Source organism: Thermobia domestica, chromosome 1, assembly GCF_964235325.1.
Source record: "Thermobia domestica chromosome 1, izTheDome1.hap1.1, whole genome shotgun sequence".
NCBI classification, from domain to species: domain Eukaryota; kingdom Metazoa; phylum Arthropoda; class Insecta; order Zygentoma; family Lepismatidae; genus Thermobia; species Thermobia domestica.
Genome location: NC_137454.1, coordinates 120,592,158 through 120,713,565, shown reverse-complemented (window position 1 = coordinate 120,713,565; position 121,408 = coordinate 120,592,158). Strand labels below are relative to the sequence as shown.

General features: G+C 35.1%; 1 protein-coding gene across 1 annotated transcript; it reads right to left on the bottom strand.

The window, feature by feature from the left end:
* Positions 1–4,314: 4,314 nt before the first annotated feature.
* Positions 4,315–80,564, bottom strand: LOC145688466 (uncharacterized). The gene is made up of 3 exons (XM_081762735.1): positions 80,250–80,564; positions 27,576–27,842; positions 4,315–10,567 (listed from the first exon to the last, which is right to left on the bottom strand). Exons 2-3 carry the CDS (start codon positions 27,840–27,842, stop codon positions 10,148–10,150), a joined length of 687 nt encoding a protein of 228 aa, XP_081618861.1. The 5' UTR covers positions 80,250–80,564; the 3' UTR covers positions 4,315–10,147.
* Positions 80,565–121,408: the final 40,844 nt, after the last annotated feature.

Below are 121,408 nucleotides of genomic sequence, written 5' to 3'. Positions count from 1 at the left end.
CAAATCTTTTTTCCTCTTTTCAGAAGAGCTAAAGAATAATGAAGAATCCTCAAATGAGGAGGCAGCACATGGTTTTTTATGTGTCTCCAGAAGAAAAATAGCCAAAATTGATATCCTTTGGGCAATCATAAAAATGCATGTAAGTTACGGAACCACCTCTCATTCATTAAAAAGAGTCCAGGTGTGTAAGCAAGTGTAGAAAGGATATGAAAGGTGTGTAAGCAAGTGTAGAAAGCATATGTACAAATGATCCTGCTATATATCATTAAAAGTTGCTTGAATCTCTGGACAGTCTTTCATTAGCAGTAAGAAAATGCTTTCCTGAAAGAATATACTTCGATATGGTTCATATGAATTAACTGACAAACTGCATAATTTGTATATATAGTCAGCTGATAGTTCGTAGCTGATTCACTAATTTCGTACAATTAAATCTTGCAGTGTCTTTCTTGTTCATTTGCCACCCATCTCTTTTACCGTAAAACGCAGACGTTGTTCTAAGCATTTGATTTCACTTGGGATACTATTCGTAAAATGGTGGGTCGCTATTAGGAACGTGTCCGTCACTGTTAGGAGAAATAAAATAATAATAATAATAATAGATACAATCTGCTAGTTAACGGTGTATATTTTTCATACATAGCACATAAATAAATAATCTATTCCAACATAATAAAAGTGTCAACTGTATCAAATTGGTAACATAACAAAAGTATTAACTGTGTCAAGTTTGGTAACGTAACAAAAGTATCAACTGTATCAAATTGATAACGTAACAGATGTGTCAATTATATCAAATTGATAACGTAACAGAAGTATTAATTGTAACAAATTGATAACGAATGACATATATTAATACCATATAAATTCGTTTCTCGAAACGTACGTGTAGTATTAAGCACTTAATGGTAATGACTTTTTTTTGTGTGTACTTATACGAAAACAAGCAGTGAACCACTTATACACAACTCCCTTTCAATATTTGACCAAATAAAATACAAATAGCTCTGCTCAGTGAATAAAGATAAAACCACAATCGTAAATTATATTAAAACTCCTTAACTGCCACATATATTAAATATTAAGAGCCTAATTATGTTTAGATACTACTATTTATTTATCGAGAAATCCGAGTATCAAATTACACAGACTATTTTCACGGTAGTTATGGTTATTATTAATTTGTAGAACCTCCAGTGTGTTTTTATATATGCTTAGAACTTTATACTATATTAAATATATTTTATAGCTGTTTCCATATCAATTTACAAACCCCGTCTCCTTTAGCCTAGCCGGCATAACCATGGGACGTAAAACTCAAATGCTTTCTTTCTTTTTTTTTTTTTACAGACCATGAGAATTTACATTCAAGCATGTCATTTTTTCAACTCGTTATGATCTATCGATTGACTTATCTTTAGAGACAATATTATAATAAACGAAGATTAATGTTTTAAGATGTAACCATAATTTAGGACTATATCTCATTAACCATATTGTGTACTATCCTCTGTCAGTGTTACAACGAAAAGCATGATTAATGTGAACAGTTTCATCTTAATAGGTGGCGCGGTAATCGTACTGTTTAGGCTTTTTTGTAAATAATTCGTTTCTCTCGACTTCCTCGAAAACTATGGATTTAACTCATCATACATGTACAGTCCGCAGCAAAAAAACCTGCAACATGAGCATGTAAGTTTATTGTGAAACGACGTAGTCTTTTGCTCCAAAATAAGTGTGCAGGGGAGCACGACGAGGTTTCTCCTGGCGTGATTCGTGCCACTTAGACGTTATGGTGATTCTCTGGGCTGTTAGGTATAGTTTCACAATAAACTTACATGCTCATGTTGCAGGTTTTTTGCTGCGGACTGTACAAACATGAGACACATACCAATCAATAGATCTCATTAAGCTCAGTAAAATTATCTGGGTAAGTATGAAAACTCATGCGTAGTTTTCGAGAATATCAGGAAAAAATTTGTAAAGCTAAAAATTGGTATTATACGAGAACCGCACTACCTAAGGTGAAACTTATACTGAAATGTACTATTAGCAAGGGCTTCATTATGTCACTAACAAGATGGTAGTATATAATACGCTTAATGAGAGCCCAAGTTTTTCATTTACTCTTAAACAAGGTTAGCTGGTTTAAACCAAGGTGGTTTTAATAAAAAAAGTAAATAAATAAAATAAAAAAATAAAATCTTGATGAACACACATTTGTGGGTTATCACCTTTCACTTCCGTATATTCGTATTATATTGAGACCTAAATTCCCCAACTATTACTCAAAGAGATTATACTACAAAAGCAACTTTGGTTTTTGTAAGTTTATGAATGTTCCTTTTGTGATTTGTTTATAGTTTGTTATTATTGTTATGCAATTGCAATCAAAGAAAATTCTAAATATTGTTTCGTTATAATAGTGTTTACTATTAATAAAATACATCGAAATGCCGTCTTTTTTTGGAAATGGGGGGTCATACAAGCCCCACGAGAGGCATTTATTGAAATCAGAAGTATCTATTTATGTATAAATGGGTCAGAGCAAAAGTGGACTCAAATAATTCGTATCTTTATTCACTTTTCTCATGATATGCAAATTAAGTCGCTGTATTTCTTTAACTTGGACTAATGAAAGTCGTAGTGGACTAACTTGTACTAAATTAGTTCTTCTGTACTCCGTAGTATTTTGAAATTGTCCATATGTAATTCTGTATAATGGTTTCACTTTGCAACTGTTTATCTTTTTGTCCTTCTGAAATGACTCTTGACAATTATAGTAACAAGTATATAAAGGTCAGTACAACGTATTTTTATCAGAAGTCCTTCGTGAGTGAGTCGGCAGACATATCGCATTTGTGGCCAATTAATCCTGGTTTCGAGTTCAAATGGAGGACAATTTCTTTCGGATGTAAGCCGAGAAGCGATTTGAATTCCGCTTTAAGCTTATGTGACCCCTTTCAGCATAACCCGGTTGTTGCATAATAACACCACGGCGAAACAAACTTTTTTTTCTGTTCATATGTGATATAAATAGAGCAAATTATTTAAACAAAAAAAAAAAAAAAAGTTTAAACAAAAAAACGTGTTTTTTGTTGTTTTTTTTTTAAATAAAAACCATGGTTTTTCCCAACCCTGCTCTTAAACTTGATTTTCTGTTTAACTAGAATAATGTCCAAGATTGATACGTATAGGAGTCGACGGATGATGCTGAACAAAATGCCATGTTTAAAAGTCAATTCTCACGCATAGTTTTCGTGAAAACTTATTTTTATAGACCCAAAAAGTATGTCGTTCGTTGCTAATATTAATTGGGAGTTCTTATTCTGCTACAAAATATTTGTGTGTGTGTGACTATGTTAAAAAAAAAAAAAAGACTGCTAACATAGATTGTTTCTACTATTGCATGTTTTCTAATGGCACACTCCTAACAATGATACAGATTCTCCGAACAGTTATGCACATAATACTTGGAATTTTTCCATTGTTGTTGGTTGTGAATTGAAGAGGTTAGAGGATGAAGGCGATATGTAACAAATTGTGCATTTTGAGAAAATTGAGGTCAAAGTTTTATGCTTACATTTATTAGTGGTTCACTATACATATTACAAATTTCTTTCGCTTCATCCAGACAAGTAATCACTTATATGAGGTGTTGTGCAGCAAGAAAAACATTATACATTCACAAACCGCCAGAACTCAGTTTCGAGGAATGTAATATGTATGACCCACTCATCCTCTCAAATCCTTGATGTCGGAGGCTGTATATGGAAGTTTGATAAATAAGTAGACAACTAAGCAGTTTTTGCACAATATTTTTTTTTTTTATTTAAATTTACATATATATATAAATGTGTTGTATCAATTATATGAATACATTTAGTGATTCATACAGCACGTTAATAAAAGAAAGCACCGTTTATACCAAATTTTAAATATTTTAGAGAATATATTCCAGAACATTGACGAATACTACACAAATTTTTATAATCCGTCCTCGTTAATATTTTTATATATGAATATATATATATTTATACCTGGTCCACTTTATCACTGACGGATGATTCCAGTGTAGTCTTCTAGAAGAAATGGAGGCACCTCATCTACTGTGTCCCGCAAATGGAATTCGATTTTACAAGGAAAGTTCCTTATGTGCAGTCTTTCAAGATACTTAACTCAGTGGCGGAGCTATAGACCCAGACCCACAATTGAAGGAAAGGAGTTTGTAGAGAAGCCTCGCGCGAAGGAAAGTGGGGGCATAATATTGAAATTTGTGGGAGCACAATTCTAGCTCGACCACCACTGTATTAACGTACGCCACTATACCAGAAACACGAAGCTAACACTATTAAGAAAGTTAATGATAGCCCATAGGTTTGAACACGTCAGCATATTACATACAAGTATAAATTCAATTCAGTGTGTATATTATTATACTCATAATACTGAACCGTATTATCACAGAATTAGCACGCAATGTAACATGGAAATAAATACAATTATTTACGTATAAATTACACATATGTACTACAATTACATACACTGAACGTGTTTTTTTTCTTTAAAAAATCTTTTAACAGACAGTATGTTATATCAAATATTATTGTCGTATTTGTGTGGCGTTATTCTTGGTTTTTATATATATACAAAATTTACATTTGATTGTTTTAGTCTTAATACAAATGAATATCCTAATTATGATTTTAAAAACTAATTTATCACAAAAATTGAATATTGAATTTAGTACATTTAATATTCAATTAAAAAAAAAATTAAACCGTATGTGCCAGTATATATTAGGAAGCTTACACAAGCTGTTTTATTTATACTGGTTCAGAATTAAATGTGATGCCTGCACATGAAAAATAATAATAATAATAATCTAAATTTTATTTGTTTAAAAATTACTCAGTTGGTTTTTTAATAGGTATGTCAACACCAAAGATGTTCATCCCCGTCACGAATATGTAGATTGAGTTCTTGGCAGTGTAAAATACCATAATAAAACACTGAAAACTCATCCAAATAATCGAGCTAGGACATTGTTCCGTATTAGTTTACACCATCGCAAATTTTGCGCTTTGGAATTGTCTGTCTCCGCATATCTTTTTACATTTATTACCAAAAGTTTTTAACCCATATTTTGCGTTGTGGCCTTCAGAATTTGTGGAATAAAGATTACATTTTTCAGAACGGTTATTTAATAAATGCAAAATTCGCACATATTCAACAATTTATGACTGAACAAGTTATTGGCGATTTAGGGCAGACATTTAGTATTTAGTGTATGTCCCATGTTGATCATTTTATACCACAGTTATAACAGAAACTGTTACAGAATTTCAAGTTACTAGAATGGCCAACTAAGTGGCTTATTGACTTTGTCGTGAAATATTACTCATTTCTCCTAATATGTTCTACGTTCTTTTCAGTAACTTTTGCTACAGTGATAGAAATTGGTATAAAAGCACTAGGTTTTCCGTCTATCAAAAATAACTGTGTGAATAGTAGGTAGTGTTCATAGTGTATTATCCAAGTAGTAGATACGAGTAATAGAGAAAAACTAAACATCATAATTTTCTTCTATTTTCGGTCACAAAAGTAGTAAAATTATATCAAACAGAATGCTTGTAATATTTTGGTGGAAACTGGTATAAATGCACGTGTTGTGCTTACACGAGAAACTAAACAAAGCTTTATTGGAACTTCCACTGTTCTTATTTATTTCAAAGTCTCTTAGGCATTGTTGCGACGTGGGTTTGTAGCTATCGCCTTGAAACTGATCATTCTTTCTGTATCGCTCTTTATAGCTCCGTTATAGTCTAAAATTGTTAGAGCCGTTGCTATAAATCGCCCTGCAACAGAGGTTTTCTTTAAGGTTTAAGTTTGGATTACATGCTGGCCCAATTAGAACCTCAATGTCTTTCTCACGAAATCACCCTGGTTCGCGCAAACACATGAAACGCATTATGATATGGAAGAATTATGTTATTACCACAATTTTTTTTGTACATTTTAATCAGTTCTGTTTCTAGCATCTTCGTATACATACAGAACTCATTCTAGTGCTGTCCATGAAATGTTTGACTTTTGTGGAAAATGTTATTCATATCATAATAGTACATATACCGATGTTTCTGCTCATTCTTCCTTGCTTCTCTGTCATGAAGTCGTGCCAATAATACTGAAATCCACGTAGTCCATCCAAATAGAACTACTTCGATTCCTAAATATTTATTTCCTTCTGAAGTTCACGACATATGTTTTTTTCGTTCGCAAATTCTAATCTAGTCTTTTTATGCGGGGGACTTTGAGGCGGTTTGCGAAGTTAGTTGTTGAAAACAAAACTTTTGTCTAGTGATAAAATTTCCCTGACATGTCGAGAAGTTACAGCTACATGTTGGGAAGAAAACATCCCTATTTTCTGCATTGCGTAATAGTAATCGATTACCCTACTCGAGACCTTTTCTTATCTTCCATATATTCTGCTCTTTCATACTTGTTCCTATCCTAAATAATTAATTGCAACATAAACGATTTAATTTTCTTACAACTTGACGGCCATTTCTTTGTAAACGTTGATTCTTGTTTTTTCTTCACTTGATAACCTTGTCCCAGGAGGCATCGTCACAAAATACGATACGCATACGCGAAGTTCATGCACATATCTTTTCAGTGACCTGTAGTGTTCTGCGTATGTACCACTGTTAAGCGTAACTGGCGAATACAGTCTTACAGTGCTGCTCATTGTCTGCTTTTACACCAATTTTCACCTTAATTTTTCTTTGAAGATTCTTTACAAAGAACACGAAACGATCATTTTCATATGATGTTTCAGTACCTTACATCTTGTAAAATGTACTATACAGGCAGTGTTGAGAATTTTTTGTAATAAATGCACATGCCTTTATACCTGTTTTTAACACTAATATTACGTAGTGGGTGCAATCAAGATTTGACAGAATGTTCAAATTCTCAGATGGTCAAGTCATAGTAAGTTACTGCACCCTTTCTCTCATTATTGCAGAAGACAACACTTAGATACCTGACAACTTGGTAGAAATGATACAAGTGTCAGAGACATATTTTATTGTAGACACTGTCTAGAATGTGTTCTTGTGCATGACCAGAAGTTCGATTAGTATATTTTACTAAAGAGGTAAATCAAACCTGATACTTAGATGAATCTGAAGTAAAATTAGGGTGACCAGACTTACAAGGTCTAAAAACGGGACACTTGGCAAACTGGCATAATATATATGTCCTCCTAGCAGTGCCGTGGAAAATGAGCGCCCGGGGTGAGTGTATACGACGGCGCTCCCCTACATATGAGTAAGGTCGATAGACCAGCCGCGAAGCGCCACCATAGTTGGCGCGAAGCTTAAGAAAATTTTCAAAAATAAACCCAGCTTTTCCTTGATTTTGAGCACTTTTTATTACTTCCGTTCTTCCATTTTATATATGTGCTTATGCATTTTCCTAACATGAGTAACATAATAGGATCACTTTCTAAAGCAGGAAGATTTAAGTACATACTAGTTTGTACTGATATGTTGACAAAACTAGTTAAATTAATACCTTTATGTGAGACCACAAGTAAGTCCCGTGCTAATGTATTTATCAAAAAATTACATACCATACACATATTACCTTCTTTTGTTTTTTCCTCCCGAATTTTGCGCCCCCTGCTCCACGGCACGGCACTGCTTCCTAGGTATAGTAATTGTTATGTCGTTATTTATACCGGTGAGGAAAAAGTCTGTAGCTTTTCAAAATAATCCGTTTTTATTTATGTAAACTTACTCCGATTTTAATTTTTATATTATTTTTTAACAACAGGATCCAGGATTAGAGGCATTGTCTCTTAAATTCATATTTTTTGATGACTGAATTTCTTGTAGAAGGGAAATTTTGTTGAGAACATAATTCCATACAAGAAATTACAATATTCTATGCAAGTATAAGCCAAAAACTGGACTTTTTATATATATATAAAGAAAACGGAACACAGGACGACTTTCTGAAAAAAAGGGGATAATTCCCTTAAAAACGGGACGTCTGGTCTCCCTAAAGTTAAATGAGGTCTAGATAAATATTATATATAGTATGCATATTAGGAAAGCATTCTTGTAGTGCTACATAGAAACACACAGATACAGAGTGAATATTATATATACATACAGATCAACATGTTCTTTTGTGTTCAAGTCTGTTACTGTAAATAATGAAAAGTTGGTTTATATAGTGTTTTCAAATTGAGCATAGTTATTGAACATTTCATTTTTGGAAATAAAATTTCTGTCATGAATTTAATGTCTGTTCAAAACAATTTATTGAAAGACCACACTTGAGTCATGCGGTAAATAAACAATGAAATTATTTTAGGGTTATAAGCAGGATCGCGGGGACTCTGTTAATTTGGGGATACAAAGAAGATTTCAAGAGTGTACCTCTTCATCAAATTTTTAAGGACTACAATGCATATCAGAAACCACTACGTTCTAGCGCTTTTTGATATATGTGTGTATCCTCGTATCACATTGGCGTTTAGCAGGATTCACTTTAGTTACAATTTTCCAATAACGTAATAACCTGACATTTCCGTGTGTTGTGTAATGGGAAAGAAATAAAAGTATTGCATATTACACTTAAGAGAACAAAGGTAATGCAGATTTTTCGGAGTTGATATATAATGATACGCATGCGCAATTACACTTAAAGTGAAGACTATATTTAAAAAAAAAAAAAAAAATTCGTTTATTACTTTTCATTATAATTTTGTGCCGATAACAAAACATCTGACCTTAAAAGTGAATAAGGAGTTGTAGAAAGAATTGTGCGTCTGTTATATTATCAAAAATACAGTTTTATCTAAAGATATCGTACTGTACCTAGGTATATAATGAATAAAGAGAAATAATCAATTATTTTTGATAAAAAGAAAAAATATTGTTGAAAATATCCAAGAATTTTGTGTGAACATGATAAATCAACTAACTTAACTTAGAATTTTCTTCATATTTCATGAATAAACTTGACAAATACATTTGAATAATATAACAACATAAAATAAATACCTTAAATTGTCAAAAATAACATCTGCTTCTATACATTAGGATGCTGTTAATTTGGTTATTGTGCGGCTGGGCTTCAAAATTTGTTTTCCTATAACTTACGTTAATTTTTTTAATTCTATCTTATCGAATAGGTGCTATGGTCTTGGTGATTTTTTCTGGGAAATATGCTTCATAGTGTATACAGAAACGCTCTACCTGGGTAGAGTTATTTTCAAGACAAGAGCTCACGGAAAATTGGGGACCACAATCCTCAAATATACCTCTGGAAGCACGTAGTTTAATTTAGTCGCACGTCTATGATCATGTGAACTTGCGTGAATAACATTGACTATTATTCGAGGTATGGCGTTAAAAGCTACCAATATTCTTAATGATGCTCTTTCTAGCTTTGGATCTACGTATGTATAGATGTAACTTAAATAATACTTATAATACAATCTGCTCAAATCAAATATTAATCTGTGTTAAAGTTTTGGCAATGATATATTGCAGAAACTAACACAGATAAGTGCTTTGAGTAGATTTTATTATCATTTAAGCCATACGAATATTTGTACAAAGGAAATTCAACTTTTGAAGCCGAGCGTATTGTGCGCCAAGGCCCCGTTCTTCTTTTGATTGAAAACAAATCGTAACAACCTGAAGTGAAAACAGATTGAACACTGTTTTGAACGCTAAGTTGTGAGTATGAACACCTTGTTGTGAACACACTTGACACAGATTGGACATATTGCGATGCATTTTCCTCAAAACATTTAGTTAAAAGGTAATCTTCACTGACGTAAAGAAAGCAGCTGGTTACTATTTAGTCGTTTTGCACTACCTGTTATGTTACTGTGATAATAATTCAACCTAAGAGCACTGTCTTGTATTCCCATTTTTAAAATTCACTAGTACAGTACCCACTAAATGAAATATCTCACGCACATTATTCACTTAACTTAGTGAATCACCCAATTATTATTCAGGTAATGCAGTATTTAAATATATTTCTACACAAATGATTCTGCAAGTACCGTCAACGAATAATTCATTCTACCACTACGCCCAAGAGGATACATGTCATGTCATCTGTGAATATCCGCAGGAGGTCTATATTCAGAGGAAATAGAAGAAAACCGGTATGTGTCCACATAGCTTCCGGTGTAACTCCATGGATCTATCTTCTCATAGTATGAACCCGATGTATAATTTGGAGGTGGACTTTCTAGGGCCACAACTGATTCGTAACTTGGGGGTAGATCGTCTGTCAAAGAGTTAGTGAGGGATAAGTCTGGCGGACGGTAGATGTCCAATGTTTGAAGAGGCCTTCGTGTTGTATTTTGGTACTGTAGATAAGGGTTGTTAGGTGTAAAAATTGGAGGAGGTTGTTGATGTTGAGTTCTATTATTTCCGTACGGATGCGGCAGGCCTGGTGCTCCTGGGTTACGTTGGAAGTAGTTAAGTCTTGCTAGCGTCGCCTGATTGCACACTGAACCAATGGGAACCTGCAAATATATATTGAAACGATTATAGTATGGTTAATTTTTTAAAGTAATGAATATTTACTGATAATTTCATTAAGATCGTTAAAACTTACATTCTATTAGGTACTATTTAATATCTCGTTAAGAGAATTAGCCTGTTATCAACGTCGCCAAAATTTTAACTGGAAAGCTAATAAATAAAAACTGGAAGTCAAATAAATAAATAAATAAATAAAAACATCAGGAAGACTAGACGCAGGTTGGAAGATAGTACTAAGAAGCAGAAACACGAATACAAAGTAGAAACTGGATTCAGTTAGCTAAGCACAGAAGTCAGTGGGGAACTTCTGTGAAGGTGGCATTGAATCTTCGGATTCTATAAGCCATAGAGTGAGAGTAACTATAAGGTAGTTCACTATATATATGATGTACTGATCTGAGCAGGGTTCCCACCGTCCTTGAAAATTCAGCGAATTTGAAGTGTGGATTTTTATATCTCAGAACCCATTTCTCTTTTCTGCCTTATCTATCTATTTGGTAGAGGATATTTTATAAATATATTACTTTGTTTTGCAAGTCACTATATATTAGGGTGTATCGAGAAAAAAAAAAAAAACTTTTTTTCTAAATCTTAAGGTGGGTAGTGCGGTAAAGTGGCCATTTGTTACCAAAAGGACGTCTGATTTTTTTCAGATTTTGGGAGGTCGTTTAGGTGGTGCTATTGATGGGCAGTGGGAATATTCCCGGTGGGAAGGAAAATAAAAAATGGGAATATTCCCGGGTTTTTTCCCTGGCATATAAATTCCCGGGAAGGAATTTATTTCCATTTCTTTAATTTATTTTCCACATTATAAGAACCATGTGTCTAATTACTGTATTTTCATTTATTATTATTTACTTATAGGTTTTAAATAATTTGGAGATTAAAAAGATAAAATTCTTTGACAATACTTTATATAACTAATAATATGATATTTTAAGTTCAATTTCCATTTGCACTAGAAAGTAGCATAGTACTAATTTACAAATGATGAGAAGGAGCCAGTTTGTAAAGTAATGTAGCAATTAAGTAGAAATAGAGATGAAGTACTATCAATGCACCCCGAACCACCGTTAGTAATAGACGTCGGTCTGTCTCCTGTCTGACTCGAATTTCTGAAGAGGTCCTCGGACTTCTCTTACATGTGATTTAACGCATGAAATTTCGAGAAACAGGTAGGAGAAAAGGTCATGTGTGGCAATGTTACGTGCTAAATTATAAAACTTGCTAAATTATAAAACAGTATCTTGCAAATATTGTGAACATAAATATGTATGCGTAAATGTGTCTTCTAAGACATGGTGAAACATGTGAGACATAAGACATGGTGAGACATATATAAAAAAACAAACGAAGATATTAACAAATAGGTATGTTCTTATATTCTTGAACATTATCTAGGACTTGACTTTATTATCTTTAATTGTATCGAGTATTTATCTTTTTCGAGTTACATTTTAGTGCCTATTTTTTAAATTTTAAGTGCCTATTTGCCTGCCTATTTTCCAGGTTTTTAATGCCTAAACATCCGGTCTCTACTTATTATACATTTTAAAATAACCCAGAGCTCACTACGAGGAGGTGGATGGACTGTGAGGTTCACCCACCCATTCACTCGCAAGTTATTTGGCAAACATGATTTTAACAGGGGGTATTCCAAAAAATTTTTCTAGCTTTCTCCTTGGACTTTATAGTCACTTTTTGTTCGAAATGTCGGAAAATGTCCTCTAGATTCCAATTTTCCTTTGATGTAGCCGTCACGTGCACTGGCAACGGGGGAAGCAGCCTCTGTAATGATTTTCACAAGTCGTTCCACTCCTTAGGTGTGGCAATGAAAGTCTTGAATTTCCACTCTAGTAGGTGATACATCTACTTCTTTGTAATATTATTGGTCAATGAAGATTCGTGAAGGGAGCATGAAGTCCAATCATACAGATCATAGTCTGCATTAAAATCGATGGTTGGTAAAACAGAAGTGCGAAGTCTTTTACCTTTTTTTTTTCAATCTTCTTGCTTTCTTAATTCCTTGCCGACCAAGCTTTCTTATGTTTGAGGTGTGGGAGAAATCGGAACAAGTGGATCATATTCAAGAATTGTCATGCTCCGTCAGTTACCGATGATTCCTCCTTGATCATAAACCACGACAATGCGTACTTCTTCTTATGCATCTAATAAGTGAATATGTACATCAGCGTTAAAAAAAAAAAAAAATAAAAACTGTTCTGAATGGGGTAGAGGGCAATTTCTACAATATTTTAATTTTAGTTTTGTATTCATAAAAAGAATTCCCTTATGATTTATATGAATTTGGTGAATTCATTGTTTCGGAGTATTATTTAGGGGCGATTGTGTGAAAGTTCACTTAATTCCAGTGAAATCAAACTTGCATCAACAACTATCTTGAAAACCATTCGTATATACTTTCAAATATTTTCAATATACCTTATTCTTTCCGTGCAAAGAATAGACTCCCGAAATATCCTACGTAGGCTTTAATTATCTCTTATCCCTCTCGTCTAGGGTTGCCATACGTCCCGGTTTTCAATGAAAGAATTAACTGTCCCGAAAAACGCTGTCGGGACGCCTGTTTGTCCCGGTGTTCATTCTTCAGATTAAAAAAATCAACCTGAAAAAACTCATCTAAAAGCGGAAGATTTATAGATTTGTGTAGCTAATTAATTTTACTAAACAAACAACAAGGAGCTTGAAAACCACATCCGTTCTTTCGTCCTATGGCTTGTTTAGCTTTCAGAGGAGAGAGAAAGAGAGAGAGAGAAAAGGATTTGAAAAATATTCAAGAGGGGTCATATGTTATGGCAATAATTTCTTGAATATCACTTTCAATGGAAAAGAACGTTTTTTCCAGATGACAGGCTTTAACTACTAGTTATTTTACACTTCAATCTGTAGCGCAGAACTGCTTCATTGTTGAAATTTTAACCCTAGGAACACCAAGGGTGGCCCCTGAAGCTCACGCCTCTTGGTTTTTAATGTAATTCAAATCACCTTGGTGTTCCTAGGGTTTTAAACAATGATGGCACTGCTCTCAGTTGCTGCATGTTAACCGCATTAAAACTCTCTCTTTTGATCTGTCTGCCGTGTTCTGACGAACAATTTTAAAAACAAGCGTTTTACCAATCCAGGGGGTGTAGAGTGAAGTCAAATTTTCAGATTATAATTCCGTAACAGCTTAGTCTAGCATAAGAAGTGGCAGTTTAAACACAGAAAGGCAGTGGTGCTATTCTGCAAGGAATTCATATTCAAATTTGTGTCTTACGTATTAAATTGAAACAATTCAAAGTTCTTTGCTTTTACAACAATGCAAACGAGCGGGAAAAGTAGAGGTGTTTTCACAAATTTGTTTGGTTTCTTTCTTTCACGTTTGAAGAGGTTATGTGTGTGTGTGTGTGTGTGTTTATGTCTGGGGATAACAAACGATTTGCGAACTCGAAATATTTTAACAACCGGTTCTAGCGAACCGACTGAATAGCACCACTGCATAAAGGTATATCTCTTGTTTAATTTTGATACTGGATTTTTCTTGTGCTGTACTTTTGGATAACCTACTTAAGTCTTTAAAAAGATTTGCTTTTTGTTTATAGTTCTGAATTTACCGTAAATGTATTTTTTCCTGCTAAATTTGTATTTCTTTCAGGATAGTGTTTCTAACTCAGGTGATGACGCGACAAAGAAAAAAGTAACTCTTCAATCATAAATGGGAGAGTGTGTCGTAATTCGCGCAATACGTAGAACCTGTTAAAGAGGACAAATTGGAGTTCGGAAGAAGGGACGCCAGACAGATCTTCTTATGTTACCTTTTAACATTCTTTATACATCCCTTGTAGTACCTCGTTTGTGTTAAGTATGTGTGTAGAATGAACTGGAAAATTAGCCTGAGATTAGCGTCCCGGTTTTTCGTTTACTAAATCTGGCAACCCTACCCCCTCAAAAAAAAAAAAAAAAAAACTATTGGAAATTATAGTTAAAAATTCATCTCTATAAAACAGTATAAATAAATTAAATGAATTGGCACAATTGAACATTTCTCGGAAATTTTTATGTTTCGAACCTTCTTAAAAATATTGTCCAAGGACATAATTGTAACACCGTGCAATATTAATTTACATATAGTTTTATCATCACAAAATTAAAGGCCAAAACGTTATAAACAAAATAAATAATATTGCATTGCCATTTTATACATAGTATAATGGTCGTTGGTAGTGTTACAAACAAAACAATATATATATATATATATATATATATATATATATATATATCACGTTATGCGTAATAAACTTTGCAACAAGTACACGCGGCAATAGAGATTTCTAAGTATAGCAGTGTTATTATTACTTGGAAAGTTTGCTTTTGACAATATGCACTGAACACCAATCGAGATTTCATTGCGTGATACGTTAGACTAATAACTATAAAACCAAGGGAGTAATATTTTCCAGATGAAGGCGCGAACATTAAAATTTACCTTCATATGCCTCAATAATGAAAGTGCATAGAGATAGACAATTATCTAATATTAAAATGGCGAAAGTGTCGTTTAATGTGTACTCTCTACATATTCTAAAGCAACATAGGCGTGTGTATGTGTATAAAAATATTTTCATGCGTATCTAATTATTATGTATATTATAATAAAAAGAAAGAGAGAAAATACATCTTTCAGAATGTTACGCTATCTTCATACTTGAGAAAATTAGAGTGTGATAGAGACCTACAGATACTTCTGAATGCTATTAAATTACATACATTATCTCATGTAACGCATCTTGTACTGTACGACTGATTATAACCGTTAGAAAAAAGAATTGCTGTTATTTCAATTAAGCAAATGCCACGTAATTACTGGCGACTTTCAGAATCGAGAGACGTTACCAGAAATTTCTCTTGGGGTATCTCCGATAGAAGCAATTCTAAGCTAAATAATTATCACTTGGTTGCAAATATAATTATTGATTCGTTTCAAAACAACAGCCCTATGTGTATGCAACCCAAAGGTTCATCGCTGCAGAAACAAAACCTTTCTTATTAGATCGTATCTGTCCCAAGTAAATTCAGCCTGGATTGTTATTCTTCCACCTTCTTGGCTACCCAAAGGTCTCTTTCTAATAGGAGTTGATGTATCGCATGCATTGCTCATGTGCCGTGTCTCTTCGTTCTTACACGTTTCAACTTTATTATCTGTAGTACCTTAAGGTATCCTGAAATTCAGTGTTGTAAACCCTTATATATTCACCCGTTTGTTCATGTCTTCTCGCGCCAGATATTTTTTCTAATTCCAAAATCTGTCTGTACTTTCCACACAGCATACAACTCAATTTTATCACAGGCCAATGGTCCCAGCATGACTACCACTCCAGCGTGTTATTTAAATACAAAGGGACTCGTGTTGTGGTTAACACAGGCCCGTACTTTACCGGTCTAACACTGCTGGTGTTGAGTGATATGAAAAAAACAAGCGGCGGTGTTAAAGAACTAGGAGAATGAACGAACAAAAGCAGAAATAGGAACAACTACGTTCTTCTTTCAATATATACCCTGTGTTGTTAGTTACACCCCAGCTCGCATGCTGAATGCAAGCCATTGATGTACCAACACTCATAACTGTATTATTCGTCAGCGATCAGCAAAATCCACTGAAGCTGTATACAGGATGGAAGGGAACAAGACCGCAAAACTTCGGGAGGTGATTCTAGAGCTAAAAACAACGAAAAAAAATCAAATAAACATAGGTCCAACGCAGCGCCGTTTTTAAGCAGCAACCTTGCGACATTTCGCCGGCCTCCTCCTAAATGCAATATCTGCCTAACAAATAGAGATATTGACGTCGGGTTAAAAGGATGTAAAGAAAGTCATACCCCATCAAAATTATGATGCAAACAGAAAGGAGCAGAGCGAACTGCACAAGGGACTCCCCAAAGGGAGAAGGGGATTCCCAAAATGAGATGCAGTAGGGAACGTGAAAATAAATATGTACAAGCGTAAAATGACCTGGTTATCTTTAGCGTACGTACTGAATGATTGATTGGAACATACAACATGCAAATGGGGATTTTTCCACTGCAGCGTCGCACAGTGGTCGGAAACTTGAAAAAAACGGACAAAATAGTTTATTCTGAAACAATGAAAGTTAACGGACGTCTCTCTATCGTTCTATACGTAATTATCTTTTCTAAATCGATTTCAACCCCTGCTGCAATACGCGCAGTTTTATATACAGGATGGTCCAAAAGTGTGGGAACCCCTCGCACAAATGTCAAATACTGCAAAATATAACCAAAGAAACAACGTAGGACAGTAATAAAGGAGAGGAGAAATTGGGGAGAACACAGAATAATGAAAGCCGCCATCTTGAAAGTCACCATCAAGAATCATACATACAGTTTATAAATTGAAAATATAACATGTTGACGCCTTATGTAAATTGGACATCGCTAGCCAGTACAAAGTTATGACAGGTGTTAATATGCATCCAAGAAACGATTACAACTTCAATGTGCTCTCCCTCTAATTGTATGTGCCGTTAATAAAAAGACGGTGTAAAACAAATGTGTGTTTGGCCTTAAGATACAAATTAAAATTCGCTGTTTTGTACTCACACCATCTTCGAAGAAATATTAATACTTACTGGAATGTAATTTAGTTCAAGATTACGTTGTTTCGGTAAGATTAAAAGACTCTGTATAGAATCTTCTTATATACTACTGCACTGACGTCAGTAGTATATAATGTGTGTAATATACAGCATCCGCATCTCCATATGACTGATAGTTTATCACTGCAATATGTATTATTCTTTCACTACAATTTTGATTCAGGAACGAAGGGCAATCCAAATTACGTATAAGACAATATGCCTTTTCCCTTTGTAAGGCTCAAATAGCGGATCTCAATTGCGACCACAACAACATTACTCATTACGCATTTCCAGTTAGATGGGGCTGAGTCCTTCGGCTGTAGCTACTTCCAATGCTCAATCTTTGTACTACTCATGATCAACTCAATGAACCTTATTTTGCAGATAAGCAAGGATAAGGTTAGACTGCAGAGCTACTAACATCAGCGTATATGTAACTTTTCGGTAACACTAACAAATCTATCATATAAATGATAGGACAATGGGTACAAATAAAACTCCACTAAACACACAGTATTTGAGTTCAATGTAGTGTCCAACAAGTTTCATCGACCTCAGAAATAGGGATGCGGACGAGTCGAGGCATATCTCGACTCGAATTCGAGTCGAGTCACACTTTGTAAAATTCGAGACGAGTTGAGACAAACGTTTTTCTCGACTTGAATTTTAGAGTTGAGACTGCTCGTAAAAATCTTGACTCGACTCGAATGGGTCGAAAATCTTTCTATAATTTTAAATATTATTTTGAAGAAAGTATTCACTAAGAAACAGTCTTGAAACCATTCCAGCATTTATTACTTTAGCAGGTTCTGAACGCATAAACTTAATAGTTAATCTTTCGAGATCAAGATTTAATTTTCAGCTCAATTCAGTTAATTAAAACTAATAATTAATGTTGTGATATTTGATTGTACCTCAAATATAATAATAATAATATAATTGATTATCTAGTTTATATAAAACTATTATCCGTAGCCTATATCTAGTTTGTATAAAACTATTGCGATAAAGTGAACTTCATAAATTCTCTGAATGAGATGGGAGGATGCGAATCCGTCGTGTTCCGATGGAACAGCTCCTTGACACCTGTACTGTGGGACGAAGACAAGCTGGCGGCGGCTTAATTATGCTCTGGGGAACATTCACGTAAGCATCCATGTGTCTAGTGGAGCACCATGACGGCTGAGGCGTATCGCACACTGCTTGCATACTACGTACACCCCTTCATGACGACCATGTTTCCATGTAGTAGCGTTTTTCGACAAGATAATGCATCATGTCACAAGACCAGAAGTTTAATGAAGTGGTTCGAGGAACACAGGGACGAGATCCAAGTGATGTGCTGGGCCCCCAACTCGCCGGATCTGAACCCAATCGAACACATCTGAGATGTGGTTGAACGTGACGTCAGAGCGCATCACCCCTCTCCCCAGAATTTACGGAAATTAGGTGACCTGTGTGTGTACATGTGCTACCAACTGTCTCCAGCGACCTACCAAGGATCATTGCGTCCATGCCAAGACGCGTCGCCGTTGTTATCCGTGCAAAAAGGTGAACATACTGACAATTAGGTAGGTAGTCATAATGTTCTGACTGATATGTGCGTATAATTTCACTCGTATACATTGTCTCGACTCGAATTTCGAGACGTCTCGTCTCGAATTCGAGTTGAGTCGAGATAGAAACTGTCGAATCGAGCTACGAGTCGAGACAGAGACATATTTTTGAGTCGAGACAAATTCTCTCGAGACGAGTCGAGACAGGCTTAAATCTCAACCCACTTGACTCGTGCGCATCCCTACTCAGAAACGATATAAATAGTTAAAACATATCATATTGTTTGGTTCATATTTTACTGAGTTTTCGGCTCTTTTATTTGTACATGTTTACATGCATTTTATGAACAGCGAAAATATTCCTATGTCCTGAAACTCCGGGTTTGGAAGCAGGAGAGATACTTACAATCAAATATCAATAACGATTTCATAGGCGGCGAAGTTGACAAAGTCGATTTTTGACCGCTTTTTTCCAGTTTCCGACCACTGTGCATCGGAGAGCACTGTAATACGACAGAATACACCACGAACGATGTGGTTTGTTGGATCGATAGTACCACTCGCAACTATTGTTTCGACAGCGTCCAAAACAGAAAAATGGCAGAATCGGAAGAGGGCGTTTGTTGATTATTGCGCTACCAATAAGACAAAATGACGAGAAGGAAAGTGAAAATGTACAGATCATGACAAAAAGACTTCATGATCTTCAGACTTCGGAGATACGACTACAATCTCCCTAACAAATGTAGGCATTGCTCCCCGACGCTGCAGTGGGGAATCCCCATTTGCACGCTCTAATCGATTATTCAGTACCTACGCTAAACAACCAGGTCATTTTACTTTTGTACATATTATTCACTTTCACGTCCCCCACTGCATCTCATGTGGTGAATCCCCTTTTCCCTTTGGGGAGTCCCCTTGTACAGCGCTCTGCTCCTTTTTGTTTGCATCATAATTTTGGTGGGGTATGACTTTCTTTACATCCTTTTAACCCGACGTCAATATCTCTATTTGTTCGGCAGATATTGCACTTAGAAGAAGGACGCCGGCGAAACGTCACGACTGCTGCTTGGAAACGGCGCCGCGTTGGACCTATGTTTATTTGAACTTTTTTCGTTATTCTTAGCTGTAGAATCACCTCCCGAGCTTTCCGTTCTTGTTTCCTTCCACTCTGTATAAATCAGAAGTGGTTAAAATTAGTCATTTTCAGTTTCAACGTTTATAACCACATAACAAAGACAGCAATAAATAGGGAAAAGTATTTTTTGCTTTATTTTTTCAACGATTCACCGTCTTAAGACAACATACCCACAACACTACCAAAACCGGAAGTGGTTCAATTTACTATTATTTACTGTTTCAATACTGACTTCCGTAGAGGAAAAATGGTAAAATATATCAAGAAGCGGCTTTTTGCAAATAATTCAGTGTCCCATGAATAGGTTCTGTCTCCTCCTTTAGCCCACTATTGACACTGCCGGTGTTGAATATTCAAACCGGAAGTATTTGATACAAACAACTTTTGGTTTTAATGTTTATCACCACAGAACAGAAACAGTAAGGGATAGCAAATAATAGCTTTGTGATATGGATTCAGCATTTGAGGAAAGGGTTCTATCTTTGATCTTATTACTCTCTTGCAACCCGTACTCATATCTGCAGTACTACAAGTTTGAGTGTTGAATTCGCATAGTTTGAAAGTCTTGATTTCACACTGTAAAAAGATACTAATTTTTTTATTATTATTATTATTATTATTATTATTATTATTATTATTATTATTATTATTATTATTATTATTATTATTATTATTATTATTATTATTATTATTATTTAAATGTAATAACTTGATAAAATCATTGAAGAACAGTATGTTAAAATGTACACATTTATCTTTCAATCCCTATTTAGATGTTTTCCTCTGTAAATCACAATAAGTTAATATGCTTTCGATATCAACTAGGGTTCGATTCCCGGCGGGAGCTCATGTGGTTCGGATTTCACGTTAATCAGTAGGTCCACGTCTCATATAGCCTCGCTGCTGAACGGGACGTTAAACTCAACTCGATATCAACTAGAAAATAAAATCCTCACATTTTGCGAGCACACTAGTTGAAATAAGAACTCCTGTAATTTAGTGAGAGTGATATTTACTCGGAGTCAGGACCGGATTAACTCATCTGGAGGCCCGGAGCTAGAAAAAAATTGGCCCCTGCTGACTTCGCCTAAAACATTTCTGTGAAAGTTCAGGAGGAAAATTAAGGGAATGTGTTTCATATTTTTGGTCATATTTTATTTTATGATGATGATTGTATCTTGCATGGTTCCTTTTAGACAGCCCGTTGAGAGTTTGACCAGATAGTCCACCTGAAGGCCCGGGGATACAGCCCCCTAAGCCCCTCCCTTAATCCAGCCCTGCTCGAAGTACTCCTGTTTTGTGTTAGTATTTCTCTTTCCACCAATTCTTGAATTATAGTTCGTTTCCATGTGCTATCATTTCGTTTACTCTGAAATTTATTTATTTATTTATTTTTAAGCTATACGTGTGATTCGGTCTGCCCTTTAGGCAGTTACAGGAGATTGCATGCTTTACCGGTCTTACGAGTTCGTCATTTTACAATATTTATATTGAAGAAAAATTAAAAATGAATGTTTGAATTTTATAACAACCTAGTAATCACAAAATACCGGTACCTGACACAAAATAATCAATATTTTTGAGTTACTGTTTATCATCACGCAATAAATATCGTCGCCAATTTTTTACCTCCGTAATCGTAATAATTGTAAAAACTCGCCGAATTTAAGTTAATAATATTTGCTTGATGGAAGAAAATCTAATTTATCAACAGCAAATCACAAAGTAACAGCTGAGCACAATTACAGAATGTATGAAATTTTGTTTTCTGTCTACGGTATGCTAAAAGCTGGGAAAGGTTAAAATAACAAAGCTCATTCCTTACATTTGGTAGTTACGAGCGATTGCAGTCTGGCAGAATTAGTAGAGGAGCAGAGGGGCACTTCTAGAGTCTACTTACGTTAAAAGCCTCGTAGTTTAAACACAGGCATCTGTCGCATGCATTTTATTCTCTCTCTCTCTCATGTACTAAGTTGTAAGGGAGACTGAAAAATCGATACGATACTCGAATCCTTTCTTTTATGGTTTTCCCCCTGTTGAGTCACCGAGAAGAGGAGAGACACGCACCCACTCAAATAGACATACTCTGTCTCCCTTGCTTTGTTTTCCCTGATTTCTTCCTTTAGTTCTCGTTCCACTCGCACATCATTTATCTCGAACGCTAACAGCGATAACAGCGAGAAGAATACCACTTTCACCTGATCTTTCTCCAAGATAGCTATTCTATAATTGAATGTTGTGACAAGTTAGTGCAAACGCAAAGGTACTTGGAAATCACGTCTCAAAAGCAAAATGTTATCTCTAAAACAAGAAATTCAGTTAAAGAAAGAAAGAAAGAATGAGAGAGAGTAAGAGAAAAGAAATTTAAAAGATTTTATTATTCGTGAATTGCTCCACACCAGAGTTGAAGATAACGAGTAACTATGCATTCAAACTCGAAACCATGATTCAAGAGTACGTATTTTATTGCTTCTTCAAAGTAGCGTTGTTTTTAGTTAACCATCTTTTCTAAGAGGCAAAATTTTTAAGTTTCTATTTGCACTCAAATTAATAAAATTCCCTAATACTGAGTGTTTTATTTCTTTAATGATTGGGTTTTGAATTGTGTCAGTTTGTAAACTGAAAAGGTACATTATATCCTACTTCAAAATGCCAACGACCTAATTTTAATATACGGTAGGGTTAAGATGTTTATTAGCGAATTTCGAAAGATTTTCCTTTTTTTCTTTTAGAAAAGAAAGAATATTCCTTTAAGTTCGAAAGCCCTGATCTTAAAATAATAATAATAATAATAATAATAATAATAATAATAATAATAATAATAATAATAATAATAATAATAAACGTTTATTTACTGCTAAAACCGCAAGAAATCAACATATAGCACACGTTTTCATTTATTTTAATGAGATTCATGATACTCTTTGAGAAATACTGCTCAAACTGAATGTATAAATACCTGAAATAGTAGCATAGATCTAATTAAGTTAATTAAAATGTTTTCATTGACTTCTTAAAAGACGTGGGTGTGACGCATCCAAATGATCACCCTGTCCTCAGGTACTGTACCTTCGACTGAGGTGAAGCAAATGTGAACTGCCCCTTATAATAAATTTAACACATAACAGTATCACAAATGTAATTTCGGTTCGGAGCCGATGCTGTGTTCCTGATAATCCAGCTCTCTTGGAAGCGAGATAGTGTGGTGAGGAATGTCCTGTATTTAACAGTTATGGCGTCATAAACTGTACCTCTGATTTCTGATGTTTAAAAAACACATGGAACTCTATTTGCGAATTTAATAGCATTTTGTGAATATCAGAAACCTTAGGTTGCGAAGTTCGGATATTCTGTATTAGCATTACATTATTCACTAAAATCAGAAAAAGCTATGAAGTGTAGTAAAAACTTATAAATTTCAATCAAACAAAACATCCAATTCTTTTGCTATTTGTGTCAAAATTTAATATACCAAAGACTGTGATGACTTAGTGGTAAAACGCCCACTTCTAGTGCATGCGGTCTCTGATTCGATCCCAGGTTCCGAAAAGCGGACTTCTTTGTGAATAAAAATCGTGTGCGTGTGTTTTCTCCCGAGTTCTCCCATTTTCTTCATCCACCACTCTCATTACCACCATCTCCCGTAGCTTTGGAGCATAATCATGGGACGTTAAACTAAAAAATGCTCTAAGTAATGATAATATGTGTAGAAACCTGTACTTTCCTAAGCAAACCAAAGAACAGTTTCAATATTTATATTCAAGTATCGTTAGTAAGTTTAATGTAAAGCCAATGAACTCTAAATACAAAGCGTAATTATTATATCAATATATTTTGTAATTGAAACTTCTTTACAATTAATAAAGCAATAGCTAATCGTGCTGTTGCAATAATAATATTACGTGTTCATATGCAGCTTAACTGTTAGTGATCATGTGTGCATGACAAAGTGCTATTCCTGATTAACAGCTGTCCTTCATATACTGTATTATTAATTACCAAACATAATCAATGTATGCTAGCTATAAGAAATCATTATAATTAATTTGATATTTGCATTAGATAAGGCTTCAGAAGGTGTAAGGCTGCTCAAATTATTTCAATTAATGCTTTTAATTGTTTAAAATTCCTTGGCATGCCCACATTTTTCTGTATGTTGATATTTTAAAACACCTTTCATTTTACACCTATTTTTGTTTTACCACAATAGTTATCGGAATATAAAACATAAACCTTGTAATATCTCAGAGCAATGTTTACAATCTGGAAATTTATTGCGTGGCACAAGTATAATATATGTATTGCTTCACATAAGGTATACTCTGTGAAGTAAGTTTTTGTCCAAGCTGGATGTAAAGAAAGTGGTGCCAACTTGCTTCACTTAGCTAGAAGCAACATTTTCCAGTCTTTACTGTCTTATTTTAACGTAATAGATAGCAACTATTTTCACAAAACTGTTCAATTTCCACTTCATTGTTCCTAAATAAACACTTTTCATACATGTTCGGCTCAAACAAGCTGATTCATTTATAACTGCGCTGACCATTCCTAGGATTTTGATTTGACATGTTTAATTCCATTAATGTACTTATTCCTTGAGTGAGAGAGAGAGTATAGAACACAATCCAAATTTTATAATTCTGCAATTAGAGGGGTAAATAACTATACTAATAAACTTTTTTTTCTGACGTCTTTCTTCTGAGTGTAAGTCAAATGTTTCGTGGTGTAGACCTATATATTTCATTATTTTTTTCATTAATAAATATTATTTTCATTTGAGAATTTCTCAAGTTAATTGATCCAGGCTTTTAGCGGGAGCCAATCCCCATCAGTGTACTAGAAATCAAAGTAATAAGACGTAAAATTACATACATAAATAAATTAAAAACCATAGTGGCTTAGTGATAGAGTGCCTACCACCTCTAGTGCATGGGGCCCCTCTTTAAATCCCATTTCCCACCAAATGGGCTTTGTGGTGGACAAACTCTGTATGTATGGGTTTTATCGGGCTTTTCCCGTTTTCTCCCGTTTCTCGTTTTCTATTTTGAACAAATTCATTACTGCTTCTTTATGGTGAAGTGCATAACGTTTTTGGCTTTGAAACAGGTGCTCCAGGTTCTATTCTCGGTAGATATTTGTGTTGGGTAATTAGAATCCTACGTTAAACTGTAATTCTAGGCTGTTATGGCTACTCGCAGAATGGTACAAGGGAGACCAATTGCAACGTGCACAAATAATTGTTGTTTTATAAGAAATATTATGTACATGCGTGTATCAAAAGGTTTGTGTACTCGCGACTGCACTTGTGTATCAGTGTTTTGCCCTCTTAGAAAAAATAATTTTGTGGACGCCCTTGGGCTCAGTGCCAAAAAAGAAACGTTAAATTTCAATCAACAAAATTTTGTGGGCGTTTCTGGGTTATTTCAAAGAAGAAACGTTAAATTTCAACCAATAAAGTTGTGTGGGCGTCCCTGGGCTCAGTGTCAAAAAAGAAACATCAAATTTCAATCATCAAAATTTTGTAGGTGTCGAGCTCAGTGCCAAAAGAGAAACGTTAAATTGTTATTTTATAATTTTGTATGTATGTGCTTTAATTTATTGGATACACCCAATATATTAAACTTTATTCTTTCTTTAAATAAAATAAATATCAATCAACAAAATTTTGTAGGCGTCCCTGAGCTCAGTGCCAAAAAAGAGACGTTAAATTTCAATCAACAAAATTTTGTGGACGTTTCTGGGCTCAGTGCCAAAAAAGGAAATGTTAAATTTTAACCAGCAAAATTTTGTGGGCATTTCTGGGCTCAGTGCTAAAAAGAAACGTTAAACTTCAATCAACAAATAAACTTTAGAGGAAAATCTTTTTCAAAAACACTTTTATATGATGATTCTTAATGATTTAACATGAACGTTTAAAGTCTGCGTGATTAAAACAGAATAACAACGTCTAGCGTAACAATAAAAATAAATAAATATATTAATTTTGGAATGTGATTATCCTTGTTTGTTTGCAAGTTTATCTCAAGAATTTTGTTCGAACCAGAAGCGTATAACAAATGGTTTATCAAATAAGTGTCCTCATTTCAGAGCTAATTATAGAATAGGACAGATTATTTTATTATGCTTTAGTTTACATCAGTCAGTCAGGCATTCAAATCCTCCTTGCAAAGTTAAAGTGAGTTTATAAGACCTGGAAATGCCTTTTAATTCTGATCAGTAATTTCTAAGAATATTAGCATAAATTGTTTGTGTAATGGTTTGGCAACAGTGCTTATTATATACCTATAAAACTCAAACAAAGGTCATTCATTTAACTGTTCAGCGTTATGTAATCTGATTATGTTTCTGATAATAATTTATTACATGCGAAACGCAAATTCGCTGAAGCATATCAAATACCGTATATTCAACCTAATCTTAATATTAGAAAAAAAAATAGTAATCAAATAATTTGTTTCGATTGACTTTCTTTCCGTTATGAAGTGGCTTCTATAGGTAATTATTTCTTGGAAGATACAGACAAACAATATTTGACACAATTTCTAACTAAAAATGCTCATTTTTGGTATTAAGAATTTGTGTTTATTAAATTAATTATCTATTTCTTTACTCCTTCCCGGATGCAATAATTCTATATTTCCTTAATTTCTCAATTAGCAGGCGAAAATTCTCGGGGTCATAATAATAGTGTTGAGGCATATAATACGAAATGGCATGAAACAAAATCTTCCAGGTCTCGAAATAGTAATTTCTGAGCTGTAAGAGATGGATAATAAATGCAAGCAGTGGCGGTTCTTAAGAGGAGTCACATAGGCATAATTTACTATTTTATTGGTACAAGTTAAGGGAAAGAAATTTACCGAATGTTCTAATTCTCCTATAAAAGAATTAGGTAAGTTTTCTTCTTTCACCTTGTAACAGTAACAATAAAATAATGAGTTTTGCCTGTGTGAATCTTCTCAGGAGTTACCAGTGAATGCAAATGAATTATCATGAACAACTTGTAGAATGAGAAAATATATAGGATACAAAATTCAAAGATTTGATGTTTTCGGCACAAATTCAGATAGCTTAGGACCGAACCAGAGACCCTTCGCACCAGAAGTGAGCACTTTTACCACTGAGTGACCCAGCTTCTCCTTCCCAGGCAATACAACTATGCCTACGATTCTATATCATATATGCTTTATACTTAGAAACTGATATGCACATCTTGTTACTGTATTACTATTACAAATAGAATATTCAAGTAACATATTCTTTGAATATCCGTTATTTCAATAATTTTCGTGACAAATGTTCGAATAACGCAAGGAAAGTTTATTGAGTGTACTGTATTTATATTCTTTATGAAGTAAACATGTGAATTTGTAAAATAATGTTCGGATTGGCATACAAACATTACTGTATGTTGACTTTACATTTGCTTATTGTTTTTTGTATGTATAAATTTGGACCTATAGGCTCTCAGCGCCTTAAATATGGACAAATCTCGGTATTCATGGAGGCCGTTTATTCTTCCACTTCGCCCATTGTCTAATCATGCTTATTTTTTTTAACCGAAATAATAATAATTCACTGAATAGCTATATGAGTTTATTTCGTTAAAAAATATTATCATCATTTTTCCCACTTCTTACCTGTACAGGTTGTCCAATAGGCGCTTGATATGTGAAACTTCTTGATTTCCTGTTGAAACACGCGCTCACTCTGTATGTGCAGTAGAAGAAGGCAAGTAAAAAGGCAAACATGAGCCCTATCACAAGGCAAATCATCTTCCAATATTGGGCATCGTACCATGATGTTCTCAACAATAACATGGCCAGCACCACTAAGCATCCAACCGACGCCATAATCACCAGATAGTCAAGAGTATTGAGAGAGCATTGGCTCTCCCGTGTAGGCATCTGCAAATAGAAAACATTAATTTTAACAAGACTCAACAAAGTGTAATGTGGAGTTTACAATACACATATAAGATAACAAAAATAAATATTATTTAGCAGAATTCCATTTGCATAAAACTAATTGCACTCTTTTGCGACACTGGCTCAATTAGGATTATAATATGACTGACAAAAAAAAAAAAAAAAAAAAAAAAAAGATATTTTTAGAGTTCACAAAAATGCTTATATTATCCGATAAATCTGTTAATGGCATAGCAGGAAATACCAGCGTTATTTGAGATACTTTAAGGGGCAAGATTCTTTACCTATTCACCAAGCAAATTTCACGTTTTATTAGTACGGTATATTGCAATTGCCATAGTATTGATTATATATATATAAATTACAAGAAAACAGAATATGTATTTTTCCCTTCATAATAGAAGGGTTCTCTTTTCATCTCACATACAGTGAAACCTGTCTATATTGGCCACCATCGGTTCCATTGGAAAGTGGCCAACTTATAGAAAATAAGTGTGATTGGTGCAGATTTAGAGTAGGATTACTTGATTGTAAGATTTTAATAAGCAATGGCACGACAGCTACTTTTAAGTGACGAATATAGAGTAATCATAACAATATAAAGTACTAGAAAAAATTACAGTATGTTTAATGAGCCACAAGTATTTCCCTCGAAGCAAAAGATGTTTTGAGAAAATCTTAAGGGAATTCGTATCTCAAAACTTCCGCTACCTTTTGACAACCCTTCAAGTGCCAATAGTCGACAATTGAGATGTTAGTTTTAACCCTGAGAATTTTCCAGAAAGCTCCCCACTGATGAAATGAGCTAATGATTTTACCAAACCAGACAGAGTAAACAAATACATACAACCATTTCCTGAGTGCTTTTTCTTATTCACAAGTTCCTTCACCATCCCTGTATAAGGGTAGTGTTCTGGCTGTTGACCTCCAAGAATAAATCGTGGGAATTCATGGTCTTTGTCTCAAATCACAAATACAGAACATCTGCCTCTCATATGGGCATACGAAAGAGTTAAGAAAAATAACAAAACGGTATTTTGCGTTGCCAAGATATGCAGCTTAATTTATCATTATCATCATAAGGTAAACACTGCTTCAATGCGGCCAACTTCCAAGATAAACAGGTGGCCAACTTACAGAGTAATAGGTAGAGCACGGATTTCCATGCACAAACAAACCCCAAAATATACACGAAAAATATCAAACAGATACACTAAATTTGCATTTAGAAATTTAACATATGCACTGAAATATACACTAAGAAAATAAAATGTTAGTTTCTTACAAAAATATCTTATCTTAATGATCTCTGTTGCAATGAACTATTAACGTTTTCCTTAGGCTTTCTTCTGTCAACCTTCTGTGTTTATCCGCAAGAAACATTTTGTAAGTAGAAAAGTTTCTTTTTAGATCAGCAGAAGTCCCTGGTCATGTGAAAAACGCCAAATGTCTTTCTGTGTTACGTTCTCTTTCAATTCCACGTTTTCACCACTAAGTAAATGTTCAGAACTGAGCGTTCTTCTCAATAAAAACTAACGCCAGTAAGTAAATGAATAGGCAGCAACATAAAAACTAATACTTTTTCTTCCCAGCAGGGGTGAATGTGGGTGTGTGTAAAAACGTGACACCAAGAAAGCAACGGTAGCTACGTGTATTGTGTTAATATCGCATTAATCTACATATAATAATGTTCATCTAGCAACTTTGTTTGTATTATTTGAATTCATATAATCTTGTGTGTTATGAAATACAAATATATTGAACAGTCTCAAAGCAACGTCGAAGAATTATTAAGAAACCAGCGCCTACACAAGGATTACATCGACCAGTAAATTTGCAGTGGCATAGATTGTTTTGTACCCGGGATTTTTGTCTAATACTTTGCAAAGTTTATCTGACGCTATTTTCGTAAGGCCGCGAGTTGTTTCACTGGACAAAGTCTGTGATAATTCGCCGAACAAGGAGAGTGAATGCCGCAAAGCATTCTTTCGGGATTCCAACTGTCTGATAATTTCAGGTATTTTCGAGAAGTGGTTGTGTATGGACTTAATTTCGTTCTCAATGTCACTTGTAGAGAAACATTTTCGAGACACATAAATAGCGGCTGCATCATCGGCACATAGTGAGTCTATAACTGTCTTCACTTGATTTAAGTTATCTGCATAATACGGCACAGCTTCTAGCCACGAGGTCCACTGGTTGAGAAAGTACTGGAATTTTTTTTTCGGAAATTCGCGAAAGATACGTGCGCGCGATGGATCATTCACAAATACTTTCATTACGTTTGATACAAGCGCGTTTACTGCTAATCTGCTACGGAATGAAGACCGTGTGCAAGACAAGTCAGGTGGACTAATTTAGGATAGGATACAATATTGTCTTGTATTATTCTATACAACATTCTATTCTACATCTGCGTTTACAAAGTGAGTCAGTTTACTTTAAATAAGTTTATAACCTACTTTCTTGTGATACACTTTCAAATATGCTAGTATGCAGAAATAAAATTCGGAAATATGCAATATCCTGCAAAGTTTACGAAATATGCATGCACATCGAAATTCACTCAAAGTATGCACTTATATGCACCAACACATGCGTCTAAAACGAATCCTTGCAAGTCCGTCGGAAAGAACAAAACATTTTCCATATGTTCCTGCATGTTACTATGAACATGCATTTTTCATATAAATCCGGGCTGTAGTAATAAGTAATGAATGTCTTATGGAAAAATGCAGGTTCAAGACGAACCAGGCCAAGATGAACAAGTGGACAACTTAGAGAGGTGGCCAAGTTGACAGGTTTTACTGTACTTGTAGAGTCGTAGTTAGAATAAATTTCTCCTCGAAAACTTAACTTTTCCTTTTAGATGTATTTTTGAAATTTGAGATTGTTTTAGTTTAACGTACCTCGATTATCCCTTTTAGGCTTAGATAATTAATGAAAGTGTGTGATTGTGAAATTAAATTTATGGTGCTCTCCCATCAAGGTTCGAACCCGGGACCACATACATCAAAGGCGCACGCGCTAACCACTAGCCCATCGGGGAGAGTTTTGTTTTCGGTTCTCAATAATTCATAACAATCTACTATAAACTGGACTCCAGATTACTGGAGCCTGGCCGTAAATCTGAGACAAAGAGAGCATGTGAGTTTCGACATACAATTATAGTATATGGAAATTAAGTCCCTCAATGGGCTATCGGAATGCAAGACCTGAGCTTACTTTACGGAAATTAGATAATTAGCGAAAAAACGGGATTTTAATAGTCCTTCCTTTTCTGTTCTGTAACTTCAAGAGCCCCTTCGTGGTTAAGCGGGTAGCGTACGCGCCTATGGCGTGGGAGACCCGAGTTCGATTCCCGGTAGGAGCTCATGTGGTTCGGATTCCACGTTAATCAGTAGGTCCACATCTCATATAGCCTCGCTGCTGAACGGGACGTTAAACTCAAACTCAACCTCTGCTCTGTAACTTCAAGCTCTGGGATGCGGAGTTAACAAATGACACATCTATATAGTTATTTCATAGCATTGCAAAATAAAGAAATATTTTCCCCTGATTTTCACTGAAATGGCAAATCAAAAGGTAGTATTCAGTTCACAATAAAAAAATAACTTGAAACAAACTCTTTTGAGAAACTAAGTTATTGTGCTTTCGTCATAATTTCATTTCCCCTCCTGTGCTACGTAAAGTCAAGTCAATTAATGAAAAGTTTTGATTTGATTTGCTGGTAGTTGGTTCTGATTTGAATGTGTCCATGTGGAACTTTCTGTTAAGTACTGTAATATCGTCAGGAAGCGGAGAGTTATAATTGTGCAATCCACAAAGTGAATTTTCATTTATATATATATATATATAAACATGAGTTAATTCCAAACAAATATTCATTTACTAACTGATATTGTCTAATTCAACTCAGATCCAGTTCATTTTCTCATTTTTAAATGAAAAACAAACAAAAGGGTTTTGCAAAAAGAGTATTTTTGGTCCAGTGCTATTAAACAACCAGACGTGTCACTTATGAACGACGCCTTATTAAAGTCTGAACCACCTATAAAAATACAGGGACAGAAAAAATAACATTTGTTGGCCGGAATATTATCTTGTTATCGGAGTATAATGACCACAAAACTTAATGAAAAGCGAGTCGGAAGTCCGTGATAAATTAATTGCGAAATTTGACTCACATGGAGTAACAGGGAACGCAAACTAATCGAAATAGTGTGTAACTTTCTGTTATAAAATTTTGACTCGCTTGTGTACAATAATAATAATAATAATAATAATAATAATAATAATAATAATAATAATAATAATAATAATAATAATAATAAATAATAATAATAAATAATAATAATAATAATAATAATAATAATAATAATAATAATAATAATTATTATTATTATTATTATTATTATTATTATTGTTATTATTATTATTATTATTATTATTATTATTATTATTATTATTATTATTATTATTATTATTATAGTTCCTCTTTATGGATAAATCGGTTCCGCTCCTGATCTCGGGTTCGGTCTCCAATGGGAGATGCTTACTTAGGATGTAAGCCCGAGTGTAATGGCCCAACTTTAAACAATGCGTCTCCTCCGTTTCATATACAAGTATGTTAAAAAAAAGTTAAACGCCAATCAATGAAGTAATAATAATTAGAAATGGATCAAATGCTCTTTTGTGTGAGTGCGTGTGTGTGTGGGGGGGGGGGTATGTGTGTGAAAACCATATTTAAAAGTAGGAGTGATTAATATGATTCATTGATGCATTTATTTTCGAGATCACTGAATCTTTAAAATGTAAATCATTCATTTCAGCTGTGAAGAACTTCCTTTTATCTTTACTGATGGAAAATTTAAAGATTTTTATGTCCTGCAAAATCGAACTTTGCAAGATACAGTTACAGTAGATATTCAATATTATGCTTCATTTTGGCATAACTTAATTATAAGACAAACGCAGCAACTACCGTATGTCTGGAATATTTGGTTGGAAAAAAAAATGGAAGTATGTTTACAACTAAACGTATGTTCTGCTTTGAAACATTATAAAATTGTATCACTTGAGAAACCTATTGTGTGATTAGTAAACAATGACGTGAGATCTTCATTGTTTACAGAATTATTATAATTTTCTTTTTAACTGATTTCTTCAAGTTGATTTTCTTTTCCGTTTGATTTTTATCAAATGGCACTCACACACTCTTTCCTTATTCAATCATTCATTCACGTGTTTACTACACAATGATGAGACTTTCAAATGTTTTATTTATAATGTTTTGTTTCTATATCATATATATTCTCTTCCGTCTCTTAAAATTACAACACACAGTCAAACGAGTTTCTCCTGTCTCTTCTTGTTCTAAGTGTTCTCTTTATGCGAAATCATACGTTGTGTGTGTGTGTGTATTTAACGTAATTATATTTTCGTAATAATTGCTAACAGGTACAGAATGATAATATAATAGAACCACTGAACAAGAAACGTGAAATTAACGCAAACACAAGCATAAACATACGTTATTACTCATTAGCCAAAGCATTTACCTCGCTGCGTTATGCTTGCTGCTAGAATTCCCGTTACAGGTGACCACACACATATATTAAATATGTATTTTTTTAAAAAAAACATATCCTAACTGAAACATACAAGAGTTTAATGGTTTAATTTTCTCCATTCATCTTCAGTAGTAATTATAATAATCTATGTTCATTGACTTTCTAATTAGACAAAGAAACTATACTGTTATTAATAATAATAACTACCAAAAGTTTCGACATAGTTAATGTTGAAACTATTAGTTTACGCATACTGACTTCTACATACGGTGTTGCTTGCAGAATTACTGCACAAAAAAATTGATGTTATTGAATTAAGCATAGCAAATTACGATATCAGGTAAATCACTTAAAGCTGCAACCTGACTTATTTCAAAACTAAATTAATATTTTGTGGAAAGTTGTGATACCTACCCCATTAATTTTGTTAAACTCAACATATCTCCTCCTTACTCCCAGTATTTAATAAAATCCTCTAATATTTTGGAACGTGATTGAATAATACAATTATGAATCACATATTATCAACGAACTTTAAAAGTTCGTTACTGAATTCTCTATGTTTATGTGAGTATGTGTGTATCTGTTATTTACGAACTTTTCAATTTTGAGCCCTCCATTCAATAGAGCAGCGTTTCCCAACCTTTTTCAACTTGCGGCACACTTCAGGGTAACTTGAATTCTCGCGGCACACATTATTATTATTATTATTATTATTATTATTATTATTATTATTATTATTATTATTATTATTATTATTTGAAAATATAAAATACTGTATTTTTTTCTGATTACTGACATCACAGAGAAGAAAGCTCGATCACTGGTTTTTTCCCCGTGGTAAATCATTATGCTTATTTTTCATTTTCATTTAAAAATAGCAAACAATTGCAATCAGATATAGGATTAAAGTTGTTAAAAATAAACTTTCTTTTTCGAAAACTGTATCCAACCATCCATTAAGAAGAAGAATCACTAAATAACGAAAGAACAAACAAATCTCTTGTACTTTTAAAACACAAATATAGGTAATTCGTATGCATGTTTACTTTGCCGGAAGGATTGAATAATATTTTAAAATTTCAAGTTACGAAATAGTCTGCAACAATAAAGAAGTAATAATGGTCATAACAATGATAACAAATGCTTTTTTTCAAAATTAGAAATGTACAGAAAAATGTTCTACAGAAAATTAAAAATGTTCTACAGAAAAATAACACAGTATGAAACTTTAAATTTCAGATTCATAGTTGTAATGTGAAATACAAATATACCTTTTTCTCTAGATCTTGCAATTTGATTGCTATAGAATTAATAATTTAGTTTCGATTTCCTCACGGCACACCAGCGACCCGTTCGCGGCACACCACTGTGCCGCGGCACACCGGTTGGGAAACGCTGCAATAGAGCATCAAAAACTATGTGCAAAAAGTGATGGAATTTTTCGCGTCACTCTTACCGTTCCCTAGATATTGGCCAAAAAGTGCCGATTTCGGGAGGTTTAAAGAGCCATATCTCGGGAACCGTAAGTGACAGAGATATTATATTGCTGTTGATTAATACCTAAGAGGTTGGTGAACATTTTGGAACCAAATAGTAACCGGAGGCCACTAGATTTACGGGTGCTTAATTTGAAAAGTATTTTAAAAGAAAGCTGTGTCGTCAAAGTGAAATTCTTGGAATGTTTCTCAAGGGTAGAACGGGTCCTGGGACCGGACAATACCCGTATGATTTTAAGAGAAATAAATCACACTAATTATATAGTTATATCTGCATTTTCAGTATATACAGGGTGGCCCAAAAGTAGGCATACAGTCCAGTAATGATCGGTGATGACATTTTATATAATTTACTTATTGTTATCCATACAGGTATTGATTTAGTTTCTTCCTTATCCACTCTTAATTTATTTTCACTTAAAACTTAAGCTCGGAACAAACCAAGGCAAATAAACTTATTATCTTAATAAATTAAAATCTCATACTTGATTGTTGCTGGTCTGTATACTTACTTTTGGGCCACCCTGTATATGGTGACAAAAATTGACAGCTCAATATAGCTAATTCAATAGATCCTCTAATACGCAGGTTACAAATATGTAAGTGTATTATCTATTGAATTTAATCAAATAAATATAATGTACAATTTCATATAAAATTCATGAAGTTTATTTCATTTTAAGTTTGTTCTAGCAATGCTCCAGGAGCATTCTCAAATGATTCTTATTGTGGTTTGTAAGATAAGTCAATAGCAGTGTTTCTTTCAGGCATACTGCGGGGGATTCATCCGTTCAGAACAAATAAAACTTAAATTGTCATTACGTGTCACTTTTGTGTCCTTTAACAAATAGTATCCCAGTACACCTTCTCACATTTTTATTCTTCCTCCTCCCTTGCATATGGATAAAACCTGGTCATCAATGTACTATAGAAGTGGATGGGGGCCTATTTCTCTCTCTTTTCGATGAGACGCATTTATGCGCATGCTTAGTTAATTAGATTTGTATTTCCTCAAGATATGTTTTTTATATTATAATTATTATGGAACGTCAGTAAACTTCCTCCTCCCTCTGCCCATTTCATTTACGAACATGTTAATAATATTCCAAAGTAATGTAGCATGCGATAATAGACTACTGAAAGCTCACAAATTATATATATATAATTAAAGTAAGCCTTTCTAAGATTCATATCACAGGTTAATTTAAAATTTACCAAAAAATGTAAGTGGAATAATATGAATAAATAATGCCATAGAGGAAACACTTAAAGAAATTGATATGCTAAATAGCATTATAAAAATTCCGAAAATCAATGATTAGCATTGTGATCGACTACACGATGTAGGAAAAAATAGAAAGACTTAAGAGATCACGTTGATGATAGCGGAACTAAACAAGAAAATAACAGAATATTATTCTTTTATAAAATTTATAATACGATATTTTTTTTTAAAAAAAATGTGCAAAGTATACATTACCTGTATTATACAATGATTGACACTAACGTTTAAACTTTCTTTTTTTAGTTAGTAATATTATATTTACATAAAATTAGAATCTTAATTAGGAAATATTAAATAAACCAATTCCCTACTAAAATATTTTCCTACATTTTTCTTTCAGTTAAGAAACAATTCTTATTATAAAGCAAAAACATATTAAGTCTGTAAGTAACTGTCACATGGAAACTTCAAAACAGGAAATTCTTATTACGAACGCAAGACGCCTCAGTATACGATATGTCACGCTAATTCCACGCTAATTCCTAATGCTTCATAATCATGCTAATAGATGTCGCTAGCCACGCTGCCTCCTATATGACGCCAAGAGATGGCGTTAGCGTCCAGGCAATGTGCAAACGAGCCGAAGCCTTGGGGGAAATAACTAGTATTATTACGAGTTCTTCAAGAAATGTACATAATTGCACCTAGAATTTTAAGTTAAGGGATTTCCGCTATACTGTATCATATTTTCACTAAAAAAATTGCGTAATTTATTCAACTTAAATATACTAAAGCCTGTGACAAACATCTTGGCATTTTAGCTAAACGAATAAAACGCAAGCTCTGATGCGATGTTGCCGAATGCTAAGGGGTGTGGTTATGGCTAAGCAGACGAACTACAGCGTGATCAGGTGGCAAAGGATAGACGTGGATGTGTACAAAATAAACATGGCAATACCGCTGGGCTCCTATTTGCTAGCAGCGTTTAAAGGGAACTTGGAGCGCTGCCTTCAAATGCCAAGATGTTTGTCACGCCGTTTAATACGTATATATTATATCAAAGTTTTGATATAATAAAATTCCAATTATCCGAACTACAGTCTTCCGGATCGCTAAACCCCGGATCAATATAAATAATTTCAAGAAAACTTATTGGAATGCGAATACTGTATGTATGTGTTTATGAAAGTATAATTTCATTGTATCTAAGTGAAATTTTCCGTATTTTAAAAATTGTTTGCAGTAACAGTTAGTTATTTTATCTTCAGCATACATTAGGCCTACCTTTTTATTAAACAAAGGTGATTTTTAGAGAATGCTTTTTTTAAAAATTGCACAATCAGTGGCTTTTCTCAAGGGAAGTTGGGAGGCACGGTGATTCAGTGGTAAAGCGGCTACCTCTGGTGCGTGGGGTCCCTGGTTCTATTCCTGAACAACCAATTCTTCTTGGCTTTTTCTCGGGATAATCCTGTTTCCCGCCAAATTCTTATTCTACCAATTCTTTTATCATAATTTACTTGCCTTAATCATCCGTCTCCCTTAGCCTAAAGAGCATAATCGTGGGACGTTAAACTGAAGGATTTAACGTCTCATAACTTTACAGAAATGTAGTTTAAATTTACAATCGCTTCAAGCTAAGAGAAGAAAATTTACCTAAAGTAGTATTTTTTATATATATATATATAAGAGTTAGTACTTTAAAGTAATAAAAGTTTAATTTTTACTGATGTGAGTTCCTTCAAAAGCCCCCGCTGTTCAAATAATACCCCACTTTTTTTTTCATGATTTCCCCAACTATCTGGATTGAGTTCAGAGATCATTAACTCGGGTAATTGGAGCTTTCTGTGTCATTTTCAAACTACACTCATTTTTATCTTAAGATATTCTATATTGTCATCCTTTTAAATAATTACGAAAAAAAAAAAAACATTTGATTCATTTGAATCCCTACAGTATATCCCATTATTCAATGAACATATGCGAAACGTTCTTCGCAACTCAATGTTAAAACATTTACCAACATTTTAAACAATAGATAAACAAAAGTATGCAGTGGAATTCAGAAAAAAAGTAAGTAAAAGGCGAGACAGCTTTAGTCTTCGCAATTCTTTAGTACTGACAGGATAAGGAAGAAAATCAACCATTGAATGACGTCATATCTTTCGAAAACTGCGTAGTATTCTTAGGAAAAAGTAGAAATGAGTGTCTTCTGTGTGTTTGACGAGGAAAAATTCTACGAAATTATTCCTGGATTTTGTTTGTATGTGAAGAAGACATTTTTGATAGAGAGGAATGTAAACTTGAAAGTAGAAGGGTTGAGTTTACCAATTCTTTACTGTTTAAAATAACTTAATCAGTGGGCTGCAGAATGTCTGTTTATTAGTGCTTAGCTACACGTTAACTCTTTGAGTGAGCAGTCATTACAAACTAGCCAATGTGTGACGTAGGAGTGGGCTTTTTTTTTACGATCAGAGCTAGAACAGAGAGATCTGGTTGAGGAAAAAGGGGGAACGAAACGAAATAGATGGAATAGAATTTTACAAATATTATTAGCGTTTCACGAGAAAAAAATGTCGAAAGATCATCAATTGATAGATATCATTCGGCTGAACAAAGTGCTGCAGGTGATTGTAAATCCTCATGCGCAAATTGCAAGAAACAATGTCTTTTCTGCCACTTATTACAATGGAACTGATAATGAAGTATACAATATAATCAAGCTTTTCATTATAACCGCTATTAAGCATGCAGCACAGTTAATGAGATATAACGCAAAAATTATATGATACGCTTTTAAAGTTGTAATTTTTGTTTTAAATATAATATTTGCCCAAAGATGATACATTGTTATATAAATCGATAGATCACATAGTACAGTGGGTCCCCATCTTATAAAGCGTCGGTGTTGAATGGACGTTAAACTGTAATCAACGAACCTGTCAAAAGTCAGCAATATCCTGAAAATAATCCGTCCACAAATGTTTTTTTTAATAAATATAAATAAAATAACAATTTATGCAAACTATCTAATTACAGACATACATATTCAATACTCTATCAGATAACGACACACTTGAATGGGCTTTTTTTTTTGTATAAATTTTGTTGCATCTGTAAGAATTTACTAAAATGATTTCCAAAATTAGAGAGATAAAACACAGTGTTTTAAAATAGAATAATGGCATCATTGGACAGTCTTGTTGAAATGAACTCAGTATATATATATATATATATATATATATATATATATATATATATATATATATATATATATGAAAAGCCTTTTTAAAAAGCACTAAAAGGTATAAAATAATAAAAGCGCTAAAAACAAATAATAATAATAATAATGATAATAATAATAATAATAATAATAATAATAATAATAATAATAATAATAATAATAATAATAATAATAATAAAGAGCTTAAAAGCAGAAAATAATGCATTACTATTATATGCAAAGAAAAATAAAGTCGAACAAATTAATGTAATATAAAATTATTTTTAAGTTACTTTTACTAGGATAAATATGATTGACTCGGCACGAATTGAAAACATATTAATACATAATAGTACTGAATTATTTCTTGCTTTTAAGCGCTTTATTATTATTATTTCCTGCTTTTTTTTAGCGCCTTTTATTGTTTTCTGCCTTTTGGTGTTTAATGAACTATAAACATCAATCACTGAATAGTGTTAAACCATTTGAAGAAAACTGGGTTTAAAATGTTCGTAACCCATTGGATATATGCAACCCACCTTACTTTGTTGATTATCTGGTTGCAGTATATTTTAGGATAAGTTTTTCTCAGGCGTTGCAGAAGTTACTTGATTTTTAATATATACCGTGGCCAAAAAGTCCGGTAACACTTTTTTTTAATTTGTTACACAAAAACTACAAGTAATATAGCTGTTGTGTATATGTCATATGAAAGAGTATCTCAATTTTTTTTTATATTTTTTTTCAGGCAATGCTCATAGTTCCCACATTCACCGCAGTTGGCGTTGGCGTCAGCGTGTTTTAAATATGGCGACTTCTGGTGCAGAGCGTGCTTTCTGTGTATTGGAGTTCGATAAAACAAGAGTGCTACAGATGTGCAACGGAAGTTTAGAACAAGGTACAAGAAAGAAGCACCAAGCAGGAAGTCTATGCCTGGCCTAATAAATTCGTGCATTCCTGAACGATGAGTTACCTCAACGTTGGATAGGGCGAGCAGGGAAAAATGATTAGTGTTTCGACACGTAACCTCCAAGATCCCGGATCTATAACTTCCTGTGACTTCTTATGGGGATACATAAAAGATAGTATGTGCCACCTTTACCAAAAAAAGGAGAAGAACTTAAGCGCAGGATTGAAGAAGTTGCTCCCACTGTCTCTCAGGATATTCTCTAACGAGTATGGCAATAATTTGATTACCGTCTAGACATAGGTCGTGTTACACATGATTCCCATATCGAGGCATTATGAACTTATACTAAAAAAAAAAAAAAAAAAAAAAAAATTCTGAGATACTCTTTCACATGACATATACACAACAGCTATATCACTTGTAGTTTTTGTGTAATAAATTAAGAAAAGTGTTACCGGACTTTTGGAACACGGTGTATAATTAATTAATTATCAATTTTTAAAAATGTTTTATGAGCAAGAACCTTCCTTGCGAATAGCTTATTGAACAAATGAAAACTATTCAAGTAAAGCCAATGGATTTCGATATAACTGAGAATATACCTACACACACACACATGCAGGTGAAAATGAGAGCCTTTTTGCGAAGTCGGTTAAAAAATTCATAACGATTATAAAACAATTATTATTTCTTTCTCGAAGACCATTAGCCCAGTAAACAAAGACCCAAAAAGGGCCTCGAGCGGAAATAATTCTAAAAATGCCAAAATTTTTAGGATTTTCTCCTTGTGTCAAATACAATGAAACTTCAAACGTTTCAAAATATTCTATATGAGCTTCATCCTCAAAATTCCTCGTGGTTAAAAATGGCCTCCATCCCATGCACGTCTGGTTTTCTATTTTATCCTGTATCTGGCAAACCAATGAGGATATTGAATTTAGAAGGTACCATTTTACTCTGCAGGAACTGTACTTTAGTTTGGTATAGTATACATTTAAATAAAAAAAGACACCCAAAACATTATTCGTGATCAAAGTTGATAATTTCGGCATTTTAGAAAGGATTTTCTAAAGAGGCTTCATTTTGTTTTGAAGTTTGTTATGGAATCAAAATTTAAAACTTGCGTTATTCGCAAATACACAAAAATATATTAACCTCCTGACGCCCAGAGGAAATCGAGTATATGAAGCAGGAGGAATCTTAACTCTGTCTAATTGCACGACATAAGGCGCTTCTGCTATTGTTTGTCCGCCGAAGCAAAATTTGAAGTGTAGAAATTATCCCTACAAAAGGTTTCAACTTAGCGAAGCTCGAGATATCCGCAGAAACGAACGGACAAATGTCGGTATGTTTTGTAGAGCCGGCTCTGCGCGGGGTGTCAGGAGGTTAAAATATATAATTTTCATCTATATTTTTCTCGATTTTATGACATTTTTATTTAATTATCAACTTTCTTTGAAAACAGTAACTTTTCATAGTAATTGGTTAATTTTCTCAGTTCCATAATTTTATCCTAAATTTTACATTAATGTTTACAACGCAAGACAACTCTTACTACAAAATTTTAATTTTAACCTTTACCTTGTGTATCTGACACTTGTTTTTAAATTTTAATCAGTTAATTGTTTATTCATTTTTCCAACTATCCAACTATAATAGTCGAACTCATGCTATAAAATGACTTTTTCGTACAACAGTTCTTGCACAAGGGAATTACTGATCCATTGATTCTCGATTGGATTACCTTCCTGATTGCTGAGTCAGTAGCATTGTGCAGGAATCAAATCCGAATGTTTACACACCAGGCAGATCACACGCACGAGGCATACTGCACGGGAGTAACAACAGTAATGTCGTAAATTTAATCTCTTCTATCATTATTTTTATTTATTTATTTATTTATTTTGTAATTAAAAAGCAAGGTGGTATCACAGAGATAAGACAACCGATCATGACAGCTAAATCAACAAAAACTCACGAACAATTACTGCGATGTGCTGGAGCATTGCCATGTAACAGCTTGCAGCGGAGGTCACTTCGACACTCCGGTTTTACATGCGGTTCTTTCCAGATGATGTTTCAGAACTTCTACATAAAAGGTTCCAGTGACAGCCACTGAATCGAAATCCTCGATGAACAATTTCTATGCCGTCATAAAAAAAAAAAAAAAAAAACGATCAGAAGTTTTGTTTCTTTTATTTTGGTTGACGACATTTTTAGCTATGGATTAGTACTTTGCCGCTTGGTTTCCTTATCGTACTGCAAAACCAGTTTCGTCCCCTGTACTGTTCTTGACGAAATATGACTCCTTTTCAACAGCGCCACAAGTTCTTCCGATGACGCACTCTTACCAGTTTCTACTCCTCCGTTAAAGAATCAGGGAGATATGGTGGCTTAGTGGTAGAGCGCTCACTTCCGGTTCGAGGGGTCCCTGGTTCGATCCCCCTGCCGTGAAAATTTGCTGTGGACAACATGGTGTCCATGTGTTTTCTTGGTGTTTCCCCGTTTCCTCCCATATTCTCATTCCACAATTATTTCATAATTATTCACGTCAATTAAAAATAAAGGGCATGACCTGAGACATAGAAGTAGAAATTTTATTTCTGTTAGGGAATGGAGCACGAAACTTGCACATAACTTTTGTTTCTTTGAATCATCCGTTATTATGTGGTAAACACCACAGACTCCTTCTATCATTGGATCTCTTATACCACGAAAAAAAGGCAAAAAATAAGGCAACGAGAAATGTACTGTCCTCATAATTTTTTTTAAGCTTAAATGTTTTGATTCGAGTTTTTTCTAAGAGCGCATAGAAATTGATATTTAATCTTTCTTGCACTGTTGAAACAGTGAGGAAGAAATAGCACAACACCAGTCTATATATACTCAGCCGCGTCACATGCCACAATACCGAGCTAAGAATTAATGTGTGTACTCCTAAGTCACACGCAAGATTCACCATTATGAAAAACTTACATGCCAAAACTATCTTCGCAGCAATATATATATATATATATTCCTAATTGCGGCACTACATACAGGGTGTTTCAAAATAACACCGACATTTGAGAGGTGATTCCTGACGCCAAGACAAGACAAAAAAAGTATAGACCAATCTGGGTGCACAAATGCTTTTTTGAGTTATAGGCTGCCGAAAATATGAAAAAAGAAACTTTAAAAGTCCATAGTTCCAAAACTACGGGACCTACCGCAGTCGGGTCAAGACTTCACTTAGGAACTAGTATATGCCCTATACAAATGTCCATATTTCCGAATCCTGTTGTACTTACGCTACAATTTTTATAGAGGTAGTTGAAGGGTACTTCAAATTATATGCCTGTAGCCAAACTCCGTCTATAAAATTTATTGGTTGAATACCTTATCATTCTGAAACATGGATTTTTGGATAGGGTACATATTAGCTCCTAAGTGAAGTCTTGACCCGACTACGGTAGATCTCAGTTTTGGAGCTATGGATCTTTAAAGTTCATTTTTTCATGTTTTCGGCAGCCTTTAACTCCGAAAGGAAGCATTTGTGCACCCAGGTTGGTCTATACTCTTTTGTCTTATCCTGGTATCAAGAATCGCCTCCCAAACGTTGACGGTGTTGTTTGAAAACACCCTATATATATATACAGTGAAACCTGTCTCTAGCGGAATCGAGCGGGACTTGCAAAAATTTCCGTTAAAGTCAGGTTTCCGCTTAGTGGAGGTAGACCTTTTCTTTCTTTCTTTCTTTCTTTTTTAAATGCATGCTTATAAAGGGGCATACTGAGAAAATATATTGCTGTACGTACATTGTTCGATTACAGTACTTCTTTCTTCTACGAATAAATACACAAAAAATTAAAATGAATACAAAATTTGCTATGCACACGTTTTCTTTATTTTTCTAATAGCCAAGCAGGGTTTTCTGTGTACATTGCTGCTTGGCTGCTTGACTTTCCGCATACACTTTAACCTGAGAAATTATACTAAGTGAATCAGAATCATTTTTCCGTAAGGTAAATTTTTGCAGTTCCTTTAAACTTCTGAGAGCATCTTGATATGTATTTATTCTACACTCTTCTTCGAACTCGGTATCGTATTCCTCTTCTTCCTCTATCTAGTTTTCTTCTTTCCGACATTCCGTATGATTTTTGATTAAGTTGCGGGGATTAAGGACAATTTGTGGGGGTGAATATGAGTAGTGGTTGGGGAAGGTCAACACTGTCCAGAAATATTTAACAAAAGAACGAACATTTTATCGCAGACAGTGTAATGTATGTGTTACAAAATGTCTAAACATCTTCTAAACCAGTGCTGTCCAAATGGCGGCCCGCGGGCCGCATGCGGCCCGCCAAACCATTTTAGCTGCCCACAAAGCTCTCACAATTTACGATTGTTATTACTGATACTATTTTCATTTATATTTGTTCATTCTTTTAATGTTTCCAATCTTCTTTCGAAATAAGGCATCCATTTAGTGATTCTGTATAACAAAACGGCGCGGGAATCCACGGTAACACCTTTCCCTAAATCTTGAGTGTCAATGTTTGATAGTACTTATTTGTATGAAAGTGAATTTTCCACCATGAAAGTTGTGAAGAATCGCTTCAGAAGCTGGCTTGGAGATTCTTCTCTTTTACATCTCCTGCAGCTCACAACAACAGAAATGAATGTAGATATCTCAGCCCTTGTAAACGCTGTTAGTAACCCTCATTTGTCACATTAAATAGGCATATAATATTTCAAATATATATTTTTTATATTTTTCTTTTCTAGCATAATAATAATAATAATAATAATAATAATAATAATAATAATAATAATAATAATAATAATAATAATAATAATAATAATAATAATATTATTATTATTATTATTATTAGCTGCGGCCCTCCACTTTACTAGTTAAGACTGTTATAGCCCTCAGGCTCATTATAATTGGACACCACTGTTCTAAACGCTGCAGTCCGGAACTCAGAATTTTCCGTTAAATGTTTATTTTTCTTTCCGTTGTCCGCGTAACACAGTTTCCGCTTAATGAAGGGACTTTTTACACGTTTTGTTCTCGAAAATTCATGGGACCGTGAAATTTTTCCGTTTAAGACAGTTTTCCGCTTAATAAAGGGTCCGTTGAAGACAGGTTTTACTGTATATATATATATTGTATGTGTGTGTGTGTTAGTTCTTGCGTGCAGATGATTGCAATTACGTAATTAGTTGATTTTCATAATTTTCAACATAAGTTAGTTGTCCTGCTTAACAATTTGGCATCGTGTTATCGTAGAATGGAAAAGACTCCAACCGTGTGCTTATAATTGCTCCCTCAATTGACCATTGGTGTTAGGAAGTACTTTATCCAATCTTTCCGATTTCAGAGGGGGGAATCTAAAGCTCTAGGGGAGAAGACTCTACTCATCATCTACATGTTATACTTATATATTCTGTGCAGGGAAGATTCTAGATGTTTGGGGTGGATCCCTCCCACCCCTTTGCATATTTGGGTAAACACTGCATTAACACATTTTCAGTGAAAACGAAGAATTAACAGTGCCAAAGTTACGTTATAAATGAGCTTTACTTCATGTGTATATGATTGTCACATTATTTTTATTTTAATAAAAACTGACACAAATGATTACAAAGAAATGTTGTTCTCTGTAGTGTGACGCTTACTGAGAACACGTAAGAATCTTGCGCAGCTCTTTTCCGACGTTGACATGATTGCAAATAGTCACCGGATAATTGTAGTTTTCTTTTTTTCACGAAAGACATTTAGCAGATAATATTACTGAAAAGAAAACTACTCGCTTCAAAAAGAACTATTATCTCAGATTTACGTCTTACGTATGTGTGTGTAAAAATTAGAAACAAGTACGATTATGCATTAGTTTCAGTACACTATTCTTGATTAGCTTTCAAATAAGTACACCAGTGATGGCTTTTACGGGAAGTCAGTAGCGGCTACTTAATATTTCAGAATCCTATGAAAATTGTCACTCCTACTTGATAAAATTAAACATAAGTTGCAAGATTGACACGTATGCTGTTAGCTTAAGTGAAGAAGGTGGTTTACTTCAGATTATAGGATGGATACACAAAGCTGACTTAATATTTCAGAATCCTGTGAAAATCGTCACTCCTACTTGATAAAATTAAACATAAGTTGCAAGATTGACACGTATGCTGTTAGCTTAAGTGAAGAAGGTGGTTTACTTCAGATTATAGGATGGATACACAAAGCTGACTTAATATTTCAGAATCCTGTGAAAATTGTCACTCCTACTTGATAAAATTAAACATAAGTTGCAAGATTGACACGTATGCTGTTAGCTTAAGTGAAGAAGGTGGTTTACTTCAGATTATAGGATGGATACACAAAGCTGACTTAATATTTCAGAATCCTGTGAAAATCGTCACTCCTACTTGATAAAATTAAACATAAGTTGCAAGGTTGACACGTATGCTGTTAGCTTAAGTGAAGAAGGTGGTTTACTTCAGATTATAGGATGGATACACAAAGCTGACTGGCCCTGTTCTATTTGTAGAAAAGCCGATTAGACGAATTATGTAATGTAATTAGAGATTGGCCGCATAGAAAGACATACAATATTAAATATGACCTTTGGTGCATCTTTGTAAAGTTATTATTCCTCTCCTACACATAAGAATGTTGTTGGAGCCGTGGTCACAACAGGTGAGGGTTTTGGGATCATTGTTAAGCCTCAGACTGTGAAACTTAAGGAGACGGCTGACGTAACTTTTTACGGTTACTTGTACTCTGCTGAGGCAGTTTCCTGGAAATTATTGCAATGTATGGTGTGCGGCTTACTATAGAAGAAATCATATACTATAACTTCTTGTATATAAAACTCCCTGAAATCATATAACTTATTACAGGTTGTATGTGCAGAGATAGGATATAATTAAAGATCAGCTTCCTACAATTTCACTTTTTTTTTTCTTTGCTGGTAACTGGGTCTTTAGGAACAGTCAACGACGAACTGGGAGAATATTTCCATCGAGTTAATTATATCAACAACGAAGAAAACGTAGCATGGACTTAAGATCTTTCAGCGATAAGGAATTGTTGTTACTTGTTGTTATAACTTGTTGACTGATTTTGATTATTGTTGCAACTACAATATATCTTTCCCCACTGCCTTGTCTTCATCATGTTGGAGTTAAAAGTGCACATTTGTTATTATTAAGTCTATTTATTACTAGTATAATTACATCTATTATTCTCCCAAGTACACACTGAAATTTGTAGGACCCCGACCACATTTTAAATTTATATTGCCAATTAATTTTACCAGATTGATGCACAAGTAAGATATTAATGTGAATTAAGTTGCCAGTCTCAATTTCCGAAAACATTATTCATAAATTTGTATTATCTTTACTCTACTAATATGTATATTATTTATATGATCTACTTGTTTGAGATTCTCAACTACAGTATGTGAGATATGAAAATCATTTAAATTTTATTTTTAAGGTCTTTTCGGACTGATGTTGAATCTAAGAGGACAACAAAGGCATACATTAAGGGCTGCTTCTGATCCATGGACCTCAATTCGAGAAACGCTTCTCTTATTCATAGCATTTTCTATGTCCCACATGTGAATATGGCCATTTTCATTACAGTTAATTCAAAAACAAGAAAGGAAATTACGTGAATCTTACTTGAAATCATGCCCGCTCGCACCAGCGACATTTACCTTCCTGGATTTTCGAAAGGCGTTCAGTTCTTGAAAATACATGCCAAAACACACTTTAATTTCCTCTCATATTTGTATTAAATACTACAGTACTATACAGCTTATGTAGTATAGTTCTTAAGGATATGTGCGTAAATAACTCATGTTTTATATGATGTATTATGGTCACGCGTGCATCAAAGTACGTTTATGTGTATATTCGCAACTGTGCTTGTGTGTCAATTTCTTGCCTCCCCGCAGTCATCGGTGTTTTATTCCCTTGGAAATATTCTGTAGGCGTCCTTGCTTTCAATAACTCATAACGAAATCATAATGCTTTATCTTCGTTAATTAAGGCAATTCATAAAGTGCTCTAGAAGAATGAACAATAGTAAACAAATAAGGAAATATAGATCAGAAACTAAATTTATCCTTTTTTAAAAAAATAAGTATGTTTGTACAGAAAATGTACAACACACAAACTTTAAAAAAAAAAAAAAAAACACTACAACTGTTAACACAGTTGTCATAGACAAGAAAAAAACTTCATGCACAGTTTACTTGCAAATGTCATATTTTGTTTGTCACTAATTTCACGCTGTGTGGATGCGTCACACGTCACGTAGAAAACACTACCAGCGAAACCAAAAAATGTTTATGTTACAAAAAGGTGCATGACGAAACATCAGTAATTTGTATGAAACTGACACTCGTTGCTTCTTTGTTCTTTAGACGGTGATTTACCCAAGTCTTTGTCCAACGTCAGATTTATAATTCTTTTTTTACTCACGTTTTAGAATAGGTCTATTCGATTCTTAAAAGTAAAAGGAAATTCATAATAAATATTTCAGTTATAAAAAGATGTAATTATTTTTTGTTTTTCACTTAATAGTCAATTATCTTGTTTAAAATATTAAGGATGCAAACTACATATAGGAAAAAAGTAGCAATTATTATAAGAACTATTCATACGAGTGTCTAATTTAACAGAAATATTCTTATTCGAAGTCTGCAGTTGCTCCATCTTAAATATATATATATAAAACACGTTCACTCAATATACATGCATGCGTATTATTATTGACATTTATGTGTTACCCTGTTTAATATTGTTTTTACCGTCAGTCTGTGAATCTTAAAATTATTTCACTGACCCAGTTAGATTTGATGTTGATAATGTATATACAAACCGTAATAATTGTATATCATACTGCTTTGTCTCTCTTTTCTTTATTTAAACTGCTAAATTTTGATAATTAATGGTAAACACTTAAAAGCAGTTTGATTTTTTCTTTACCAATTCGTAAGTATTTTCCCTTCATCCACATAAAAGGTTGTTTTACCCATCTGACCGACTTAATTAATATTTCAACTTTATTCTTTCCAATTTATAGTACTTGTCTATGTACCTCAATTTAATTTGAACTACGTCTAAAAAATTATTTTTAAGATTTCCTCTATTCTTGTCTTGAAGTACATTCAATTTAATTATGATATATAAATTACATTTTATTTTACTTACTTGTAGACCTATAGCTCTACTTGAAGATTTTACTTTAAACAATCTGTTTATTTATGTTTCTTATATCCAAAGAATACGAAAACAGGGTTGTTAGAAACAGACCAAATGATCTGGTCCAATTCACAATTTGGTTTTTATGGGAGGCTAATAGGTTAACTTTTGGCCCCTTACAAAATTACGGGTACTACGTCAGTATGCGTGGTAATCAAAACTTTATTGTTGGCAACAGTGGCGTATTTAAGGGGGATTCCGGGCTTAAGCCCCCCATATCTTAGTTACTGATGTAAAGTAAATTAAATATCTTGCAGAATTTTCATATTTGCAGAAATAATGTTAGCAAAGCCCTACCGAAACAAAATCATAAATATGCCACTGGTTGGCAGCCAAACTATGATCAAACAACCTGACACAATTCCAAGTAATTTTGGTTTCATCGGGGAAAGGGGGCTAACAGATGTGAGGACCCAATAGTGAGGATCTTCTGTTCTAGGTATTTGTACACATTGCACGTAGTCGAAACCAATAATATTATTTTTTGAGAGTTTTTGTTTTGTAACAAAAAGTAACTTTATGGCAATACACTTAACTACGATATATACTTATGAAAACATTTTTTTTTAATTGTAAGCCTGAACGATTTAATAGAACTTAGAAGAAAAAAGTCTGGAAGCTTTCGAAAGGAGGGTGTGGAGAATATAGAGAATTAGCTGGGTTAAGTGGAAAACGAATGAGAAGGTCTTAGAAATTGTGGAGAAAGAAAGAATAATGTTAGATATTATTAAGAAAAAGAAGAGAAACTGGTTGGGATATTGGCTAAGAAAGAACTGTATCATGAAGAACGTGCTAGAGGGTATGGGGGCACGAAAGAGAGGGAGAGGACGAAGGAGATTACAATTAACGGACGATATCAAAACAGAGGAATCGTACGTGAAGACGAAGAGGTTAGCAGAAGACCATGGAGCATGGAAGCTTTTCAGTTGCAGCAAGTAACCTGCCAATAATAGCAGAATACCTATGATGATGATGATGATGAGTATACTACTTGACTTTCGGTAGCCTTCTCCCTGGGTCTGGTGGCGCTCCTGCGTGGTAAGAAGTTCCAATGGGAGAGGATTGAACTCATTACGGTAGTTCGGGTTCCATCTCAAACTATAGGTTCACGTGTCATACAGCCTCGGTGCTGAAAAAGGAACAAATCTGTTGCAGAGAATATTCAGCTTGTGTAAGCAATTTCGAATTTCGCGAAAAATTAATACAAGGACAAATGTGAAAAATAAGAAGCAAGTTCATTATTAAGTGTTGTGATGTCAACCGTTGTAAAAATACCGATAGTTACCGGTATGAATATCGATATTTACCACCTTCTATTTCTGTATGTTGGAACTGATTACGATTTCTAACTTAGGGTACGGTGGCCCTTATTACTGGTGCGTATGGACCTAGTTTTATCTCAGCTCGCGCCAAGTGGGCTTTGTGGTGGACAAACACCAGGCGTGTGTGGGTGTGTTTTCTCGGGCATTCTGTCTTTTCCTTGTACTTTCTTCATTACACTATTCTATTCATGATCATTATCAGTCATTAACGTTCACTTTAGCCGCGGAACATTAACGTGGGACATTAAACTAACAAGGGAATTCCAACATGCGCTAATGCTAAATACTGATTTCCAGTAAATATCAATATGATTACTCACGATTTCTGTTAATAGCTAGACTTTCAACATTTACGGTGACTAACATCGGAGCATTGAGTCCACTTGTGAACAAAGGAAAAAAAAACTGCACATGAACTACAATATTAATTAGTTCATCCATTAGCAGTTAACATAGGTTGTACCTAATTAATCACTTAGCAAAAACAGCAATAGTATCAAAACGCTGGTTAATGACTTCTAATTGAAAGCCAACTTTAGGAAAATTACAAAATAAGAACTGTCAGAAACGGATTGTTTAGCCTATTTTACGGGCAAAGGCACCATCTATTATAAATGCAGGTTTATTGTTTCCTTACAGAAATGCCTACTATTTTAAACAAGTTTATCCTATTAGCTTTCTTTTAATCCTACCATGGTTGCACAGGTAAAGAATGTGGGTGCCGACATATAATGACTAGTGTACTGTTTATATGCAGATTCCTTCGTCTCCTATGTCTGAAATCTCTTGTTCCATTTGTACCTTCCTTTCTACTTGCAAAAGCAAGAATTATTTCATGATCAAAGGGAAATGAGGCGAGAAGACAACAGTATTAGGATGTCCAAGGCTGATATTTTAAGCAAACTGAATATGTGTTGATGTGTGCTCACTGTGTGTAATGCTTCCTTTATAGGTAAGGTTAGCATATTTCTGCTATTCCTAACCAGGACACGCTGATGAGAGATTTATTTTTACTCCTTCCATCCATAAGTACCAACCAAACCAGCGCAAAATCACTTTTATCTCATTTCTACTGTTGAATATATCAGTATTGATTATTAGGCAAGTAATATATATCTTAAACCAAAGAATTATAAATGAACTCTATGTTGTGACCTAATGCGCTCCATAAATATTTAAGCGTGCTATAAATCAAGATTACATATGTAGCTCTTAATGTGAAAGTATGTAATACCAAAAATAATATTTTAGAATACTGCAATGAAGATAGGGCTCATAAAAAGGAGTAAAAAAAAAAAAATATTCTCATGGCTAGAAACCAAGACAAAATTTAATCCTGCAAGACACCACCATAAGAGCGTTCATCAAACTGGGACTGTTCCGATCAAAACGGAATGTATGGCAATATGGTTATGGGATATATATCCAGGATATGATCAAGGGAGGGGCTAAATTTGCCGTTTTATCCAGTGTAAAGCAGAATTGAAGCCCATTTTATCCAGTGTAAACCTGAGCGTAAAAGGGGGCTATAGCCCCTTAGCCCCCTCTTGGATCCGCCCTTATTTATATATATATATATATATATTATATATATATTTTGCCCTAGCTTTTATGACATATGACCGGCCACTCTAATCATACGTGTTGTAGAAGAATTGTTATTTTTCAATAAATACTTCTTGGGTGGCCCCGTTGAACTTCATCTATGCTAAGTGAGGTGTTGTAACGTCGCCCAGCGCAAATTTTTTGGAGGACAATAAGAAGGAAATTAAAAAGAGAACTATAATTTTTTTAACAATTATAATGAGTGGTGTGCCTAAATTTGACTTGAACGGTTATTTTTATCTAATTGCTTTGGTTTGATACAGTTGCCTACATGAATAAAGGGTTAATTCTAATTACGGGAGGCCAAAAGCAAGTAAAAAACAGAAATTTTACAGGAGAAATGAGTTGTTGGTAACGAAACGTAATTAGTATGTATGTAATACGTGGAGTAAGTGAAACAGAATTCAGTATGTTCATGGAGATCTACAGTATACAAATGATGAGAGTAAGTAGAATAATATAACCTAACCTAACCCATAGCAAAATTATGGGCTATAGTTATGAAAAAAGTGTAAATTCTTAGGATAAAAGTTCTGTCCCCCCGTAATTAGAATTTATCCTGAATAAGTTCCGTAAACATTAGTAGTTCTTTGTGAGGTGATAGATTTTTACCCGTAAATTTTCCAAATGTTCGTCCCCACATCGTTCAACTACACCAATAAATAAAAGCACGTTTAACTATACTCTATCAGCATTACGCATGCAATGTCTTGTAAATGTCCATATTTCCCATAATTCCTCTGTTATGAATCAAAAAATGAAAAATGTATTTAAGGGGAAGGAAGAATATCTTAAAGCAGAAACAACATGTTTTCGTTCTTATCTGACTTTTAAGGTAAACCACAAAATAAGAAAAACGCACATACAAAACAAGATCAAATACATTAAGTAATAGTTGTGTCCGCTTTTGGAAAGTTTCAAAACTCTTTTCATAGTTCTTCCTAGAATGCCATCTACATTATCGAAGTCATCATCCATTCTCCTGAGTAATTTATCTTGCTCTTTCATCTCAATGCCAATACCTATAGACAGTGATTTAAGAGCATGAATCTTGTCCTCCAGCTCATCAGTCATCTTTTCATTTTCTTTCTCAATATCAATAACTCTGCTGGTAGTCGGCGGTTGGAACGAACCATTTTTGCTTTCTCGAGAAGCAGCTCGTCTCATCATAAATATTTAGGTCTAGTTGGCTTTTAAAGTTTCTGCAATGTAAATAATTTTCACAGTCACAACACATTCCAAAAGGCACATTTCGAAATATCTTACATAATTTCTTCTTTAACACTCTTGTTTACACAGCTATTAAACTACATCTGGTAAACACATTCATAACAGTAATACTATGGTAATATCCAAACAATCAATTATTCAATTTGTTTGTCAGACAGATAGTGACTTAATTTACTGTTTTGCCTATATATGGTCACTAGGCACGAATTATTTTGGGGAACGTCACTCCATTAATTTGCAGTTTCCCTCTACACAGAATACTACAGGCACAGACTACAATGGATTTTTTCTTTCTTTCTTTTTTGTTCGTTTGCGTACAGATTTATCTTTGTGAAAATGACATCTTTAGACCATCAGCGATATTTTTACTTCTTCGAAAAAAAAAAAAAAAAAAAGAACAAAACCGATTAAAATAGAGTAGAATAGAATAGGATAAAGTAGGCAAGGTTGGTGTAGAGTAGTTAACCTAATTTCATTCTGTGTTAATACAATAAAGCATTTTCATTGTTAGTACTTTCTTCCTCATAGATAAATGTATTCTTAGGATGTGTGATTTTGTGCTGTCAAATAACGCATCACAATCAGTAAATCATATATTTTTGTTTTTAAATCTCTATGTCCGTAGATTTTCTCGGGATACTTCCATTTCCTCCCACATTATCATTTCACGAATTTTTCAATCTTCATTCAGTTGCATTTATCATCGTTTCCCTTAGCCGCGACAAACGACGTAAACGTAAGACGTTAAATATTTCACTTTTCTTAATTTCTAGATATACACAGTTTCTGCAACATTGTATCGCTTACATTATCTTGTTCAATGTAGTCCCTACATGTATTTTTAATTCCTAATTATGGAATTCTGCAAGGAAGTACTAAAGAAGATGCATCTTCTTGGCAGATATTCAATTATCAAAGATATTTATGTACCCTTGACGGGGTGCATAAATTAATGATTTCACCAGTGCAACATACCAACTGAGTTAACAGTATACCTATGTTCATATTTGGTATTTTTAAACGAATGACTTCTTTTTATACCACATGGATTCTGGTTCATTCACAATGCTAGACGAAGGTTATTGACATCCTAACGTTTAGATTCACTCTCTCACGTATTCTTTAATGAAATGAAGTACACGACAAAACTGTCAGTTAATTTAGAATTTTAAACTGACACAAAAAGAAACAAAAATGCAGACGAGAAATAATTTGAGTGTGACTAATTTACTTGGACTGGGCGTATTTCTGTTCCGCTCCTAGTTGCAGTAATATTATATTAAATAGGCAGTAAAGAAAGACTTCGTGAATAGGTTTAATCCTTGAAGAAAGGAAAAAATAACTTTCTCAAAAACAATTGCTATCTCTTAAGTCGATTATACATAATCATAGTTTCCCATCAAATGTATCATACTTAGGCCCTATGTTTGATGGTAATTTGATCAAATAAGTTGGCTAAAGCTTTTCCATGCACTATAAACGATTAAATATCAAGACGAATTTCGTCCCTCATTTGTTTATATTTTTTCGATCAGTTGTTAGGCTGTTTGAACGTAGAGAAGACGGGGACTAGTTACAACACTTTTAAAATTTTCAACTCCAAAAAATTGTATCACTTTTGGTTTTGAACATACAGCTACCAAATTTGAAGTTGTACGGTGCGATATATTCTACTTGCACAAAAAATTGAGAACATCGACACTCTTGTAATTTTCTCGAAAATTTAAAATTTCCAAACATTAAAGTTTTGTTGCAAGTTGCAACACTGGATGGGGTATATTGCAACACATAGAAACACAAATGAAAGTATGAATGTGAACAGGCCCGGATTTAGGGGGGTGCAAAGTTGCACGTGCACTCCCCCCTTCGTTTAAATATACATTACCTAAAGTGGAAATAGCAACACTTTCAGAAAATTTCTGCTGTCACGTTTCCGTTTGGGCTTAAAAGAAAGTGAAGTTTTGTAAAATCAACAGTTCAAATCAATTTTCTGAAGTTAGAAGGGAAATGATTCACCGAGAACAGACACAGCATTTTAAGGGGAATTCCTAATTCACACCACAGATACCTACAGGCATTTAAAAATTGAGGAGTTTGATGTAATATGGGCGTAAGCGAGTTTACGCCCTATCTGCATCAAACGCATTTGTGGCTTTTGCCATGCTTGTTTAGCCTCCTTGTAACATTTCAATTCAATATCGGAATAAAATGCTGCATATTACATTGTTTTATGTAAGAAAAAAAACTACTTAAATTTTCAATATCGTTTTTCTCCAAATGCATGTTTTACACTTACGCCCTTATTGCATCAAACTCCTCAATTTTAAATTTAATTCAAATGGGGGTAGTTATTGGTGCACCCCCGTCAGAAAATCCTGGATCTGCCCCTGAATGTGAAATACATTTATATAACAAACGAAACAAAGAGCAATATAAATATTATATTCATATTAGTCATTGCTCAGCATATGGTGACACTCTAGCGCAAATTGTCTTTTCTAACAAAACTAACTAAAAAATGTTTATATTCTTAAAGAAAAAGAAATTGTAATAATATTAGGCTAATCCGCATTGATGTATCATGCAGTGCTATTATTTTACTCATAGCCCTACCAAATAGACCACATAATTTTGAAGTTTAAGTAGGCGTAGGTCTAAAAGTTGAAAAAGCTATTTGTATATTACAAATGTAAGCTAAAAAAAAATAATATAAAAAAAAAGGAAACACTTTGATTAATCTCAGAAACAATGACACACATAAAACTGATACTATTTCGCACATTTCTTAAAATGAGTCTTACTCATCACACTCCAAGCACTATACCCAATGCCTTCCATCATCTTCAAAACTAAAACACCCATCAATTGATGAACTGTCAGTACTCTCGATATGCAATGTTTTCTGCCTTGTTTCTCTTCGGAGTCTTCCTGTCTCCTTTTCTGGGTTTGTCCTCCGGTTTCTTCACAATTCTGTTTAACTTTTGCTTCATTGTACTAGGCATGTTGCGACACCTGTTGCAACTTCCTTCACAAAATGAAGAAAATATCTTCAACGTAAATCACATTGTAAGCATAGATATTATTATTTTACAAGTGGAAGTACATGTGTTTCATTAACAACATTATAGTTAATTTAAGTTATATGCACTAGTCGTCAATCACTTCAAAATAAATTCTTCAAATTTTACTCACCTGATCTGAAAAATAATTCTTTTCTCTGTCAGCAATTACAGCTTGCGGTTACCAAACACTCAACCACGTTTGTCACTTCACAAAATACGCATGTAAGAAGGACAGGTTCATTCACGTAGCTGTTCGTGTTGAGAAGATATTAACAATGTTGCAAGCAACCTATCCCTATTGCAACTAGCCCCTGCACCCTCTACGTCTGTAATTTTTTATGGTTGCACATGGTGATGTAACTATAATAAATAAGTATAAGGTTGTAGAAATGAAAGGAAGAACTGGTTAATGTTCCGCTGATAGATTCTCCTGATCGTACGCACATGAACCTGCTTTCAACATTATTTTCCTAATTAATTAGGGTGGGGTTATGTTGATATACTTTACTCACAATTACTTCTGTTTCATTTCCCTCCTTTACTAGCAATTGCCATTTCCAGTAGGCCTACTCGTTATTTTCATGCTTTCTCTATTGTTCACTTAATTCATATGGATCTATATCGTATTTTTTACTCTGATGCTTAAATTTTGTCTAATTTTGTCAACTTTCTCGTACATTTTGTAAATTTGCGGTACTGATTAAGAATATTCCATCATAAAAATGAAATTTTATGATTAAAGTGAATGAAAGCATTTGAAAGGACATTAAACTCTACTGTCGGGGGAATTTTTCACGAGAAATGTAACGTTACAAAGTGCGAAACCATTACAAGTGCTCTAACCTATGAGATTTTATGCGCTATCAACTGTTTTCACACTATCGTCGTTTGTGCATATGCCCTCCCTCGCTGACACTCCTGCACTCTGCGGACACACCTCCGCCTGGGCTCCCTGCTGCGCTCCTGCCCTGACGCGGTTAAACAATACTCTCGCTTCTAGTGAGCACATAGCACAAGTTGGTTTATTTTTTGTTTAGATTATATATATATACATAGAGGCGGATCCAGGATATGATCAAGGGAGGGGCTAAACAATATTTTGCCGTTTTATCCAGTGTAAAGTAGGATTGAAACCCATTTTATCCCGTGTATACCTGAGCGTCAAGGGGAGGGCTATAGCCCTTATAGCCCTCCCCTTGGATCCGCCACTGTATATATATATATATATATATATATATATATATATATATATATATATATATATAGATATATATATATATATATATATACCACACGTTCGATTCGTATTTTAAGGAGAAGTCCTTTTAAAGTGAATCTGCATCCATGATTGCAACTTCTATCCTAAGAAGCAATTTTTAAAAGTTATTACGAGTAAATTTCGCAAGGAAATAATTGCATATAGAAAGATAGAAGGAAACAGATTAGCATGTAATCATTTTCAGGACACGCTAGTTTGCACGCATATTATCAGCAATTACTTGGGCATGAGCCAGAGTAGGGAGTCCAGAACGTCTTAATGAATCATATAAAGCCAAAAGAAAAGAAAAAGAAAGAAAAAGAAAAAAGGTTATTAATTTGACAGATTATCTTTAATCTGCACCAATTTTGGAGGCCATCTTCGGTAGTTAGATCTCATATCCTGTAGTTGTATGGTTATACAAAACAGGATGCTCTTGTTTGCATTAATAAGAATTTCAACTGCTTCCTGTGTCCACGCCTACGCTATACTACACGGGGCAGTGATTTTCATTTGATGCAATTGGATAGAAATAAAACAAGTTTGTTTTAGAACGGTTGTAACAAATGTTGTAAGCTACCCGAAAACTGCATATGTCTTGGTATCGTACATGGTCAAATTCCACTTTGAAGAAACATTTGATACAAGACACAGTATGATGGAATATTTGATAATCTATAACCGGCTTTAGCTACCAACACTGAAGAGAAAAGAAGGAAGGGTGAAAGATTCTTCAATAGATGAACGGCATTAAATCAGAAGATTTCTACGCCACAGACAAAGGGGATAGCTTAGGACCGCGGTGCATGCTAACCTCTCAAGTTTGCGGCAAGTGACCTGTCAGCAGGGCCACATTTAACATTTTTGCCACATCCTTCTTAAAAATGAACCCCCTCCTTAATCACATGTTTAGGAAGTTGGAGACAGTGGAGTGAATAATTTTAAGTGGAAATGGAAAGAAATTATATATATATATATATATATATATATATATATATATATATATATTTGGTCTAGGAATTAATTCGTGCGGTTGGTACGTACACATTTAAGCTGTAGTACAAACACAAAATACATAAATACCTTAAGAAAAATATTATCCATCGCTAGCCACCACTTTCGCCCATCTGTCAGGCAATGTACGGATTCCGTGGCGAAAGAAGTCCTCATCCTTGGAAGCGATCCAGTCAGAGACCCATGTTTCGATATCTTCTGAAGAAGTAAACCGCTGTCCAATCAAATCGTTGTTCATGCAATCGAACAAGTAGTAGTCCGAAGGAGCAACGTCTTGTGAATACGGCGGGTGGGGTAAAACTTCCCATCCGACATTTTCTAAATAGGTTTTGACCGGTTTTGCGACATGTGGGCGAGCGTTATCATGTTGAACAATAAGTTTATCATGTCTGTTCTCCCATTCTGGTCGTGTTCTGGCCAGAGCTTGCTTCAAACGCATTAATTGTCGTCGATAATGTTCTCCATTCATAGTTTCACCCGGTTGCAGCAGCTCATAGTACACCACACCTTTCATATCCCACCATATGCACAGCATAACCTTTGCACAGTGAATATCTCGTTTTGGTTGTGATGGACCTGGTTCACCTGGTTTCACCCAGGCCATTTTTCGTTTAGGGTTCTCGTAATGGATCCACTTCTCATCACCCGTAATAATTCGATGCAGAAACCCCTTTCTGCTCTGTCGTTGAAGCAGCAATTCGCAAATGGTTTTTCGTCTTTCAACGTCTCTGTCCTTCAATTCATGTGGAACCCAATGTGACATCTTTTGAATCATTCCCATGGCTTTCAAGTGTTTGGAGACTGTTGTTTGATCAACGCCTAATGCTGCTGCAAGTTGTTCCTGCGTTTGACACGAATCCTGCTCGAGCAATGCTGTCAATTCTTCGTCTTGAAATTTTTTTGGCTGTCCAGCTCGCTCTTGGTCTGCCAAGCCGAAATCACCACTTCTAAACCGTGCAAACCACTTCTGACACGTTCGCTCAGCTAGAGCATGGTCACCATACACTTCCACCAAAATACGATGACTTTCAGTCGCACTTTTCTGCATGTTAAAGTAATGCAGCAGGACACCCCGCAAAAACACTTTATCAGGCACAAATTGCGCCATGTTCACTTAACTACAAACTGGTGTTGTTGACGCTTTAATCCACTGCCCTATACTACGAATGATACGCGATGACAGGGGTTTGCAACACATGTGTGGATACACGGAACTGTGGAAATATATATATAAATTTCAGTTTCAGTTAATAAAACTAAGTTTGATTTAATTGCTACCCAATATGAGGTCATTACTGAAGAAATTTTCTTTGTGCTTTCTCTAGGCCGCAGGTGTCGAATATATTATGGTCCAATTAGGAAAGATGGAGTAGAGAACATAGTCGGGAAGAGACATTTTGACTTAAGGGCTCTTTTTGGTGTAGTTAGGAGGTCACCATACTAAAAAGTCTCCAGACCTACGAGATGGGTGGGATGCAGGAGTCACGAAGAAGGTTAATTATTTTTTGCTTATATTTCGAAAATGATGCATCCTAGCGAAAAAGTTACTACAATATATATTGCTATAATTCCCATCTAATTTCACATACAGAACACCTGTTACATTTCTTCACTGCAATCGCTTCCTATCTCTATCACCTTCTGCCACACGTGTGGAAGACATCGTACACCGTCAGTGCGTTAATCTTTGTTGATGTCCCGCAGGGGCATATAGTACGAATGATGGCTTCTCTTATATCGTATTCGTAGTGTTTCCCGCAAAGTAGTTCCTTCATTTTAGCTAGAAGGTTGTCACGAAATCCCTGAAAATTGTTGTGTACTGCGCGTACATACACACAGAGATAAAGTGGTCACGATAATAACATTAGTGACCCCAAAGGAATTTGGAAATCTCGGCACCGGTGATATGAAACCATTTTGGTTTGTCGTAATGGCGAAAGTGAACTCTGCTGAACCGCTGGATTTAGAAGTGCACTGAAACAGGCCGGTAGCCAACCCAAAAATGTAGGGGGCCCGGCTGAATTTAGGGAGGTCGATCCAACCATATTATAGTTCATTACATATTATAGTTCATTTGCAAGCCTAGAGTGAAAATTTTAGGGGGGGGCAGCAAAAATTATGGTGGTCCGGCCCCCCAGACCACGTGGATACGGGCCCGCACTGAAACAAACGCAAACTTGCATCTACATACGGACATATATTTTCCAAATTCTTCTATAGAATCATGGAACTCATTTCTTGAATATACTTAGGAGAAGAATCTGACAAACTTGTCATATGGCAGCGTAACGCAAACGTCGCCACGTCTAACGTCACAAAGTCTGTACACATTCAACAAAGAGGCTAGGGTACCCAGACAGGAAGTAGCGTATTATTGAACAGGAACGTATAAAATGCACCAAAGGAACAAAAAATAGCGAGCAATTTTTCTTTACGAACTGAAACTGGGACATTCTGCACAGCAAGTAGCAAAAAGACATTACAAAATGCATTAACTATGCATTTACATTAGGAGTGAATAATGAACGCACCACTCGCACCATTCGCCATTGCTCTCTCAAATTTCGTACCGATCACATAGCATTGCAAATAAGCCCGTAGGCACCGACTAATATTATGTACTGATGATGTCCTCACGAACATCGTGGGAGCAAACCCTCTGAAAAATGTTCCTGCCATTGTAGACGAGTTACGCATACACCATACCAGTTGTTTGGCTTCTCTGTACAATCGGTAAGGTGAAAACGTTGGACACATGGGTACCACCACATGAGTTGACACCGGTTAACAGGAACTGCTGTCTGGAGATGTGAAGTTCGCTGAGTGTAAGAATTACAGGGAGTCTCTAGCAGTGTGTTGCAACTTAAGATGGAAAATCACTATGACAATCCTCAAGGTCGACTGAATATCCTCATATATTATATGGTAATCATGTTTCACAAGATTTCTTACTCCTGCGACATTTTCATTCATAACTGCGGCCGCGTTGCAATTCCGGAAACCAACTGAAAACTGCTGCTCACGAAAGGGCAGAGTCATCTAAATACTTTTCTAAACAACAGTGGCGCTAATCTTACGTTAAACCGTACTTAAAATCGTAAAATGTCATAGCACGAAAATCACGTTCCTAGAGCTCCAGTGTTCCCACTGACAGGCTCAAATGAACCTACACTTACAGCCCTCTAATTTGCAAACAAACAGACTTGCAGCCTTGCAGTTATATCTTTCATTACTCGAGGGCATACGCTTTTAAACGTGATACGTTTCAGTGTGGAAACACTATTAGTAACTAAAAAATTTCGGCATGACCCTCGTACGTGCATTGCTAATATATTCTTGTATTGGCGACAAATGATTTCAGTCGCTTGATAACAAGCAACAGCAGGCCCATAGCCAGCCCGATTTCTTGGGGGGGGGGGGAAGAAGTGAATACTGAGGGGGCAATGACAAAGACATGAAAGAACACAATAAAATTGTATATTTATTTATTATTTACAGAATCTTTAATAGCTATAGTTTCTTTTATATATAATATCCTGTATTGACAATATTACAGTACACAAATTCAAGATTAAGAACATTATTAACATACAAAGATTTTTTTTTTAAGTGATGCTATACAATTAAGATGTTTGGGGCAATATAGTGCTATGGTAAATGTAGATGAGGAACGTCATTATACGTCGCATTTACACTAAACAAAAGTTGATTAACTGAATGATAGAATGAGCACATGTCCCATTAATCAGGATTGTTCCATTTGCAGAAAATAAAATATTATAAACAGAATATTTTAACATGGATTTTTTTGTCACAACAAAACACTCCGATTAACTTTTATTGTATAATGGCATAATTATATGCTCATTAAAATTGATTTATTATGTTTCTATCTAAATAAAAAAATACTATTTTCTTTCATATTCTCATTTTGTAGAAGGCCAACTTGTTTGTTTGTTTGTTAAAATTTAGCATCTATTTTTTCAGCACCGAGGCTATAAAATACGCGAAGCTTGCAGTTTAAAGTGGAATACGAACCACCACATTGCTCTCGATTTCAAGAATTCCACGGGTATCAAACCCCGAGATCACATTCAAACTCACGCGCTCTATTCACTAGACCAGCAGTAAGGGCTATTTTGTAGTATTGTTTTACAAATTATTAATTTCTCGCAGGGGCGGATCCAGGACGGACTTCTGGGGGGGGCGGTCGGCGGTAATACTGCTACTTTTAAGAGCTCCAAACTTGTTATGGATGGGTTTATTTATATATAAAATAAGAAAGTTTCCTCTTGTGGGGGGGGGGCGATCGCCCCGATCGCCCCCCTCTGGATCCGCCCCTGATTTCTCGCAAGCCTTTACTGCAGCTTTTTGTTTGTATTAACTCCTGAGAATGATGAGATAAAAATACTGAGACCAAAGCACTTGCATTTATTAATAGAAAAACTTAAAAGAGAATATTATTATACATGTATAATCGAACGTAATTTTTTGTTTCATTTTTGTGTGCTTAATACGAGCTCTTTGCGAGGTGCTTTGTTTCATATTAATTAAAATTGATGTATTTATTTTTTAAACATTAGAACAAAATTATATTACAGGAACTTTAGACTATATCAATACAAAATAGAAGTATATGTTTTATTGAATGTTAGCACTCAATTTTCTACCTTTCGAAATAGGCGAGACATTATTATTTATATTCACAACTAACGTTGTGGATTATGATACTGTTGTTTGGAAGTGCACCTGGTATTCTTGAATGCTTGTCGTGGTTGCAGTAACATGCCACCGTTTGAAATTTTCGAAATGGGTAAAGGCAGTTGAAGATGTTTCGTGCATCTAGCAAGAAACATATAATTTTACACAAAAATGAGTAGAATTCGCAAAGTTGAATTTAATTTGGTAAATATAGTAGCAAGAATTTCACTGGCTTTGTGTCAGCTTGAAAATTTTCTTCAGCCTATTTTTAGAGGGGTCAAAAAATAATTTAGAGGGCGCAGTGCCCCCTCTAGCCCCTCCATGGCTACGGGCCTGAGCAACAGCAATCTATTTCTATAATAATTACACATTTCTCCACTTAGCAGCGTCTCTTTTATTTTGTTTTATTTTTTTCTTTCTTTTATTTTTTTGGTAATCCGTTGTTGGCAAGTGACAGAAGAGGAAAAGGAAACGGAGAATGAAAAGAAGAAGAAAACGCAAACATGCTTCGAGGAAATAATAAAAAAAAAAAAGATGGGCATGGTTGTAGTGTATACAACTGAAGTCTAGTTAGTTTCATGAATGAATTATTAAAATTTCCGAGTCTGTTTTTCATTCTCGTATATAAGTATAATGTATTGCTGCCTAATTTCATTATAAATGTGCGTGGAGAATGTGATAGTGCTTTTGTTTTTCATTTCTGTAAATAATATGGAATATACGGAATTATTAAAATACATATACGCTATATCTTTTATTTCAGTTGCATAGTGTTTAATCAGATCGAAGTAGAAGTTTCGTAAAAGTTTTACGTTGAGCAGTAACTGTTCATTATGTTTCAAAGTGAATAGTAAACTTAAATCAATAACTATGGAAATAGAGAAGATAACTTGAGTGTCCATATTTTTTAAATAGTGAAATAACACTCGGAAGCAGGGAGCACGCATGCCTTTGATACTGCACGAACGACCAGCACTGACGTAAGACAACATAGCTCCTTGCTACTATAGTCAAAACATATTTTTAAATGAATATTACTACATTACAATATAAGTCGTGTCTCTTAACATGTCACGTGTCTCGTGTACACTAAATCTATGTAACACACCGTCGATATTATCAAACACAGAATACATCACCTCAATATTTTGCATTGTTACTACTACTTAAACACTTTCCGCCTTCCGTAACTATCAGGAATTGTAAACCTATATTGCAACATATCTACTTATTCATTCATTTCACAACATCCACCTACTCTCAATCATTTTTTATTTATATTTTTTCCTTTCAAGTTATCTCTTTTTTAATACTAATGAGTTACTGGATTTGTTTTGTAGAGTAGCTGTTGTTGTGTCTATGTGATATTGGCTGAAGAGAGTCTTGGAAGGGGAGATACGAATGGCTTTCTGTATTACTACCGCGTTCCTCTGAAAATAGGACCTAACCAGGGAATATTTCTAGCATAGAATATTAGATTGCTTGTAATATTTCTATAAGTCCTAGTCCAAGAATAACCCTTTACCCCCAAAATATGTCCCAGTAGTTGCAGGACTCGAAACGGGTTACTTTACGTACATTAAATGTATACAGATATTTGTATTGTGTAAATAGATATAAACTCCATTATATCTTTTGGGCAAATAATTGGTCTTATTTTCGAAGAAACACGGTAGTTATTTTCAGAAGTGTCACTGTTCGTCTCAGCAACCCCGAAAATTATGTAATCGATACTAATATAGGTCATTTTCGATCATTTTCAAATATCTCCCCCTTCCCTAAATTGCAGCGTCAAAGTGAAACGAAAATAACCAATCATACTGAGACACGTGAAAGTTACATTTGACAATATTCTTTACCCCTGACAACATTGATGCACAGAATGGAGGAAAGTATTTTAAAGAGGGTCGCACGTGGAATGCAGGAAACTGTCCTTCTCCTGTCTACTGTTTTATTCCGTACTTGATAAATGTTATATTATTTTGCTTGGTGAACCTTTTCCTTCAACCAGTGGCGTAGCACACCTTTGCGGGGCCCTCCCGCAAAGTATAGAGAAGGGGCCCTAGTTGTAAAGCCGATAGAAGTAAGATTGAAGTTCTACTTCTTTAAATCTTTATTCATCGCAAGACTTTGGGGCCTTCTATACGTCGGGCCCCCCCGCACTGCGGGGGTTGCGGGGGCAGCTGCTACGCCACTGCCTTCAACCTTCAGAAAATCAACTTAAAGTATTGCCTTTGCAAAGCTCTGCTTTCCTTTAAGCCCCAAACGGAAACATAATGGCAGAAAGTTTCGGAATGTGTTGCTATTTTTATTGTTAGCTTCTCATTTTAGATAGTGTATATTTACAACAAAGGAGGGAGGTGCACGTGCACCTTGATTTTAGTTTAGCGTCCCTTTCAGCAGCGACGCTATGAGACGTGGACCTACTTATTAACATGGAATCCGAACCACATGTGCTCCGCCGGGAATCGAACCCGGTTCTCCCACGCCAAGTGAGTTACTTTCTCCGGTACAAAAATCAGGTGTACAAGAATTGTATGTATGATGATTCGAAATGTACAAAAAGTGCACAAGAACTCCACGCTATATTATTATGTGTACCTCTTGGACTTGAGCACTTTCTGTACTTTTTGGTGGCTTCTTTAACTTTCCCTTTCTGTATATATTCACCTCTAAAAAAAGGCGCACACAAGTGATAAAAAGCTGACTCGAGTAAAGCATATCTCTTTACAGTGAATTACGTAAGTTCATTAAATTTGAAAGAAACTGGTTGCATAAAATATTAATAAATAGATCAAGATATTTAGAATTTTTAATATATAGTAAATATTACAGTGGTGCCCACCCCCCTTATGTCCATGACGCACCCCCCCCCCCCAATTGTCTATCCGTAGGTGTTCTTCCATGAAAAAATCTTCTTTTCGATTAATTTTACCCCCCCCCATCAAACATATTTATATAGATTTTTAAACCCCCCAAATATTTCAATGACGCAGTTTGCGTCATAGCCCCCCCTTGTGGGCACCCCTGAATATTATACATTATACACGATTAATGTAAAACAATGATTGAAATTTACAATAAAGCAAAATTGGGAAAAATAAAGCATAATTAAACAAAAAATAAAGCTTAATGTGGGCTACTCTAATAACCACTTTCATTTTTATCCTTGCAGTATAGTGTTAAGGGTAATTGAGTTAGTAGCAATGACGACGCCAGAGAGAAGGCATGGGACGAGGGAACCCCGGTGCTTGCTCCTGTCCCCTTCCCTTGACAAGTTCTATTTTAATGCATGTTAAGTGACATAAAACATTTTCGGTATAAAAAAAATAGGTAACACCAAACATTTCTCTGCCTCATCGTTTGCTCCCGTTCGCCCCAAGAAATAGGGATGCGCACGAGACAAGATTTGAGGCTTTCTCGTCTCGAAAATGTGCTGTAAAAGTGATGTCTCGACTCGAAAAATGTATTCTTTACTATTGGAGGAGCTGTGTTTCGACTCGAATTTTGCCATGAAAATTCTGTCTCGACTCGTCTCGTGCGCATCCCTACCAAGAAATAAAAGCTAGTGTCGTGTCAGTGGATAGCAACCATTTGCAAGGTCTAATATTTGATTCAATGTTAAAATAGTTTTACATATTCAACGCAAAGCTACTTAAAATATAGACACACGCTTGCTCTCACAAAAATTGAATTAGATTCAACTTATCCTTTTTGATTTTTTTTTTAATTATCCACATCTAGAAAATTTCAAGTAAAAGCAGTACCTCTGACAACACTGCAATATATCCTTCGACGGAGTTACGAGGGATCAGTGGTAGAGCACTTATCTCTAATGCGTTGAGTCCGTGGTTCGATCCCCGGTCAGGTAAGTTTCTTGTGGACAACATCGTGTCTGAGTTTTCTCGGGGTTCTCCCGTTTCCTCCCAGTTTCTCATTCTACCAATTCTTCCATCATCATTAACTTATCTTAGTCATCATCTCCCATAGACTAACAGGCATAATCGTGTGACGTTAAATTGAAACATTTCACTTTATTTGTAAACAACGAAAATTTACTTGCAATCTAGTTGTCTGCATAAATAAATTGGACACGTAATACATAATAATATTTTTCTGTGCTACCGAAAGTGTTTATCAGTTGTGTGTATATATAATGCATAACAAGTTAAGAAAGCATTGCGAAATCCTCATTAGAGACAGATATCAAAATCAATGCAATGTGCTTTTTGTAAGCTTTGAAAGTTTCCGCATACCCTGCAGTGAGACGAACATGCTACGTTAGGTGGATTACACTGTTAATTCCTCGGTCGGTGCATTGCCTTCTCGAGAGCATTGCGTGAATTTCTCGTAGACTGATATTGTGATCACGCACTGCTCTTATGCAATCAATACACTTGATTTGTATCGTCGTCTACTACTGTGCGCTCACGATACTGCAAAAATTTTACAACAAAGATTTATCTCTCTCTCTTTTTTTTTCAAATACCCTCCCCGCTAGTCTAGTGTCTAGTGCATGTGCACATGGTTCCTGGTTCGATTCCAGCACAAAAATTTAATTTCACAATTATTCTTTCATTCATCATCAGTCTCTTTTAACCTAAGGGAACCTGGTGGCTCAGTGGTAGAACTCTTACCTCTGCTGCGTAGAATCTCTGGTTCGATTCCTGACTAAGTAAGTTTGTAGTGGATAACATCGTGTACGTGGATTTTCTCGGAGTACTCCCGTTTCCTCCCTCATCACCATTCCACCAATTTTACCATCATCATTCATTTGCCTTAATCACCCGTCTCCATGAGCTTAAATGGGCGTTAAACTGAAAGATTCCTTTAGCCTGAAGGGTGTAAACGTAGGACGTTAAACTAATAAAAATATTTTTAAAAAATACGTTAAAAGATAATCAATTTTTAAAATCACTAAGGTGACTTTAAAAGAGCGCTAATCGCCAATAGATGGCAAGACATGCTCCCTATGTTTCCAATATCTTATGTAAATAGCAACAATATTCGCAAAAATTCAATCAAGTGCAAGAGATGAATATAGAAATTTTGTTCAAAGACAAGTTGAATCAATAATAAGGGAATAATCTGTACAGTGTAGATATTTTTTTTTTTAAATCTTGTTTCTTTCAGTCTTGAAAGCCTCATTATTGAGAGCATTTTTCTCAAGAGTACTAAAATTAAGCGCGCTCAACAATGAACAAAATAAAATACGAATGATTAGAAAGTGCGCAAATTATTCTCTGATTATATTTGTTAAACTTGTCTTTGGAGAAACTGTAATTATTCACTTCATGAATTTCACTGAATTATTAAGAATATCACCGCTCCCTACAAAATACATGGAAAGAAGATAGGGGAAACGTGCTGCCATCTATTCGGCACAACTCAAGTCTTACAATCACCTTAATATTACTTCTGTTCCATTGCTATTGTTTAAAAAAAAAACACATTTAAAAACAAAAATATGAAAAAGACAATTAAATCCGAACTGAGTCTTTAATTAAAATAAGTTCGTTTCACATTGTAAAGTTGCAATAGATTTCCAAACTATACGAATCCAATATTGGAAACCTTAAGCTCTACTACTTCCGGTTTCAATAGCGGGATAACCGTGCAGATAGAAACTATGTCTGAGCGCTGAACTTATAGGGAAAGAACATCTATTATCTCTTGCCGTTTTTGCTCAGGTACTTGTCGTCAGCAGTTGATCCAATATCGTTCTATGTTTTCCATATTGATGCATAGCATAGCTTGAAGTCTAAAAAGTGTTTAGAGGTGTTTACTTGATCCGCATTTTAAACAGGGAGTTTCTTCCAAAACTTCAGAAGAATTACTTACGCTATTATTGGAAACTGTCACAGTGTACACCACGTGAAGGAGTTTGGTTTGTCAGTGTACACAATGTAAAAATTGAAGTTTGAATTTTCGCATTTCCTCCACCCTCCATTCCTCACTCAAAAGCTTTACGAAAATGAATGAGCATTTGAAGATAGAAAATATTTAAGTCTTTACATCTGTCGAGTAAAAAGTAGAGATGCAAAAAAGCCGGCTTTTTTGAATCGATGGTTTTTTTCACATAAAAAGCCGGCTTTTTTGGGAAAAAAACGAGAATTTTGGAAATTTTGGCTTTTTTCAACTTCATGATTTTTCTATCTAAATAGCTTTCTTATAGTATATTCTATAGTTAGATAAGAATTTCATGACCTGAATGTGATATTTCGCTCTGAAATTCACCATCAAGATGGATGGAGCACATGTTTTACGAATTAAAGCTAACATGAAGAATGTAGTATTTGAGGGTAATTTTAGAGGCTATTTAACTTTATTTTAACTTTTGAGTTATCGACATTTTTTTTTCTTCTTTAGTTTGTCATCCGTGTTTCATTTCTAAGAGCTTTTAGTACTCTAGCTTCTAGCGCAAAAGCTAAACTTGCCCGTTTTCCTATTTATCCGTCAAAGCGTACGTTTTTCAATATATCCGTCAAACCGTACTTCCACATATCTGTTATACTGTAGCTGTGAAGTGATTTAGCAATAATTTTCCGGACACAACCTTGAATACCAATTTATACAAATAATCAGTAGCGGATTTAGAAAAGTACTTTAGGAGGGGTTTTTCTGATTGTTTCGTTTCCTAAAAAAGTCCTAATTTTATTTGGGAAGTGCTTGAAGTTTATGAGTACAGGCATAACTAATATTTCGTTTCGTTTATATGTTTAGCAATAATCTTCCGGATACAACTTTAAAAATCATTTTATACTGAGAATCAGTGGCGGATTTAGAAAAGTATTTTGGGAAGGGTTTCTTACTAATGTTTAGTTTTTTTAAACATTCGTAATTTTTATTTGACGGGAGCTTAAAGTTTATGAGTAAAGGCATAAATAATAGATATTTCGTTTGTTGCAGACATTCCGTAACTTTGGGGAACGGGCTTCAGTCCGAAAGACCGCCCCCCTAACCTTCGCAAAACCGTCACTGCTGGTAATTAGTAATAATAACTATTTAAAAACAATAAGAAAGGAAGTCGGCCAACTCACAGTATACGCACTGTTTCTACATTCACAGATGGAACAAAGAAAAGCTTTGTCAGAATGGTCGAATGCTGGTTGAATCCCGGACTTCCCGATAGAAGCTCAAAAACTAATCACTCAGTCATGTTTGTTGTGCAGTTGTATTTAGCTTAACTTAAATATATTCCGTAGTCTTTTTTTTTTGGGCGGGAGGGGGGAGTTCCGTAATGATATGTTGAATCCCTCTTGTTAAAAATTCAGAAACCTTGAGGATTGGGTAAACTGTGATGGTGGTTCTATAAAACTTAACTGTAGAATTTCAAGAATATACAGAACCAAAAGCTCTAGATGTGCAGCCTTTAAGTGTATCATATAAATCTAAGTATTTCTCTTATGTTTTATTTTAATTTTATTTTGTTTCAAAAAGAGGGTATGGAATATTTTGAAGTAAAAATACTACATACTATTTTGCTAGTTATTTGTGTTCTTTACAAAGAAGTGTTTACTTTTAGGGTTGGTTGGTTTACATCAACTTTTTTTTTTAATAACTGGTTTAAACCACAAAAATAAAAAAGAATGAAAAATACGAATCGTGTGAACTTCATGGTGACGTTTCCAGATATCAAACCACCTGCAATAGTTTTATTTCCCTTTCACCTTTTAATCAAGGTGTCCCATGTTCAATTCTCGGTCGACCCACAAACCTTCTTTCATGCGTAACCCAAGTAGCGGTTCGGATGTCAGTTTAAGCGAAAGTCTTCTCCTTGATAACCTCGGTATTTCGTAAGGATGTTAAGCCTAAATATACGAAACAAACCAAATTGTATATTCCTGCATGCCTAAATGCGTGTTGTTTTATAAAGAAGCCAATATTGCTTAAATATATTGATAGAAATTGGCAAAATTTATCGATTGCCTACGTAGCTTCCAACATTAGCTTGGATTGGACTTTCAATTATATCTACGTACCGGTACTAAATTTGTAATTTAATACCTCAGTTTTAGCGTACTGATTATGGTACGTTGACCTTTAAATTTTACATGCAAAGCAATAACAGGATTTTCCCGTTATTGTCTTACATTTCAAGTAATGACGGGATTTTCCCAATGGCTAGGGCGGGAGATTCTCAACTTAAGAAATTTACTGACCGCACTTCTTTAAGCTTATGGGAGTTCTTCCGGCATAACCCCGCTGTTGCATAATAACATCAAGGCGAAACAAACTTATTTCTGTGAATATGTAATATAAATACATAAAGCAAAAAATCTAAGTCAAAAAAGCCTGGTTTAAACCAAAAAAGCCTAGTTTAAACATCCCCCAAAAAACGGGTTTTTGGCATTTTCAAAAACAACCACGGTTCTTGCCAACTCTGCTTACTTTTGTATATAGGAGGTTTAAAAATTCTTATTATATACATTGGTTAATCCTGTGGAATTCATAATGCAAAGAATGTTGAAGAAAAATTGTTTGAAATATTTTTTCGAAATTCACAGTTTATTTTCGATGTTTTATATTATTATCAGCATCAACCACTAATTAAATGATTTTTTGTGTTATAGAGAAGCGATACAAAGTCTGTTTTATCAATTTAAAGCAGTATTTTGAAAAAAGCCCAAAATTTCCCAAGCAAAAAAGCAAAGCAGAAAAAACCGAGTTTTTTTCCAAAAAAGCCGGGTTTTTTCCGAGCCCTTGCATCTCTAGTAAAAAGTAGCCCTACATTTAGCTTCATTTTAGCGTTGTATTCCACGGAAATATTAGTATTTTGTATCCTGAGCATTATTCCAACCCGAATCTCTACAGCGCTGCGGGTAGTCTAACAAGCAAGGATGATATCCATAATTTCTCGAATAGGAATACACAGAGAACCGATTTTTGATCGCCCACTTCTTTGGATTCAAATGGATGATTCATGTCCACCAATGAACTCAATTCCAAACTTCTGACACTCTACATAATGGCCAAAACTGATGGTGATTCAACAAGTAGTTCTTGGGATTTTGTATCTCCCGGACGGACGGACAGATAAAACATATAAAGGTGGTTATGAGAAACAACTCTTTAAAACGAATTTTAGGAATGGTCCAAAAACTGGGTCAAAAGATTGCGATCTTGGCCAAAAATTTAAGAATGATAAAAAAATGATTCAAAAGATTGCGATTTTGGCTAATAATTAGTTTTCGGATCAGTGGCCACAAAATTTTTGACTATCCCTAAATCGAGTTTTCGTATTTTCTACGGAATAAGCACATCATATTGAGTTAGGTGATAGTTTGGGTTTGGCTACACTGTATGTAGTTCTCGAGATATAACGCGTACAAGAAAATTTTTGATTCAATGAAATATATTGGATTTTTGGGATTAGAAGCCTCAAAATTTTTGACTATCCCTAAATTGTATTTTCGTATTTTCTACGGAATACGTTGAGTTAGGTGATAGTTTGGGTTTGGCTACACTATATGTAGTTCTCGAGTTATAAGGCGTACAAGAAAATTTTTGCCTGAAATATATTGGATCTTTTGATCCAAAAATGAAATTAAATGCTAAACAACAATGGAATTTGTTAACTCTTACATGATTACCGTTTTTGTCGACGTATAGGATCCATTTTTTCCTTTTATGAATAAGTCCAAACTGGCAGGTGTCTCATGCACCGACATTTTTATTATTTCAATTTCAATAAGTTCTCTCAATTATTCTGTGTTGTTTGATATCTTCCTTATGTCCTTACGGTGTACAGTACAACATTCTAGTTATGTACAGCTTAGTGACTCTGTAAATGCAGCTTAGATACAATCGCGGGATTTTTCGTTTCAGTATGTATACTGATCTCTGAACTGCGCTATAGACATTCCCAGACACATTTCTGGCTCATCGTTAATAAGCACTAGTAACTCCACATATATTGGGTCGATGCATAAGTTCGTGCATTTCTTATATTTTATTTTATTTTTTTTAATTTTTATTCTGTGTTCTGTTAATTCAAATACAAATACAACATTCTAGGAGTGTAACAATACATTGCATACATTTCATACGTTGCATAGATTTCATGAAACAACTCATTCATCCGATTTGCGTCAAAATCTGAAGGTCTTTCAGAACGTGGATCATCAGACAAGTCAAACTGTCCTGCTCGAAAGCGGGAAAACCATTTATGTGCTGTTCTTTCAACAATTGCTTCATTCCCATACACTACACAAATTCTTCTCGCAGCTTCTGCTGCACTGGATCCTCGGTTAAACTCAAGGATAAAATGTGACGGAAATGATAACTTTTCTCAACTTGACATTCCATATTAGTTTGAAATATACACAATAATACGTTCGCAATCAAGAAAATTTGTGTTTCACAACACACAAGCTCAAAACTACGGTAAAACAACGGAATAACGATAAACAACGCCGCATTGTTGCCAATCCAAAACAAAGCTCAAGAACTTATGCATCGACCCAACATATATGGACGTTTTATCAACACCCTATATATATATATATATATATATATATATATATATATATATATATATATATATATATATATATACAGGGTGTTTAAGATAAAACGTCAAGTGCTTATTCTCCGAAACGGCTGAGAATAAAAAGATGAAACAAAAACTGAGGTAGGAAAATGTCATAGGGCACATCACGTGGCGTTGTTGTAGTGGCCCCCAGTGCCCTTCTTCAAGGGGGCCCAGGGGCCAACTTCAAATTTTCAGATGGGAACATCTATTGAATCATACCTTGTTCGATAGTACTTGAAAAACGAAACAACTATTGTAGGAAACAATTTTCGATTTGGCCACCGTTTTCAAAATGGCCGCAAAAAGTGGGTCCTGTATCAGATAAAACGTCCAGTGCTTATAGGCCTAAATCATAAACGGCTTAGAATAGAGAGATGAAACAAAAACTGAGATAATTAACGATGATAAAGCATATGAAGTGGTGTTGTTGTGGTGACCCCCAGGGAACTCCGTGAAGGGGGCCCAGGTGCCAACTTCAAACTGATACAGGATTTTATGCTGCCATTTTGAAAACGGTTGCCCAAATCGAAAATTGTTTCCTATAAAAATTGTTTCGTTTTTCAAGGACTATTGAACGAGGTATGATTCAATACATGTTCCCTTTTGAAAATTTGAAGTTGGCCCCTGGGCCCCCTTGAAGGAGGGCCCTGGGGGTCACCACAACAACACCATATGATGTGCCCTATAACATTTTCCTATCTCAGTTTTTGTTTCATCTTTTTATTCTCAGCCGTTTTGGATTTATAAGCACTGGATGTTTTATCTGAAACACCCTGTATATATGTTAAAAAGTATGTAATAAGCAGTGAAAATATTTTTTGCCTCAAAATCAAATACACACACTGACGAGGTGCGTCTTATGTGATATGTCGCCCAACATGGTAACTGGATGATGGATTACAATTGTAATATGAATTTGAGTTTTTATCTTTTGCGCTCTTATACAACAAAATACGGGGCTCCGAACTATGATCGGGGCTTGAACTCGTCGCAGTTGCTGGTGCACAGATGATCACACAATATAGACCCTTATAATATTAAGTCGTTACCCACCAGACTATCTCGCCTCCAATAGAACTGGCTTAGAACATCACGTCATTTTGATCCATTTTGATCCATCCCGAACAATGGACAATTGGCATTTCAGTGCTTAAACTAAAAGACGTACATATGGTCATAAAACACATACTGCTCCTTTGTAAAAGGTCAGTTATACAGAGCGGTGATGGTTTGCTAGTAGCGTACTCATCTCCAATGCGCAGGGTTCCTGGTTCGATCCCAGCTCGTGTCAAGTGGGCATTTTAGGGAACAAACTCGATGGGCGTGGGTTCTGTCTGACTTTGTTCACTCCACCATTCCATTCATTTTCATCATAACCGTCTCGTATATCCCTTACAGAAAAGCCGTGGATTACAAAGATGACAGTTTTTCACTTATACAGTTATATTCACTTTTATGCCTTCAATGCTGTTGTTATCTTTGAGGGATGGCCTGTGCACGTCCATTAAGGAAGGAATGTACTCATTATACCAGTAACTACCTATAATTGAAGGCCAAAAACATCAACCTATGTGGGATACGGTGCCTCAGTAGCAGAGCCTTCACCTCTGGTGATTGGGGTCCCTAGTTCGATCCCAGCTCGCGCCGAATGGGTTTTGTGGTGAAGAAACACCGTGTTCATGGATTTTCTCGGGATTCTCTCTTTCCTCCCACTTTATTCATTTCACCATTGCATTCATTTCTCATCATCACCGTCTACTTTAGCCTAGCCGGTATAATTGTGGGACGTAAAAATGAAATATTTTTTTTCATCAACCTATGTATCAATCAAATTCGATTTGCGTTGTTGTGCCGCCTGATTTCAGAAATGGCTTAGGTCAAAGGAAAATTTAGAAGCTCTGATAATAATAATAATAATAATAATAATAATAATAATAATAATAATAATAATAATAATAATAATAATAATAATAATAATAATAATAATAAATCCTTTTTATTCCTGGACTAAAATTGGAAGACCGTCGCTAGCAGGAACGGATCCAGGGCGGACTTCTGGGAGAGGCGGTGGGTTGTAATATTGCTACTTAGAGGTACTTTTAAGAGCTCCAAACTCTAGGATGAGTTTTATTTATATATAAAATAAGAAAGTCTCCTCTCCTGGGGTGAAGGCAATCGCCCCGATGGCCCCCACTGGATTCGCCCTTGGTCGCTAGATTGGAGCCTAAAAGTAAGACTAGAGAGAAACTTGATATTTCGCACTTCTTGACAGAATTTCTCTGGTTCACTATCCGTAGCAAGATTTTTTTAAATATGCGATTTATTGATTGATTTTGAGTTTAACGTCCCGTTCAGCAGCGAGGCTACTGATTAACGTGGAATCCGAACATGAGCTCCCGCCGGGATTCGAACCCGGTTCTCCCACGCCATAGGCGCGTGCGCTAACCGCTTAGCCACGAAGGATCTCAAATATGCGATTTAGTGCTACCATATGAGTGACGGTGAAACGTGTTTTGACAAAAGATGGAGGTAACAAAATCTGAATTTAAGATATCAATATTATATATAATACAAGAGAGAGAGAAAGAGAGAGAGAAAGAAAGAAAGAGATTCCTTCACCTTCTAAACTTTTCGTTAACGATGTTGATAGCCCGTTGTCGCCCCCTTGTTGAGATTTTTCTGTTCTCTTGGAAAATAAAGTGAAATATTAATGTAAGTTTACTGATTTCATCACCTTCAATGAAGTCTAGTGAAACGTCTTTTGCTTTTCGAAAAATGAATCCCCATTATACATGAATTTAATACTACTTGAGTTTGAGAGCTCCTTCGTGGCTAAGCGGTTAGCGTACGCACCTTTGGCATGGGAGACCCGGGTTCGATTTCCGGCGTGAGCTCATGTTGTTCGGATAACATGTTAATCAGTAGGTTCCGTCTCATATAGCCTCGCAGCTGAAAGCGACGTTAAACTCAAAGTCAACTCAACTCATACTTAAATTTGATTAATAAATACCGGTACAAAAATTATATACAACAAAATTTTATTTTTCACGAAATAAGGAGGTTTGAAGAAGAAATCATTAAAACGCCAGTTCATTTTAAATAAAGCTGAAAAATAGTTCTCCATATAAATCACTGAACTAAAAAAAATGAGGTATTTGGTACCGTTAACTTTTTAATATCCAAACTGCCATCTTAGCCTGATTTTTTCTCTCTCTCTCAAAACTAATGTACAACATAAGCAAGGAATATTAAAACATTTCATTCTCTCTATTGACATTTCATGAAAAGAAAAAGGCAGATTAGATGATTAGGGCGAGAGATCAGAATCTTTGCTTTACAGAGAATAACGACGAATACCTTACATGGATAGAACGTTGAATGAAAACTTAAAAACTGAAACACAGCAATTCATGATTATCTACAAGAAAGGCTGGCGTTTCAGAAACTGCCACTAAATATTTTATTTACGTCGTAAAACAACAATCCAAAGCAGTTCTATGCATATTATTTTCGATGTTGCCAAATCACTCGTAAGAAAATAACCTTTTACTGCTAATATTGCACTAGCACAAAACCACACTAAGAACAGTTGTTATCTCATTTATTTAGCTTATTTCCCTTTCAGGCGCTACTGGTATCAGCCTTTCTTCTGTCAAAAGTGACTGATCATTCAGTCCGATAATGCTGACACCCCCTCCTCTCAGGTTTCTCCTCTATCGAACAAAGCAAATGTTCCTAAAACATATTCCTTGTAGATCACTCTAATCATCTCAAGTTCTTACTCGCACTTACAAATACATTTCAACAAAAATTCGATAGATTATACAGATAGATTTGTTACAACAGTTATATATATATATATATAAAAGGACCAAATGATGGCTGGTACTCCTAGCTTTCTACACAGCAGTTCGATATCTCTCTATTAAGCAGTTTCCTAATTGGCAATACTAGGACAACGTCGAAAACTGTCCCGTCTGGGAATCGAACCCAAAGCAACCTGTAACTTAGGAACATCTCATCTCCCGCTAATCATACCATAACCAGAGCATAATAATAATAATAATAATAATAATAATAATAATAATAATAATATAGTACTTGTGTGCACGCCGACTCAGTGGTACAGTGCATTTCTAGTTGCCAGACGTCTCTGGTTCGTCCCACTCATGTGAGTTTGCACAAAACAAAAATCGCCCCAGAGATTCTCTGGTTTTTCCTCGTATTCTTATTCCACAAATTCTTCCATAATAATTAACTCGGATTCTTCTAAAGGTTCCGCATGAGAATCCCGGTGGTAGCTCATGTGGTTCTGATCCCACGTGAAGCTGTAGATCGACGTATCATATAAGCCTTGGTGCTGAAAAGAGACGCTAAACTCGAAATAAACCAATTATAACTAGCTACTTTCCTTTACATTCGTGAATATTCATGGAACGTTAAACTAAAAATTTAAATCCGTACATGGGGATCATGGTGGCTCAGTGGTAAAGCGCTTATCTCTGGTGCGTGGGGTCCCCCGTTCAATTCCTGGTCAAGTAAGTTCGTGGTGGAGAACACTGTGCTCGTGGGTTTGCTCCGGGTTCTCCCGTTTCCTCCCGCTTTCTTATTCCACCAATTCTTCCATCATCATTCATTTGCTTTAATCATCATCTCTCCTAGCCTAACAGGTATAATCGTGGAACGTTCAACTCACAATTTCATTTCATTTCATTTTAAATCCGAATATTTGTTCTCTTACTACTCAAAAGTGGAACTCATTACATAATGGTTATTTTTTCTATATTACCTTAGAGAACATTTTGGAAAGCTGCTCGATTATTGTTTCGATTATTAAAGAAGTGGGCTTTTTTTTAAAAAAAAAATATGAATATGAACGATTGTTGAAATCAATTATGTATTGAAATGTTTTTTTAAAAAAACAAGTTTTTGTTCATTTTTTTAAATAATTATTTTAGCAACTATATTTTACCCTTGGATTAAATGCCGGTCATTAGATTCCAGCCTTGTAGAAAGAAGGGGGGGAAAAAAAGCTAAAAGTAATTTTCTTTTCATGGAAACATGCAAACGAAGCATTCTTCGCTGAATACGTGGATGTAAACAAACGCTAACACTCTTGTAGAAACCTTCCTACTCTATTATTATGTTTTACACTAATATAGTTTTCTATTTACAGCTACAAAGCCAATGGAAACAGTAGTAATACAAATTAGTACGGAACATTTGGAAACGTCTTTCGCATATTTTAAATTAACGATAAACCCCACAGCATTTAATCTTACATAGAAACAATACACACTTTTGACTCACATTAATTTGATTGTTGGTTGGATCTGAATTATAAATTAGCTTTTCAGCAGCGAAGCTACATGAGACGACGTGTGGACCAACAGCTTAACGTGGGATCCGAATCACATGTATTGCAATCTGGGTCTCACGTATCCAAGGCGAAAACGTTAATTTTTAGTCATAATTACTAAACTTTGTGGAAATAAAGAAGGTTGATTAAAACCCTTTTCATCTCTGCCGTTAGCCATTCAGTTTTAAACGAATACAGAAGCCAAGGTTTTTATCTGTGTGTTATGGTTCAGCTACGAAATACTAATTAAAATACGTCGAAATGAACTAAGTATAGACATAGATACTATTACGCTGTTTCGCGGCGTATTCAATACAAATGCATTTGCATTGTGTAATTAATCATCAGGATACATTAGCATATTCGATTAAATAGAAGGTAGTTACTCTTTCATTAAAAAAATAAATAAATTATTACGTCAATTTATATTTAGTTCAATTCATTTCCATGGACTTTGGATTTCTTTTCAAACACATGAAATTTGTTGTAATTTTTAAGGTGTAAAAACCTATTTTTAAAGTTCCACACACAGCATTTTTTTTTTACTGGGAAATGAAATACATAAAGGTCATCAGGTCTTTTTTTCTATTTAAAAAAAAAAAAGTTTACTTACCTTCGGTTGTTTTTTAAAAGGCCTTTCTGAGCAATGACTAGAACCAATTATCGATTTCTGGGCGAGTTTGTTGCCCTAAAGGCATCGGATATGCAACAGGCAACGATCTGAACCTCATGAACGAATATCAAAAAAATGTAAACAAAACACTAGCTACACTGCACAAGTGACTGTAGTTGCATAATCGTCATTTTGTTGAGTTTGTTCACACCACAGCGTGCGACAGCAGCACCTCGTCTCTTCACAGTTGCAAGCAGCTGACTGGCCACGGTTTCCAGCGACCGTGCAGCCATCATTGCACGCAGTGCAAACTAGGCTGCGTGCGAAGCAAGTGCACAGAAGCTCTCCTAGTGTATCCAACCGTGATGTTAAGGAAATTTCTGTTTACATTAGGGTTTAAATATAAATGACTCAGTGCATCACTGGACACGTGTCTAAATACTGTATATTGAAGGTTAAACAGGATTGCTGCGTCGGGTGACCTAACATTGAATCAAAATTTATAAACAATGTACCTACTACTAAAAACTTATGCATAATCGTAAAAAAAAGGCATTCATTCATTTTTATTTTAAATTTTACGTACACTTTGGGAACCAAAGATATGCCCATCATATTTCTCAGGCCTACAAGGGCTACAACCATGCCAAGTTTTGTCCAGATCGGACGAGCTCGGCTGAACTCGTACAATATATGGGACATTCAAAGCACAAGTGAATCATGTCCAATTACCAAACTTGTGGGAAAAAGAGGCATAAAGTTCGCAGTGGCGGCTGGTACTATATGTTGCATGGTTGTGCAACCGGATATTTTTTTAAATACTAAAAATATTTTTAAGTGTTAAAGTAGTGTATCAGTAAAAAATAAACCTTTGCTCTTGAGCGCAAAACAGTATTGATGCATTTCTGAAAAAAGTCAATTAAAAAACGGAAAGAAAGAGAGAGATTTACCTTTCCAGTGGCAGCGAACGTTGCCACTGGAAGCAGTAACATTGAGCATATGGCAGCGAGCTCCTATCTCTTAACATGGGGAAGTGGATTTATTCTTGCAACGCTCCTATCTTCCCGTATTGGTCCCTTACGGTTGCATTTTTTCCGCAACTGGTCAGCTTCTGTAATAGTTACGAATTCCTCCGCTTAGCAGCGCTTGACTCAGTTGATAGGGTGAGGAAGATACAGACGCGTGGAAGAAAGAAGTTATTCACAAAACAAACTCGCAAAGAACAAATATAAGTCTGGTGGTAGCAGGGACGTATCCAGGCTGAAAGTTTGGGGGGCGGTCGTTCGAAGTCAATAGATTTTATTTAACATTTATAATACAAAGGTGAAAATTCTTGGGATAAGATTTATTTAAAAAAAAAATCCTATTCTGGGGGGGAAGGGGGGTCAATTGAGTCTCCAAGAAGAAAATGTCTTACTACAGGTCTAATTCCTAGCTCTGTGTCCTTCGTGCACATGATTCCGTGTTCGATTTCCGGCGGAGAGCATAAATTAATATCAAATCATTCACTTCCAATACTCATCTGTCTTCTTTAGCCTAATTTGCTGGAATGTTAAACTATTTTTTTTTTTTTTTAATTTTCAAAGGAAAACATCTTAGATTTCATGCTTCTTTACAGACAAAAAATACGTGGTTCCTGAAAATGGACTTTTTGTTCCGTATATTTATACAGTACAAAGAAATGCTAACAAAATGCGTATTGTCGGAGGAGAGAGGTGTTTCTGAACCCCAAAGAAAATAAAGCGGAAAATATTTGCGGTAGCGATGCTTTCTATTCAGAGAAACTTGGCGAGCAGCATTTCAGATTTCAATAAAGTCATAGAAAAATTTGAAGCCCGAAAGATCGAAGAAAGACCTTCCATTCTAAAATAATGCATAGTTTATATAATTAAATAATTTTGTTTAACTGCGTGCATGCAATTTTCTTGCTTTTTTTTCTTCTTCTTTTCGGATTAACGCCATCATTCATGGCTTACAGCACATACTATATATTCGATTTATCTCGTGTCCAATAACATGAGTGCAGAGGTTTTGTATATAAATAGTGTATAAACGTACATTGATAGTGGTTGTTTGAAAAAAAGGAAATAGCTTATATATTAAATTAATATTCGAGAAATAATTTAATCAATAATATACAAATAGAGCATAAAAGACTTTCCTCTTCATATTTCCTGAATATTTCTTGGATAGGACTCAAGAATGCTGGGGGAGGGGAACACTTGCGCGTACCTACATACCTTTGATATTGCAACATTGCAACCGGAGCTTGTACAGACTACGAGCCGCTACTGAAAGTTCGTATGGTACATGAAAAAGTTTTTTGAAAGAAGTTTCAGGTAGAGAATTAAAATGAAATGTATCCAAAACGACTAAAAAGTGGATTTGATTTCTTTGAGTACTGAACGCGCCATACAGTCAAACAAAACAAAACAAAACAAAAAAAAAAGTGAAAATCAAATGAAGAACGGAAATGAAACACAATAGTGTACTACAGTGAGTAGCATTCTCGTATAATTGTCTACTATATTTATCTAAGGTTAAATAGTTCCGAGGGAATCGAATCCCAGATCATTATCACACATAGAACGCGAGTTATCTACTTAAGTTTTAATAAAGAAATTATTGATTTGAAGCAAAATATAGTAATTGAAAACTCTGGTGTTATGTCCCACAAAGAGCAAACAGCTAACAAGATGACTTTCCCTTGGTGGTTGGTGTACGATCAGTACATCAGGTCCCAACGCGTTCCCCTGTCTTTGGAGACTGGAGTTCGCTACTTCTTAATAATCCAGGTAGCTCCCCAACTCGATCCTTAGCCAAGTAAGTTTGTGGAGGACAACATCGTGTCGATGATTTTTTCCCAGGGTGCTTCCGTTTCCTCCCACATTTTTCATTCCTTCAATTCCTCCATCATCATTCACTTGCCTTAATCATCTGTCTCCCTTAGTCTAACGGGTATAATCGTGGGACATTATACGAAAGATTTCAAAGATTTTGCATCAACATGATGTGTTAGCAACCCGAAAATTTTCTATCTTCGCCGGAAATCGAACCCGGAACTATGTTGCCCGAAGTGCTTGTGCTATTTAGCTACACGAAATATTATTATTATTATTATTATTATTATTATTATTATTATTATTATTATTATTATTATTATTATTATTATTATTATTATTATTATTATTATTATTATTATACATATTAAAAAAGGAAGTAATATATCTTTTTTATCCCTATAATTTGAAGGAAATTCCAACTGTGCGCTCCAGTTAGTACATACTAGTGGTGGACACAAAAACCGGTTTTTCGGCTTTCGGTTTATAAAAAAACCGAAACCGGTTTCGGTGAAAAACCGAACAGGTTTTTGGAGAAAACTGAAATGTCGGTTTTACGGATTTCGGTTTTTCTAGAAACTGGTTTCCGATTTTTATTTTAAAAAAACGGTTTTGTCCATCCCTAGTACATACATGACATACACTATCGAAACAAACACATTTGGGACAACATACTCCTAGTGGGTGGGAAGAGGTAACGTGAAAATTAATCTAAAACAGCCGATATTAAGAGTAGAATCCACAGTTTTACGGGATCGATGAGATGAATAGTGACAAACCCGATGCCATACTGTGTTGACAAGACACCTGCAACATCCATAGGAAAAGGAGGGGTGGCATGTAAAAATAGTCGAAAATAACCGACATTAATATCGAATTCATACTTTTTGGGTCGCTAAGCTGATTGGTGAAAGTCCTGATGACATTTAATCCCAAGTCTAGGCAATAAAGAACATGTCAACTCGGCTAGGGAATTAAGAGTAACAATGCCTGAGGGGTTGCTAGTCGTTATTGATTCAACTGCAGGGGTAGTCTTCCTAATTGAATGATGAACGTAACAATTGCACTTCACTGCAGCAAAATGTACTCAGTAGATCGAGATGAAATTTTTCATTTTGGGAAATGAATTATCGAGAATATGATCCTAATAAAATTACATCATTTTTATCGAAGGCACTAAAGATCACAATATAGAATATATTCATTACGATCAATCTAATCCGAGAAATGTGTTCAGTGAAAATCAAGCAAAAGTAGTTGAGTTTTGCAACTAATATTAAATCAGTATTGAGATGGGTATTAGCAATTACGGATGCGCACGAGACAGGATCTGTGACTGTCTCGTCTCGAAAATGTGCTGTAAAAGTCATGTCTCGACTCGAAAAATGTATATTTCTCTATTGGAAGAGCCGTGTCTCGACTCGAATTTTGTCAGCAAAATCCTGTCTCGACTCGACTCGTGCGCATCCCTACTAGCAATTGAAAGAAGGTACATTTTTCAAAGTGTTGCAGCTAGTGGGAAAAGTATGATAATTCAAAATATCACATTGATGCTGGCAGAACGTTGGTAAAGATACTTTCATTATAATGGCTCCTTCAGATAAAGCTTTCGCCAATATATCCAGTTGAATTATCCATGTGATAATCATTGATGAGTTTTCAATGACTGGTCAATTAATAATGTACAACATCCATAGTCGTTTAATGCAAGCTAAATCTCAATGTAATAATTTATTTGACGGACTTTTTGTAGATATGTATATGTTGAGAAACCTTAGTCAGCTGCATTCTGTTAAAAATGAAGGAAGTTACGGCGAGCTTTAGAATACGTCAGCAACAGGCACTGAAGGTGGTTAAGAGGTTCAAAGAGCCAGAGAGGAAATTTTAAAGGATCAAGCTGCACACAAGTATTTCAGGATGATAATCATTCTACAAAGAAGTATGATACAGGATGGTAACGCCGAGACCCAAATCGTATTTCATGGAATGTGTGAGTGAAATCTTTTCGTAAAGAAACATTGTTGGAATAAGATGTCTTCAAGCAACCTCGCCCACGGCAAATCGACCACAAGAACTGCAAGAAATTATAAGAAAATTCGTGGTTACTTTTCAGTGAAGACATCACTCGACAGCTCAAGAAAGAAGCCGTCTACCTCTTCCAAACAAAGAGACCGAGAAAGGAATATAACAAGCGGATTGAACTGTAGCAAACGGTCGCGATATTAACAACAATAAACAAACTTTAAAAAGCAGAAAAGACTGACGATTGTCTAGCTGATTAACACAAAATAATGTTGCTATCAGTTGTATGGGGATGCTTAAGAGCAACATTTGGACTAGAAACAAATTGGCCAATGATTCAATTGGAGCACTCAGTGATATTGTTTTCGAGGAAGGAAGACGCTCACCATCTTTATTTTCAGCTGTTCTCGTTCAATTCCCGAACTACACTGGGTTCGACTCTCTAATAATTCAATAGAAATCATTCCAAAAACTAGAAGGTGGAGCAAAGATGGCAAAGACTATCTCTCGACCGCACATACCAATCTCTGTTTTTTATGGTGTGACTATTCATTCATCCCCCCAAAAAAGTTATTGCCCAAAGTTGTCATTAATCTCGGTGACAAAGATATGCCTCTCGGAATATCATACATTGCTTTGTCTCGAGTCTGAAGGCTTGAAGACGTCTTATTCCAGCAATGTTTCTTAACTATGTTTCTTTACGAAAAGATCTCATTCACACACTCCAAAATGTTCAAACGTCGCGAGAGGTTCTACACACATTCACATACATATTGTTGGTGACTTGAGCGGCTGTGTCTTTAGGCTCGAGCTATCAGAAAATGGAAGTCATGCTCTGAACATAATAACGGCGAGCACGACACCAGTCTCACGAGCTGTGGCTGTACTGGCAAGGACTTACGTGATGAAAATGAAGTCGACACTCAGCCGACGGAACACGATCCAGTCTCATATTCCTCGATCCCAGTTTAAAATATCGAGTTAAAAAAAAAAAAAAAAAAAACTTTGAGATTAACCATATTTTAAGAACGCAATAAAGCAATTATACTACAAGTTTCAACAGCTGAATCTGCTTCAAAATAACATGATTTTGTCCGGTACTATAATTACAATAAAGTTCAACATGTAGACACGTAACCTCGTATCAAAGTAACAAAAAAATTATTGTTGTGAATTTTCTCGTGGTCGTCCTTGAGAATCCTGTACATTAGTGGCTTATTCTTAATTAGAGTGGCACATGGGAAGAGATTTTTGTGATGAGATCCGAGACGAGACAAAGATATTCCAATATGAAGATGCATTTTTCGAGACGAGATAGTCATAACTCTTGTCTTGTTTGCATCCTTAGCTACAGCAGCCGCACCACGAAACTTCCGAAGCCAAACAGTGGTGATTTCAGAAGATTTCTCAAGGGGGGGGGGTGGAGGAAGACTAGATACACGAGGTTAGATAAAAAGCAGTACTGCAAAAATTCTGATAATCCACATTAAGCCCGATCGGTCGGAGGTACTACGACCTCCGGTGAAGTGTTATAACTCAGACCAAATTTTTCCACTTGGGGTCACTCCTTAAAATTATCACTGCTTCGGAGGCTTTGCGATGTTGCCGATAAAAAGAACGAAAATAATTTGAAGCCATCCGGTATTAATTACAAAAGAAAAAGAAAAGAAAAGAAAGAAACTAAATGGGAAATATATAAGAGTTTACACATATTTTGCTTTACAACGAACTTTATTATTATTATTATTATTATTATTATTATTATTATTATTATTATTATTATTATTATTATTATTATTATTATTATTATTATTATTATTATTATTATTATTATTTTCTACAATAAATGGTATAAATAGTTAAGTCGCATGATAAGACTAGCATAATTAGTACTTATAAATAGTTTAAAATTCCAAAATTATTCCTCCAGTTAGCAACACTAGCTGTCAACTTGCGTAAAGTTGACGTCAGCGACAATCAACGTTACATTCTGGTAACTAGTGCCCCAAAAAACAAACAAAACAACGCTTCTTTTCTGTCATAAGAAAAAAAGTTTGTTTTGATGACGAAGGAATATGTGTCATCATCATTAGACCCGCCTACCCAGTGACCTTTAACATATGATGAAGAAAAAGAGATGTCTTTATTGTTTTGTGCGGTAAATAATGGAACTAATCTTGTTAACGATGTAGGCGTTATGGGGGAGCAACGTTGATTATCTTGATTGCACTAAATTGACTATTTTTAATTTTTAGCAAAAGCAAGACATTTCTATATATATATATATATATATATATATATATATATATATATATATATATATATATATATATATATATATATATATATATATATATATATATCCTTTTTTTAGTAGACGAATACGTCTTTTTGTTAAAAATAAATGAAAGGAGAAACAGAAACACCTAACATTAGTACTATTTCAGGGTGATGTTCGAGAACATCTCGTTCTATATCAGAAGTCACCAATTACTTGCTTAAAGTTCAAAGTTTGTACTACATACAGTATTAAATGGTGGGGCTTCAAATATGGTTTTTGGTTTTTAGGATAAGTTAAACAGGTTTTGGAAACTTAAAAAAAAAAAAGAAGAAAAAGAAAGAAAGAAAGATAAAGCGAAACAGTAGGCTATCAGTTTTCTATCAAAATTTTTTTGCTGCTTCGTTTCGCTTCACGTTGCTTGGAAATGACACTACATTGGCTTCGGCATAAATCACACTGGTTTTCAATAAGAATCCAAAACTCTTTTCGAGAAACTCGAAATTGGTTTCGGTGAAAAACCAAATTGGTTTTAGAGAATACCGAAATGTTAGCCTCTCGGTTTTTCTAGCAGCCGGTTTCAGGTTTTTATAAAAACCAGGTTTTCTCATCCTTAATATTTAGCACAATGGTTCTTTGCTGCTTCGAATAGTAATACGGTATTTCCTTATTTCGCCACATTCTCATCAATTTTTTCACCGATTATCCTTAATAAGCCAATTGCATCTCTTGTGCCCTTACCCCTGCTGCATTTGAACTGCTCCTGATCAATTGTCCTTCCATACAACATTTTGTTCAATATTCGAAGAACTGTGTTATGAAATTTAGGATAGGATATTTACGCGAAGATGAACGTTCGCCCTGAAGGACTCTCCGTTGTGATGGTACCCGAAAGAGTTCAAAAGATACATGAAATGTTTTTCTCATTTCTGCTGAAAAGATGGCAGAGAATCTAGGCGTTTCCTGTAAACTCCTTAGTGTCATTATTCGCAATCATCTTGACATGACAATACATTCCGACAAGTAGGTGCCCAAATGTTCGTACGTGCAAGCCATATTGCTATGGTAAAATTGACTACATTAGGGTTTCAAATAGGGATGACCAAAATTTTCTGGAATCGGGATTCCCGGAAATTTATTTTCCGCAATGTGAAATTTCACTTTCTGAATTTCGGAAAAATTCCGAATTTTTGTAAATTCCAGAATTTTCCGAATTCCGGATTTTTTCGAAATCCGGAATTTTCTGAATTCAGGAATTTTCCGAATTTTACTTTTCGGATTCCGGAAAGTAAAAATTCCGGAATTGACCATCCCTAGTTGAAACTCAGCTTTCCTCTCTCTCTCTCTCTCTCTCCGTATACTCTCCTGCCTCCCTGTCTCGACTTGGCTGTAAGGCACCTTTGGTCAATGTTTGACCAGACTAAGCTGTAGGTACACGTCTTACATGGCCTCTATGTTTAAAAGGGACGCCGAAGTCCAAAAACAACCAACTATAATAATCAATCTAGTGTATAGTGAATAAGCATGTTTTCCAATAAGAAAGTAATTTAGGAGATATCGAGATATTTTTTTGGAATCTATCCAGCGTCCCAAGATTAAGTTCCATTTCCTTTCTTAATTCTCTATTCAAAATGGAAATGGTTCAAATTAGTCATTTCCGGTTTTAACGTTAATCAACGTAAAATGAAAAAGGGAACAGATAGCAAGAAGCGTTTTTTTTTTTTTTTTTGTAAGCAATTCAGCATCCCGAGACAATGTAAAATGACTATTCTGAACACTCTCCCAGAACCGGAAGTAGTTGAAATTTGCTACTACTTCTGGTTTCAATTCTGATTTTCATAGAGCAAAAACGGTAAGAGATATCGAGATGCGATTTTTTGTAATTGATTCAGCATCCAAGAATTGGTTTCAGCTTCCCCCTTAACCCTCTATTAAAACCAGGAGTGGTTAAAATAAACCATTTCCGGTTTCAATATTTATCTCCATATAACAAAATAGAATTAGCTAGTGATAAGCCGTTTTCTGCGAATGATTCAGGCTGTCAAGAGAACACTAGCACAACCCACATTGTTCTACCAAAACCGGAAGTGGTTGAAATTTATTACAACTTCCGGTTTCAATACCGGTTTTGGTATATCAAAAACGGTAAAATATATCGAGATGCAGTTTTTTTGCAATCGATTCAGCTTGCCCAGGGTAGCTTCTGTCTTCTTTCTTAACCATGTATTCAAACCGGAAGTGGTCAAAATTCACCATTTTCTGTTTTAATCTTTGTTACCGTAGAACGAAACAGTAAGTCATAGCGACAAATGGTTTTCTGATTTAATTCAGCGTCCAAGAAACAGATTCTATCTTTGATCTTATTCCTCTGTTCAAGTAGTTATAGATATACTTTTTGAAGTTTGAATATTGAATTGCCATAATTTGAAAGTCTACCGTAGTTTCACACTGTGATATAAACTCACTTATTTCTTTCTTGAAAAAGTTGTAAAATCTGAAACGATCATTGCTTTTATGTTATTTTACAAAACGAAAATACTTTCACTAGATAAAAAAAAAAAAAAAATCTAAAGGGTAATCAATATGTAGTCTTCTATAAGATATTACAAACTAGACAGATTTCTTATTGGTGCCAACTTAAAGGCTGATGTTTTAGGTTTTTTCCGTAGTTGCGACTACATAAAAAAAAAAGTTTTTAATGTTTGATAGCACCAATATGCGTTGATCTGTTCTATACGACGATTTTGAATATTGTAGTTAGTAGGAACTTGGCCACTACTGAGAAGTGGGACAAGGGGGGTAGGGACTAGGCTCCCCTATAGCCCCATCATTAGTTTAACAGCTGATATTATTTGTACCATTCTTCACTTTTTTTTTTTTTTTTTGCGTGTAACAATATAAAGACCTAAAGGAAAATAAATTATGGAGCTAAAATAGAACAATTTACTTACGTATAATATTTAGATTTCGTTTTCCCAGCCAAAAGCTTTCACTATCTATATATTAACATGCTAGATTTATATGTTTGTGGACAATTCTTTTGACAGTGAGATCTCGAAAATTACAAGCTCTAGAAAGATTGCACAGATCGATCAGATCGATTGCAGACCTGATTTTCACAGATCGATTGCAAATTTTGTGTAGATTGTTCAGTTCTAATCGAATTTTTTTTTTAAAGTGGCCGTTATTTGTTTATTACATTTTTTAAGGTTACACTGGAAGTATTGACATTTTAAAAAGCAAAGCGTCATATCCTGCGAGTTATATATTCTATTCCAACACCACACATTTGTATACGATGTTAATATATCTCTCCGGCGTTTTGTTTCATGGCCAAATGGTAATGAAAAACAAAGGATAACCATTTCTCCAGTTTTAAGATTTTGTTGTTTATATTTGGAGTGTTTTGAGTGTCTTGTTGTTTGGAGTGTTTTGCCCAATAAACGATATATCACTGACATTATAATTAAATATGTGTGTAATGTATTTGCTTATTACATACTGCATACAAGAAGAAAGAAAACACTGATCATACATTCATACATGAATTAGAAACTGCAACCGGAAGTAGGCTCAAATCTTGCAAGCAATGCGAGATAATGAAATAATAATAATAATAATAATAATAATAATAATAATAATAATAATAATAATAATAATAATAATAATAATAAACCTTTATGATACCGTTTGCCAGTTTTTAATCAGCACGCCTTTCACTTGTGTCTGTGAAGGGACAGGTACAGATGTTTTGAGGAACGGCAAGGAGATTCATGCTCATACGTGAATGATGCGCTGTGTAGAGAGCGCAGGTTCAGCTAGTACATATTAAAAATTCTTGATCTTGCTTCTTCCTACCTCTTTCTTTATTTTGAGGAACATTAACATGACCTTCTTGATTACTAATTTAGGACCTTATTATTAAAGTAATTATTTCAAACTATGGATCCTTTAAAAAAAGGTTTTTTTTTTTTTTTTTTTTTTTGGATGTGGGCCTACTGTTTGTACACAAAGTAGAAAGACAAGATTTTTTTTTTAACTGAAAGCTCCTTACACTAGCAGTAACATTCCCCCGTCCTTAGTTTCTTATTCATAAATGTCTTATGCATAACTTTCTTTCACATTTGACTAATTAAGTCAGGAGACAATATTTTAAATTACTATTATGGCCTTTATTATTCACAAAGCACTCTTCAACTTGAAAGCCTGGCGTTACCTTTCATTATGAACTTCGTAATCCATTGTCTTACGTCACATCATGTTTTTCTTTTTTTTTTCTCCGTGATCCGTTAAGTTTTCTTTCTCATTCCCGTGATAAAATAACGGGGTTCTTTATTGTTTTATTTTGTTAATTGATCATTTTTTTATTACTTCGTGAACGTTTCGTAAAGTTCCAAGGTCAATGTTTTTTTTTTTCTGTCGTCTGTGTCAGTATTTCTTTGAGAACTGTAGATGTGGGTCAATCGGTGAGACGGTGAATCTCCTCCATGTATTTGGCAGCCAACACCCCTCTTTTCTTTTTCGTCGTCGTTGTAATTAGTTGTTCACACAGCAGAAATTCACAAAGGCTCAGAGATCCTTATTTCGATCCCAGGACATGTTAATTTGTAGACAAATAACATTGTATGTTTGTGGATTTGATTATGGTTTCAATCCCTTTTTCATCTCTCCAATTCTCCCATAGTCTTTCACTTTCATTAATCATCTTTTTCCTTCTGACCTAAAGGAAATAACCGTGTGAGGTTCTTATAAAGATTTCATTGCAGATTACCATAACTTCAGTGTTTCTCAAACTGTGGTTCGCGAGATCTGCCCTTGTGGTCATCTTAGATTAAATGTTAATCCAGAGAAAGAAAGTAAAAAAGGAAAAGAAAAGAAAGAAAAAAATGAAGTGAGTTGCGTAACGCACACTATTTTTATATGTTATAATTTTTATCAAATAATTGCAGGTCAGACTCTAATTGCTCGCAAAACATAGAACAAGCAATCTCCCCCCCCAAAAAAAAAGAACCAGAGAATTATAATTTAACTGTATCCATTACGACTTTGGGACTTATTACTTAAGGGTTTTCACTACAGCGAAATTAAACTACCGCTAATTTTAGAGTTTTTCTGTAATATCTTCCCCACCCCCCAAAAAAATTCGATAAGCAGAAACGTAATGAACTAGACAATACGATTTTCCATGTGATACCATTATCACAATTCATCTATTTGCTTTCGATTTGCAACTGTAGATGAATTTAGTCTTTTTTGTGGGTTCTGTAAATAGCGGCATATCAAAAGCAGATAGATGAATTGTGGTAAAGGTATCACATGCAAAATCGTATTGTCTAGTTCACTACGTTTCTGCTTTTCGAATATATTTATTTGTTTTGAAGATATTACAGAAAAACTTTACATTAAGGAGTAATTTAATTTCGCTAGTAAAAACCCTTAAATAGCTAACACTCTTTGATTAAGACAACGTAAAGTTGTTGAAATTGGAACACTTTATTTTAGTAAATAAATGTATTAAGATCTGGTCAGATGTGTTAGTTATTTAAGAATTATCATATATATAAATATACACGTTGTGCCTAAATATTGTGCAAGATGCAGGAGAATGGTGTTTTAAATTAGTCAGTCAGAGTAATTTTAAATTGTTACTTCAACTACCTTGGTAAAGGCTAAACTTCGATATTATAAACGGCTAATAAGTTTGAAAAGTGCCGTGAACGTTTACACTACTTAAATATTCACGAACAGAGTTAAAGACACAATAGTAATGATAATACTTTCTAGAATCAGTTACCGTATATTTCTGAATCCAAGACGACTCCGCTTTCCAACTCTTTACTCATTTTTTTTTAAAAAAAAATCAAAGGATTAAAAGAATTTACAGAACATATTAAGCATATTTTTTAGTACTTACAATAAAACTACGCTAAAAATGAAATCAGATATTGACCTCCCTGAGTCTTCTTCACTGGAAGGGTTCACTGAATCTTCAATGTCGCTGCCAGTGTCATTGTGATCTTGGTTTTCTTCCCACAGAACATTGCCCTCAGTGTCACATTATAGATTACGAAAGCAAGACGGTTCCGTATTTTTGGACACGAAATTTTTGGCTAAAATACTCATCTTGAATTCAGAAATACATGATACTAGCTGACATGCCCGTTCTTCGCACGGAAGAAGTAGGTTAATGGAAAATATTTGAATGCGGCATTAGGATTAATGAAAGTGAAATTATAAAAATTGCATTAGATACTATATTTATCCAAGAAGTTATGAATCTTCTTCTTAGGATATGCCTTTTTAATCAAAGTCACATGATGAAATCCCAACATGAGGTAGATAGTATGTCCCAAAATTCATGTCAAAGAGGCGATGCGATCACAAAAGCAGATAAAGCCGATTTCAATGTGAAGAAGAAAATTATAGAAAACGCCGGTCTTTCTCCTTAAAACGGAAATTGTCAAAAATGGTTAAACATGTGAATCCTTATTTTAATGAGAATTTTAAACGCCTAGTTTCATCATTCTAACTTGACAGGCTCATGAAATAATGTATTTTGGGCAGAAATATCGAACTTCTTCTACCCCTTAAGATACGCCCTTCAATCAAAGTAGCACGACAAGATCTTAGCTCAAGATAGATACTAACTCTTCATCGTTTCCCCGTGATGCGATCATAAACAACATACAATATCGCTTTCAATGTGAAGAGAGGGATTATAGAAAATTCTCCATTCCCTCTTAAAATGGAAATTTTCAGAAACGTCAGTGTAAATATCCCCATATTTTTAACGAGAAGTTTCTACTGTCTAACGAGTTTAATCTTCCTAATTTCACAAACTCGTGAAGTTATTCATTTACTTATTACATAAATTTTGAATCCTCTCTACCTGCTTTAGGGTACGCCCTTAATCAAAGTAACATGAAAAAAATTCAGCTTATAGTCAGTACTTACGCATACTATGTTCCAAATTTCATTTTAACCTGTTTAACTGTTTCCTTATGTTGCGGTCACAAACAACAGGCAACATCGATTTCAATGCGAAGGGGAAAAAATATAGAAAATACCCCTTTCATGTTGACCGGACATCATTTCAACAATCTATTGATGGGAATGAGGGGGAAGAAAGGATGGAAACTGTAGTAACATAACCTACTGCGGATTCAAACTTGAGATCTCCCGGTTGTAAAGTGAGAATGACATGTATATACCTATGCTCGCTTGGTATATATAAGGATTTCTACCAAAATGGAAACAAAATTGTTTTTTTTTTTTTAAATAATCTTTTGTAAATTTAATTTCAGTATTTTTATTATTACCATTATTTAGTAGTATTTTTAATAAACAAACATTTAAAAAAAAGATTAAGATTATAACCAACTTTTAATAGTATTTATCACTTTAGCTTCTGTAATCAATAATTGAAATATGATTCTGTTTCATACATGATTTATATTAGTATTTTAATATAACATTAGCCGTGATGATTAGAGCTATTTTAGTGCTTTCTAACTAAACTAACTAACTAACTCTATGGTCTATGGAACCCGGAGGTTCAATGCCGCGTTCACAAAAGCTCTCCACTGACTTCTATCGTTAGCTAACTGCATCCAGTTTCTACTCTGTATTCCTATCTCTGCGAGATCCATCTTAATATTGTCCTCCCATCTGCGCTTAGGTCATTTGTAAATGGTCGTTTTCCGATGGGTCTTCCAGTCAAGACTTTGAAAGCGTTTCTACTTTCTTCCATTCTAGCTACATGACCCGCCCACCTAAGCCTCCTAGACTTGACGACCCTAACAATGTTTTTTGACTCGACTTGACGACCCAATTTTAGTGCTTTCAACTTAATTTAAATCACTCTTTTTACACTGTGATATTTTAATTGGTACTTGTGCACTACACTTAACATAGAATTCTATACTTTATCATTGGTATTGGGTGCAAATGTATTTAAGTATGTTGTATATTACACTGATATACTTGGTTAACGCTGTTCTTAGCACTTTAAATATGTAAATTCAATTATCATTGCTAGTAGTAATAGCCTGTTACGAATATTCATTTCGGTGAAAACTTTCCTATTAAAAATGTCCACTTTTCGCAACTACTAGTACGTATTTTTGAGATAAAAAAACTCTCGTATTGTTCAAGCAAATCCGTGTCCACTCAATAATCATATGGGTATTAATTTTTTACATAGAAAGAAATCCTTTTGATTACCAGTATGTAAGCAGGTATTAGAAACAACATTACAAAACATTTTTTCTTGTTGTTTCTGGCACAAATTGCATATTTATTAGTGGAGAAACAAACAAAATTTTGTAAACTCAAAATATTACGTAATACAAGTAATAACAGTTTTGTTTTCAACATGTATTTACCACTATGGTTATAATGAAATCTAATGAACACAGGAATAATAATAATAATAAAATCAAAACCGGATAATTTCTCCAAAAAATGTCCTTAATATTTTTTTCTTTTATTTTTTTTCGCAATTTGACTGACACCGCATTTGCGGTTACGGTGTTTCCTCTTGCATAATTTATTTTTTTGTTTTGTTTTTAAATGACATGAACAGTATGACTGCACTAAATACACACAAACAAACAAAATCAACAAAAAGAAAATAAAAGATAAGTTGATTTATAAAGAAACGAAGGAAAGTTAAACACGATTCCACAATTAACAGAACAAGCTTCCGTGAATAGATAGATACCAGCAACGATAAACGGAATTTGCAGGATTATTATCACAATAATTATCTAGTCGATAATACATTATAGCATATTATTTTTTCTGTTATAATTTTAATTATAGTTTTTACTTACATAAGCTCCAAATCTTTATATCTTATTTATAATCTCAAATCGTAGCGTTTCTCAAACTATGGCCCTCGGACTACAAGTGCTCCTCAAGGTATGTTCTTGCCATTTTAGACTGAAAGTTAATAAGAAAAAAGACAGAAGAAATACAATTCAAGTAAATTGTATGTTACACGCTATAGTTGAGAACCTCAACCAGTATGCATTATACAATAATAGACTAAATTGTAAAAGTAATACATTTAACAATTTAATAAGGTGAAGATAATACAAATTCTAAATAGCTTATATACTGTATGGATGTATTATTATAAAAATTTTTTGATAGCGCTCAATTATTTAAAAGAAACTAATATGAATTTTCTATTAAAACCAATATTAAATTCAGGAAGTTTAAATTAAATTTGTTTTTTAAAAAAATGATTAAGGCAAATGAATGATGATGGAAGAATTTGTGGAATGATAATATGGGAGGAAACTGGAGTACTCCGAGAAAATCCATGGACATGAGATTGTCCACCACAAATCTCTTTTAAAAAGATAAATATACACTCAAAACATTAAAAAGAAGAAGAAGAAAACAAACTTACTTTGGAAGGGTATAAGAATAGGGTGGTCCGTTTGAGAAACGATGTTATATCGTTTTAGGGTCCGTCCACATATTACGTAACACTATTTTTTTACTAATTTTTACCCCCTCCCTACGCTTGTCACACTTCGTAACACAGTGCCGAACCCCTCCACCCTTTGTTACGTATCACGTTTTAATTTTTTTCACTAATTTTTGCTTATTTTAGGAGTTATTACAATTAAAAAAAACCTTAATGGTAGAACATTTTATTACAAAATGTTTTTATTCCGAATATATTTGTAGTGTATTTTGAACAACAAATCAAAGTATTAGAAAATTGTAGTACCGTAATAATAGTTCAACCCCATAAGGTTGTTCAATTAATCAGTCTTAATTCTTTGAAATTACATATTGTTGTTTTCCCAACGAGATCGCACTCATCTTTGTAGGTCACCGATGATTGGCAAGGAGGAAATACTGCTGAAAGAAACAGGATCTAAAGAACTAACATCGATCTCTTTTTCCGGGATCCAGGATATTTCGTGCATTTGATTTCGCCAGTGTAGACGAGGTAAAGAAGTTCTCTTCCTCGTCGACAACAGATTCGAGGTAAGGTAGAGCGTAGTGGCTGCACGTCAAGGAGCAGGAATTTCTCTTTTGAAAACAAGCGGTGGCTCACAAGTAAACCTTACGTTTGGGTGAATCGAGTTGCTGACTGAGACACATATGAGAAAGTAGTACTAAATGTGGTCAGTATTTCAATGAAGTTGTAGGTGCGAAACTCCAGGGGCTTAGGAGATACAGCTACCAGAACATCACATGGAAGTACAGAATAGTCTTCATACAGTTGGAGGTAAAAGCTCTGTAAGACCTCTTGTAACGACAAAAGGTGAATAACAAATATATGGGTACATATTAGGACTAGGGGGAAGTCATAATGTAAGGGTATACCTGACGGCGGCCATCTTGAAATCCGCCATTTTGAATTAAGGTTAAGTTTTTAAAATAGGAATAGGGTCATGTGATATATGATTTAAGGCGCAAATTTAATCAGAAGAACAATGGTGACGTTAATTTTGATTTACGCGCAATTGGTAAAAAGTTACAGGGAGATTAACTATTGTTGCAGCATATGTATTAGTCCTTTACCCCACCTTGTAAATTTCGTGTTAATGTTAATAATTAAATAAAAAGCAGGTGGATAAATATTAGGTCTATGGTAAGAGTTGCCTTGATGGCGGCCATGTTCAAATCCGCCATTTTGAATCAGACAAAGGTTTTAAACAAAACGCATAACATTGACACCTTATTAATAGCAAATTTTACCATAACTTCAACGGTATAACCATTTTTGCTTTATCATTAACCAGCATTTGTTATCGCATAAAGAAGTTGCTAATTGAAGGGAAAATGACCAAAGTGGAATTGAGTCATAATTGAACTTGGGTCTTTTTTCCAGAAAAGTCCTCAATTAGTACAATCAATATGTAGTTCAGAAAAGAGTGCATGACTTGCATAAATGCTCTGCTCACAGTGAGCACACCTGACAAAGGCACTCGCGTTACACTTGACACATTTGTCGTTAACAATTCCGTTAAAGCAGTAGTCGTAAGGAGCGATCCATTTAATTTTGTGCTGGTTAATGATAAAGCAAAAATGGTTATACCGTTGAAGTTATGGTAAAATTTGCTATTAATAAGGTGTCAATGTTATGCGTTTTGTTTAAAACCTTTGTCTGATTCAAAATGGCGGATTTGAACATGGCCGCCATCAAGGCAACTCTTACCATAGACCTAATATTTATCCACCTGCTTTTTATTTAATTATTATCATTAACACAAAATTTACAAGGTGGGGCAAAGGACTAATACATATGCTGCAACAATATTTAATTTCCCTGTAACTTTTTACCAATTGCGCGTAAATCAAAATTAACGTCACCATTGTTCTTCTGATTAAATTTGCGCCTTAAATCATATATCACATGACCCTATTCCTATTTTAAAAACTTAACCTAAATTCAAAATGGCGGATTTCAAGATGGCCGCCGTCAGGTAGACCCTTACTATATGACTTCCCCCTAGTCCTAATATGTACCCATATATTTGTTATTCACCTTTTGTCGTTACAAGAGGTCTTACAGAGCTTTTACCTCCAACTGTATGAAGACTATTCTGTACTTCCATGTGATGTTCTGGTAGTTGTATCTCCTAACCCCTGGAGCTTCGCACCTACAACTTCATTGAAATACTGACCACATTTAGTACTACTTTCTCATATGTGTCTCAGTCAGCAACTCGATTCACCCAAACATAAGGTTTACTTGTCAGTGGTAGAGCGTTCATCTCCGGTGCTTGAAGTCCATGGTTCCACCCCAGCTCGCTCCGTGTGGACTTTGTGGTGGACAAACGCCGTGCTCGTGGGTTTTCTCGGGGTTTTCCCCGTTTGCTCCCACTTTCTTCATTCCACCATTTCACTCATCTCTCATCATCACCGCCTCCTGTATCCTAACCGGCATAACCGTGGGACGTAAAACTTAAAAGATTTCATTTCATTGTTTTTTTCTTTCTTATTAGATATACCAGTGCCTCTGACTTACAACATACGTACAACATTTAGTACAAAAGTAAGCAAGTATAAGGACTCTGGCAGATGAAATCAAAAAGATGTAGAAATGCCTGAATGTTACAGTAAGACTAATCATTATCTCGGCTATAGCTATTTTCCTTAAAAGCACCATGGTCAGAAAATCTTTGGAGAAGAATAAATGCACACTTGGTAGAGACGGCTGTCAAATTATTATTAAGATAAAACCAGTTTAAACCGAGATATACCGGTAATAATCATAATAATAATAATAATAGATTTTGAAACTTCTATTAGCTATTACTTTAGCGTTTCAGCTCTATTCGTGCGCCACTCAACAATATTACTGTATACAACAGTACCATATTGGACCAAAAATCAACCTTACTTTTTCTTTGTTCATCAAAATTTGACTGTAAAAAGTTCAGGCATGGTGGGTTATTAAATTATAATATAACCAGATTTGTAATGGGGGTGTACGGGAATATACAGTGTACACCTATCTAATATTTTTTTATAATCCAGTGGATGGTGTGAGTTTTCTTCATACTTGTACTTTTGTTCATATTTGTGTTCATTTTGTGTAAAATATCGGAAGCGATCAATATTAGTGTCGAATCATTAGTTTTCAGCGTCACTAAGTTAATTGGTTGGTAGCCTTGATGATGGCGTTTACATCTTAAGTTCAGCTCCCAGTGTGTTCATGACCCACTTAACACTCGTACGGGAAGTGGGATTGGTAGACATAAAAATGATAAGAAACCACCGATATTAGTGTCGGAATCATAGTTTTCGGGGGTCCTAAGTTGACTGATGGAAGTTACCATGACCTTTAAGTTAAAATTCAGCCTCTAGTAGGAGTAAGATCCCCAGGCACATTTAGGGAGAATGGAAGTGGGTACCATATAAAATGATAGAACACAACCGATATTAGTATAGAATTGATAGTTTTCGAGATCGTCGAGATGAATAGCGACACTCTCGATGTCGTTTAAATCCAACTTCAGACTCCATTAGTACCCCTGGGGGAAATGATGACATGAAAAAAACAATCAAAAGCGACCGATATTAGTATCGAATCCGTACTTTTCGTGGTTCTTAGATTGATTTGTGACACTCCCTATAGCATTTAAGTGTAAGTTTAACCCCTATTAGGACCCTGGGTAGTAGAAAGGGGTTTATATGTAAAAATAATCGAAAACGATCGATTTTAATGTTGAATCTATTGTTATTGCTGTCCCTAAAATTAATAATTATACTCCCGATAACGTTAAAGTAACTCATGTCCAAAATTATTGTTGCATGTCTATAAATATGTTGTTGTAGGAATATAATTTGATAACGAACGGTACGATCTGATCTGTTTGAAATTACTTTTAGAAGAGAGTTAACTTCAACCTGGATTTCTTATCTATATCAATTCAGTTAGAGGCATATTCTGTAGAGGTAGGGTATTTCAATATTTATGCCAAAAATAGAGTATCTTCTGTATTTTTTTATCGTCACACTTTTATTGGAATAAATATTCTAAAGGGAAGAGGGTTCAAATATTTCTCATAAACCTATTATTCCCGTGTAAAAGACGGGTATTTTAGCTAGTACATAGGTATATACGTATATAAATGGATGTATGTGTGTTTGCATATTAACCTCTGAAACACCTAGATGAATTTTAACCAAACTTGATACACATATTGCTTACAGTCTGGAAAAGAGCCTACTATTGGGGTAAGACCCCTTGCATACGTAGAGGAAAGAGGAAGGGAAGAGGCATACACATATGATAGCAAATGACCGATATTAGTTTTCAGTTTCTATTAGACCGATAGAAAATGACCTTCATATAGTTTTCGTAGTTATGAGCTGATTGGTGACAGCTCTAATGTCATTTTAAGTCCAATTTCAGCCCCCTTGTGAGGGTAAGACCCTAGTACACCTAGGAGTAGTAGGAGAGGTGATATAAAAATGTTCGAAACGGCTGATATGACTGTCCACAGGAGAAGTTTAGATTAACAGCGACACTTCCAATGCTGTTAAATCCAATTTCAGTACTCCCCTTAGTACTTTTCAGAGGGGTAATGACGCAAAAATAATTGAAAATGACCAAATCGATAGTTTTCAGGGTCCCTAAGTTGATTGACGACAGTTTCGTCCCACTTTAGTTCCAAGGCCAACTCCCAACTTTTGAATTAAAAAAAAAAAAAAAAAAAAACTAGCACTCCTAGAGAGTGTCGAATCTTTAATTTTCAGCGTCGCTAAGTCAATTGGTGGCAATCTGATGCCGTTCAAGTTCATCTGCCAGTGGACGATACCTCCTGAGTACTTCTAGGGGGATATGCAGACATAAAAATGGTAAGAAACGACCGATATTAGTGTCAAATCAATAGTTTCGGGGCCGTTTATATACACGCCAGATGCTATTTAATTTCAAGTTCAGTTCCTATTAGCACCTTGGGGGGATGAAGTTGTGACATGTAAAAATAATTGAAAATGACCAATATTAGCGTCCAATCTGTAGTTTTTGTGGTCACTGAAAAGAATAGTGACACTTCCAATACCGTTTAAGTCCAAATTCATCCCCATTTATAGAGGGGCTCAAAAATAAAATGTTAAAAATGACCGGGATCTGTGTTGAATGTATAGTTTTCCGGATCGGGAAAACGTCTAACCCGTTTGAAATGACTTTTGAAAGATATTATCAAGTTGGGTTTTAAGTCATATCAATTTGATTAAAGACGTATTCTATGGGGATATGGTGTTTTAATGTTTATGCTAAGAGTAGAGGATGTTTATGCTATCTTCTGTATTTTTATAATTACATTTTCATTGAAGTAAATGTTCTAAAGGAGGAATTAGACTCAAATATTTTGTATAAACCTATTCTCTTCGTGCGAAGAACGGGCATTTCTGCTAGTAGTTTAATAAAGCAGGAACGTTATAGGTAACAACATTCCTGATTACAGTGATGATTTCAGGAGACCGCTCTGCGGAAATTCCCTTACCGTAGACAGGCTCTAAGACAAGGATGACAATTTTGGGGGCCTAATTTGAGTTCATCTTACATTTATATAGAAATGCGCACAAGGCGAGACGAGAGAGAATTCTCCTGACAAAATTCGAGTCGAGACACAGCTCTCCCAATAGAGAAATATACATCTTTCGAGCAGAGATGGAGTGGGTCAGTGGGTCAAGTTTTCTGAGTGGGTCAGTGGGTCGTGGGTCATAGTATGTGACCTACTACGACCCACCACCCACCGTGACCTACTGCGACCCACCACCCACCGTGACCCACTGCGATCTACCACCCACCGTGATCCACTGCGATCCACCACACACCATGATCCACTGCGACTCGCCATCCACTATGACCCACTGCGACCCACCATCCATCTTGACCCACTGCGATCCACCACCCACCATGACCCACTGTGACACAACACCTACCGTGACCCACTGCGACTCAACACCCACCGTGACCCACTGCAACCCAACTCCCACCGTGACCCACTGCGACCCAACACCCACTATGATCCACTACGACCCACCGACTCAGTATGATATACCGACCCACTCTGCTCAGTGCATTATAGACAGTATCTTCTGAAGACTGGTGAATTTGTCTGCGTTTTACTTTCAAGACCTCCATTTCCCTTCCTTTTCCATTTGTTTCTGTCTACTTACCTGAGGTAGGTATATCTTAGTGTAAAAAGAACTTCAGACACTTTTGGATATTGATATTTGTAATTGTAATAATAACAATAGGACTTATACTACTACTTGGCTTTCGAGGCCTGTGTGTTTTTAGAGCTAACTACTGGAAAAATACATTTTTGAATAACTGTAATATATAAATTATAAATGTGTGCCTGATCATCACGGCCAAACTGCAAAGTCAAATGAAATGACTTTTGGTATATAGTTAGGCCTTAATCCAAACTGGGATGTAATATCGCTTTCATTATAATACATATCCTAAGGAGGTAATTGGGGTCCGAATTTTTGCGAAAAAATTGAGTATCTCGCAAGCCGTTAAACTTACGGAGCTGAAATTCAGTGTATTAACTCTATTGAAAATAAACAGAATGTGTCCTAGTATTTTTTTTAAATTTCCCTTTATATTAGACCCACTTTCTATATATGGAAAATTTGTAGTGGGTTGGTTCGTAAAAATGATCGAAAACGATCGATATTAGTTCAAAAAAAAATAATTCAAAAACAAAAATTACAGTGCTTCGCTTCATATATCCATTGCTTGCTACTATAATAAATGCTGAAGCTTATGTTTATTATATGGAGTGCTTAGAGCTCAAGGCAATCAAGCCATAAAGTTGTGAGAAAAATAGACACAAAATTTGTACTGTAAGCTTAATTACACTGAAACTTTAAGTTTGAACTGTATGTATAATTATATGGAAAATTTTACACTTTTTTCCTTTACGTTGGTCTACTTACCTTGATTTGGGACTTTAAAATTTCATCCTTTTTTCCACTGGAAAGTATCGATAATTCAACAAGAAAATAATTATACTATGATAATTTAATTAAAATTCGTCATAATTTGGCCCTTGACAAACAGCAGTGTGGCAATTGAAGGAGAAGAAGGAGGAAATTCCCAGGCACCTCTGAACACTTCCCCGGAACCTCGTTCCTCGTTCCATTGATCTGCAGCAAAAGATAAAGCAGAATAGATGGTAGACATATTATTTGGGTCTAAGTTTATAAATGGTACTGCCATAACACATGTAGATTCAAATAATGCTTGGTGCTGCAAATAATGCTCATAAGCCCATTTCAGCCAGGTTGCTTCTTTATACCTCCCATCCAAATTAAATTTATCGGGTAAAAAATTGTACATAACTCTTCTGTGCTCTTACTAAGATTTTTGAGCTCACTGTACTATTTCGTCGGATTACACCAGCACTGAGGCTCGCCGACCCGGTGGAGCACATTTTTGTTATTTTTTTTCGTTATGTGTCAAATAAATACTATCATAATATACCTCGTTTTAAAGCTTAGGCTTCGATCTAAAACTTTCATTTGAAACATTTTTTACTTTACCTCGTAGAAAAAAATTAAAGGGAATTTTTCCCGCCACAAAATTGTTGTTTTTTCTTTAAGACACAATTACGACGAAACTATACATGTCTCGAGAAAAATAAAAGACACCTTTTTTGTAGCTCAATATTAGACAAAGAAAATTTTAAAAAAATGCGAAGCATTTGCTCCACTGGTTTCGGAGTTATGGCTAATTTTCTGAGAGACGGCAAATTCACATTTAAGGGGTCTGGGGGGAAAGCACAAGGGGGAGAACCGGGGACTTTTGGGAAATTACATGTCTCATCATAGTCTATCAACAGGAAAAAATTCAGCTCTCCGGGAATTACTTCCGACATCTAGCTTATTTTTACCTTCATTGACTGGGCTAAGGGGGAAGGGAACTTGGTAATGACATCAAACCTTCATGTGTAATTACAAAAATTAAATTTATAAACAAATAAGAAATCATCAGTTTATCAGGTTTCAATTGATAATTTATGCGCAAGATTCCCTATCGAATGTGTGGTAGATGAAGTTTCTGTTCTCCATGAGTCGACATTGCCAACTGACATGGTTGATATGCAAAAGATGTTGTATGGTGATAGACAGGTTATACTTTTTGCTGAGTATTTTAAAACTGATCGAGAAAAATCGTTATCAGACTTAAGTCTAACAAGCAGATTGTCGATGAGGAGTTGCAGAAATTTCTACGTCGGGTAGAAGTATTACCAATTTCCACGACAGAATGCGAATGGGGATTTCCACTTACGAATTTACAGATGACTGATATTAGAAATAGACTAAGTGCTCAAACATTGTCTAACTTGTTCATCAATGTTAATGGCCCACCATTAAGCAAGCTCAAAAGTAGACGAGCTATTTATTTCTTGGCTGAAGGATGGACATCATTCTACTGCGGATAATTTACCACGAAAAAGTTCTGGAGGCCAACAGGAAAGAAACCCGCTTTCAGATTTGTTTTAAGGTGGCAAATTACGAGTTACGGAAAATGTATATTTGTATTACTAATGGCTTATTTGTGTTATTCAACTTTCTACCTAATTTTTTAATAAGTCTCTTCTTTACTTTTTATAAACTAGAAGGTAAACTACTTTGAATAAATATTGATAATAATTGCAGTTATACATATTTGTAACTTAAATTTAACGTGGTGTTTTAGTGATTGCACAAATTACAATTATAAGCATACTTTATGGAGATGCTCTCACAGAGCACCTTTATACGCTATGAGAAACTGATTTTCAAATCTTTTGTGAGAAAAATACTGTGAACTAAGAAATCATAACCTTTTCCACATTGTACAGGGATATTTTCCTACGAATAGAAGTTTCTTTTGGAATGCATTGAGAAATTAACACTTGCAAGAATAATCTCCTAGTACAAGTATATTTTAGGCACACACTAATTTCAACCCCTACCTCGAAGTGCTTCAATTTCCACACTCACAAACACTTTACCATTTTATATCGTAAAGGTCCACTGTTATTGTAACAGCGTGGTGCTTGAGCGATTGACCATAGAATTTCAAACTCCGATTAGTGACAATTTCACAGCTTTGTTTTATTGCAAGTGTAAACTCTTTAGTCAGTAGAGAAGAGGCCGTGGATCATGTGTCAGAGTTGATGACGATGGATTTTGGTGGGTCAGAGTAGGTCACAGAGGATGAGAGTGGTTCATGCTGGGTGGTGGATCAGAGTGGGTCACGGTGGGTCAAAGTGGGACAGAGTGAGTCACGATGGGTGGTGGATCAGTGGGTCACGCCAACTCTGCTTTCAAGTTGAGACATCACGTTTACAGCTCATTTTCAAGATGAGATAGCCTCAAATCTTGTTTCGTGTGCATCCCTACATATATGTGTATACCAGAAAAGATAAAACTTTCAAGAGGTTGTGCCTCCTTGGCAACCCTATCTACTGACTAGTGCTATCGAAATCGGTTTTTGAAAGAAACGAAAACCGGTTTTTGAAAAAGTGTAATTTCATAAAATCGAAATGTCACCCAAAACCGCAAATGTCACAAAAATTCGACAGCACTACTACTGACCTGCCCCTGGAGTTTTAATCGATTCCCCTTTGGCATATCTCTAATCCAAGGGTGGAAATGAGAGGAGACCGAAGGTACGGAATCCCCCGAGTAGTGATAAGCAAATGTAAGACCAAGACCAAGACGCGGGTGGCCTTGATCTTGGTCTTGGTCTTGCACACCCAGTCTTGGTCTTGGTCTTGGCCTTGCTTGCAAGAATCTTGCAAGTCTTGCTTTTAAGAAATCTTATGCTTTTCATAGGTAAATACTCTGGATATAAGGGATAATCAATTCTACAATGCGCCAATAGTAACAGAAATGCAATGTATGTTTCTAAATGTAATATAGTTTACCTCCGTGTACGTAAGATGATAGTGTACAACATAGGTGATGACCTTTATTTTTTTTAATGAGTGCCCACGCTTCACTACTTAGAAGACAAATCACGTTTCGTAATCTTTTTTTTTAATATATTTTTAACAGATCTAACACCCCATTAGTTCCCAAACTGGAGAGGCTATCCCTGAGACGCATGAAAGGAAATCAAGACGGCACAGATTATTGAAATACCATGAATTGCAAAATAATCTTTACACTCTAAAAGCGTCAGTTATTTTTTCAACCATGATTAGCTAATGCTTGTATTGAACAAACTTCCAATTAAACATTGAAATTTTGTTTTACTGAGTCCAGTGTGTACTCTATGGGGCATAAACATAGACATTACGCAAAAGCGATGAAAAAATTTGCAAGCTTTCGAAATGTGGGTATGGAGAAAAAAGGAGAGAATTAGCTGTGTTGAACGGAAAACGAATGAGAAGGTGTTAGAAATATTAGCAGTAAGAGAAAAAAGAAGAATTTTAGATATTGTCAACAGAAGAAAGAGAAACTGGTTGGGATATTGGCTGAGGAGAAACTGTATGAGGGACGTGCTAGAGAGCACGGACCTTGCTAGAGAGTATGGTGCAAGGAAAGAGAGAGAGAGAGCGAAGGAGACTACTCGCTTTTTCACGTACCTTTGCACCCTTCAAAAACAAACCGCGTAACTCAATTTGTATTACTCCGCGCACGAGTATTCAGTGATTGGTGCAGGAGAAAATGCTTCGTCTGTTTCCCGCAACATTTCTGCTTCTGCACGTGCGTGTAATCCTTCACTGATAACCTTCCTGCCTGCATGACCATCAGCAACTATAGCGCGCGCTCTGCGTATTTGTCAGTGGTTGTAGCTGTTTTCTTGTTAAATTTAATATTTTTGTGTAAGATATCAATCCACATGTAGAGATGTGCTTTTAATTGAAACTAAAATGTTCTTAGTGTGATTTAAAAATACAATAATTGCTACCTAGGTTGAACAAGTGTAATTTCTTGGGGACTATTTTCTTATGGAAGAATAATGGTAATTTGGCACATTGTCAGTGTTGCTCACTTCTGATTATATTTCGTTTTTTTTTTTTTTTTTTTTTTTTTTTTTTAATCGTAGTCAGACTGTTTAGTCAGTTTCAGTTAACTGAGCTGCAAATGTCCATTATGTTACCCAAAAGAAAAACTGAGCCCTTGTACTAAATTTCTATTTAATATATTAAATGCACTATACTTCGGATAATTGGATATAAAAAGTTGTAGGCCTATCATTTTAAAGATAAGTAAGAAAGAAAGATAAAAGTTATTTCACCGATTCGAAGTAGCGTAACGTCTGATGTTAATTCTGTATGTTATAATCAGGGGTAAAAATGGATGTGAAAAGGTAGGGGGACGGTAGCAAGCGGCATGACGTCACGCCGTCCCCGCCTATCCTTGCCCATTTTAATTTTTTTTGGAACTGGGGGACGCCGTACATATTTTTCCGAGGTCGGGGATGGCATTCTCCCGCGTTCCCCCACACTTTTACCCCTGGTTATAATTCGCATATTGATTAAAAGAAACGATCGGGTTTAACCCTTAACATACCCTCTAGGGACCCCAGAGAGTGATACTTCGTGATACTGCTGCAACTATAAGAATCAATTTATTCTCGATTTTTATGTGTGTCCTGCATCCGCTTTGGATATACTATCTATTACATAATTAGATCAACGATGCGTTCGTTAAAAAAAATACAATAAATAAAAACATACTTGAAAATGTAAAAGCTCCATTGTTAAACTTGTATTTCAGATTGACGAACACAAAAGTATAAAATTGTACGAAAAACTGAACATTGCTTAAGTAAACATAATATTTGATGTCAACAATGCTCATTTAAATTAGGTAAGCTTTTAGACATCAAATAATAATAATAATAGTAATAATAATTTGAGCTGCGATATTATGTTGAGAAATTAAAATAATACTTGGGGTCGCCAGAAGACCCCAGCTTTGTAAACAACGTTGACGAGTTAGGCTCGGTACGTTAAGGGTTAAATGAACATTTAAGAGTCGCAAAAATGATTGTCTGTTCTCAGGAGTAACAAAATATCTGAAAAAATCTTCAAGGGATACTAAAATTATAATATATTCAATAAATAAACTCTCGCTTTTTTTAAAAATGAACAATTATTTGATCCACATGTTCTCTTGCCTCTACTTGAGAGTTACGTAGTGATCCGAAACAGTCTTGAAATGGACAGGAGTAAAGAGCATATGTTTTAGTAGATCTGCTAGTCAAGCTAATAAACATAGTAAGACAACAGAGACTAGAGAACATAGTAAGACCCAATAGCTCTGATTCTAATTTTCCATGTTATCCCTTGACGCTATGGGCAGGCTAAATAAAATTTAGTAGTGATAGATTGAATATTTTGAACCATTAATGCGAACTCCCTGATATCAAAGGACGAGGATTTATCGTCAACCACGATTAGCCATGATTTGCAGTTACAGGGAAAATTTAAGAGATTGTTCAGCCCGGCTTCCAGGCATGGACATCCGCAGGACTTTTTCAAGGAGGTAAAATACCGATTCCAGGGGAGGACAAAAGACCGACACACAAACTCAGTCGCGAATACACAATATTTTGATACACGAGGGCACATAATACATCAAGTAAAACAACAGTTATTTACGCGCGTATGCTTTTTAACTACAGTAAATAATCTATAATACCAGATACTATAGTATTTAAATGAATATATTAAGTGTTACAACATTTAAGTAAGCAAATTAGTATGTCTTGACATGCACTTCCAAAAACATTTTAAAACAAAGGGAGGCAACATCTCCTTTCCCCCTTCCGCACTGCGGGTAGCCATGCTTCCTAGTGTTCTGTATCTATATTTATATGCTACTTCAAAGATTCAGGAGAAAGAAAATGCATCTTGGTAATATATCAGAAGTCCATGCCATTTCATTTTCAATCACCCGCTCTTCGGTTTGTTTCTTAACTTGTTAGCTCGAGGTTTTCTATAAACTTTTTAGTCTGTTAGTTGGCAACATTTACACAGTGTCGTCTGCATTGTTTACAAGGGCTGCAAAGCTTCGTGAAAAAGCGATTAGTTGAAGGAAGATATTAAAACAGAAAATTGCTACATCAAGACGAAGAGACTAGCTGAAGACCATCGTACATCGAAGCTTCTCAGTTGCAACAAGTAACCTGCCAATAATGGCAGAATAGCTAATATGCTCCTGCTGATGATGATATGTTTAGCAATATTGACCAAAAAAGAGAGAAAAAACTAAAATTTTAATTATTATAACCAAACCTCTTAATATTTTAGAATAATTCGAAACTGAAAACGACTCAATTGTCTATGTCTTTTGTGTAAACTCAATTGATATAAATACTTTTGATTTATATTAGAAATACAAAATAACAGCATCAAACTCCAAGTTATTAGAAATAACTGTACAAAATCAGTATCACTTGTGAATATGGATTACAAGCATCAATTACCCACTTCGTTAGGTTAAATTTAAAAAAATATATATATATGCTTCGTTAGTCAGTCACTTTTTATTATTACTAAAGCGTTTTCTGATATTGGTCACTTTCGATTATTTATATATCTCTCTTCCCTCCTCCTCCTCAAGTTGCGGGTCTGAATTTGGATTTAAAAGGCATCCAGAAGTGTCACTGTTCATCTCAGAGACCCCGAAAACTATGGATTCGGCACTGGTAAATATCGGTTATTTTCAATAAATTTATATATCTCCTCCTCCCCCATGTTGCAAGGCATGGTATCGGAAGTATCACTGTTCATCTTAATGATCTTGGAAACCATGGATTCGACATTGATAATGGTCATTTTCGATAATTTTTATATATCTCCTTCCTCCACCTCCCCCAAGTTGCGGTGATGGATTTGCATTTAAACGGGATCGGAAATATTACTGTTTATCTTAGCGACTCCGAAAACTATGGATTCGACACTAATATTTGGTCATTTTTTATCGTTTTTATGTATATTCCCCTCCCCCAAGTTACGGGGCTGAATTTGGTCGTAAACGGTATCGGAAGTGTCAGTATTCAACTCAGGGACCTCGAAAACTATGGATTCGACATTAATATTCATAATTTTTGATCATTTTTATATCTCTCTCCCCTCACCCTCCCCTAAGCTGCACCGTCAGTGATATGACAGAAACCATCTCAGGTTCGAACCTCATCTATGTTGAAAATGTTATCGAGATCGGTCGGGTGGTTCAAGAGTTACTAAGTTTTATTCATTTTGTACATTTTTCCCTCCCCTAATTTCTACCGTCAAAGTAGTATGAAAAAAAAAAAAACCTCCGAACCTCATCTCTGTAGAAAATTATATTAAGATCTATCGGCTGGTTCAAGAGTGATGAAGTCACAAAGAGAGTCACCTTTATTTTATTTTTTAAACATTTCTCCCCCTTCCCCTCTCCTATGTTGCACCGTCGAAGTAAAATAAAAATCGTTCCAGGCCTGAACTTTTTGTATGTTGAGAATTTGATCGAGATTGGTTGGGTGGTTCAAGAGTTAGGAGTCACAAACATAATCACTTTCAATTTTATAATATAGATTTATTGTTGTAGTATAATGTTAAATCGCTCAATCCTCGACGTGCCGTATATCTAAGGAGGCTAAAAGTTATATTGATAAACAGTTATTCAACGTATAAGCATCTGCCCATGAAATCAAACTTGCGGTCACATGCACTAAATTTTATCAATGTCATGAAAATGTTATTTTCGATATTCATTTTATGAGCACACATTAAAAATTTCCAACGGATGTAGTCGGCATTAATGGTATACGGAATTACCGATGTTCAATACTACATTTCTCTTTAGTTTTGGAAGAAGAACACCACTAATATGCTTTGAATTGAAATGAAATATTTAGTTTGACATCCCACGATTATGAATCAATGCTAAGGGAGAATGTGATGATGGGAAATGACTGAAATGGTGGAATAAAGAAAGTAGGAGGAAACGGGAAAACCCCGAGAAAACCCACGCACACGGCGTTTGTCCAATGAAAAGCTCGCATGGTGCAAGATGACACTGTGTGGCTTGAAAACGAGTAATATCTACAGAAAACACGAACAACCAATTCATAAAACGACATACTGTTGCTATAAGCTACAGGGGCAGATCTACTCACACGGATTGTACAAACTACTGGGAACACATCCACTCCAGCGGAATTTTTACTGAAGTAAGTGATGTAATGATTTTTTCCCCTTTTTTTTCCATTCTTTAAAAAAATCAAGTAGTACCGGTACTTGTGCAAGACTCTTGGACTTGGTCTTGGTCTTGCAGGTATGGTCTTGGTCTTGGTCTTGGTCTTGCACCCCTTGGTCTTGGTCTTGTCTTGCATCGGGATTCCTGATCTTGGTCTTGCATGCAAGACTCTTGCAAAAACTGCAAGACCAAGACTTTTGCGCTCATCACTACCCCCGAGTAAAAGCTCAATAACCCAAAAAAAGAAAAGAAAAAGAAAGAAAGAAAAGAAAGGAAAGGAAAAGGAAAAGGAAAAATAATTAGAATTACACGAAGAACTTTCTGTTTTACTCTTTGCTTAATTGCCTAAAACGTAAAGACGCCAGTTCTCAATAAAGTGGTCGAGATTCCGAACAGCTTGAACCCAAATCAAGATGTTTTTTTGAATACTCCAGAAATGAAATAATGGCACGAAATCCGGGTAATGATTCATTATTTTAATGATTTTTTTTCTTTTTTAGAAACATCTGAATAGCAAGACACATTTTACTCACGGGATGTAGTTTGCCCACTTCTGTTCTAGATCTTCATGTTTTGGTTTCATAAATAGAACTTCTATTCTTTTTTTTTTTTTTAATGTACTTATATGAAATAAAACTTCAGATAGTGTATTGCAGTAATCTGTGATCTTGGTTTTGTTTGATTGTTTGTTCTGTATCAAAGCTGGCGCTTTAGTCGGTCGCCAACGAAAGTATACTTACGTCCCTAACGTTAAGACTATATTTATTAATGACTCTCCTCTGAGTTCGGGAATTCCAATTCCACTCCTGCTTCGATCGTACTTGTACTTTCACACTCTCTGTATTGAGTGAGTGACTTTGAATTTAAAGTCCCTTTCAGGAGCAAGGCTATATAAGACGTGGACCTACAACTTTGTGGGATCCGAACCACATGAACTCCCGCCGGAACCGAATTCGGGTCTTCCACGCTAAATGAGTGTATGCTATCCACTTAGCCACACTCTCTTGTAATCTCCCCAGCGAAATATTCTGAAATAATCGTTGTCTGATTGGGTTGGGTTAGCACACGATAAGCCAGACCAGTAGCATAGCTAGAATCTTTTTCAGAGAGGGCAATGAAGGGCCTAAGAAAATTTTGAGGGGGCCTCTCCAATGAATGAAAAATTTTATTCACATACAGTAAATACACACACACACTTATATATATGTAAGAATTTTACTACCTCAAACAACTAGGATATATTAATACAACTGATTTCTAATATAAGTAAGTAGTTCTTTAATCACGGCGTTTAAAATATTTGTGGCTGGTTGATTTAAGTGGAAGCGGAGATATACACTTTTACAGGTAAAGAAAATAACTTATAGGTTAATGCCTCTACTTAAAAGAGGATCTTTCTATTCTTGTGGGCAGCAGCAAACTTATCAACAACTTCTTCAAGATCTAACGATTTAACAATTTTCTTCAATATAAAATAATCCTAAATCTTTCAACCTATCATCAGTCATTGAATTGAGTATATGTCTTTAATCTTTTCAAACATGAGAATGACCTTTCACATGTAGTACTAGAAACTGGTATAGTCACAGAGATGATATCTAGCTTGTAGGTTTTTAGGAATGCGTTTTTGTAGACGCAAAGATCAACGAAATTAATCAAGGAATCAACTTTGGTTTTCTCTCGCCTTCGTACAAGTTAATTATGTATGGAAGGATTTTTAGTTCACATTTGAATATTCCCAGATCACTTCCATAATACTGGGCCATAGGCTCCATAATGTTGTAATTTAGTAAGTTTTCACTTTTTGGATGTAGAGTGGTGATTGATCCAATGATTTTGCTACATGATCCAAAGCGTTTTTAAGTCTCAGTAATGGCCTTATCAATAGTAGGCAGAAAAATGTCTCTTAGTATATCATCTTTGGAAAATTCGTTTTCTGCCTCCAATGAAGGAAGAGATTCATCCAAAATGAATTTATGATATTTGTGATATGTCTACTTCGTTTTCACGAAGAACCCCTATAGTCTATCTGCTTCCGGCTCAGGAATTTCAAGACCATTTTCTTTGCATATCTCCAAACATTCTTGATAAATTTGTTCAAATGTTGTTCGTTGAGTCAAATTCTCCAGACCTCATCTTCGACAGCGTTTGAACTAGTGAGTCTACAAGAACCGAACCTTCCGACATGTCCACATCTACTTGAGATAAGGCGAAGCTCAAAGTTATAACATGGTAGCAGTCATCTCAAATATTACCAGCCCGAAAACATTCCCTTTCGTACAGATTACACTAATTTTCAGGATGGAATGATGGAAGTAAATAAATATCACAAGTTCTAAATTTGGTTTAATGTCGCATAATAATATAAATAGTTGTTTGGTAGATAAGCTGTATTAATAGGTCTAATAATAAAGTAAAAAGTGATGGATAAGGACAAATGTTCTTAAGAGACAAACGTCGCACAGAAACAGGAACTGAACTCTAGCAGGACACTGACTTGCCGTTCCAGCCCACTTTAAATTTTAAACCTTGCTCTTGAAGTTTCACTTTAAAGTAAACTGCCAATAATTATAATGTATTCTTAATATTTCAGAAAAATGTCCCGATTTCACGCTCTAAAAATATGATAGCCTAATCAGTTACGAAACTAGACATTTGCTGCCCAAGGCAAATTATGCGATTAGTATCCCCTTCATCAACATCTACACAAATAAACACACAGATTAGTTTGCTGGCGCCCGTTGCAACTGCTCCGGTTGCAGCATTTTGTTTTGATCTGGTCTAGGCACGTAGACAAGAGGGGGTCCGGGAGGTCCGGACCCCCCCCCTTTCGAGACCAGAAATGAAAAAAATAAGGAAGGAAGAAACAAAATGAAATGAGAAAGGGAAGGATCACGTTAAAAATAAAAAGAAAGATCAGGAGGCTTTTGGTTATACTTTCTTATGAGGAGGGGGCCGCGGTGGCTCAGTGGTAGAGCGTTTACCTCTGGTGCTTGGGGTTCCGGGTTCGATCCCAGCCCCCGCCAAGTGAACTTTGTGGTGGACAAACACCGTGTGCGTGGGTTTTCTCGGGGTTCTCCCGTTTCCTCCCACTTTCTTCATTCCACCATTTTCATTCATTACTCATCATCACCGTCTCCTTTAGCCTAACCGGCATAACCGTGGGACGTAAAACTCAAAGATTTCATTTCATTTCATTTCTTATGAGGAGATTTCTATTACTTGCAATACATGGTGGTGAGGTAAGCGAGATATCCTGGAAGATATCAGGGAATTTGAAATTTCTAGAAAAATTACGGAACTCTCAGAATTTCTAGAAAAGTTACACAATTCTCAGAATTTCTGCTACTAGTCAGGGAGATTTCAAGCTTCCGAAAGTATAGTACCGTTGTGTAACAGCGTGGACATTTTTTATCATAATTTTTCGTTATCGCATCCTTGCAGTATCAAACATGTTATTTCAAAAACAATTTTCTACTGCTCCTTTAACCTGTCATTTGGAACAAACAGTAGTTGACGGAATAATAAAAACAAAAATTTATGTGGAAAGAAAGTTTTGTTAACATTTAATTCAACAGAGAAAGGAACGCAGATATTGTAAAATATTTTACAACATATTATTGAGTATGTACTTTTTATAATAGTAAATATGTACTTTTTGTAATAGTTGAGGTCATAATGAAAGAAAAATTGTTATATTTGAATCAACAGAGTAAGATCGTAAATATTGTAAGATCTTTTTCAACGCGTTTTTTTTTATTATTTTACTCGAGATTTCTTCATAGTTTGTTATTAAAATACATACCATCATATCTTCATTTTATCGTCCTAACAAACCAGTATATGTTGATAGTAAAGTAGTTTATATTGATCGAGCTCCTAGGCATTCAGAATTTCATATCAACCCCCCCCCCCCGTTACGAAATATTGGCTAAACGAACCAATATATGTTCCAGTAAAATAGTTTAGAATGATCGAGCCCCTAGTGTGAAGACCACAGTATTTCATGTCACGGACCCTTCCCCCCCCCCCTTCACGAAATCCTGGCTACGTGCCTGTCTGGTTTAATTCAATTATTTTTGATTACTTTTATCCTTGAGCTCCAAAAATGAGTAATAAATATGCCTTACTTTATTAAAATGATGAGATGAATATTCTTCGAAGCAAAAAGAGGAAATGTGTTTTTCTTTCCCTAATATCAAACAGTGTTAGAACAGACATTTCAATCGGGACTCCTTACAGCAAAAGAAGTATACGTGGCCTTTTTCTTTCTTTCGTTTGTTTACTTTCACTAGTTTTTAGAATTTGACGTGAATTCAAATACACAAACACTTCACACCCACACCGAATGGCCAAAGCTCAGCGGTAGAATATCAGCTTAACATTCGGAAGATGGTGTGATCGATCCCTCGTGGATAAATATTTCGACTGAGGAGATTACCAAGATTCTTCCTCCGTTTCTACTAAGAGAGTTAGTTCCACTGTTCTCACTAGATGACGTTACAACACATTTCTCTTAACAATGGAATCTTCATACTATGCTGTCATCTGGTGTTAGAAATTGTAACTATTTCATGATATGCGGACGTTCCTGAGACTGATTTACAAGTAGCTAACACTGTTTCGTCGTGTTGGACCCTTACACATAAGCCCAGGCCCAATATTATAGTGTAAGTGTATACCCATGTGTAAAAAAAAGTTGCGTATACTGTAAATAAAGATTTATCGGAGATATCTTCTTTATCTCTATATATTCGAATTCTTTTTTAGGGTTCCGAACGGAGAAAAGAGTACTGAAAAACATATTTTTAAACATTTGTGTTCAGTATTAGCGTAAAATAGTTAAACTAAAAGAAAAAAAAACTTAAATAAGGACAAAGTTTCTTTTAGTGTCAATACTAGTGCTAGACTTGATGATCTGATTTTTAGTGTAGTGTTTCTTTCAGTAGCAAGGCTATATGAGACGTGGATCTATAGCTTAATGTGGGATACGAAACATAAGCTCCCATGCCAAAGGCGTGTCTGCTAACCGCTTAGCCACGAGTGAGCTCAAGGGAATTTTACTTTTCAACACTGAACGTAAATACTTTTCTACAAAGAAGGCTATTGTGCGTTCAATACGAAACCTTTTATTGTTCTTTTTTTTTTCTGACTCCAAACTATTACAAATATTACCTGCAGTGTCGTAATGTTTGTACCTCTACATTGATTTAAATATAAAGGGTGTTTCAAAACAACACCGATAACGTTTGGAAGGTGATTCCTGACACCAAGATAACAAAAAAAGTATAGACCAACCTGGGTGCACAAATGCTTCCTTTCGGAGTTAAAGGCTTCCGAAAACATGAAAAACTGAACTTTAAATGTGCATACCTCCAAAACTAAGGGACCTACCGTAGTTGGGTCAAGACTTCACTTAAGAACTAATGTATGCCAGGCACGTAGCCAGGATTTCGTAAAGGGGGGGGGGGGTCCGTGACATGAAGTACTGTACTCATCACACCAGGGGCTCGATTATTCTAAATTATTTTACTGGAAAATATATTGGTTCGTTTAGCCAGGAGTTTGTAATGCGGAAGAGGGGGGCTACATGAAATACTGAAGGCCCAGGAGCTCCTTCAATCTAAACTACTTTACTGGCAACAAGTAAAGGAATAAAAAAGTATTGAAGGAGATTTTACAATATTTACGTTCCTTCCTCTCTTCATTCAAATATAACAATATTCCTTTCATTATGACCTCAACTATTATAAAAAGCACATTATAAAAAGCACATATAAAAAGTACATTTTCAATAATGTCTTGCAAAATATTTTACAATAGTTGCATTCCCTTCTCTGCTGAATCAAATGTTAACAGAACTTTCCACATAACTTTTTTGTTTTCATTATTTCGTCAACTACTATCTGCTCCAAATGACAGGCTAAAGGAACAGTAGAAAACTGTTTCCGAAATAACATGTTTGATACTGCAGAGAAGCCATAACGAAAAATTATGATAAAAAAATGTCTACGCTGTTACAAAATGGCACTATGCTTTCGAAAGCTTGAAATTTCCCTGACTAGTAGCAGAAAGTCTGAAAATTCCGTAACTTTTCTAGAAATTTCAAATTCCACAACTTTTCCAGGATATCCCGCTCATTCGTCACCATGTATTGCAAGCAATACAAATCTCCCCATAAGAAAGAGTAACCAAAAGCTTGCTGTAGTTTTTAATTTTTATTTTTAACGCTGATTCTCCTTTTCCTAGTTTCTTTTTGTTTCATCCTTCCTTAATTTTTCATTTCTGGTTTCGAAGGGAGGGTCTGGACCCGCCCCTTTCCTTGGCTACGTGCCTAATATGTGCTCTATCCAAAAATTCATGATTCAGAATCCTAAGGTTCTCACGCAACAATTTTTATAGAGGGAGTTTGACTACAGGCATATAGCTTGAAGTACAGCTCACAGATGACGAGAAGAACCCTAGCAGAAGTAGTGTGATGTAGGTATGGGCTCGCCCACTTTTCGCACGGGGTTTTCAAATGTCACCACGGAATAGCACACAGATAACTACCCGGAGTAGCAGACGACACCTAAGTATAGACCACACCTCGAAAATCGAAAATGGACTTGATCTTTCCCCGCTTCCCCTGTTTCAGGGTTCTTCTCGTCATCTGTGAGCTGCACTCACCAACTACCTCTATAAAAACTGTTGCGGAACTACCGCAGGATTCTCAAACTTGGATATTTGGATACGGCACATACTAGTTCCTAACAGAAGTCTTGACCCGAGTACGGTAGGTCCCATAGTTTTGGAGGTATCCACCTTTAAAGTTCTTTTTTTTTTCATGTTTTCGGCAGCCTATAATTCGGAAAAGAAGCATTTGTGCACCCAAGTTGGTCTATGCTTTTCGTCTTATCTTGGTGTCAGGAGTTACCTCCCAAACGTTGTCGGTGTTGTTTTGAAACACCCTGTATACGAAAAAAAAAATAATGGACAGCTTCGAGAAAGGCCAATCAAGCTTCGCTTATTTATTGCATTCATAACTCTGGTAGTTGGCGGCGTTAAGTACTGGACAATATATGACATTAAAATCAAAGATCAGTGTTTTGAAACCATCTTGTAATCAATATTTTTATCGTATGTTACGGAATATAAGACGCACATTAATTTTTAAGCTTTTTTTATTATTATTTAAGCGATTCTGTGATGGTGGCGTAAGAAGGAGACAAGGTTAGCAAGCTTGTGAATCCCCGCAACTCATGTTTGTCGCATCGGTGCACTGCTGCTGCTAGTTGAATCCAATGTTGCCAGATAGAGATAGGTTTCTCCGGCGTCAAATATATAGGCCATTTTTAAGACTGGCGGGTATTTTAATTCAAACACTGGACATTTTTATATTAATTTCGAATATAAGACGCACTAGAATTTTGCAGGCAATTTTCGAAGAGAAAAGTAAAATACGATATATAATAATAATAATAATAATAGTAACAAGTAACATTGTCACGTGTATCCACGTCAATACGTAAGTTTTGTTTGTAATGCGTAATATTTTCGCAATTAATATTGAAAACGGAAGTGGTAGTAGGTTTCTACCACTTCCAGTTTTCAATAATGAGACTAGATTGGAGATGGTATATATTCTTGGAACACTCCATAGATTGCAGAAAACTGCTCTTCGCTACCGTTTTTGCTGTATAGAAACCAGCGTTGAAACTAGAAGTGATTGATTTCTGCTACTTCCGGTTTAAAAAGAGGCTTAAGAGAGAAGATGGCACCAATTCTTAGAGTACTAAATCAATTTCCAATAAACCATTTCTCGTTATCTCCGATTGTTTTTGTTCTATGTACATCAATATTGACACCGGAAGTTGCAGTGAACTTCAATCACTTCCAGCTTTAGTACGAGTTAAGTATTTAGTTGAAATTTATTTTTGGGACTCTTAATTTATTTTTGGGATTGCAGGAAACCGCTTCTTCCTATATATTACTGTTTTCCTTTTATAGCGATCTACGTTAAAACCGGAAATGGTTGATTTCTATCTCTTCCGGTTTGAATATCCCCTCCACCAACATAATCGATTCCTAACTTTTGATCCTCTACATTCAAGACTAACGGTGATCCATAACTTTTCAGATTCTTTGTCTCCCGGAAGGAAGGACGGACGAACAGAGAACACATGTAAAGGAGCTAGAGACACAGCCACCCACGGGAGGGGAGTCCACCAGGTTCGGACTCCCCCCCCCAAACTTCCTAACTCAATACATTTGTACACTTTCTAAATAAAACTATACTTGTTTAACAGGGAAATGATTGATGTAGCATGAAAATTTGATCTTACACTTCATCTGTGCTCTTTCTGTTATAAAAGCAAGCTAGAAGTATTTTACAATTACTTATCGTCTTTAGGGTGCAGAATAATACCCTGGAATTCGATTTCTGGCGGGAACTTATGTGGTTCGGATTCCATGGTAATCAGTAGGTCCATGTCTCATATAGCCTCGCTAATGAAAGGGACACTAAATCCAAAATTCAACTCAACTCAGCTCAGAATAATACGTTTAATATTACATAGACGTAGTGGCTTTTAGTATTGGACCCTCCTAATAAAAATTTCTGGGTGCGCGCCTGTGGTAAACTAAACCCCTTAAAAATTATTGAATGAGAGAAATAAAAATAAACAATCAGAAATGAACAATATTTAGATGCCAACGTTATCTGTACCAGGAAATACCTCGCTTCCTGCCAAGACAATTTTGTTTTCGCAATCCTAGAAGACAAGTCAGCCTGTGTGGGCGATTGAAATGAAGGCATTTGTATGTAAATAAATACTCTTGATGGAACGTATTCTAAATTCCCTGAAGAATTTCCTTTCCGGACTGCCGTGATTTTTGTGATCATTGCAAAAACCTTTAACTCTGAATTCAGTGGGGGAGCTGAGCTGAAATCCATTCGTGGGATTCTGAATCCACTATAAACCGTTTGTCGCTTTCTATCACTGTTTCCGTTTTATGAGAATCAATATTGGAACCTGAAGTAATAAGGGCACTCACCCCTGGTCTCATGGCTAGCGCACGCGACTTCGGTACACGTGGTCCCGGGTTCGCTTCCTGATGGCAGAGACTTGAAATTTGAACGCATTACGTTGCTTTAGAACTCCCTTGTGACTATATGGTTAGTGTATGCACCTTCGGTGTGGGAGACCCAGGTTCAATTCCCAGTGAGAGTTCACATCGTTCGGATATCACGTTAAGCTGTAGGTTGACGTCTTATATAGCTTTGGTGCTGAAAAGAGGCGCTAAACTATAAAACGAACCAATCAACAATATTATCAGTTTCCATCTAA

Coding starts and splice junctions, on each gene's coding strand:
- LOC145688466 (XM_081762735.1), bottom strand. CDS start 27,842: ATGCCTACACGGGAGAGCCAATGCTCTCTCAATACTCTTGACTATCTG. Junction 10,568..27,575: donor CTATTGGACAACCTGTACAG/GTAAGAAGTGGG, acceptor ATATATTTGCAG/GTTCCCATTGGTTCAGTGTG.